The sequence below is a fragment of the Peromyscus californicus genome, unplaced genomic scaffold (genome assembly GCF_007827085.1).
Source record: "Peromyscus californicus insignis strain IS unplaced genomic scaffold, ASM782708v3 Scaffold_126__1_contigs__length_123124, whole genome shotgun sequence".
In the NCBI taxonomy this organism is placed as follows: domain Eukaryota; kingdom Metazoa; phylum Chordata; class Mammalia; order Rodentia; family Cricetidae; genus Peromyscus; species Peromyscus californicus.
In genome coordinates, this window is record NW_026294409.1 from 1 (window position 1) to 123,125 (window position 123,125).

The 123,125-nt window shown below is 65.2% G+C and overlaps 11 protein-coding genes across 15 annotated transcripts; 5 read left to right on the forward strand and 6 right to left on the reverse strand.

The window, feature by feature from the left end:
- Positions 1-7,404: 7,404 nt before the first annotated feature.
- On the forward strand, positions 7,405-17,816 carry Arsf (arylsulfatase F). The gene is given in 11 exon segments (XM_052731672.1): positions 7,405-7,586; positions 9,093-9,254; positions 9,962-10,083; positions 10,903-11,025; positions 12,119-12,542; positions 13,387-13,523; positions 14,638-14,775; positions 15,378-15,537; positions 16,181-16,302; positions 17,321-17,436; positions 17,438-17,816. Coding segments are annotated over 11 exon segments (1,929 nt in total). The 5' UTR covers positions 7,405-7,419; the 3' UTR covers positions 17,696-17,816.
- Positions 17,817-19,687: 1,871 nt separating this feature from the next.
- LOC128106306 (patatin-like phospholipase domain-containing protein 4) lies at positions 19,688-22,415 on the reverse strand. The gene is made up of 4 exons (XM_052731722.1): positions 21,371-22,415; positions 20,871-20,965; positions 20,298-20,710; positions 19,688-20,170 (listed from the first exon to the last, which is right to left on the reverse strand). The coding sequence occupies exons 1-4, from the start codon at positions 21,671-21,673 to the stop codon at positions 20,019-20,021; spliced, it is 963 nt and encodes a 320-aa protein (XP_052587682.1). The 5' UTR covers positions 21,674-22,415; the 3' UTR covers positions 19,688-20,018.
- On the forward strand, positions 21,800-23,011 carry LOC128106315 (salivary glue protein Sgs-3-like). The gene is made up of 2 exons (XM_052731728.1): positions 21,800-21,852; positions 22,393-23,011. The coding sequence occupies exons 1-2, from the start codon at positions 21,800-21,802 to the stop codon at positions 23,009-23,011; spliced, it is 672 nt and encodes a 223-aa protein (XP_052587688.1).
- A 1,869-nt stretch (positions 23,012-24,880) lies between these two features.
- LOC128106326 (steryl-sulfatase-like) lies at positions 24,881-33,542 on the forward strand (the record flags this gene model as incomplete). The annotated part of the gene is given in 9 exon segments (XM_052731735.1): positions 24,881-25,070; positions 25,979-26,101; positions 26,923-27,346; positions 28,701-28,837; positions 30,043-30,180; positions 30,814-30,973; positions 31,695-31,816; positions 33,074-33,321; positions 33,323-33,542. Coding segments are annotated over 9 exon segments (1,668 nt in total), but the record flags the coding sequence as incomplete, so codon positions are not given.
- A 6,396-nt stretch (positions 33,543-39,938) lies between these two features.
- LOC128106334 (uncharacterized) lies at positions 39,939-41,425 on the forward strand. Its single transcript, XM_052731745.1, has one exon. It carries the CDS (start codon positions 40,580-40,582, stop codon positions 41,423-41,425), a length of 846 nt encoding a protein of 281 aa, XP_052587705.1. The 5' UTR covers positions 39,939-40,579.
- Positions 41,426-43,170: 1,745 nt separating this feature from the next.
- Positions 43,171-45,585, reverse strand: LOC128106286 (spidroin-2-like). The gene is made up of 4 exons (XM_052731683.1): positions 45,357-45,585; positions 44,576-44,623; positions 44,229-44,309; positions 43,171-43,622 (listed from the first exon to the last, which is right to left on the reverse strand). Exons 1-4 carry the CDS (start codon positions 45,565-45,567, stop codon positions 43,288-43,290), a joined length of 675 nt encoding a protein of 224 aa, XP_052587643.1. The 5' UTR covers positions 45,568-45,585; the 3' UTR covers positions 43,171-43,287.
- Positions 45,586-53,289: 7,704 nt separating this feature from the next.
- On the reverse strand, positions 53,290-68,164 carry Xg (Xg glycoprotein (Xg blood group)). 3 transcript variants are annotated; one of them, XM_052731802.1, is made up of 5 exons: positions 60,221-60,389; positions 58,639-58,683; positions 58,488-58,511; positions 54,274-54,396; positions 53,290-53,701 (listed from the first exon to the last, which is right to left on the reverse strand). In XM_052731802.1, exons 1-5 carry the CDS (start codon positions 60,285-60,287, stop codon positions 53,685-53,687), a joined length of 276 nt encoding a protein of 91 aa, XP_052587762.1. In that variant the 5' UTR covers positions 60,288-60,389; the 3' UTR covers positions 53,290-53,684. The 3 variants fall into 3 exon arrangements, 2 of the variants coding, with proteins under 2 accessions (XP_052587762.1, XP_052587773.1); XR_008216670.1 differs by lacking the exons at positions 53,290-53,701; positions 54,274-54,396; positions 60,221-60,389 and adding exons at positions 57,111-57,714; positions 67,857-68,164; XM_052731813.1 differs by lacking the exons at positions 53,290-53,701; positions 54,274-54,396 and adding an exon at positions 57,111-57,714 and having other exon boundaries at positions 60,221-60,385.
- A 2,592-nt stretch (positions 68,165-70,756) lies between these two features.
- On the reverse strand, positions 70,757-80,866 carry Cd99 (CD99 molecule (Xg blood group)). 3 transcript variants are annotated; one of them, XM_052731699.1, is made up of 7 exons: positions 80,788-80,866; positions 77,189-77,215; positions 76,431-76,467; positions 75,486-75,536; positions 74,895-74,966; positions 72,397-72,441; positions 70,757-71,786 (listed from the first exon to the last, which is right to left on the reverse strand). In XM_052731699.1, exons 1-7 carry the CDS (start codon positions 80,861-80,863, stop codon positions 71,681-71,683), a joined length of 414 nt encoding a protein of 137 aa, XP_052587659.1. In that variant the 5' UTR covers positions 80,864-80,866; the 3' UTR covers positions 70,757-71,680. The 3 variants fall into 3 exon arrangements, with proteins under 3 accessions (XP_052587659.1, XP_052587665.1, XP_052587675.1); XM_052731715.1 differs by lacking the exon at positions 80,788-80,866 and adding an exon at positions 80,549-80,697 and having other exon boundaries at positions 70,758-71,786; XM_052731705.1 differs by lacking the exon at positions 74,895-74,966.
- Positions 80,867-97,456: 16,590 nt separating this feature from the next.
- On the forward strand, positions 97,457-104,954 carry Dhrsx (dehydrogenase/reductase X-linked). Its single transcript, XM_052731761.1, is given in 8 exon segments — positions 97,457-97,604; positions 100,161-100,268; positions 100,469-100,537; positions 101,172-101,273; positions 102,754-102,875; positions 102,878-102,966; positions 104,128-104,341; positions 104,724-104,954. Coding segments are annotated over 8 exon segments (1,050 nt in total). The 5' UTR covers positions 97,457-97,489.
- A 1,219-nt stretch (positions 104,955-106,173) lies between these two features.
- Asmt (acetylserotonin O-methyltransferase) lies at positions 106,174-115,106 on the reverse strand. The gene is given in 10 exon segments (XM_052731772.1): positions 106,174-106,350; positions 106,352-106,392; positions 106,862-106,984; positions 109,284-109,415; positions 110,078-110,141; positions 110,143-110,197; positions 111,448-111,652; positions 112,485-112,616; positions 113,219-113,396; positions 115,029-115,106. Coding segments are annotated over 10 exon segments (1,185 nt in total).
- Positions 115,107-118,328: 3,222 nt separating this feature from the next.
- Positions 118,329-121,502, reverse strand: Akap17a (A-kinase anchoring protein 17A). The gene is made up of 4 exons (XM_052731786.1): positions 121,396-121,502; positions 120,795-121,076; positions 119,950-120,192; positions 118,329-119,130 (listed from the first exon to the last, which is right to left on the reverse strand). The coding sequence occupies exons 1-4, from the start codon at positions 121,500-121,502 to the stop codon at positions 118,329-118,331; spliced, it is 1,434 nt and encodes a 477-aa protein (XP_052587746.1).
- Between the last annotated feature and the right edge of the window lie 1,623 nt (positions 121,503-123,125).

A 123,125-nucleotide genomic window follows, 5' to 3' on the forward strand; every position in this document is an offset into this window, starting at 1 on the left:
ACATATGAAACTAAAACTAAAAATGTTAAAATAAAACGTGCACAGTATTTAAGATTATAAAGAAAACCAAAAATGTTACAGAAAATGTATTTTTAAATTACATATGAAACGCAAATAAAATGTTAAAATATATGAAAGGTATAAAATATTTAAAATTACATAAAAACTAAATGTCAAAACAGAATATATAAAGTATTTAAAATTACAAGTAGAATAAAAAATGTGACAATAAAATATATCTTTCAATTATAGATGAAAACAAATTAAACGTTAGAAATAAAATATCTGAAATGCATAAAATATTTAAAATTACACAAAAAGCTAAAATGAAATGTTAAAACAAAATATATAACGTATTTAAAATTATAAGTAAAATTAAAATGCTAAATAGAATATATTTTTAAATTGCATCTGAAACGAAAACAAAATGTTAAAAATAAAAACTACGACATAATTTTTAATTGTATATAAAGTAAAATGTACAGAAATGTTTTAATTTATACATGAAATTAAAATAAAGTATCAAAATAACAGGTATAAAGTATTTAAAATCATATATAAAACTCAACCGAAACGTGAAAATAAAGTACATAAAGTATTTTAAAATTAGATATAAAAGTAAAATAAAGTATATAAAATATTTAAAATTTATAAACAAAACTCAAATAAAAAACTGAAATAAAATACACAAAGTATTTTAAAACTTTGACATGAAACTGAAAAAATAAAATATTTAAAATGAAATATACGAAATATTTAAAATAATAAAATATTAATCTTTAAAGTTACATACAAAACTAAAATCAACTGTACGAAATGTTCACAATGTATCTCTAAAACTAAAACAAATGCTGAAAATAAAGTATGTTAACCATATAAACTATATAGAGTATTCTAATTGTATATAAAATTGAATTTATTAAAATGAAAATGAAAAATTTCGCATATCAAACCCAAACGTGACGGGATCAAATAACAACTCGTTCATCAAGATCATTATTCATTCTCTGCTCTGACTGATCCTGATTTTAATACATATTAGGCAGGAGTCGTACTGGCGTGATAAGGAGACCGGGGGTCACTCTCCCCCCAAAAATTATTTAAATGCATTAACCCAGTTGAAAAATCAAAAACAATATTCAAAAATATTAATTTTTTTAATATTAACATTTTAATATTTATTTACTTAATAATGATTTACTCAGACATCAAACGTTTTGAACATCAAATCCCTCCACCGTGTGCATCATTAAAACATTATTAAAACCAAACCACAATCTTTTATTTTGTCAAACGCGGTGGAAACCAAAGACAACGCTTTCAGGCTCAAAGGAATCATTTGAAAAATCATTTAAAAAAAAAAAAAGCACGCACGTCGTTTTGAAACCCACATGCCATCAAAGTCAAAGAAAACTTTCTTTTTCAAGGAAAAAAAAAAGCAATTGGATTATCCAATGAATGGATCATCATTACACGATAGCAAAATTAAATAAAGAAAATTAAAAAATAGTCATTTTCAGTGACAACGAATATCAATTAACCACAGTGATGAAATTAAATAACTAAAATTAAATGATAGCAAGATGGAATAATCATTAAAACTCAATAACAATGAATGTAAAGGACAATTAAAAACAATTAACCACAATGAAACGGTGATAAAATTAAATAATAATTGAAATTAAATGATAACAAGATTTAATAATCACTACAATTCAATAATAATGAATGTAAAGGACAACTAAAATAATTAACCACAATTGAATTGACCACAATTAACTGGGAATAAAATTAAATAATGACAAAATTAAACAGTAATGAATTTAAAAGACAAATAAAACCAATTCACCATAATTTTACATGACACCAAAATTTAATAATAATTAAAATTAAATGATGACAAGATTTAATAATCATTAAAACTCAATAACAATGAATTTAAAGGACAATTAAAAATAAATTAACCACAATTAAACGGTAATAAAATTAAATAATAATTGAAATTAAATGATGACAAGGTGTAATAATCACTAAAACTCAATAATAATGATTTTAAAGGACAATTTAAAACAATTAACCACAATTAAACTGTAATAAAATTAAGTAATAATTGAAATTAAATGATGACAAGATTTCATAATCATTAAAATTCAATAATAATGAATTTAAAGGACAATTAAAATCAATTAACCACAGTTAAATGGCAATAAAATTAAATAATAACAGAAATTAAATGATAACAAGGTGTAATGATCACTAAAATTCAATAACAATGAATGTAAAGGACAATTAAAATCAATTAACCCCAATGAAACGGTAATAAAATTAAATAGTAACTGAAATTAAATAATAACAAGATTTAATAATCATTAACATTCAATATTAATGAATGTAAAGGACAACTAAAATCAAGTAACCACAGTTAAACGGTAATAAAATTAAATAATAATTGAAATTAAATGATAACAAGATTTAATAATCATTAAAATTCAATAATAATAAATTGAAAAGACCATTGAAATCAATTAACCACAACGAAAGGGTGATGAATTTAAATAACTAAAATTAAACAATAATGAATTTAAATGACAAAAAAAATAATAATTAAATAATAACAAGGCTTAATAATCATTAAAATTCAATAATAAAGAATGTATAGGACCATTAAAATCAGATAACCACAATGAAACGGTGATAAAATTAAATAATAACGAAAATTAAACAATAATGAATTTAAATGAGACATAAAATAATAATTAAATAACAAGATGTAATAATCATTAAAATTCAATAATAATGAATGTAAAGAACAATTAAAAACAATTTTAACCACAATGAAACGGTAATAAAATCAAATAATAATTGAAATTAAATGATAACAAGGTGTAATGATCATTAAAATTAAATAATAATGAACTTAAAGGACAATTAAAAACAATTTTAACCACAGTTAAACGGTAATAAAATCAAATAATAATTGAAATTAAATGATAACAAGGTGTAATGATCATTAAAACTCAATAATAATGAATGTAAAGGACAATTAAAATCAATTAACCACAATGAAACGGTGATAAAATTAAATAATAACAGAAATTAAATGATAACAAGGTGTAATAATCATTAAAATTCAATAATAATGAATGTAAAGGACCATTAAAACAATTAACCACAATGAAACGGTGATAAAATTAAATAATAACAGAAATTAAATGATAACAAGGTGTAATAATCATTAAAATTCAATAATAATGAATTTAAAGGACCATTAAAATCAATTAACCACAATGAAACGGTGATAAAATTAAATAATAACGACAACTAAACAATAATGAATTTAAATGACACATAAAATAATAATTAAACAACATTTAATAATAATTAAAATCGAATTTTAAGGACAATGAAAATCAATCAACCACAACGAAACGGTGATAAAATTTAAATAATGACCGAAATTAAATAATAACAAGATTTCATCATCACGAAACGGCTAAAAGATTTAATAAAACCCAACATCAAACAACAATCCATTTAAAAGGACCCTGAAAATCGCTGAACCGCCATTAAACGGCAGCAAAACGTAAACAATAGCGGCGGGGCGGAAGTCCCGCCTCCGGTCGCCGGGCGACGGCCTTGATGGACGCGGGAAGGAAAGCGCGGCCGGAAGTCCCGCCTCCGGTCGCCAGGCGACGGCCTTGATGATGGACGCACGAAGGGAAGCGCGGCAGGAAGTCCCGCCTCGGGTCGCCAGGCGACGGCCTTGATGGACGCACGAAGGGAAGCGCGGCCGGAAGTCCCGCCTCGGGTCGCCAGGATACGGCGATGATGGACAGCGGCGCAGGAATGCGGACCCCGGGGCTGTTTGGACCCGGAACGATGGGTCGCCCGGAAGTCCCGCCCACGCGGCCGTGACGGACAGCCGCCCGGGAATGCGGACCCGGGGCCGCGTCCGTCACTCCCCAGGGTGTCATCCGGAAGTCCCGCCCACGCGGCCGTGACGGACAGCCGCCCGGGAATGCGGACCCCGGGGCCGTGTCCGTCACTCCGCGGTGGCATCCGGAAGTCCCGCCCACGCGGCCGTGACGGACAGCCGCCCGGGAATGCGGACCCCGGGGCCGTGTCCGTCACTCCCCAGGGTGTCATCCGGAAGTCCCGCCCACGCGGCCGTGACGGACAGCCGCCCGGGAATGCGGACCCCGGGGCCGTGTCCGTCACTCCGCATTGTCATCCGGAAGTCCCGCCCACGCGGGGGTGACGGACAGCCGCCCGGGAATGCGGACCCCGAGGCCGTGTCCATCACTCCGCGGAGTCATCCGGAAGTCCCGCCCACGCGGCCGTGACGGACAGCCGCCCGGGAATGCGGACCCCTGGGCTGTGTCCGTCACTCCCCAGGGTGTCATCCGGAAGTCCCGCCCACGCGGCCGTGACGGACAGCCGCCCGGGAATGCGGACCCCGGGGCCGTGTCCGTCACTCCGCGGAGGCATCCGGAAGTCCCGCCCACGCGGCCGTGACGGACAGCCGCCCGGGAATGCGGACCCCGGGGCCGCGTCCGTCACTCCGCATTGTCATCCGGAAGTCCCGCCCACGCGGCCTTGACGGACAGCCGCCCGGGAATGCGGACCCCGGGGCCGTGTCCGTCACTCCGCGGAGTCACCGGAAGTCCCGCCCACGCGGCCGTGACGGACAGCCGGCCGGGAATGCGGACCCCGGGGCCGCGTCCGTCACTCCGCCGGAGCATTCGGAAGTCCCGCCCACGCGGCCGTGACGGACAGCCGCCCGGGAATGCGGACCCCGGGGCCGTGTCCGTCACTCCGCATTCCGGAAGTCCCGCCCACGCGGCCGTGACGGACAGCCGCCCGGGAATGCGGACCCCGGGGCCGTGTCCGTCACTCCCCAGGGTGTCATCCGGAAGTCCCGCCCACGCGGCCGTGACGGACAGCCGCCCGGGAATGCGGACCCCTGGGCCGTGTCCGTCACTCCGCGGGGGGCATCCGGAAGTCCCGCCCACGCGGCCGTGACGGACAGCCGCCCGGGAATGCGGACCCCGGGGCCGTGTCCGTCACTCCTCGGGGTCTCCGGAAGTCCCGCCCACGCGGCCGTGACGGACAGCCGCCCGGGAATGCGGACCCCGGGGCCGTGTCAGTCACTCCGCGGTGGCATCCGGAAGTCCCGCCCACGCGGCCGTGACGGACAGCCGCCCGGGAATGCGGACCCCGGGGCCGTGTCCGTCACTCCGCGGTGGCATCCGGAAGTCCCGCCCACGCGGCCGTGACGGACAGCCGCCCGGGAATGCGGACCCCGGGGCCGTGTCCGTCACTCCCCAGGGTGTCATCCGGAAGTCCCGCCCACGCGGCCGTGACGGACAGCCGCCCGGGAATGCGGACCCCGGGGACGCGTCCGTCACTCCGCGGTGGCATCCGGAAGTCCCGCCCACGCGGCCGTGACGGACAGCCGCCCGGGAATGCGGACCCCGGGGCCGTGTCCGTCACTCCTCGGGGTCTCCGGAAGTCCCGCCCACGCGGCCGTGACGGACAGCCGCCCGGGAATGCGGACCCCGGGGCCGTGTCAGTCACTCCGCGGTGGCATCCGGAAGTCCCGCCCACGCGGCCGTGACGGACAGCCGCCCGGGAATGCGGACCCCGGGGCCGCGTCCGTCACTCCGCATTGTCATCCGGAAGTCCCGCCCACGCGGCCCTGACGGACAGCCGCGGAGGAATGCGGACCCCGGGGCCGTGTCCGTCACTCCGCATTCCGGAAGTCCCGCCCACGCGGCCGTGACGGACAGCCGCGCGGGAATGCGGACCCCGGGGCCGTGTCAGTCACTCCGCATTGTCATCCGGAAGTCCCGCCCACGCGGCCGTGACGGACAGCCGCCCGGGAATGCCGACCCCGGGGCCGTGTCCGTCACTCCGCGGTGTCATCCGGAAGTCCCGCCCACGCGGCCGTGACGGACAGCCGCCCGGGAATGCGGACCCCTGGGCTGTGTCCGTCACTCCGCATTGTCATCCGGAAGTCCCGCCCACGCGGCCGTGACGGACAGCCGCCCGGGAATGCGGACCCCGGGGGCCGTGTCCGTCACTCCGCGGTGGCATCCGGAAGTCCCGCCCACGCGACCCTGACGGACAGCCGCCCGGGAATGCGGACCCCGGGGCCGTGTCAGTCACTCCGCTGTGGCATCCGGAAGTCCCGCCCACGCGGCCGTGACGGACAGCCGCCCGGGAATGCGGACCCCGGGGCCGTGTCAGTCACTCCGCATTCCGGAAGTCCCGCCCACGCGGCCGTGACGGACAGCCCGCCCGGGAATGCGGACCCCGGGCCCGTGTCCGTCACTCCGCGGTGGCATCCGGAAGTCCCGCCCACGCGGCCGTGACGGACAGCCGCCCGGGAATGCGGACCCCGGGGCCGCGTCCGTCACTCCGCATTCCGGAAGTCCCGCCCACGCGGCCGTGACGGACAGCCGCCCGGGAATGCGGACCCCGGGGCCGTGTCCGTCACTCCGCGGAGTCACCGGAAGTCCCGCCCACGCGGCCGTGACGGACAGCCGCCCGGGAATGCGGACCCCGGGGCTGTTTATTCCTGGACGATTCCTGAGTCACGCCACAGGAAGGCGGAAGTCCCGCCCTGGTCGCTAGGAAACCGCTGTGACTGACACAGTATTCGGGACTCGGACCACAAGTCCCTCCCCGGTCGCTAGGAAACCGTTGTGATAGACACCGGTGACCTGGCGCGGGACCGGAAGTCCCTCCCGCGCGGCGCCGCTGAGTGACAGGCGCCCAGGAATGCGGGCCCCGGGGCTGTTTTTGTCCTGGACGACTCCTGAGTCATCCGAGAGGAAGCCGGAAGTCCCGCCCTGGTTGCTAGGACACGCTCGTGAGTGACGTATCATTCAAGACTCGGAACGGAAGTCCCTCCCAAATTGCTAGGAAACCTCCCTGATGGACACCCAGGACCAGGCGTGACACCGGAAGTCCCTCCCGGGTCGCCAGGAAACCACCGTGACTGACGCTCCAGACAGGGATTGGGACCGGAAGTCCCTCCCGCGCGGCCCCCTGAGTGACAGGCGCCCAGGAATGCGGGCCCCGGGGCTGTTTTCTTCCTGGAGGATTCCTGAGTCACTCCGCAGGAAGCCGGAAGTCCCGCCCTGGTCGCTAGGAAACCCCCGTGATTGACATATCGCTCAAGACTTGGACCGGAAGTCCCTCCCAAATTGCTAGGAAACCTCCGTGATGGACACCAAGGAGCAGGAGTAACACCGGAAGTCCCTCCCGGGTCGCTAGGAAACAGCCCTGACTGACACTCCGGACAGAGATTGGGACCGGAAGTCCCTCCCGGGTCGCCAGGCAACCGTCGGTGACGGACGCCCACGCCCTGGCACGGCACCGGAAGCGCCTCCCGCCCGCCCCGCCCGCCCTGGAATGCGCGCCCGGAGGGGGGCGGGGCCGCGGGTGACGTCACGGGGCGGGCCCGCGGGGCACGCCGGGATTCAAGAGGACACCCCGGCCGCGGCCTCGGACTCACGGACTCCTACACGACCCGCCGCGGCCCCGGGACCCGCGCGCGCCGAGAGGAACCGAGCGCCACGGTGACTGAGGCGGTGAGTCGGGGTCGGCGCGGGGTCGAGGGGGGTCACGGGGTCACGGGGTCGGCGCGGGGTCGACCCCGCGACCCCCCCCGAGGCCACGCCCCCCGCCCGGGGCCACATTTATTTTCTTTTCTCGGCCCTTAGCATGTTCTTAGCATGTTGGGGGGGGAACGGGGTGAGTTTGAGTGACGTCACGGGGTCAGTGGGGGTCAGTGGGGGGGTCACAGGGGTCGACCCCGTGACCCCCCCCCGAGGCCCCGCCCACCCCCGACCCGCCCCGGGGCCATTTTTATTTTTTGATCTCGGTCCTTAGCATGTTTTTAGCATGTTGGGGGTGGTCGGGGTGGGTTTGAGTGACGTCACGGGGTCAGAGGGGTCAGCGGGGGTCACAGGGGTCGACCCCGTGACCCCCCCGGAGGCCCCGCCCACCCCCGACCCGCCCCGGGGCCGCCATTTTTTTGTTTTGGTTTGTTTGTTCTCGGTCCTTAGCATGTTCTTAGCATGTTCGCGCGCGGGGGTGTTTCGGGGGTGGGTGTGAGTGACGTCACGCGGTCGGAGGGGGTCAGAAGGGTCGACCCCGTGACCCCCCCCGAGGCCCCGCCCACCCCCGACCGCCCCGGGGCCTTTTTTTTTTTTTTCTTGGTCCTTAGCATGTTCTTAGCATGTTGAGGTGGGGAGGAAACGGGGCGGGGGCGGGCGCGAGTGACGTCACGGGGCCTCGGGGCGGGAGGGGGTCACCAGCCCCCCCGCGTGACGCCCTGGCGAGCGACGTCACGTATGACGTCACGTATGACGTCACGTATGACGTTCGCGTGTGGGACGTGTGAAGCGGGTCAGGGGGGGTCGGGGTGCTGTGCTCGGTCCCCCCGGGGCCTCCCGAGGACTCGGCGCCCAGCACCCGGGGGGGGTCGGAGGTCGGCGCGCTAAGAACACGCCATGACACGCCAGGAACACGCTTGGTCCATGTTAAGCGGGGCGCTGGGTGCTTGGTCAGTACTGGGTGCTGAGTGCACGCTGAGTCCGTGTGACTGAGCGCCACACGCTAAGGACCCGCTAAGAACACGCTCGGTGCACGCTCAGGACACGCCTACAACACGCTAAGTCCTCGTCCAGGGCACGCTGGGCGCTCGCTAGGGGCGCAGTCAGCACTACATGCCAAGCACACGCCTCCGACACGCTCAGTACCACGCACTGAGTACTACACGTGAAGGACCCGCTTGGAACACGCCGGGTGCTCGCGACGCTAAGCACACGCTTCCAACATGCTAAGTCCTCACTAAGTACTCCATGCCAAGCACACGCCTCCGACACGCTCAGTGCCGCGCACACAGAGAGCACGACCCACGAGGTCCACGCTCAGTCCTCGCCAAGAACACGCTCGGTGCTCGCCAACTACGACACGCTAAGTACATGCTAAGTACATGCTAAGTACACGGTAAGCACACGCTAAGTGCACGGTAAGTACCATGCGCTCAGTCCACGCTGCTGACCCGCCCCCCCCCGCAGGGCCGCCATGTTCCCGCCGCTGCTGCTGCTGCTGCTGCTGCCCGCGGGCCCCGCCCCCGCCGCCGGCGGCCATGACGCCCCGCCCCGGCCCAACTTCGTGCTCATCATGGCCGACGACCTGGGCATCGGCGACCCCGGCTGCTACGGCAACACCACGCTCAGGTGCGCGGGGCCCCGACCCCGGGGCGACCCCCGGACCCCGACACACACACGTCACACCACACGCGTGTCACACGCGCGTGTCCGCCGCGTGTCCTCCCGGGACCCCTGACGACCCCCCGACCTGACCCCCATTGACCCCCGGGGGTGACCCCCGGGCCCCCCCCCGACCCCGGAACTGGGACCCCGGGGGGGGGGGACCCGCCACCCGCGACATGTGTGTCCCGTGTCGCTCGCGTGTGTCCGTCACGTGTCCGTGTCGCGTGTCCCCCGGGACGCCCCCCCTGAACCCCCCGAGCTGACTGACCCCTGACCCCCCCCCCCGGGGGCGGCCGGCGACCCCCCCCGACCCCGGAACTGGGACCCCTGGAAACCGACCCCGGGTCCCACGCGTGTGACGCTCACGTCTCCATCACACGTTCGTCTCGTGTGCCCCGGGGCCGTGACCCCTGACCCCACCGGGGGGGGGGGGGCCGCCCTGTGACCTCTGACCCGACCCCACCCTGACCCCAGAGCGGTGACTCCCGACCCCGACCCCGACCCCGGCCCCGGGTCCCACACGCGTGTCCGTCCCACGCGTGTGTCCGTCCCACGCGTGTGTCCGTCGCGTGGGAACCTGACCCCTGACCCCGGAGCGGTGACCCGTGACCCCCGACCCCCCGGGTCACACGCGTGTCCCCTCCCCGCCCCCCCCCCCCGCCCCCGCGCAGGACCCCGAACATCGACCGCCTGGCGCGCGAGGGCGTGAAGCTGACGCAGCACCTGGCGGCCGCGCCCCTGTGCACGCCCAGCCGGGCCGCCTTCCTCACGGGACGCTACCCCGTGCGCTCGGGTGAGCGGGGTGGGGGGGGCGCGGGGGGGTCGCGCGAACACGGGAACACGCGTGTGACGGCGGCGACGCATGAGCCCCGCGGGGTGGGGGTGGGGGGGGCGGGACGCGTGTGACCCGTCGGGGGGGGCGCGGGGTCACCGCGGGGGGGTCACCGGGAGGCGGGCGCGTGGGGTGGACACGGGAACATGCGTGTGCGTGACCCCGTGTGACCCTGTGTGACCCCCATTTGACCCCTGTGTGACATCATGTGACCCCGTGTGACCCCTTGACCCCTCATGACACCCCGTGACCCCCCTGAGACATCATGTGACCCCGTGTAACCCCTGTGTGACATCATGTGACCCCTATGTGACCCCTGTGACCCCTCATGTGAACCCATGACACCCTGTGCCCCCCTGTGTGACCCCATGTGACATCATGTGACCTTGTCTGACTCTGTGTGACCCCGTGTGACCCTTTATGACGCTCTGCGTGACCCCTGGGTGACCCCCGGTGACCCCGTGTGACCCCGTGTGACGTCTCTGACCTCACATGACCCTGTCTGGCCCTGTGTGCCCCCCCGTGTGACCCCGTGTGACCCCATGTCACCCCATGTGACCCCGTGTGACCCCGCGTGACGTGCCCGTGACCCCACACTGACCCCTGTGACCCCCATGTGAGCCCGTGTGACCCATATGACCCCTGTCTGACCCTTTGTGACCCCTGTGACCCCCCGTGTGACCCCCCCGTGACCCCCGTGTGACTCCCCTGACCCCTGTGACCCCCCGTGTGACCCCCTGTGACCCCCCCTGACCCCCCGCGACCCCGCCCCGCCCGCAGGCATGGCGTCGCACAACCGCGTGGGCGTGTTCCTGTTCGCGGCCTCCTCGGGCGGGCTGCCCCCCGGCGAGGTCACCTTCGCGCGGCTGCTGCAGGAGCGCGGCTACGCCACGGGGCTCGTCGGTGAGTCGGGGGCCGCGGGGGGCGGGGTCGGGGTCGGGGTCGGGGGCCGGGGGGCCGGGGTCGGGGTCGGGGGCCGGGGTCGGGGTCGGGGGGCGGCACCATCCCCACCCCCCCCCGGGGCCTCCCGCGTCGTCCCGCGACCCCCGAGCGGCACCATCCCGACCCCCCACGTCATCCTATGACCCCGACGGGCACCATTCCCACCCCCCCGTGTCATCCTAACACCCCTGACTGGCCCCATTCCAACCCCCCGCGTCGTCCCGGGACCCCCGAGCGGCACCATTCCCACCCCCCCCGTGTCATTCTACAACCCCGACCGGCATCATCCCGACTCCCCACGTCATTACGTCCCATCCCGGGACCCCGACCGACACCATCCCCACCCCCCACGCCATCCCATGACTCTTGACCGGCACCATCCCAACTCCCCGTCCCACGACCGACACCATCCCGACCCCCCACACCACCCTACGACCCCCGACCGGCACCATCCCGACCCCCCGGGCCCCGACCGGCACCATCCCGACCCCCCACATCATGCCATGACCCCCGACCGGCACCATCCCCACCCCCCACGCCACCCTGGGACCCCTGACTGACACCATCCCAACCCCCCATGTCATCCTATGACCCCGACTGACATCATTCCAACCCCCCCCGCTATCCCACGACCCCAACCGGCACCATCCCGACCCCTCACGTCACCCTGTGACCCCCGACCGGCACCATCCCGACCCCCCCCGTGTCATTCTACAACCCCGACTGGCACCATCCTGACCCCCCACGTCACCCTGCGACCCCCGACCGGCACCATCCCGACCCCCCGGACCCCGACCGACACCGTCCCGACCCCCCGCGTCACCCAATGACCCCGACTGGCACCATCCCCACCCCCCCACACGATCCCATGACCCCGACTGGCAACATTCCCACCCCCCAATGTCATCCTATGACCCCGACGGGCACCATCCCAACCCCCCCCAACGCCATACCCCGCGGGACCCCCCCGGCTGACCCCCCCGCCCCCTCCCTGTGCTCTCCCGCCTCACCCCCCCACCCCACCCCACCCCCCCCCCCCCCCGTCCCCGCACAGGCAAGTGGCACCTGGGCCTGAGCTGCCGGCACCGCGGCGACTTCTGCCACCACCCGCTGCGGCACGGGTTCGACTTCTTCCACGGGGCGCCGGTGACCAACCTGCGGGACTGCCGGCCCGGGGCGGGCACGGTGTTCGGGGCGGGCGTGCGCTGGCTGGTGTTCGCGCCGCTGCAGGCGCTGTGCGCGGCCGTGCTGACCCTGGCGCTGCTGCGCTGCCTGCGCCTGGCCCGCGTGCCGCCCGCCGCCTTCCTGGCCCTGGCGCTGCTGGCGGGCGCCGTGGCCGCCGCCTTCCTGGCCTTCCTGCGCTACTTCCGCCCCGCCAACTGCTTCCTCATGACCGGGTTCGAGGTCACCCAGCAGCCCGCCGCCTACGACCGCCTGGCCCAGCGCCTGGCCCGCCAGGCCGTCGGGTTCCTCGAGAGGTGAGGCGGGGGCGGGGGCGGGGGGGGGGCCGGGGGGTCGGGGGCGCGTTGGGGGGGGGGGGGTCGCGGGGGGGGGGTCACAGGATAACCTTGGGGGGGTTGGGATGGTGCCGGTCAGGGTCATAGGATGGGATGAGGGGGTGGGAATGGTGCCACTCGGGGTCGCAGAGTCACCCGGGGGGGTTGGAATGGTGCCGGTCGGGGTCACGGGATGGGATGTGATGGCGTGGGGGGTCGGGATGGTGCCGGTCGGGGTCCGAGAGTCACCTGGGGGGGGTGGGGATAGTGCCGGTTGGGGTCATAACATGGCGTGGGGGGTTGGGATGGTGCCGGTCGGGGTCACGGGATGGGATGAGGGGGTGGGAATGGTGCCACTCGGGGTCGCAGAGTCACCCGGGGGAGTGGGAATGGTGCCGGCCGGGGTCAGAGAGTGACATGGGGGCTGGGATGGTGCCGGTCCCAGGCCTTGGTATCACGTGGGGGGCGGGAATGGTGCCAGCCGGGGTCCCAGGATGGGGTCTCGGGGGGTTGGGATGGTGCCAGTCGGGGTCCCGGGATGACATGGGGGGGGCGGGGGTGGGAATGGTGCCAGTCGGGGCCCTAGAGCCACGTGGGGAGTTGGGATGGTGCCGGTCGGGGTCCTAGAGTCACCTGGGGGGGGTTGGGATGGTGCCGGTCGGGGTCAGAGAGAGTCACGAGGGGAGTCGGGATGGTGCCGGTCGGGGGGGACGGGGGGGAGGTCTCCCAGGACGGGGCGGGGCGGGGCCGGGGCGCGTGGGTCGCGGGTCCCCACACACGCGTGTGCGTGCGTGCGCGTGTGCGAGCCCCGCCCCCCGCCCCGCAGACACGCGCACGCGCCGTTCCTGCTGTTCGTGTCGTTCCTGCACGTGCACACGGCGCACTTCGCGGGCGCCGACTTCGCGCGGAGGAGCCGGCACGGGGCGTACGGGGACGCGGCCGAGGAGATGGACTGGAGCGTGGGTGAGCGCGGGGCGGGGCGGGGCGGGGCGGGGCGGGGGCACGCGTGTGCGGGGCGCGTGCGCGCGTGTTGGCGTGTGCGCGTTAGCGTGTGCGCACATGCTCATGTGTGCGTGTGTGTGTCCGTGTGTGTGCGTGTTCACACGTGTTCGCGCATTAGCGCGTGCGCGTGTTGGTGTTCACACGTGTGCGCGTGGTGTTTGCGGGCGTGGGCGTGTGTCCACGTGTGTCTGCACCCGCGTGTGGGTGCGTGGGCGCCACACACGGGCCGACCCGGTCGCCGTGCTCACGTGTGCGCGCATCTGCGTTCCTGTGTGTGGGTGTGCGCGGGTTTGCACGGGTTTAAATCGGCATGGGGGCGCACACAGGTGCCGACCCGGCCGCCGTGTTCACGTGTGCGCGCGCGCGTGTCCGCGCTTCCTGTGTGTGTGTGTCTGCGCGCGCGCTTGTGCGTGTCGCCACGCGTTAGCGTGTGCGCGTGCGCGTGCGGACCCCCACTTGCGGGTCTGCGTGCGCGTCTGCGTGCAGGATCTCCGGGGGCGGCAACCGTGCACACGTGTGGGAGCGTGTCGGCGTGTGTCTGCGCGCGAGTGACCGCCACCGCGTGTGTCACTGTGTGTGTGTGGTCGCGTGTGAACGTGTGGCTGTGCCTGCGTCGCCCCGCACAGGCACGTGTTAGCGGGCGCTGCACACGCGTGTGGCGGAGGGCGAGTGGATCGGCGTCTGGATGTGAGCCTGTGCGCGTGCGTGCGTGTCTGGACGCACACGCGTGTGCGCACACGCGGACGGGTCAGCACGCGAGGGGGGCCGTGAGCGTGCGTGCCGGGGCCCGGCGCACCCCGGTGGCCGCGTGCGTGTTTGCGTGTCTGCGCGTGCGTGCACACATGTGTGTGAAAAACCGACATGGGTGTGTGAAGCGTGCGCACACGCGTGCGACCACGAGAAACGTACATATGTGTGAGCGTGGGAACCCCAGTGGCCGCGTGCGTGTCTGCGTGTCGGCGCGTGTGTGCACACGTGTGTGTGTGAAAAACCCACGTATGTGGTTACGTGTGTGCACAAGTGTGACCATGAGCAGCGTGCGCGACTCGCCCACACGCGTGTGCCCCGCCCGCAGGTCAGATCCTGGACGCGCTCGACCGCCTGGGCCTGGCCAACCACACGCTCGTGTACTTCTCGTCCGACCACGGGGCCCACGTGGAGGAGGTCACGGCCCGGGGCGAGGTGCACGGCGGCAGCAACGGCATCTACCGCGGTGAGCGCGCACGCGGGGGCGCGCGCGGCCGGCATGTGTCCGTGTTCACACGCGCGCACACGCGTGTTCACCCGTGCACACACGCGTGATGCCGCGTGACACGTGGGGCTCCGTGTGTTGCACACCAGGGCGAGGGCGGGGCGGGGCGGCGAGCACACCCGCACACGTGGGCACGGGCGACGTGGTTACGTGGGGCCGCGCGCGCACACGCGTGTTCCCACGTGCACAGCCAACGTGCTTACATTTATGCACGCACATGTGTGTTCCCGTGGGCGCGCCCGCGTGATGCACCGTGCGACCCACGGGCTCCGCCGCGGGGAGCGGGGCGGCCGGGCGGGACACACGCGTGTGCACACGGTCCCGTTGACAGATTTACCCTGACGGGTTTGCGCGCGCACACGCGCGGTTCCGCGTGGTATGAACGGCATCGACCGACCAGGGGGCGCGCGCGGGGGCGGCCGGGTGGGTCCGGGCTCGCACGCGTGTGCGCGGTGAACGTGTTTGAACACCCACACGCGTGTTCCCGCGAGTCAACGTGCGAAACCCGTGTCTCTCCCCGTGTCCCTGGCATGTCCTTGGCGTGTGCTCCGCGCGCCCCGCAGGCGGGAAGGCGAACAACTGGGAGGGCGGCATCCGCGTGCCGGGCCTCGTGCGCTTCCCCATGATGCTCCCCGCGGGGTCGGAGGTCGCCGAGCCCACGAGCCACATGGACGTCTTCCCCACCGTGGCCGCCCTGGCGGGGGCCGGGCTCCCGCCGGACCGGTGAGTCACGGGGCGGGCGGGCGGGCGACACGCGTGCGTGCGTGCGCGGCCATCCACGCGTGCACACGCGTGACAGGGACGTGCGCACGTGTGTCTGGTTTCTTTGGGGTGTTTTTTTTTTTTTGGTGTTTTTTGGGGGTGGGACTTCCTGTCTACTGGCAACAAGATGGACAGCCGGGCGGGACTTCCTGTGGGATGACTGGCCGACAGACAGACATGCCCGCGCGTGAACACGCGTGACCCGGACATGCACACGCGTTTTTTTTTGGTGGGGAGGCAGGACTTCCTGTCTATGGGCGGCTTGATGGACAGCGGGGTGGGACTTCCTGTGGGACGACTGACAGCCCGGTGCGGGACCCCGGCGCGTGAACACGCGTGACCCAGACATGCACACGTGTTTTTTGCTTGATTTGGGGCGGGACTTCCTGTCTATGGGCGGCTTGACGGACAGCCGGGCGGGACTTCCTGTCGGGAAGGGAGGTGATTGACAGGCGGGACGTCCCTAACGCGTGGACACGCGTGACCGTGGACGCGCGCACACGCGTGTGTCCCCGCGTGCGTGTGTGTTTTTTTTTCCTCCGCTCTCCCCGCGCCCCGCCCCGCGCCCACGCGTGTGCCCCGCCCCCCCCGCCCCGCCCCGCAGGGTGATCGACGGGCGCGACCTGATGCCGCTGCTGCGCGGCCGGACCACGCGGTCGGCGCACGAGTTCCTCTTCCACTACTGCAACGCCTACCTGAACGCCGTGCGCTGGCGCCCGCGGAACGGTGAGCGCGCACGCCAAGCACACGCCCTGCAACACGCCACGGACACGCAAAAAGCACGTGACGCACATGACACACACCAAACGCGCGTGCGCACGCCACCGACACGCTTGCATCGCGCGATGCGCCTGACACCTGCGGTGAACGCGCGTGCACAGGCCCCGTACACGCCTCGCACACGCTTAAATGGTGCAGCGCGCCTAATGCGTGTGCTTGATGCATGCGCACACGCCTCCCGCACACATGAATCGCGCCACACGGCTAACGCGCGCCGTGGAGGCACGCGCACATGCCTCGCACTCGCCACGTAAACGCCTGACACACGCCTCACACACACCTTAAACACGCTTCGCACACACTTAAATCACGGCACGCGCCTCGCGCACACGCTGAACACGCCCCGCCCACGCCTCACGTGTGTCGACCTCCCCTCTCACCCGCACGCGCTTAGCGCACACGCTCCCCCGACTGGCACCGTCCCCACCCCCCGTCACCCCGTCTTATGTGTCCCTTGCCCTCCCTGCACCAGCACACGCATGTTCGTGTGTCCATGACACATTACCGTGTCCACCACTCACACGCGTCCACATCCCGAGGACGCGTCACCATGTCCGCCGCACACGCGTGTGCACGTGTTGATGAATTTTGTGTATCCGCCGCACACGTGTGTTTCTGTTGACGCATTACCGCGTCCGCCTCACACGCGTGTTCACGTGTAAATGACATGTTACCATGTCGCACACGTGTTGATGACGTTTGTGTACCCATCGCACACGCATGTTCACGTGTCCGTGACGTGTTGCCGCGTCCACCGCACATGCGTGTTCATGTGTCAACGACGTTTATGTACCCGTTGCGCACGCGTGTTCACGTGTCGCTGAGTAAATGACGCGTTACCACGTCTGTCACACACGCACGTTCACGGGTAAATGACATGTCACCATGTGTGTCGCACGCGTGTTCACGTGTCGATGACGCGTCCCCATGTCTCACACGCGTGTTCACGCCCCGCCCCCCGCAGACACGGCCGTGTGGAAGGCCTTCTTCTTCACGCCCAAGTTCGACCCGGCGGGCGCCAACGGCTGCTTCTCCACGCACGTGTGCTTCTGCCACGGCGACCACGTCACGCGCCACGACCCCCCCGCTGCTCTTCGACCTCTCCCGCGACCCCGGCGAGCGCCGCCCGCTGACCCCGGCCGCCGAGCCCCGCTACCACGCCGTCCTGGCCGCCGTGGCCGCCGCCGTCCGCGCCCACGCCCGCACGCTCGACCCCGCCGTGCCCGACCAGCTCTCGCCCGCCAACCTCGTCTGGAAGCCCTGGCTGCAGCTCTGCTGCCGCTCCGCCCCCTCCGCCCTGGCGTGCCACTGCGCCGGCGACGACGCCCGCGGGCGCTGACGGGCACGGAACACGCCACCGACACGCCAAGGACACGCCAAGGACACGCCAACACGGGTCGGTCGGCGCGTGTGGGACCTTCCGGGGTCGGCGGGGGTCGCGGGCCGCGACCCCGGAGGCCCCCACCCTCCCCCGGGCCACACGCGCAGAAGTTTCCGGAAACGCGTGAAGGAGGCGTGTGCGGTTTTGCACACGCGTGTGCCCCGCCGCCGCCGCCGCCGCCGCCGCTGCTGCTGCTGCTGCTGCTTCGCCGCCGCCCAGTGTTTGGGACGCAGGACGCGGCGCGTGCACGTGATGCTCCCCTGGGAGCACGCGTGACCCGCGTGCGCCACGGACACGTCCCGTGTGAAGCCCGAGACGAATGTGACGACGGAGGCGTGCGCATGCGTGTGCGCCGGGGCCCGTGTGGACCCGGACGCGCGCGTGCGTGTGGACCCTGAGACATGCGTGTGCATGTTCCCCGGCACACGCGTGCGCCGCCCGGAGACCCTCGTGCAACGAGACACGCACCTGTGAACCCCCCGCCCCGCCCCCTGGCCACTGTCAGTATTCACGTCCACGCCCCCCCCCCGCGTCGACCCGGTCAGTGTCCCGTGTGCGCGTGCACACGCGTGTCCGCGCCCCCACCCTCGGCCCCCCCGTCCGCGTGGTGTGCACGTCTCCCGGACGCTCCGCCTCCCCGGGAACGCCGCGACCCGCGTCCGCGGGAACACGCGTGCGCCGGGCACCGTCGTCCCCGCCCTCCCCGTGTGGGTCCCGTGTCACCAGCATGTGCATGGCGTGACCCCGCGCGGCGTCCCACGCGGTTCCGGGGGTGGGGGGAGGCGCCGCGCGCCATGTGTCACGTTTTTTTTGTTTTTTCTCGTTTCCCGATTTTTTTAATATTTGATTTAAAATTTTAAATTTAAATTTTCAAATTTTTGGTTTTAATTTTAAAATTTAGAATTTTTTCATTTTATTTTTTGATTTGAAATTTTAAATTTTTCGAATTTTGTTGGTTTTGAACTTTGAAATTTGAAAATGTTTAAATTTAAAATTTCTCACTGATCTGTTCCTGTGGGTTTTTTTTTCTTTATTTTTCCCTTTAACTTTTAGATTTTTATTTTTCGTTTTTGAAATTTTCCTTTTGTTTCCAAACGAAAATTTTAGTTTTCATTTCCCGCCAAATTTCAATTTTCACTTCGTTATTTATTCCACCTCCTCCCGCGTTATTTATTTATTCCGCCCCCACCGCGCCCCCTGGGGCGCCACGTCTCCCCGTCTGCGCCCCTCCCTCGTCTCCGTCCCCGCGCCCGTGTGTGTCGCCCCCATATTTATTCCCCGGAAAAAAAAAAACCGCACGCCGTGCGCGGCCCGTGTGCGAAGGACGAGTAAAAGTGAGCTTCAGAATCCGTTAATGTGAAAACGTCTCCCCAGACACCGTGTTCGCGCGAAAGCGAGAATAAACGTGGGACGGCGTCCCCAGGTTCCAAAAAAAACAAAAAGTTTGAGTGTTTGATTTCAATTTCAATTTTGAAATTTTTCAAATTTGATTTTTTAATTTTTTCGGGAAAAATGTTTTTTTCTTTTTTCTGACTCTGGAAATTTTTGAATTTGAATTTTCAGGTTTCTGTCCGTAGATTCCGGAGCACGGAGGGAAACAAAGGCAAAAAAAAAAATACAAAAAAAAAAAATAAAATTTAAATAAAAAAAACAGAAATTGAAAAATAAATTTAAAAAATTCAGGTGAATTTTGAAAACAATTTTCGGGAGACAAAAAATTGAATTCAAAATTAAATTTAAAAATTTAATTCTAAATCTCGGCGCCCGCCCGCCCGTCCCGCGACGGTCGACCGAGCACGCCAGAGAAAAACTAGAGACGCCACGCCAACAACACGCCGGGCGGAATATTTTTTTTTAAATTTCGAAATTCAAAAACCAAAATTCGGAAACAAAAAAAAAAATTTCAAATTTTTGAAATTTACCAAAATGAAAATTTTTTATTTCAAATTCCGGGGCCCGCCCGCCCATCAATCTTCGCCCCACAGGAAGTCCCGCCCCCGAGGACCAGGCCGGGGCCCCGCCTCCTGGCGTGTCCGTCCCGGGGTCCCGGGGACGGAGTCACGCGCGCCACACGCGTGTCGCTCGCTCACGCTCCGGACGCGGTGGGCGGATCCGGATGCCGTCCCGGGCCGGGGGTCGTCGGGGGCGCCGGCGCGCGCGCGGACACGCAGGCACACGCGTGTGTGTCCGTGTCCGTCCCGTGTTGACTCGCCGCCCACGCGTGTCCGTCGCACACGCACGTGGGATTCGGGGGTCTCCGCGCGCGCGCGCCCACGCGTGTTCACCGGAGCCAGCCCTCGCGGCGCAGGAAGCGCACGGCGTCGCGGAAGCCGCCGTAGAAGGCCGCCTCCAGGGCGGGGCGCGGGGGCGGGAAGAGCGCGTGGCGCAGGCGTGTCAGGTTGGCCAGGGAGAGCTGGGGCGGGGCGGGGCGGGGGGGGGGCGGGAGGGGACGGGGAGTGAGTCGTGACACGGGGAAACACGCGTGTGTCGTGGGAAAACACGCGTGTGGTGTGAAAAAACACGCGTGTCGTCGCGTGAAACACGTGTCACGTATGGTCACGTGTGTCACGTGTCACGTGTCCCCGGGAAGCCCCGCCCGCCCCGCGGTCCCATGTGCTGCTGGCGAGGAGGACCTGGGGGGGGGACACGGGACACGCGTGAGCGGGATGTGGGGTTGCGCGGGCCGGGGGCCGGCGTGCGCGTGCGACGCGCGCCCACGCCGGGGTAAAGGTCGCATGCGCCCACGACCACGTGTCATCACGTGTGCACGCGTGTTGGCGTGTTTTCTCACGCGTGCGCAGATCCCGTGTGCCCCTCGCACGCGTGACCCCGCTCACCTGCACCAGGTCCTCCCGGGACGGGAACGCCGACACCAGGCGGTTCTCGCGGCGCCGCGCGGGCGTCACGGACACGTGCAGGCGCCCATGCGCCCGGGCGTGGGCGTCGGGAGGGAGGAGCCGCTCCACGCCGGGCCTGGCATGCGGACGGGACGTTACACGCGTGTGCGTGTGAACCCCGCGTCGCGCCCGTGAAGCCGCGATCACGCGAACACGGGACGTCACGGAATGATCCGTGTTCTCTCACACGCGTGTGTCTGCGTCGTTCCCCCCCACGCGTCCCCACGCACACGCACCTCAGCCGGCCCATGAAGTCGTACCCGGGGGTCACGGCGCCCAGCGGCTGCCGCCGCGTCTCCTCCGCGAGGTCGTAGGCGAACCGCGTGCACGCCTGCGGCACACGGAAAACACACACATGCACACGTGTACGCACAGGGAACGGCCGGACGCGCACGGGACGCCCCGTGTGGGTGCGCTGGGGAGCGTGTGTCACGTGTCGCGGGCTCACGCGTGCGCGAATAACACGCAACATGTGACGTAGGCGCGTCCCGTGTGGACGTCCATGTCCCTGCACACGCGTGTGCATGCGACACACAAGGAACGGCCGGACGTGGGCGCCGGGGACCGCGTGTCACGTGTCGCGGGTCACGGACCCGCGCGACACGCGCGCGACCCGCGACCATAGCACACGCGACACGTGACGTGTTCGCGTCACGCGCGGTTTTTTTTCACACGCGCGCGCCCGCGTCCCCGCGCACGCGCGTGACCCCCCGTGACCCCCCGACCCCACCGTTACCTCGATCCTCCCGCGAAGCCGCTGGCCGAGAAGGACACGTGCAGGGGCGGCGGTGTCATGGCTGCCAGGGAGGGGGGACACGGACACGCGTGAAAGCGACATGGAACGTGATTTCGACGCCGCGCAGACGGGGACACGAAAACACGGAAGCTCTAAGTCGGTCACAGTCCAGCTTTTAAATCGAGAGTGAACTTTCAAGATTTTTTTAAAAATTTCAAATTTTCCAAATTTTGATTTTGAAATTTCCAATTTTTTTTTTTTTCCCCCAGAAACGTCACGGAAACGGCCCCAAACGGAAACCATGAGAACCGGGCCTGAGCGCCGCCACGCGGGCCCGTGCTCTGACTTTCCACACGTGTCAAACTCTCCCTGCCCCGTAATCACACGCGTGTGCGCGGCGCGGCCGCGACTCCGCCGTTCTCCCCGGCAATGATTTTACCGGAACTCGGATTTTCCGTGCGACGCCGCCGCGGCGAGAAATCGTACGAAGAAAACCCCCGGAGTGGTTTTTGTTAATTCATCGGTTTCAAGATTTTTAATCAAAAATCACGAATTTTTCAAACTTTGAAAATTTTATTGAAATTTTAATCAAATTCACAAATTTCATCAAAATTTTTCACAATTTCAGATTTCTTTTTTTTCCCCCCGGAGGATAAATAGGTGTTTCCCGCCGCGCCGGGCGCGGTCCGCGTCCCGGAACCGCCGAGGAGGGGGACGAATTACCGTAGTCATTTCTATTTCACGACGAAATTCCAGCGAATTTTTCTTAAAAATTTAAAATTAAATTTAGAAAACGCCGCTGCGAGAATCCGGCGCGTGAATCCCGGGCCTTCTCACACGTCACGCGGGAACGAAAATTTTCGATTTCGATTTCCGATTTTCAATTTCCCAAATTTCGAACACTCAGAATTTCCCGGAAAAATTTCCCAAATTTTAATTTCGAAATTTCAAAATTTACTCGAAAAATTTTTTTCCCCCCCCCCGGGGGTGGTGGTGGGCGGGGCCGGCCACGTGACGGACAGTTTCCCCCGGGGCCCCGCCCACGATGACGTCACCCACCCCCCCACCCACCCACACGCGGGGTCCCTAGGCGACCGCCGTCCCGTGTCCCGTGTGTCGTCGACGTCGCGGGACCCGCGTCAGTCCTCAGGCGCCCGGGGTGGGGCGCGGTCCTGTCACGGGACGAGAGAGCGTCAGCGTGCGCCTCGCACGCGTGCACGCGCGACGTCACGCCGAGAACACGCGACGTCACGGGAAGAACACGCGACGTCACGCCGGGAACACGCGACGTCACGCCGGGAACACGCGACGTCACGCCGGGAACACGCGACGTCACGCCGGGAACACGCGACGTCACGCCGGGAACACGCGACGTCACGCCAAGAACCCGCGACGTCACGCCGGGAACACGCAACGTCATGGGAAGAACACGCGACGTCACGGGAAGAACACGCGACGTCACGCCGGGAACACGCGACGTCACGCCGGGAACACGCGACGTCACGCCCGGCCCACCCCACCCCCCGGGCCGCCGTCACTCACCCGCCGCGAACCGCAGCGTCGCCGTGTCGCCCCGCAGCCGCGTGCGCCCCCAGGAGGCCTCGGCGCGGAGCCGCAGCGTGTACACGCGCCCGGGCGTGAGCCCCGCCAGGGCCAGGGAGCGCTGCCGGGGGGGGGGTGGGAGGGTCGCCCCGGTCACCACGCGCGTGTGCGTCGCCCGCGACACGCGGTGCACACGCATGTGCGACATGCTTGCACACGCATATGACATGCTCGCACACGCGTGTGGGACACACGACACACGCGTGACCCCCGACCCCGGTGCACCCGCCGCCACTCACGGATTCCGTCGTCGCCCTCCGCGTCGTCCCCCCGGGCCCCGACCCCGGGCTCCACCGCGCCCGGAAGCGTCGCACGGGGGGGGCGTCGGCGTCGCCCGCGGGGCCGTCCCACGTGACCGTCGCCGCCACGCGGCCGCCGCCGTCCGCCGTCCAGTTCCCCACGCGCAGGCGTGTCGGGGCCGCGGGGGCCGAGGGCGCTGCGGGGAACCGGGGGGGGGGGGGGCGGGGATGAAGTCACGCGCGTGCCCGCGGGATGGATTCCCGCGTGCGCGTGCGCGTGTGGGCGACACGCGCGGGAAGCGCTCGGTCGGCGTGTCGGGCCGTCGTGAACACGCGGACGACACGTGTGAAAGCCGCGGGGTGAGGGTTTTTTTTCTTACACGCCCGCGACACGGACGCGTGTGTTTTTCGCACCGCCCCCGCCCCCCCCGCCCACGCGTGACCCCGCGTGACCCCCCCGCCCACGCGTGACCCCGCGTGACCCCCCCCGCCCACGCGTGACCCCGCGTACGCGCTGACCTCGGGCCGACCGGAAGTGCTTGCTGGGCGCCGTGAAGCCCCGGGTCCCGTGCGCGTTCACGGCCGCCACACGGAACTGGTACCAGCGCCCGGGCCTCAGGGCGGGCACGCGGGCGCGCTCCTCCGTGGTCTGCGGGGGGGGGGGGGTCGGAGGTCACATCACGTGTCACTGTACGTCACCCGGTTGGGACCGTGCACATGTGGTGTGCGCACACATGTGTCACCTGTCCACGTGTCTGTCCACGCGTACACGCGTGTGCGCAATACCCACCATGTGTCTATGTATGTGCGTGCGTGTTTCCGTGCATGTGAAGACGTGTGAGAGTGAGCGCACACGTACAGTGCATAGGGACATGCGTGTGTCGGCGTGTGCACAGACACGTGCATGGGCGAACGGTCCTGGATCCGAGCACACGCGTGTCACCACGTCCCCCACGCCCCCGTGCGCCAAGGTGCGCGTGCCCACCCCACCTCCCCACACCCAGGTGCACGTGCTCTGCGCACACGCCACACGCACACACGTGCATGTAGGACGCACACGCATGTGCGACACACACCTCGCCTCGCACACGGGAACTCACGCCGTGGCACCAACGCCCGCCCGCCCACTGCCGACACGTGTCGCGGGGACACGCCCACGCCCCGCCCGCGCCCCGCGCACGCCCACGCCCCTGACCCCCGGGGGTGACCCCCGACCCCCCCCCGACCCCGGAACTGGGACCCTTGACCCCCCCCCGAGCCCGGGGCCCGCCGCCCGCGACATGTGTGTCCCGTGTCCCACGCGTGTGTCCGTCACGTGTCCGTGTCGCGTGTCCCCCGGGACCCCTGACGACCCCCCCGACCTGACCCCTGACCCCCGGGGGTGACCCCCGACCCCCCCCGACCCCGGAACTGGGACCCCTGGAAACCGACCCCGGGTCCCACACGCGTGTGACGCACATGTCTCCATCACACGTTCGTCTCGTGTCCCCCGGGGCCTTGACCCCTGACCCCACCGGGGGGGGGGGGGGGCCGCCCTGTGACCCCTGACCCGACCCCACCCTGACCCCAGAGCGGTGACTCCCGACCCCGACCCCGGTTCCCACACGCGTGTCCGTCCCACGCGTGTGTCCGTCGCGTGGGAACCTGACCCCTGACCCCGGAGCGGTGACCCGTGACCCCCGACCCCGGGTCCCGGGTCACACGCGTGTCCCCTCCCCGCCCCCGCCCCCCGCGCAGGACCCCGAACATCGACCGCCTGGCGCGCGAGGGCGTGAAGCTGACGCAGCACCTGGCGGCCGCGCCCCTGTGCACGCCCAGCCGGGCCGCCTTCCTCACGGGGCGCTACCCCGTGCGCTCGGGTGAGCGGGGGCGGGGGGGTCGCGCGAACACGGGAACACGCGTGTGACGGCGGCGCGTGAGCCCCGCGGGGTGGGGGTGGGGGGGGGCGGGACGCGTGTGACCCGCCGGGGGGGCGCGGGGTCACCGCGGGGGGGTCACGGGGGGGAGGTCGCGCGTCGGCCCCTGGGACCCCCCCCCCGCCCCCGCAACCCGGGGAGGAGGGCGCGTGGGTGGACACGGGGACACGCGTGTGTGTGACCCCGTGTGACCCCTGTATGACATCATGTGACATCATGTGACCCCGTGTGACCCCTGTGTGACATCATGTGACCCCGTCTCACCCCGTGTGACCCCTGTGACCCCTCATGTGAACCCATGTGACATCATGTGACCCTGTCTGACCCCGTGTGACCCATATGACCCCACACTGACCCCGTGTGACCCCCCGTGACCCACCCGTGACCCCGTGTGACATCATGTGACCTTGTCTGACTCTGTGTGACCCCGTGTGACCCTTTATGACGCTCTGCATGACCCCTGGGTGACCCCGTGTGACCCCGTGTGACGTCTCTGACCTAACATGACCCTGTCTGGCCCTGTGTGACCCCCCGTATGACCCCGTGTGACCCCATGTCACCCCATGTGACCCCGTGTGACCCAGTGTGACCGCACGTGACCTGCCTGTGACCCCACAGTGACCCCGTGTGACCTGTATGACCCCCGTGTGACCCCTGTGTGACCCGTATGACCCCTGTCTGACCCTTTGTGACCCCTCATGTGGCCCCGTGACCCCCCGTATGACCCTGTGTGACCCCTGTGTGACCCCATGTGACATCATGTGACCCTGTCTGGCCCCGTGTGACCCCCGTGACCCCCGTATGACATCATGTGACCCCCCGCGACCCCGCCCCGCCCCCCCCGCCCGCAGGCATGGCGTCGCACAACCGCGTGGGCGTGTTCCTGTTCGCGGCCTCCTCGGGCGGGCTGCCCCCCGGCGAGGTCACCTTCGCGCGGCTGCTGCAGGAGCGCGGCTACGCCACGGGGCTCGTCGGTGAGTCGGGGGCCGCGGGCCGGGGTCGGGGTCGGGGGCCGGGGTCGGGGGCCGGGGGGGCGGGGTCAGGGGGGCGGCACCATCCCCACCCCCCCCCGGGGCCTCCCGCGTCGTCCCGGGACCCCCGAGCGGCACCATCCCAACCCCCGACGTCATTCCTGACCCCGACTGGCACCATTCCAACCCCCCTGGGCCCCGACCGGCACCATTCCTACCCCCCATGTCATCCTGTGACCCCTGACTGGCCCCATTCCAACCCCCCGCGTCGTCCCGGGACCCCGACCGGCACCATTCCCACCCCCCCCCGTGTCATTCTACAACCCCGACTGGCATCATCCCGACCCCCCACACTATCCCATGACCCCGACCGACACCGTCCCGACCCCCCACGTCACCCTACGACCCCGACTGACATCATTCCAACCCCCCCCCCCCGCTATCCCACGACCCCAGCCGACACCATCCCGACCCCCCACGTGATTCTCGGACCCCGAATGACACCATCCCGACCCCCCGGACCCGGACCGGCACCATCCCGACCCCCCACACCACCCAATGACCCCCGACTGGCACCATCCCCACCCCCCACACGATCCCATGAGCCCGACTGGCAACATTCCCACCCCCCAATGTCATCCCATGACCCCGACCGACACCGTCCCCACCCCCCACACCATCCTATCACCCCGACTGACACCATTCCCACCCCCCCCCCCCGCCACATCTCGCGGACCCCCCGGCTGACCCCCCCGCCCCCTCCCTGTGCTCTCCCGCCTCACCCCCCCACCCCACCCCACCCCCCCCCCCCCGTCCCCGCACAGGCAAGTGGCACCTGGGCCTGAGCTGCCGGCACCGCGGCGACTTCTGCCACCACCCGCTGCGGCACGGGTTCGACTTCTTCCACGGGGCGCCGGTGACCAACCTGCGGGACTGCCGGCCCGGGGCGGGGACCGTGTTCGGGGCGGGCGTGCGCTGGCTGGTGTTCGCGCCGCTGCAGGCGCTGTGCGCGGCCGTGCTGACCCTGGCGCTGCTGCGCTGCCTGCGCCTGGCCCGCGTGCCGCCCGCCGCCTTCCTGGCCCTGGCGCTGCTGGCGGGCGCCGTGGCCGCCGCCTTCCTGGCCTTCCTGCGCTACTTCCGCCCCGCCAACTGCTTCCTCATGACCGGGTTCGAGGTCACCCAGCAGCCCGCCGCCTACGACCGCCTGGCCCAGCGCCTGGCCCGCCAGGCCGTCGGGTTCCTCGAGAGGTGAGGCGGGGGCGGGGGCGGGGGCGGGGGCGGGGGGGTCGGGGGCGCGTTGGGGGGGGGGGGTCGCGGGGGGGGGTCACAGGATAACCTTGGGGGGGTTGGGATGGTGCCGGTCGGGGTCACAGGATGGGATGAGGGGGTGGGGATGGTGCCACTCGGGGTCGCAGAGTCACCTGGGGAGTTGGAATGGTGCCAGTCGGGGTCATGGGGGGGGAGGGGGGAGGGGCGGGGTCACAGGATAACATTGGGGGGGTGGGAATGGTGCCAGTCGGGGTCGTAGGGTGTCGTGGGGGGGGGGGTGGGAATGGTGCCGGTCGGGGTCAGAGAACCACCTGGGAGTGAGAATGGTGTCACTCAGGGTCCTGGGATGACTTGAGGGGGTCGGGATGGCGCCAGTCAGGGTCCCAGAATCACCTGGGGAGTTGCCATGATGCCAGTCCGGGCCTTGGTATCGCGTGCGGGGGTGAGAATGGTGCCAGTCGGGGTCACAAGATGGGATGAGGGGGGTAGAGTCATGTGGGGGTGGGAATGGTGCTGGTTGGGGGGTCATAGGATGGGGTCGGGGGGGTGGGGATGGTGCCAGTCGGGGTCCTGGAGTCACCTGGGGGGGTTGGAATGGTGCTGGTCGGGGTCACAGAGTCACGTGGGGAGTTAGAATAGTGTCAGTCGGGGTCATGGGATGGGGTGGGGGAGTCGGGATGGTGCCAGTCGGGGTCAGAGAATCACGTGGGGAGCGAGGACGGTGCCAGTCGGGGTCCCAGGATGGTGTGGGGGGGGTGGGAATGACGCCAGTTCGGGCCCTAGAATCAGGTGGGGGGGGGGGTGGGGATGGTGCCGGTCGGGGTCCTGGAGTCACCTGGGGGGGTGGGAATGGTGCCGGTCGGGGGTCCCGGGATGGGGTGCGGGGGTGGGAATGGCGCCAGTCCAGGCCGTAGAGTCATGTGGGGGTGGGAATGGTGCTGGTTGGGGGGTCATAGGATGGGGTCGGGGGGGTTGGGGTGGTGCCAGTCGGGGTCAGGGAACCACACGGGAGGGTTGGGGCGGGGTCAGTCGGGGTCGTAGAGTCACCTGGGGGGGTTGGAATGGTGCCGGTCGGGGTCACAGAGTCACGTGGGGAGTCGGGATGGTGTCGGTCGGGGTCATGGGATGGGGTGGGGGAGTCGGGATGGTGCCGGTCGGGGTCACAGAATCACGTGGGGAGTCGGGATGGTGCCGGTCGGGGGGGACGGGGAGGTCCCCAGGACGGGGCCGCGGGGCCGGGGCGTGTGGGTCGCGGGTTCCCACACACGCGTGTGCGTGCGTGCGCGTGTGCGAGGCCCGACCCCGACCCCCGCCCCCCCCCCCCGCCCCGCAGACACGCGCACGCGCCGTTCCTGCTGTTCGTGTCGTTCCTGCACGTGCACACGGCGCACTTCGCGGGCGCCGACTTCGCGCGGAGGAGCCGGCACGGGGCGTACGGGGACGCGGCCGAGGAGATGGACTGGAGCGTGGGTGAGCGCGGGGCGGGGCGGGGCGGGGCGGGGCGGGGCGGGGGCACGCGTGTGCGGGGCGCGTGTGTGCGTGTGCGCGTGTTGGCGTGTGCGCGCGTGTTCGCATGTGCGTGCGTGCGCGCGGGCGCGCGGGGTGTTCGCACGTGGGCGCGTGCTTGCGTGGGACGCCGGGTGTGGCCGCGGGGGCTCCGCGTGGGCGCGGGCACGCGTGGGGGCCCGCGTTGACGTATGTGCGCGTGCGCGTGTCTGCGTGTGCACGCGCGTGTGCGCTCTTAACGCTGGGTGTCGGCGTGTCTGCGTGACCCCAGGCGTGCGCGCGGGCGTGTTAGCGCGTGTGTGTGGGTGGCGCGCGTGTGTCAGCGTGTGCGCGCGTGTTCACACGTGTGCGCGTGTTTGCGGGCGTGGGCGTGTGTCCACGTGTGTCTGCGCGTGTGCACGGGTTTAAACCGGCATGGGGGCGCACACGGGTGCCGACCCGGCCGCCGTGTTCACGTGTGCGCGCGTGTGTGTGTGTCTGCGCGCGCGCTTGTGCGTGTCGCCACGTGTTAACGTGTGCGCGTGCGCATGTGGACCCACACTTGCGGGTCTGCGTGCGCGTCTGCGTGCAGGATCTCCGGGGGCAGCAACCGTGCACACGTGTGGGAGCGTGTCGGCGTGTGTCTGCGCGCGAGTGACCGCCACCGCGTGTGTCAGTGTGTGTGTGTGGTCGCGTGTGAACGTGTGGCTGTGCCTGCGTCGCCCCGCACGGGCACGTGTTTGCGGGCGCTGCACACGCGTGTGGCGGAGGGCGAGTGCATCGGCGTCTGGATGTGAGCCTGTGCGCGTGCGTGCGTGTCTGGACGCACACACGTGTGCGCACACATGGACATGTCAATAAACGTGGGGGGCCGTGAGCGTGCGTGCCGGTGCCCGGCGCACCCCGGTGGCCGCGTGCGTGTTTGCGTGTCGGCGCGTGCGTGCACACGTGTGTGTGAAAAACTTACATGGGTGTGAAGCGTGCGCACACGCGTGCGACCACGAAACACGTACACGTGTGTGAGCGTGGGAACCCCAGTGGCCGCGTGCGTGTTTGCGTGTCGGCGCGTGCGTGCACACGTGTGTGTGAAAAACCCACGTATGTGGTTACGTGTGTGCACAAGTGTGACCACGAGCACACACACATGTTAGCATGCGCGACTCGCCCACACGCGTGTGCCCCGCCCGCAGGTCAGATCCTGGACGCGCTCGACCGCCTGGGCCTGGCCAACCACACGCTCGTGTACTTCTCGTCCGACCACGGGGCCCACGTGGAGGAGGTCACGGCCCGGGGCGAGGTGCACGGCGGCAGCAACGGCATCTACCGCGGTGAGCGCGCACGCGGGGGCGCGCGCGGGGCCGGCATGTGTCCGTGTTCACACGCGCGCACACGCGTGTTCACCCGTGCACACATGCGTGATGCCGCGTGACACGTGGGGCTCCGTGTGTTGCACACCAGGGCGAGGGCGGGCGGGGGGGTGGGCACACCCGCACACGTGTGCACGGCTGACATGCTTACATTAACACATGCACACACGCGTGTTCCCACGTGCACAGCCGACGTGCTCACATTAACGCACGCACACATGTGTTCCCGTGGGCGTGCATGCGCGGCGCCGTGCGACGCACGGGCTCCGCCGCTGGGAGCGGGGCGGCCGGGCGGGGCACACACGCGTGTGCCCACGGTCCCGTGGACAGGTTGACATTGACGGGTGCGCACACGCGTGTTCCCGCGCGCACACGTGCGGTGCCGCGTGGTATGAACGGCATCGACCGACCAGGGGGCGCGCGCGGGGGGCGGCCGGGTGGGTCCGGGCTCGCACGCGTGTGCGCGGTGAACGTGTTTGAACACCCACACGCGTGTTCCCGCGAGTCAACGTGCGAAACCCGTGTCTCTCCCCGTGTCCTTGGCGTGTGCTTGGCGTGTGCTTGGCGTGTGCCCCGCACGCGCGCGCCCCGCAGGCGGGAAGGCGAACAACTGGGAGGGCGGCATCCGCGTGCCGGGCCTCGTGCGCTTCCCCATGATGCTCCCCGCGGGGTCGGAGGTCGCCGAGCCCACGAGCCACATGGACGTCTTCCCCACCGTGGCCGCCCTGGCCGGGGCCGGGCTCCCGCCGGACCGGTAAGTGACGGGGCGGGCGGGCGGGGGGGCACACGCGTGCGTGCGTGTGCGGCCGTCGCGTGCACACGCGTGACCGGGACGTGCGCACGTGCATGTGGTTTTTTGGGTTTTTTTTTTTTGGTGTTTTTTGGGGGCGGGACTTCCTGTCTATGGCGGCATAGGACGGGCGGGCGGGCGGGACTTCCTGTGGGACGACTGACAGACAGACATGCCCGCGCGTGAACACGCGTGACCCGGACGTGCACACGCGTTTTTTTTATTTGGAGCGGGACTTCCTGTGGGAGGGAGGGTGATGGACAGCCGGGCGGGACTTCCTGTGGAATGACTGACAGATATGCCGCGGGGCCCGCGATGCGTGAACACGCGTGACCCAGACGTGCACACTTGTTTTTTTTATATTCGGGGCGGGACTTCCTGTCGCCTGTGGGAGGGAGGGTGATGGACGGGCGGGCGGGACTTCCTGTGGGACGACAGGCGGGCCGCCGGGCGCGGGACGTCCCGACGCGTGGACACGCGTGACCGAGGAGGGCGCGCACACGCGTGTGTTTGAGTTTTTTTTTAAGTCGGGGCGGGACTTCCTGTCTACGGGCGGCATGACGGACAGCCGGGCGGGACTTCCTGTGGGACGACTGACAGACAGCCCGGTGCGGGACCCCGACGCGTGAACACGCGTGACCTGGACGTGCGCACACGCGTGTGCCCCGCCCCCCCCTGCCCGCAGGGTGATCGACGGGCGCGACCTGATGCCGCTGCTGCGCGGCCGGACCACGCGGTCGGCGCACGAGTTCCTCTTCCACTACTGCAACGCCTACCTGAACGCCGTGCGCTGGCGCCCGCGGAACGGTGAGCGCACACGCCACGCACACGCCCCGCAACACGCCAAGCACACGCCAAGCACACACCACGGACACGCAAAAAAGCACGTGACACACATGACACACACCAAACGCGCGTGCGCACGCCACGGACACGCTTACATCGCGCGATGCGCCTGACACCTGCGCTGAACGCGCGTGCACAGGCCCCGTACACGCCTCGCACACGCTTAAATGGCGCAGTGCGCCTAATGCGTGTGCTTGATGCACGCGCACCACGCCTCCCGCACACATGAATCACGCCACACGGCTAACGCGCGCCGTGGAGGCACGCGCACACGCCTCGACTCGCCACGCACACGCCTTATACACGCCTCGCACGCGCTTAAACCACGCCACACGCCTAACGCACACGCTGAACCCGACCCACACGTGTCTCATATGCGTAGACCTCCCCGCATGGCCTGACGCGCACGCTCACCGCCCACGTGCACACGCTTTGCGCACCCTCCCTTCGCATGTGCACATGCGTGTCTGGCACCGTCCCCACCCCCCTCACCCCGTCATATGCGTCCCTCGCCCTCCCCGCGCCAACACACGCCTGTTCCCGTGTCCATGGCGTGTTCGTGCTTCTGTTGCACACGCGTGTTCGTGTCGATGACGCATTGTTCCATTGCACACACGTGTTCACATGACATGTTTGTGCACCTGTTGCACACGCATGCTCGTGTCGAAGACTCACTATGGTGTCCGCCATACGTGCGTGTTCACGTGTCCGTGAAACGTTACTGTGTCTGTCACAATCGCATCTCCACGTGTCGCTGACATTTTGTGTACCCATCGCTCATGCGTGTTCACGTGTCAATGACATTTATGTATCCGTTGCACACGCGTGTTCACGCGTCGCTGAGTAAATGACGCGTTACCACGACTGTCGCACACGTGTTCACGTGTCGATGACGTTTGTGTGCCCGTTGCACACGCGTGTTCACGTGTCTGTGACACGTGACCGCATCCGCTGCACATGCGTGTTCATGTGTCAACGACATTTATGTATCCGTTGCACACGCGTGTTCACGTGTCGCTGAGTAAATGACGCGTTACCACGTCTGTCACACACGCACGTTCACGGGTAAATGACATGTTACCATGTCTGTCGCACACGTGTTCACGTGTCGCCGACGTGTCCGTGTACCCATCGCACACGCGTGTTCGCGTGCGAATGGCGCGTCCCCATGTCTCACCCGCGTGTTCACGCCCCCCCCCGCCCCGCCCCGCCCCGCAGACACGGCCGTGTGGAAGGCCTTCTTCTTCACGCCCAAGTTCGACCCGGCGGGCGCCAACGGCTGCTTCTCCACGCACGTGTGCTTCTGCCACGGCGACCACGTCACGCGCCACGACCCCCCGCTGCTCTTCGACCTCTCCCGCGACCCCGGCGAGCGCCGCCCGCTGACCCCGGCCGCCGAGCCCCGCTACCACGCCGTCCTGGCCGCCGTGGCCGCCGCCGTCCGCGCCCACGCCCGCACGCTCGACCCCCGCCGTGCCCGACCAGCTCTCGCCCGCCAACCTCGTCTGGAAGCCCTGGCTGCAGCTCTGCTGCCGCTCCGCCCCCTCCGCCCTGGCGTGCCACTGCGCCGGCGACGACGCCCGCGGGCGCTGACGGGCACGGGACACGCCACCGACACGCCACCGACACGCCGAGGACACGCCAACACGGGTCGGTCGGCGCGTGTGGGACCCGCCGGGGTCGGCGGGGGGTCGCGGGGCGCGACCCCCGGAGCCCCCACCCCCCCCCCCCGGGCCACACGCGCAGAAGTTTCCGGAAACGCGTGAAGGAGGCGTGTGCGGTTTTGCACACGCGTGTGCCCCGCCGCCGCCGCCGCCGCCGGTGCTGCTGCTGCTGCTTCGCCGCCGCCCAGCGTTTGGGACGCAGGACGCGACACGCGCGCGTGTGATGCTCCCCTGGGAGCACGCGTGACCCGCGTGCGCCACGGACACATCCCGTGTGAAGCCCGAGACGAATGTGAAGACGGAGGCGTGCGCACGCGTGTGCGCCGGGGCCCGTGTGGACCCTGAGACGTGCGTGCGTGTGGACCCTGAGACATGCGTGTGCGTGTTCCCCGGCACACGCGTGCGCCGCCCGGAGACCCTCGTGCCACGAGACACGCACCTGTGAACCCCCCTGCGGGGCGGGGGACACGCCACACGCGTGCGCCCCGGCGCCCGCCCCCGCCCCCCCCCAGGCCACTGTCAGTATTCACGTCCATGGCGTCGCCCACGCCTCCCCCCGCGTCGACCCGGTCAGTGTCCCGTGTGCGCGCGCACACGCGTGTCCGCGCCCCCACCCTTGGCCCCCCAGTCCGCGTGGTGTGCACGTCGCCTGGACCCTGCGCCTCCCCGGGACTGCCGCGGACCTTGGGACCCGCGTTTGCGGGAACACGCGTGCGCCGGGCACCGTCGTCCCCGCCCTCCACGTGTGGGTCCCGTGTCGCCCGCATGTGCATGGCGCGACCCCGCGCGGCGTCCCTCGCGGTTACAGCGGGGGCGGGGGAGGCGCCGCGCGCCGCCGTGTTTCACTTTTTTTTGTTTTTTCTCGTTTTTTTTCCGATTTTTTTAATTTTTTGATTTAAAATTTTAATTTTTCAAATTTTAATTTTCAATTTTTCAAATTTTTTTTGGTTTTTAACTTTGAAATTTGAAAATTTTTAAATTTAAAATTTCTCACTGATCTGTTCCTGTGGGTTTTTTTTCATTATTTTACCGTCGACTTTTAGATTTTTATTTTTTTTTTTGAAATTTTCCTTTTATTTCAAAACGAAAATTTTGATTTTCGTTTCTCGCCAAATTTCAATTTTCATTTATTTATTCCACCTCCTCCCACGTTATTTATTTATTCCGCCCCCACCGCGCCCCCTCGGGCGCCGCGTCTCCCCGTCCGCGCCCCCCCTTCGTCTCCGTCCCCGCGCCCGCGTGCGTCGCCCCCCGTATTTATTCCCCGGAAAAAAAAAGAAAAACCGCGCGCCGTGCGCGGCCCGTGCGCAAAGGACGAGAAAAGTGAACTTCAGAATCCGTGAATGTGAAAACGTCTCCCCAGACCCCGTGTTCGCGCGAAAGCGAGAATAAACGTGGGACGGCGTCCCCAGGTTCCAAAAAAAAAAAATTTTCGAGTGTTTGATTTCAATTTTAATTTTGAAATTTTTCAAATTTGATTGTTTTAATTTTTTCGGGAAAAATGTTTTTTTCTAATTTCTGACTTGGAAAATTTTTTGAATTTAAATTTTCAGGTTTCCGTCCGTGGATTCAGGCACACGGAGGGAAACAGAGGTTAAAAAAAAATATAAACAACAAATTTAAATAAAAAATCGAAAATTGAAAAAAAAATTTAAAAAATTCACGTGAGTTTTTACAAAATTGAAAAAACTTTCTAAAAATTCACGTGAATTTTAAAAAGCCATTTTCGGGAGGAAAAAGAAAATTTAATTTTTCAAATCTAACCCTCGGCGCCCGCCCGTCCCGCGACGGTCGACCGAACGCGCCAGAGAAAAACTAGAGACGCCACGCCAACAACACGCCGGGTGGGCGGAATATTTTTTTTTTTTTTAATTTCGAAATTTAAAAACCGAAATTCGGAAAAAAAACAAAAAAATTTTGCAAATTTTTGAAATTTTCCAAAATGAAAATTTTTTGTTTCAAATTCCGGGGCCCCCCCCGCCCATCAATCATCGCCCCACGGGAAGTCCCGCCCCCGAGCACCAGCCCGGGGCCCCGCCTACTGGCGTGTCCGTCCCGGGGTCCCGGGGACAGAGTCACGCGCGCCACACGCGTGTCGCTCGCTCACTCTCTGGACGCGGTGGGCGGAACCGGATGCCGTCCCGGGGGGGGGTCGTCGGGGCGCCGAGGCGCGCGCGGACACGCAGACACACGCGTGTGTGTCCGTGTCCGTCCCGTGTTGACTCGCCGCCCACGCGTGTCTGCCGCACACGCATGTGGGATACGGGGGTCTCCGCGAACGCGCGCCCACCCCGTGTTCACCGGAGCCAGCCCTCGCGGGAACACGCCAGGACACGCGGCCGTGCGACACGGGACACGGGACACGGCAGAACACGTGAGCGTGCGACACGGAACATACACGCGGCGTGTCACGGGCCCCCCCGGGACGCCCCCCCCCGACCAACCCCGCGTGCCCCGCGCCCGCCTACCTCGCCCTGGAACTCCACGGGCGCGAGCCCCGCGTACACGGGGACGAAGCTGCTGGCGAGGAGGACCTGGGGGGGGGGACACGGGACACGCGTGAGCGAGATGTGGGGTTGGGCGGGCCGGGGGCCGGCGTGCGCGTGTGACGTGGGCACACGCCGGGGCCGAGGTCGCGCGCGCCCACGCGGGCACACACGCGTGTCATCACGTGTGTGCACGCGTGTTGGCGTGTGTTCTCACGCGTGTGCAAATCCAGTGTGCGCGTCGCACGCGTGACCCCGCTCACCTGCACCAGGTCCTCCCGGGAGCAGCCGCTCCACGCCGGCCCTGGCACGCGGACGGCACGTCACACGCGTGTGCGTGTGAACCCGCGTCGCGCCCATGATCACGCGAACACGGGACGTCACGGAATGGTCCGTGTTCTCTCACACGTGTGTCCCCACGCACGTGTCCACACGCACACGCACCTCAGCCGGCCCATGAAGTCGTACCCCGGGGTCGCGTCTCCTCCGCGAGGTCGTAGGCGAACCGCGTGCACGCCTGTGAAACACGCAGAACACACGCATGCACGCGTGTGTGCGTGCACAGGGAACGGCCGGACGCGCACGGGACGCCCCGTGTGGGCGCCGGGGGAGCGTGTGTCTCGTGTTGCGTGTTCACGCGTGCGCGAATAACACGCAACATGTGATGTACGCGCGTCCCGTGTGGACGTCCGTGTCTGTGCACACGCGTGTGCATGCAACACACAGGGAACGGCCGGACGTGGGCGCCGGGGAGCGCGTGTCACGTGTCGCGGGTCACGGACCTGCGCGACCCGCGACCATAGCACACGCAACACGTGACGTGTTCGCGTCACGCGCGGTTTTTTTTTTTTCACGCGCGCGCGCCCGCGTCCGTGCACACGCGTGTGACCCCCCGACCCCCCGACCCCCGTTACCTCGATCCTCCCGTACACGCCCAGGAAGCCGCCGGCTGAGAAGGACACGTGCACGGGGGGCGGCGTCGGCGTCGACATGGCTGCCGGGGGGATGGGCGGGGACACGGACACGCGTGTGCACACGCGACACGTCCAAATGCCACACGGGTGCGCGTGTTCACACACGCGCGCTCGCGTGTTTCCGGCGCACGCGGGACCCACGCGTACGCGTGGGCCCGTGTTCACGCGTGCGCCCACGTGACTCCCGGAAACACGTCACAACGCGTGTCCCTGAGCCCGCGTGTCACACGTGACCCGACCCCCACCCCCCCCCCCCCCCCCCCCCCCCCCCGCACACACACACCCCCGGGTCGTACGTGACGTGACGTGACGTCACGCGCCTCCCGGAGACGCGGGACCCCCGCCCCCCAGCCGCCGTGTGCGCCCGGGACGCGTGACGTCACTTCCGGCGCGCTCGCGCAGGATTTTCTTGGAGTCCCGCTCGGAGACCGGAAGTCCGGGAGGCGCGTGACGTCACGTCACGTCACGTACGACCCGGGGTGTGTGTGTGCGGGGGGGGGGGGGGTGGGGTCGGGTCACGTGTGACACGCGGGCTCAGGGACACGCGTGTGACGTGTTTCCGGGAGTCACGTGGGCGCACGCGTGTGAACACGCGCACCCGTGTGGCATTTGGGAGGATCGAGGTAACGGGGTTGGGGGGGTCGGGGGGTCACACGCGTGTGCGCGGTCCGCGTCGGCGCCGGTGCCTTTCGGTTTTTTGCGTCGGAAGGGCACATCCGGCCAAGATGGCGGCGCTTCCGGTCTCCGCCGCCGCCGCGGAGGTCGGGGACGAACCACATCCGGCCCAAGATGGCGGCACTTCCGGTCTCCGCCGCCGCCGCGGAGACCAGGGACGAACCGCATCCGGCCAACATGGAGGCACTTCCGGTCTCCGAGGCCGCGGAGGCCGGGGAGGAACCACATCCTGCCGCCAAGATGGCGGCGCCTCCGGTGGCCGCCGCCCTGGCCGGGGACGAACTACATCCGGCCAAAATGGGAGGCGCTTCCGGTGTCAGCCGCCCTCGCGGAGGCCGGGGACGAACCGCATCCGGCCCAAGATGGCGGCGCTTCCGGTCGCCGCCCCCCGCGGCGGCCGGGGGCCTCGCCGGAAGTGCCGCCCCCGCCGCCGCCGACGCCCCAGACTGCCCCGCGCGGCCCCGTGACGTCAGCTCCGCCCACCGCGGCCCCCCCGCTCCCGCCCCCGGCACCCGACCGACTTCCGCCCGGCGCGGGGCAGCGGCGTCGGGCACAAGATGGCGGGGCGCCCGCCATTTTGAATGGAGTTTTTTTTTTTTTCTTTTTCTGTTTTTTTTTATTTCTCGGTCCCGTTGGGCTCCCGGCGCGGGACCGACTTCCGCCCGGCGCGGGACCGACTTCCGCCCGGAGTCTGGCAGCGGCGTCGGGCACAAGATGGCGGGTCGCCCGCCATTTTCAATCGCGTTTTTTTTTTTCTTTTTCTGTTTTTATTTCTCGGTCCCGTTGGCTCCCGGCCCGGCGCGGGACCGACTTCCGCCCGGCGCGGGGACCGACTTCCGCCCGGCGCGGGGCAGCGGCGTCGGGCACAAGATGGCGGGTCGCCCGCCATTTTGAATGGCGTTTTTTTTTTTTTTTCCCATTTTCTTTTGTTTTTTTTTTATGTCTCGGCCCCGTTGGGCGGCGGGGGCGGCGCGGGGTGACGTCACGGGGCGGGGCGGGGCCTGGGCGGGCGGGTGACGTCACCCCGCGCTGGGCCACGCCCCCCTCCCCGGACTCCCCGTTTCCCGATATGCTGAGGACCTGTGATTGACAGCTGAGGCCCGGAGGGGGCGGGGCCGGGGCCAGGGGGCGGGGTCTCCCGCGTCGCCGAGGACGCCCGCGTGACGTCACCGCGACCCCCCCGAAAAAATTGTGCAAAATTTTTTTTAAAAAAATCTTTTTTTCACAAAAAAATTTTTTTTTTTCAAATTTTGAAAAAAAAAATTTTTTTGTTTACCGAATTTGAAATTTTAAATTTTTTTTTTTCTCGGAATTCCAAAGCTTAAATATTTTTTTTTTCCTCCTCGGAATTCCAAGTTTTAAAAAATTTTTTTTTTTCTTGCGAATTCCAACTTTTAAATTTCTTTTCTCGGAATCCAGAATTTAAAATTTTTTTTTTTCTGGGGATTCCAGATTTGAAAGTTTTTTTTTCCCCTCGGAATTCCAAGTTTTCAATTTTTGTTTTTTTTCTTCCGAATTTCAACTTTTAAATTTCTTTTCAAATTTCTTTTCCTCGGAATCCAAAATTTAAAATTTTTTTTCCTCGGGATTCCAAGTTTCCAATTTACGGCATTTCATTTCGATGTCAAATTTCCCCGAAGGTTTTTTTAAAATTTGATTTTGGAAATTCGTCGTCGTGTCCGCCGTTTTCCGTCGCCCTCGGGTTTTTTTTTTAAACACCGATTTTTTTTTTTTATTCGCCCCGAACTGTTTTAAAATTTTTTTTTTTTAAATTTTCCGCGCTCAGGATTTCGCTGCTTTCAAACCGCGATTGATTTTTTCAAAATTCTTGTCCTTCGCCGTGAAAGCGACATGGAAGGCGATTTCGACGCCGCGCCGACGGGGAACGCGAAAACACGGAAGCTCTAAGTCGGTCACGGTCCAGCTTTTAAATCGAGAGTGAACTTTCAAGATTTTTTTAAAAATTTCAAATTTTCCAAATTTTGATTTTGAAATTTCCCATTTTTTTTATTTTCCCCCAGAAACGTCACGGAAACGGCCCCAAACGGAAACCATGAGCACCGGGCCTGAGCGCCGCCACGCGGGCCCGTGCCGTGACTTTTCACACGTGTCAAACTCTCCCTCCCCCCGTGATCACACGCGTGTGCGCGGCGCGGCCGAGACTCCGCCGTTCTCCCCGGCGACGGTTTTACCGGAACCCGGATTTTCCGTTGCGACGCCGCGGGCGGCGAGAAATCGTACAAAGAAAGCCCCCGGAGAGTTTTTTTTTTTATTCATCGATGTCAAGTTTTTTCATCAAAAAATCACGAGTTTTTCAAACTTTGAAAATTTTATTGAAATTTTAATCAAATTCACAATTTTATCAAAATTTTTCACAATTTCAGATTTCTTTTTTTTTTCTCCCCGGAGGATAAATAAGCGTTTCCCGCCGCGCCGGGCGCGGTCCGCGTCCCGGAACCGCCGAGGACAGGGGACGAACTGACGCCGTCGTTTCTGTGTCGCGACGAAATTCCAGCGAATTTTTCTTAAAAATTTAAAATTTAACTTTAGAAAACGCCGCCGCGAGAATCCGGCGCGTGAATCCCGGGCCTTCTCACAATATCACGCGGGGAACGAAAATTTTCGATTTCGATTTCCAATTCTTAATTCCCAAAATTTCAAAAACTCAGAATTTCTCGGAAAAATTTCTAAATTTTAATTTCGAAATTTCCTTGAAAAATTTTTTTCCCCTGGGTGGGCGGGGCCGGGCACGTGACGGACAGTTTCCCCCCGGGGCCCCGCCCACGATGACGTCACCCACCCCCCCACCCACCCACACCCGGGGTCCCCGCGGATCGCCGTCCCGTGTCCCGTGCGTCGTCGACGTCGTGGGAACCGCGTCAGTCCTCAGGCGCCCGGGGTGGGGCGCGGTCCTGTCACGGGACGATGAGAGCGTCAGCGTGCGCCTCGCACGCGTGCACGCGCGACGTCACGCCGGGAACACGCGACGTCACGCCGGGAACACGCGACGTCACGCCGGGAACACGCGACGTCACCCCGGGAACACCGCGACGTCACGCTGAGAACAAGCGACGTCACGCCAGGAACACGCGACGTCACCCCGGGAACACGCGACGTCACGCCGGGAACCCGCGACGTCACGCCGGGAACACGCGACGTCACGCCGGGAACACGTGTGACGTCACGCCGGGAACACGCGACGTCACGCCGGGAACACGCGACGTCACCCCGGGAACACGCGACGTCACGCCAAGAACCCGCGACGTCACGCTGAGAACCCGCGACGTCACGCCGGGAACACGCGACGTCACGCTGGGAACACGCGACGTCACGGCGGGAACACGTGTGACGTCACGCCGGGAACACGCGACGTCACGCCGGGAACACGCGACGTCACGGGAAGAACACGCGACGTCACGGGAAGAACACGCGACGTCACGCCGGGAACACGCGACGTCACGCCCGGCCCACCCCCACCCCCCGGGCCGCCGTCACTCACCCGCCGCGAACCGCAGCGTCGCCGTGTCGCCCCGCAGCCGCGTGCGCCCCCAGGAGGCCTCGGCGCGGAGCCGCAGCGTGTACACGCGCCCGGGCGTGAGCCCCGCCAGGGCCAGGGAGCGCTGCCGGGGGGGGGAGGGGGGAGGGTCAGCCCCGGTCAGCCCACGCGTGTGCGCCGCCCGCGACACGCCATGCACACGCGTGTGCGACATGCTTGCACACGCATATGACATGCTCGCACACGCGTGTGGGACACACGACAGACACGCGTGACCCCCGACCTGACCCCCCCCCGGCCAGGACTCACGGATTCCGTCGTCGCCCTCCGCGTCGTCCCCCCGGGCCCCGACCCCGGGCTCCACCGCGCCCGGAAGCGTCGCACGGTGGGGGCGTCGGCGTCGCCCGCGGGGCCGTCCCACGTGACCGTCGCCTCCACGCGGCCGCCGCCGTCCGCCGTCCAGTTCCCCACGCGCAGGCGTGTCGGGGCCGCGGGGGGCCGCGGCGCTGCGGGGAACCGGGGGGGGGGTGGGGACGGGGATGAAGTCACCCGCGTGCCCGAGGGATGGATTCCCGTGTGCGCGTGTGGGCGACACGCGCGGGAAGCGGTGCGGTCGGCGTGTCGGGGGGGTCGTGAACACGCGGACGACACGTGTGAAAACCGCGGGGCGAGGTTTTTTTTTACACGCCCGCGACACGGACACGTGTGTTTTTCGCACCGCCCCCGCCCCCCCGCCCCCCCCGCCCACGCTGTGACCCCGCGTGACCCCCCCGCCCACGCGTGACCCCCGCGCGCGCTGACCTCGGGTCCGACCGAAGTGCTTGCTGGGCGCCGTGAAGCCCCGGGTCCCGTGCGCGTTCACGGCCGCCACGCGGAACTGGTACCAGCGCCCGGGCCTCAGGGCGGGCACGCGGGCGCGCTCCTCCGTGGTCTGCGGGGGGGGGGGGGGGGGTCGGGGGGTCACGTGCGTCACTCACGTGGTAACCCGGTCCACGCGATCACGCGTGTTCACACGTGTCGTCACGCGTGTTCCCACATGTGGTCACGCGTGTTCACGCGTGTCGTCTGGCGTGTCGTCGTCACGCGAGTCCGGCGCGCGCGCTCACCTGCGCCACCGTGTCCCACCCCGTGGCCCGGTCCTCGCTGGGGTGCGGCCCCGGGTTCCAGCGCCGCTGCAGCACGTAGACCACGGGCTCGAGCGACACGTTGAACCGCGGGCGCCGACCACGCGACCTCCGGCGGCCCCGGCGGGGGGCGGGCTCCGCCAAGCGCAGGTCCCGGCGCGGCTTCAGGGGCACGCCTGGGCGGGGCGAGGTGGGCGGGGCGGGGGGGAGTGTGTCACGGGTCACGCGTGGGGTCACGGGACACGCGTGTGGGAGCTGGGGCGGCCCGGCGGGGGGGGGGGGGGTTCGCGGGTCGTGGACGTGCGTGGTGGGGCGTGTGCGCGTGCGGGGAAGACGTGGGTGTGAAACGGGCGCCTGTGCGTGCGCAGACACGCGCGTGGGCAGAACACACGTGTTTGCGTGACCCCGGACACGCTTGTGCGTTTGCGTGTGCAAACCTGTGCATGTCACGTGTGTCTGTGCGCGCCCAACACACGCGTGGCGCGGGGCGGCGTCCAGGCCTGTGAGTGTGAGGGTCCAACCCCGCACGGGCACACGTGTGCTGACGTGACACGGCGCTCGCCGGCGCGCGTGCGTCTGCTCGTGTGTGGGAGCCAGGTGCGCGCACCCACGCGTGAACCTGGGACCGTGCACATGTGGTGTGCGCACACATGTGTCACCTGTCCACGTGTCTGTCCACGCGTACACGCGTTTGTGCGCAATACCCACCATGTGTCTATGTATGTGTGTGCGTGTTTCCGTGCATGTGAAGACGTGTGAGAGTGAGCGCACACGTACAGTGCATACGGACATGCGTGTGTCGGCGGTGTGCACAGACACGTGCACGGGCGAACGGTCCTGGACCCGAGCACACGCGTGTCACCACGTCCCCCACGCCCCCGTGCGCCAAGGTGCGCGTGCCCACCACCACCTCCCCACACCCAGGCGCACGTGCTCTGCGCACACGCCCCACGCACACACGTGCCTGTAGGATGCACATGCGTGTGTGATACACACGCCTCGCACACGGGAACTCACGCCACGGCTCCAACGCCGGCCCTCCCACCGCCAACCCGTGTCGCGGGGACACGCCCACACGCAGATTGCGCCCACGCCCCGGACACGCAGAGGCCGCGCACACGCCCCCACACACGCCCGCTCACCGCGGGTGCCGCGCCCGGGGCGCCTGGCACGTGTGCCCGCAGCCGTTCCCGCAGCACTTCCGGGCGCCCGCGCACTCGCCGTCGGCCTCGCAGCTCTCCACGCACGCCGCCGCGAAGCCCCGGGCCCGGGCCGGGGCGGGACACGCGCCCTGCTTCACGCGTCGCACGGACGCCAGGAACTCGCAGCTCGTCAGGCACTCGGAGCCCTGGTGGGGGGGGGGGCGGGGCACGGGGGTGTGCGGGCGCGTGGGACACATGTGCGCCGACACACACGCGGGCCCAGGTGACCCGGGCACACGCGGGCACACGTGATACGCACACACACAGGCATTGCACACAGGTGCGTGCACACACGCGCACATGCGTGACGCCCGCACGCAATCATCCGCGCACACGCACACATACGTGTGACACGTGCAGACCCGCCCAGGTGCACATGGGTGTGCGCGTGGGTGGCACGGGCACAGGCAGGCGCCCACGTGTGACACGTGCGCAGACACGCGGACGTGCAGAGAGGTGCGCGCACACGGACCCGGGCACACACGCGCGTGCACCCGCGACCGGGACGTACGCGCCCCCTCGCCTGCGTCCCATGCTGGCCCGCGGACACGCGCGCACATGTAAGACACGCAGGCACGCGCACGCACACAACCCACCGACACACACGTCTGCGCACACGCACGCCACGGACCTGGGCCCCTGCCACACACACACACACACGTGCCAACGCGCAAACCCAGGTGAGACACGCGCGCGCCCACCGGCCGGCCCCCCGTCCCCCCCCCCCCCCCGGCCCGGTCGCGCGCGCGTACCTCGCAGAACTCGTGACACGGGCGTGTCGTCCCCGCGGCGTCGGTGGCGTGGTCCCCGGGCTCCAGGCACGGCCGCAGACACTGGGGCACGGGGTCACCACGGGGTCATACGGGGGGTCACCGTGCGTCAAGGGGTCACGGGGGTCATCGTGGGGTCACCCGGGGGTCACGGGGTCAACAGGGGTCACCCGGGGGTCACGGGGGTCACCGTGGGGTCTCATGACCCCATCCCCGGCCCCCGACACGCGCACGCGTGGAGCGTCCTGGTCCCCGCCCGGGACTCCCGACCCCCCCCCCGACCCTCCCCCCCCCCCCCGCGCCCCCCGCGGGGGTCGGAGGTCACGCACCTGCGCGCACGGCCCGTCGCGCCGACACCCGTCCAGGGACCCGGAGCTCTGCAGGGGACACGCGCGGGGGGGGGTCACTTCCGGGTCACCCCCGACGTGACCCCGAGGCCCCGCCCCCCACATGTCCACCTGCGCACACATGTGCGCGTACGTTTTGCGCGTTTTGCACGCTTTGCGCGTTTTGCACGTTTTGCACGCTTTGCGCGCTTTGCGCGTTTTGCACGCTTTGCGCGCTTTGCACGTTTTGCGCGTTTTGCGCGTTTTGCACGGTTTGCACGCTTTGCGCGTTTTGCACGCTTTGCACGCTTTGCACGTTTTGCGCGTTTTGCACGCTTTGCACGCTTTGCACGCGTTGCACGCTTTGCACGCTTTGCACGCTTTGCGCGTTTTGCACGCTCTGCGCGTTTTGCACGCTCTGCACGTCTTGCGCGCTTTGCACGCTTTGCACGCTTTGCACGCTTTGCACGCTCTGCACGCTCTGCACGCTTCGCACGCTCTGCATGTCTTGCACGCTCTGCACGCTTTGCACGCTCTGTACGTCTTGCGCGCTTTGCACGCTTTGCACGTTTTGCACGCGTTGCACGCTTTGCACGCTTTGCGCGCTTTGCACGCGTTGCACGTCTTGCACGCTTTGCACGCTCTGCGCGCTTTGCACGCTCTGCACGCTCTGCACGCTTTGCACGCTCTGTACGTCTTGCGCGCTTTGCACGCTTTGCACGCGTTGCACGCTTTACACGCGTTGCGCGTCTTGCACGCCCGCCCGCCCGCGCGGCCCCCGCACCTCCGCTCCCGGCGTCCCCCGCGGCAGCCGCAGCCCCAGGCACCGGGCGGCGCAGCGGGCCCGGGCCACGGCCACGCCCCCCGCCGCCGCCCGCCGCCCCGGAAGCGCCGGGACCGGAAGCGGCGCCTCCGCCGCCGGCCGAAGCCGCCGCCGCCCTTGCCAGGCTCAGCGTCAGCGTCAGCGCCAGGACCCGGGACGCCGCCGCCGCCATGACGGGTCCGTCCGCCCGGGGCGGCCACGGCGCCTGCGCGGCCCCCGCCCACCCCCGGGCCCGAGGCCCCGCCCCCCGTGACGTCACCGCGCGGCGGGACGCGGAGAAAAAACCAATAATGAGGGGAAACAAAATGGCGGGCGGGTCCGGGGCTCGGCCTGTCAGTCACTCACTCCGGCCCCGCCCACCCCCGGGCCCGAGGCCCCGCCCCGTGACGTCACCGCGCGGCGGGACGCGGAGAAAAAACCAATAATGAGGGGAAACAAAATGGCGGGCGGGTCTGGGGATCGGCCTGTCAGTCACTCACTCCGGCCCCGCCCACGCCGGTCCCGAGGCCCCGCCCCGTGACGTCACCGCGCGGCGGGACGGAAAGAAAATAAATAATAAGGGGCAACAAAATGGCGGGCGGGTCCGGGGCTCGGCCTGTCAATCACTCACTCCGGCCCCGCCCCCTGGCTCGGAGGCTACGGCCCCGTGACGTCACCGCGCGGCGGGATCGGAGAAAAAATCAATAATGAGGGGAAACAAAATGGCGGGCGGGTCTGGGGCTCGGCCTGTCAGTCACTCACTCCGGCCCCGCCCACCCCCGGGCCCGAGGCCCCGCCCCCTGACGTCACCGCGCGGCGGGATCGGAGAAAAAATCAATAATGAGGGGAAACAAAATGGCGGGCGGGTCTGGGGCTCGGCCTGTCAGTCACTCACTCCGGCCCCGCCCACCCCGGGCCCGAGGCTCCGCCCCGTGACGTCACCGCGCGGCGGGATCGGAGAAAAAATCAATAATGAGGGGAAACAAAATGGCGGGCGGGTCTGGGGCTCGGCCTGTCAGTCACTCACTCCGGCCCCGCCCACCCCCGGGCCCGAGGCCCCTCCCCGTGACGTCACCGCGCGGCGGGACGCGGGTGAAAAATAATAAGGGGAAAGAAAATGGCAGGCGGGTCCCCGCCAGTCAGTCACTCACTCCGGCCCCGCCCACCCCCGGGCCCGCGGACACGCCCCCTGACGTCACCGCGCGGCGGGACGCGGAGAAAAAACCAATAATGAGGGGAAACAGAATGGCGGGCGGGTCTGGGGCTCGGCCTGTCAGTCACTCACTCCGGCCCCGCCCACGCCGGTCCCGAGGCCCCGCCCCGTGACGTCACCGCGCGGCGGGACGGAAAGAAAATAAATAATAAGGGGAAACAAAATGGCGGGCGGGTCTGGGGCTCCGCCTGTCAGTCACTCACTCCGGCCCCGCCCCCATGACGTCACCGCTCCGCAGGACGGAAAGAAAATAAATAATAAGGGGAAACAGAATGGCGGGCGGGTCTGGGGCTCGGCCTGTCAGTCACTCACTCCGGCCCCGCCCATCCCGGGCTCGAGGCCCCGCCCCGTGACGTCAACGCGCGGCGGGACGCGGAGAAAAAACCAATAATGAGGGGCAACAAAATGGCGGGCGGGTCCGGGGCTCGGACTGTCAGTCACTCGGTCAGGCCCCGCCCCCTGGCTCTGAGGCCCCGCCCCCCGTGACGTCACCGCGCGGCGGGACGCGGAGAAAAAACCAATAATGAGGGGAAACAGAATGGCGGGCGGGTCTGGGGCTCGGCCTGTCAGTCACTCACTCCGGCCCCGCCCACCCCCGGGCCCGAGGCCCCGCCCTGTGACGTCACCGCGCGGCGGGACGCGGGTGAAAAATAAGGGGAAAGAAAATGGCGGGCGGGTCCCCGCCAGTCAATCAGTCACTCCGGCCCCGCCCACCCCGGGCCCGAGGCCCCGCCCCGTGACGTCACCGCGCGGCGGGACGGAAAGAAAATAAATAATGGGAAACAAAATGGCGGGCGGTTCCCGGGGCTCCGCCTGTCAGTCACGTCTCTGTGGCCCCGCCCACCCCGGCCGGTGACGTCACCGCGCGGCGAGCGAGAGAGCCAAAAAGAAATAACGAATACAAAATGGCGGGCGGTTCCCGGGGCTCCGCCTGTCAGTCACGCCCCGAGGCCCCGCCCACCCCGGCCGGTGACGTCACCGCGCGGCGAGCGCGAGAGACAAAAAGAAATAACGAATACAAAATGGCGGGCGGTTCCCGGGGCTCCGCCTGTCAGTCACGCCCCGAGGCCCCGCCCACTCGGCCGGTGACGACGTCACCGCGCGGCGAGCTGATGGAAAAAAAAAAAAACAAAAAGGAAAATAAACAGAATGGCGGGCGGGTCCGCGGCGGGTCTCCGGGCTCCGCCTGTCAGTCACGTCCCTGTGGCCCCGCCCCCTCCCCGGGGTCCGTCTTCCGCCCGGTGACGTCACCGCGCGGCGGAATTAAAAAAAAAGAAAAGAAATAACGAATCCGTACAAAATGGCGGCGCGCGGGTCCCGGGCTCCGCCTGTCCGTCACACGGTCAGGCCCCGCCCACCACGCTCGGTGACGTCACCGCGCCGCGAGGAATCAAAATAAGAAATAAGTAACGAAACCACAACGGCGGGCGGGAGTTTGGCGGGACCCTGTCGATGACGTCACCCCCCAGCCGGGCCCCTGATTGACAGCAGCACCTCAGGACGGATAAAGAAAACTCTCGGGACCCTCCGGGGGGCGGGGCCGAGGGCCGGGGGCGGGGCCTGGGGTCCCGGGACTGTCCGTCAGGAGAATGTCGATGACGTCACCACCCAGCCGGGCCCCTGATTGACAGCAGCACCTCAGGACGGATAAAGAAAACTCTCGGGACCCGCCGGGGGGCGGGGCCGAGGGCCGGGGGCGGGGCCGGCCGTCCCGGGACTGTCAGTCAGGAGAATGTCGATGACGTCACCCCCCAGCCGGGCCCCTGATTGACAGCAGCACCTCAGGACGGATAAAGAAAACTCTCGGGACCCTCCGGGGGCGGGGCCGAGGGCCGGGGGCGGGGCCGGCCGTCCCGGGACTGTCAGTCAGGAGAATGTCGATGACGTCACCCCCCCAGCCGGGCCCCTGATTGACAGCAGCACCTCAGGACGGATAAAGAAAACTCTCGGGACCCTCCGGGGGGCGGGGCTGAGGGCCGGGGGCGGGGCCTGGGGTCCCGGGACTGTCCGTCAGGACCCTGTCGATGACGTCACCCCCCCAGCCGGGCCCCTGATTGACAGCGGCACCTCAGAATGGATAAAGAAAACTCTCGGGACCCTCCGGGGGGCGGGGCTGAGGGCCGGGGGCGGGGGCCGGCCGTCCCGGGACTGTCAGTCAGGAGAATGTCGATGACGTCACCCCCCAGCCGGGCCCCTGATTGACAGCGGCACCTCAGAACGGATAAAGAAAACTCTCGGGACTCTCCGGGGGGCGGGGCCGAGGGCCGGGGGCGGGGCCGGCCGTCCCGGGACTGTCAGTCAGGACCCTGTCGATGACGTCACCCCCCAGCCGGGCCCCTGATTGACAGCAGCAGCACCTCAGAACGGATAAAGAAAACTCTCGGGATCCTCCGGGGGGCGGGGCTGAGGGCCGGGGGCGGGGCCGGCCGTCCCAGGACTGTCCATCAGGAGAATGTCGATGACGTCACCCCCCAGCCGGGCCCCTGATTGACAGCAGCACCTCAGAACGGATAAAGAAAACTCTCGGGACCCTCCGGGGGGCGGGGCCGAGGGCCGGGGGCGGGGCCGGCCGTCCCGGGACTGTCCGTCAGGACCCTGTCGATGACGTCACCCCCTAACCGGGCCCTGATTGACAGCAGCACCTCAGAACGGATAAAGAAAACTCTCGGGACCCTCCGGGGGGCGGGGCTGAGGGCCGGGGGCGGGGCCTGGGGTCCCGGGACTGTCCATCAGGAGAATGTCGATGACGTCACCCCCCAGCCGGGCCCCTGATTGACAGCGGCACCTCAGAACGGATAAAGAAAACTCTCGGGACCCTCCGGGGGGGCGGGGCCGAGGGCCGGGGGCGGGGCCGGCCGTCCCGGGGACTGTCCGTCAGGAGAATGTCGATGACGTCACCCCCCAGCCGGGCCTCTGATTGACAGCAGCACCTCAGGACGGATAAAGAAAACTCTCGGGACCCTCCGGGGGGCGGGACTGAGGGCCGGGGGCGGGGCCTGCCGTCCCGGGACTGTCCATCAGGACCCTGTCGATGACGTCACCCCCCAGCCGGGCCCCTGATTGACAGCAGCACCTCAGAACGGATAAAGAAAACTCTCGGGACCCTCTGGGGGGCGGGGCCGAGGGCCGGGGGCGGGGCCTGGGGTCCCGGGACTGTCAGTCAGGACCCTGTCGATGACGTCACCCCCCAGCCGGGCCCCTGATTGACAGCAGCACCTCAGAACGGATAAAGAAAGCTCTCGGGACCCTCCGGGGGGCGGGGCTGAGGGCCGGGGGCGGGGCCGGCCGTCCCGGGACTGTCCATCAGGACACTGTCGATGACGTCACCCCCCAGCCGGGCCCCTGATTGACAGCAGCACCTCAGAACGGATAAAGAAAACTCTCGGGACCCTCCGGGGGGCGGGGCTGAGGGCCGGGGGCTGAACTTCCACTTCCTGTCCATAATTCCCAGTTCCTGTCCACTTCCGCTCTGTAATTTCCATTTCTTGTCCATAATTTCCACTTCCCGTCCCCGATTCCCCACTTCCCGTCCCCGGTTCCCCACTTCCCGTCCCCGGTTCCCCACTTCCCGTCCCCGGATCCCCACTTCCCGTCCCCGACTCCCCACTTCCCGTCCCCGACTCCCCACTTCCCGTCCCCGGTTCCCCACTTCCCGTCCCCGGTTCCCCGCTTCCTGTCCCCGGTTCCCCACTTCCCGTCCCCGATTCCCCACTTCCCGTCCCCGGTTCCCCACTTCCCGTCCCCGACTCCCCACTTCCCGTCCCCGACTCCCCACTTCCCGTCCCCGGTTCCCCACTTCCCGTCCCCGGTTCCCCACTTCCCGTCCCCGGTTCCCCACTTCCCGTCCCCGACTCCCCACTTCCCGTCCCCGGTTCCCCACTTCCCGTCCCCGGTTCCCCACTTCCCGTCCCCGACTCCCCACTTCCCGTCCCCGGTTCCCCACTTCCCGTCCCCGGTTCCCCACTTCCCGTCCCCGATTCCCCGCTTCCCGTCCCCGATTCCCCGCTTCCCGTCCCCGATTCCCCGCTTCCCGTCCCCGGTTCCCCACTTCCCGTCCCCGGTTCCCCACTTCCCGTCCCCGATTCCCCGCTTCCTGTCCGTAACCCCCGCTTCCCCCCCCCCCCCGCAGCCCCGACCCCCGGGCGGCCATCTTGCCCGACGGCTCGCTCGCCCTGGCGCCCGGCGGCCATGACACCATCAACGGCGGCCATGACAGTCACCGCGGCGGCCATGACACCCGGGGCGGCGGCCATGACACCCGGGACGGCGGCGGCCATGACAGTCACCGCGGCGGCCATGACGCCATCCACGGCGGCGGCCATGACACCTGGGACAGTCGCCACGGCGGCCATGACGCCCAATATGGCGGCCATGACGCCCCCCCCCCCGGGGCAGCCAAGTCACCCGCATCGGCGGCCATGACACTTGGGTTGGGGGCCACGACACCCCCCGCGTGGTGGTGGCTGCCGGACGGGACCGCGGTGGCGGCGGCGGCGTCGGGGTCTGCAGGGTCCGCGGGGCCCGGGGGGGTCGCGACCCCGGGTGTGGGTGGACGCGCGCGGGGCGCTGACGCTGCGGGGGGCGGCGCCCGGGGACTCCGGGGTCTACCATTGCGGGGCCGCGGGGCGGGGCGGGCGCGGGGGCGCCTACCTGCGGGTGCGCTGAGGCCGCCGCCCCACTTCCTGCCCACTTCCTGTCTGTAATTTCCACTTCCTGTCAACTTCCTATCTGTAATTTTTTCCACTTCCTGTCCCTGAACTTCCACTTCGGGTCCCTAAATTCCCACTTCCTGTCCCTAAACTTCCACTTCCTGTCCACTTCCTCTCCGTAATTTCCACTTCCTGTCCCTGAACTTCCACTTCGGGTCCCTAAATTCCCACTTCCTGTCCCTAAACTTCCACTTCCTGTCCACTTCCTCTCCGTAATTTCCACTTCCTGTCCCCGAACTTCCACTTCGGGTCCCTAAATTCCCACTTCCTGTCCCTAAACTTCCACTTCCTGTCCACTTCCTCTCCGTAATTTCCACTTCCTGTCCCCGAACTTCCACTTCGGGTCCCTAAATTCCCACTTCCTGTCCCTGAACTTCCACTTCCTGTCCACTTCCTCTCTGTAATTTCCACTTCCTGTCCCCGAACTTCCACTTCGGGTCCCTAAATTCCCACTTCCTGTCCCTAAACTTCCACTTCCTGTCCACTTCCTCTCCGTAATTTCCACTTCCTGTCCCCGAACTTCCACTTCGGGTCCCTAAATTCCCACTTCCTGTCCCTGAACTTCCACTTCCGGTCCACTTCCTCTCCGTAATTTCCACTTCCTGTCCCCGAACTTCCACTTCGGGTCCCTCAATTCCCACTTCCTGTCCCTGAACCTCCACTTCCGGTCCACTTCCTCTCCGTAATTTCCACTTCCTGTCCCCGAACTTCCACTTCGGGTCCCTCAATTCCCACTTCCTGTCCCCAAGTTCCTGCTTCCCGTCCCTGACCTTCAACTTCCTGTCCCAAAATTCCCACTTCCTGTCAACTTCCTGTCTCTAACTTCTACTTCCTGTCCGTGACTTCCACTTCCTGTCCCCATGAGGATGAGGTCGCGGGAGAGACGGCGGGGGGCCGAGAGTCCCGGCATGCAAACGCGCTCATTAGCATATGCAAAACAGCCGGGGACACGCTGGGGGGATCTCTGTGCCCAGCGACGTATGCAAATGCCCTCATTAGCATATGCAAATGCTCCCCGGGACCTCACGCGGGGACCTTGGTGCCCAGCGGGGCATGCAAACGGCCTCATTAGCATAGGATTAGCATATTCATGAGGTCGTGAGGACCCGGTCGTGGGAGAGACGGCGGGGCCTGGAGTCCGATATGCAAATGGCCTCATTAGCATATGCAAATGGCCGCCATCCTCGGCCACTAGCGAAGCAGGGTCCTTACTGGGGCCGATTAGCATAGGATTTGCATATTCATGAGGTCGTGAGGACCCGGTCGGGGGAGAGACGGCGGGGGCCTGGAGCCCGATATGCAAACGGCCTCATTAGCATATGCAAATGCTCCCCGGAACCTCACGCGGGGATCTCGGTGCCCAGCGGGGCATGCAAATGGCCTCATTAGCATAGGATTAGCATATTCATGAGGCCGTGAGGACCCGGTCGTGGGAGAGACGGCGGGGCCTAGAGCCCGATATGCAAACGGCCTCATTAGCATATGCAAATGGGGCCGTCCTTAGCGCGGAGCCTATGACGGGCCGATTAGCATAAAATTAGCATCTTCTCCAGGATCCGGCCCCAGCAGAGACTCCAGCGTGGAGATTTGAATATGCAAATGAGGTCGCCGGGGGTTATGCAAATGCGCCCCTCGGCCCCCAGGGCGGGGCTGCGCGGCGGTCATTTGCATATCGGAGCCTATGACGGGCCGATTAGCATAAAATTAGCATCTTCTCCAGGACCGGGTCCCAGCAGAGACTCCAGCGTGGAGATTTGAATATGCAAATGAGGTCGCCGGGGGCTATGCAAATGCGCCCCTCGGCCCCCAGGGCGGGGCTGGGCGGCGGTCATTTGCATATCGGGGTCCGTGCTGCGGCCGATTAGCATAAAATTAGCATATCCGTCAGGACGAGGCCCCAGCAGAGGGTTGGGCGGAGGCGGGCCGCATGCAAACGACCTCATTAGCATATGCAAATGGGGCCCTTCCCCCCCCAGGAGCGGCGGCGATTTGCATAACAGCGCCTGCGTCGGGCCCGATTAGCATAAAATTAGCATATCCGTCAGGACGAGGCCCCAGCAATGACCTGGGGGTTGATTTGAATATGCAAATGACCTCATTAGCATAGGCCGCACGGGCTCCGGGGCGTGAGCGGGCGACGTCACCGCCCGCCCTCATTAGCATATGCCAGCGAGTTCATTAGCATATGCAAATGCGGGTGCTGGGGACTCGGTACCAGGCGGGACCCGGGGACGAAGAAACACGGTTTATTGACTGACGGGCGAGCAGGCCCCGCCCCCCAGGCCCGGGTGGGCGGGGCGGGATGTGGGCGGGGCCGGAGGTCGGCGGCCCCGAGGGCACTTCCTGTCGGGAGGAGGTCGCGGGGTCGCCCTGACGTCGTCGTCGTCGTCACACGGGGGCGGAGTCTGCGGTGGGGGCGGGGCCTCGTCAGGGGCCGGAAGTCCCGCCCCTCGGCCTGCCCCCGCCCACCCGAGGGCCGGAAGTGGGGGGTCGGGGGACAGGAAGTGGGGGGGGGTCGGGGAACAGGAAGTGGGGGGTCAGGGGAACCGGAAGTGGGGACGGGGGGAACAGGAAGTGGGGGTCGGGGGAACAGGAAGTGGGGGTCGGGGGAACAGGAAGTGGGGGGTCAGGGGAAGAGGAAGTTGGTTTAGGGGAAACGGAAGTGGGCTTGGGAAACCGGAAGTGGGGTCAGGGGAACCGGAAGTGGCGATGGGAAACCAGTAGTGGGGGTCGGGGAACCGGAAGTGGGGTTGGGTAACCGGAAGTGGGGGTCGGGGAACCGGAAGTGGGGTCAGGGGAACAGGAAATTGGTTTGGGAGAGCCGGAAGTGAGGGGTCAGGAAACCGGAAGTGGGATTGGGGAACAGGAAGTGGGTTTGGGGGAACAGGAAGTGGGACTGGGGAACCAAACGTGGGGTGGGGGGTAACAGGAAGTGGGGGTTGGGGACCCGGAAGCGGGGTCGGGGGTCGGGACTCACCCCCGCTTCGCCCGCGCAGGCACCCGCGCTGCAGGCCGGACCGGAAGTAGGAGGCCCCGGCGCCCAGCAGGGCCACGACGACCACGGTGACGATGGGGGACACGATGCGGGCCACGGTGCTGCCTGCGGGGGGGGGCGGGGGGGGCGGTGCTGGGTGCTCGGGACACGGGGGTGAGGGCTCGGGGTGCTGGGTGCTTGGTACAGAGTGATCAGTACTTAGTCGTTGGGGTGCTGGGCGCTCGGTACTCAGTGGTGAGGGCTGGGGTGCTGGGAGCTCAGTACAGAGTGATCAGTCCTCAGTGTGCTCAGGGTGCTGGGTGCTCGGTTCATAGTGATCAGTACTTAGTGCTCAGGGTGCTGGGTGCTCAGTACCTGGGCAAGAGGGCTGGGGTGCTGGGTACTCCGTTCATAGTGATCAGTACTTAGTGCTCAGGGTGCTGGGTGCTCAGTACTCGGTGGTGAGCGCTCAGGGTGCTGGGTGCTCAGTACTCAGTGATTAGTACTTAGTGGTTGGGGTGCTGTGTGCTCAGTACTCAGGTGCTCAGTACACAGTGGTGAGCGCTCGGGGTGCTGGGTACTGAGTACTCAGTGCTGGGTGCTCAGGGCCAGGCGCTCACCTTGGGTGCCGTCGTGGTGACTCGGTTCCTCTCGGCCTGCGGGGGGGGGGGGGGGGGGCAGGAGGGGCGGGGTCAGGTGACCTCCCGGGGTCACGGGGTCAGACAGGGTCGGGGGGGAAACCGAGTCGGGGCGGGAAGGGGCGGGGCCCGGGGTCCAGGAAGCGGCGGGTGACGGACACCGCCGGGCCCCGCCCCCGCGTGACTCACCGGAAGCCCCGCCCCCCCGCGGCCGGGCTGCGCCCCGGGGTCGCCTTCGCCTCCGATTCCTGTCGGGGGAGGAAGTGGGGGGCGGGGCTGAGGGCGGGGCCGGGGGCTGTCAATCACTCACGGGGTCGCAGGGATTTGCATAAATTATAGCGGTTCCCACGGAGCCAGACCCCCGATTTGCATAGATTTGCATAAATTATAATAATTCTCGTTTTTTCGGCCCAGACTTGCATAAATTATAACGAATCTCGCTGTTTTCGGGCCGGACTTGCATAAATTTACATAAATTATAATGATTCACATTGTTTTGGCCCCGATTTGCATATATTTGCATAAATTATAATAATTCTTGTTGTTTTCGGGCAGGACTTGCATAAATCTGCATAAATTATAACGAGTCTCGTTGTTTTCGGCCCGGACTTGCATAAATTTGCATAAATTATAATGATTCTCGTTGTTTTGGTCCCGATCTGAATATATTTGCATAAATTATAATGATTCTCGATGTTTTCGGCCCGGACTTGCATAAATTTACATAAATTATAACGGTTCGCGTTGTTTCCCCGGCCCGGACTTGCATAAATTTACATAAATTATAACGGTTCGCGTTGTTTTCGGGCCGGACTTGCATAAATTTGCATAAATTATAACGGTTCGCGTTGTTTTCGGCCCGGACTTGCATAAATTTACATAAATTATAACGGTTCGCGTTGTTTTCGGCCCGGACTTGCATAAATTTACATAAATTATAACGGTTCGCGTTGTTTTCGGGCCGGACTTGCATAAATTTACATAAATTATAACGGTTCGCGTTGTTTTCGGGCCGGACTTGCATAAATTTGCATAAATTATAATGATTCTCGTTTTCGGCCCCAATCTGCGTAAATTTGCATAAATTATAATAATTCTCGTTGTTTTCGGGCCGGACTTGCATAAATTTGCATGAATTATAATAATTATCATTGTTTCCGGCCCCGATTTGCGTAAATTTGCATAAATTTTAATGATTCTCATTGTTTTCGGGCAGGACTTGCATATATTTGCATAAATTATGATTCTCGTTGTTTTCGGGCAGGACTTGCATGAATTTGCATGAATTATAATAATTCTCATTGTTTCCGGCCCCGATTTGCGTAAATTTGCATAAATCATAATAATTCTCGTTGTTTCGGGCCGGATTTGCATAGATTTGCATAAATTATAATGATCCCCATGGGCCAAAGCCCTGGATTTGCATAGATTTGAATACCCCATAATCTATGCGCGTCCGCCGCGATGCGCGTTTTCATAAATCTGCATGGGCGACCGTGGTCCCCGCTGGCGGGGGGGGGGGACCCTGATTTGCATGAATTTGCATGAACCGGCCCGTTCTTACCGCTTTTGACGCTCGTCTGCATAAAATTTGCATAAATCGCACTTTCTACCGCGCCCGGCAGCAAATTTGCATATCTCCCCGCCCAACATTTGCATACATTTAAATACGATCGACGCCCGGCCGAGGCCCCCAAACCCGTGCGCGCCTGATTTGCATAAATTTACATACGTCCCACGGACAGACCGGGACGTTCCCTGGGGGCGATTTGCATAAATTTGCATCTCAGGAAGGGCCCGCCGCTGATTTGCATGCATTTGAATACATGACGTCACTCGCAGGGAAATTTGCATAGCCCCGCCCACCCGCCCGGCTGAAATCCCCCCCCCCGGGGTAGATTTGCGTGCATTTGCATAAATTTGCATTTTCTGAGCCCGGGGCCTCTTTCCCCCCTCATTTGCATACGTTTGCGGGCTCCGCCCCCTGCCGCCCACCCGGGCCTCATTTGCATACATTTGCATACGTTTGCGCGCCCGCGTCCTCCACGGGCGGGCGGGGAGGTGGACTGAGTCCGGGCCCCAGCACTCACCTCCGAAGCCGCCGCCGTGGTCGTCGTAGTCGTGGTGGGGGCGGGGCTGGGGGCGGGGCCGCGGCGGAGGGCGGGGCTGAGGCGGGGGGCGGGGCCGCGGCGGCGGGTAGACTTCTGCGGGGTCAGAGCACACGCGGGTGCTTACGGAGCGGTAACTCGGTACTGGGAGCCGACTCGGCGAGGACTGAGCCCTCAGCACCCTGGGGACTGAGCTACGAGCACCCAGCATAAAAAACTATCCTGGCTGCAACCCTGGCGAGGACTGAGCCCTCAGCACCCTGCAGACTGAGCTTCCAGCACCCCAGAGAATAAAGTATCATGGGAGCGACCCCGGCGAGGACTGAGTCCTGAGCACCCTGGGGACTGAGCTACAAGCACCCATTGGACTGAGCTTCCAGCACCCAGCATAAAAAAAATGTGGGAGTGACCCCCGCGAGGACTGAGCCCTCAGCACCCTGGGGACTGAGCTACCAGGACTCTGTGGACTGAGCTACAAGCACCCACACCCAGTGGACTGAGCTTCCAGCACCCAGTGGACTGAGCCACAAGCACCCAGTGGACTGAGCTTCCAGCACCCCACAGAATGCACTATCAGGGGAGCGACCCCGGCGAGGACTGAGCCCTCAGCACCCTGCGGACTGAGCCTCGAGCACCCGACTCACCTCCGCCGTGGGGGTCGGGGGCTGCCGGGTCCTGCGGGAGCTTCGGGTAGAGGCCTGGGGGGGGAGGGTCGGCGGGGGGGGGCCGGGGGGACTGAGCGCTCAGCACCCGCGCAGGCCCCCGGGGCAGCGAAGGGACCAGAGGGACTGAGCGGCCAGCACCGCAGCAACCGAGCAACGAGCACCTTAACCCAGCAACCAAGCGACCGGCACCTCCCCCACCCCAAAAACAACCGAGCGACAAGCACCTCACCTCAGCAACCGAGCGACCAGCACCTCCCTCACCCAATAAGTAAGCATCAAGCACCTCCCTCACCCCTCACCCCAGCAACCGAGTAACAAGCACCTCCCTCACCCCAGGAACCGAGCGACAAGCACCTCCTCACCTCAGCAACAACCGAGCAACAAGCACCTCCCTCACCACAACAACCGAGCGACAAGCACCTCCCTCACCCAATAACTAAGCAGCAACCGAGTAACAAGCACCTCCCTCACCCCAGCAAACAACCGAGCGACAAGCACCTCCCTCACCCAATAACTAAGCAACAAGCACCTCCCTCACCACAGCAACCGAGCAACAAGCACCTCCCCCACCCCCAAAAAAAACCGAGCATCAAGTACCTCGACCCAGCAACCGAGCAACAAGTACCTCCCTCACCCAATAACTAAGCATCAAGCACCTCCTCCCTCATCCCAACAACCGAGCGACCAGCACCTCCCTCTCCCCAACCACCCAGCCACCAGCACCCCCCCCCACCCGCGGGGCCCCCCCCGCCTCCCCCCCGCGCCCGTCCCTCCCGGGGGGGGGGGGGGTCCCTGACGTCACTCACCCCCGCTGGGCTTCGAGGTGGGTTCTGGGGAAGACGGGGGGAAAAAAATAAAAATAACAACCGAGCACTAAGCACCCAGGACGCACGTTTTTTTTTTCTGAGTCCCGGGGGGGGGGGGGGGGGTACTCAGCACCGCCGGGTACTGACTCACCGGGGTCGTCCAGGGCGTCGGCGAGGTCGAAGTCCCCGTCGCCGGCTGCGGGGGGGGGGGGGAGAAAGTCCGGGCGGGGTGACGTCACCGCCGACTGGCACCATCCCCACCCCCCAAGCCCCGCCGACAACCGGAAAAACCAGAAACACCAGCCCGGGGCGTCCCGGGTGGGGGGGGGGGGAGGGGGGGGCCGCCCCGCCAGAATAAAAGTCCCCGGACCCGCCCGCCCCGGACCCGGACCCGGACCCGGGCGCGACTTTTTTATTTTTTTTAAATTTTTTTTGAAATTTTGAAATTTTGAAATTTTGCAAATTTTGAAATTTTTCGAATTTTCAATTTTTTTTTTTTTTTTTGGGAAATTCCGAATGTCCGGCCCGGGTTCGAGAGGTTTTTTTTTTTCCCCCCCACGTCGGGATTTGGGGGGGCGGGGCTTCTCGGACCCGCGTCCGCCCGTCCGTCCCCCGAGTCGGTTCGGGGTTCGATTCTATTTTTTTTTCTTGGACGTGGAGGCCGCGGAATTTCAATTTTTAATATTTTTGTTCTTTTTTTTTTTCGGATTTTCATCACGTTTGTTTTTTTAAATTCAAATTTTGGGTTTTTTTTTTCTGAATTTTCGTTTTCGATTTTTTTTTTCTGAAATTCTCAAATTCTAATTTTGTGTTTCCGTCTCGTTTTCTTTTTTTTTAAATTCAAATTTTTGTTTTTTCTGGATTTTGGTTTCGATTTTTTTTTTTTTTAATTCTCAGATTCTAATTTTCTTTCTCAGATTTTCATTATTTTATTTTATTTTTTTTTTTGGGAAAAAATTCTCCTTCCGTCCCGCGGACTCGGCGTCGCGGGTTTCGGATTTTCGTTTCTTTTCCTTTTTTTTCTAATTTTAAAAATTCGGATTTCGTCCCCGAGTCCGCTGAGTCCCCGCGGGCTTCTTTTTTATTTTTTAATTTGACTCTCGCTGTTTCAGGAATTCGAATTTCCTGAAGGTCGCGCGGATTTCTTTTCGGGTGTCGCTCTGTTTATTTTTTATTTTTTAAAATTTTTTTTTTCTAATTTTTCGATTTAAAAAGAAAAAAACCCGGCCGGATTTTAGTTTCAATTCAATCTAAATTTAATTTTTAATTTTAATTTTAATTCAATTCAAATTTGATTTTTTTGATTCTAATGTTTCCGAATTTCGGTTTTAAAAAATAAAAAATTTTACGATTTAAAGAAAAAAAATTTTTTCCGATTTAAAAAAAATAAATAAATTTCTCCGATTTGAAATAAAAAAAAACCAAAAAAAATTTCCAACAACAGAATCAAAATTTTTAATTTTGAAAAATTTCGGAATTTCCAAATTTCATTTTGGGTTTTTTTTTTCTCTCCCTCCCGCCCCGCCCCCCCGCGACCCCCCGCGACCCCCCACCCGGCCCGTGACGTCACCGGTGACGTCACCGCCCCCCCTCCACCACCACCCCCCCCCCCCCCCCCCCGGTCCCCCCAGCGCGCGCCTGGGTGGGAAAACTCCGGGCTCAGGGTGCTGGGTGCTCAGTCCTCCTCCCCCCCCCACCAGCCTTCCCCCCCCCCCCCCCCCGTCCCGACTCACCCCGCGCCCCCGCCAGCAGCACCCAAAGCAGCAGCAGCAGCACCGGCGGCGCCCGCGGGGTCGTCATCCTCCTGGGTGCTGGGTGCTCAGTCCCCCCCGCTGGGCGCCGACGGCGGCGGCGGCGGCGGCTGCTCCCGAGGCCCCCGGGTTGGGACACTGAGGCTCCGTGGGAAAGTCCGCGCGCGGGGGGTGGGGTGGGGGGGGCGGGGCCGCCCGCGGGGTGCTGGGGACTGAGTACTCCGACCGGCTGGGCCGGGCGTGTTAGGACCCGACGGGAATGTCCCAGGGTGCAGTGGGCGGGGCGGGGGGGGGGGACGCCGGGGTGGGGACGCCAGGGCGGCGGCGGGACGGAGGGACTGAGCACCCAGCACCTGACTGAGCACCAGGCACCGGGACTGAGCACCAGGACTGAGCACCGGGACTGAGCACCGGGACTGAGCACCGGGACTGAGCACCAGGCACCGGGACTGAGCACAGGGACTGAGCACCAGGCACTGGGACTGAGCACCAGGCACCAGGACTGAGCACCGGGGACTGAGCACCAGGACTGAGCACCGGGACTGACCACCAGGGACTGAGCACCAGGCACCGGGACTGAGCACCGGGACTGAGCACCGGGACTGAGCACCAGGCACCAGGACTGAGCACCAGGCACCGGGACTGAGCACCAGGCACCGGGACTGAGCACCGGGCACCAGGACTGAGCACCGGGACTGAGCACCAGGCACCGGGACTGAGCACCGGGACTGAGCACCAGGCACCGGGACTGAGCACCGGGACTGAGCACCGGGACTGAGCACCAGGCACCGGGACTGAGCACCGGGACTGAGCACCAGGCACCGGGACTGAGCACCAGGACTGAGCACCAGGCACCGGGACTGAGCACCAGGACTGAGCACCGGGACTGAGCACCGGGACTGAGCACCAGGACTGAGCACTAGGACTGAGCACCGGGACTGAGCACCGGGACTGAGCACCAGGCACCAGGACTGAGCACCAGGCACCGGGACTGAGCACCGGGACTGAGCACCGGGACTGAGCACCGGGACTGAGCACCAGGACTGAGCACTAGGACCGAGCACCGGGACTGAGCACCGGGACTGAGCACCGGGACTGAGCACCAGGCACCAGGACTGAGCACCAGGCACCGGGACTGAGCACCGGGACTGAGCACCGGGACTGAGCACCGGGACTGAGCACCAGGACTGAGCACTAGGACCGAGCACCGGGACTGAGCACCGGGACTGAGCACCGGGACTGAGCACCAGGCACCGGGACTGACCACCAGGCACCGGGACTGAGCACCGGGACTGAGCACCGGGACTGAGCACCGGGACTGAGCACCAGGCACCGGGACTGAGCACCAGGCACCAGGACTGAGCACCGGGACTGAGCACTGGGACTGAGCACCGGGACTGAGCACCGGGACTGAGCACCAGGACTGAGCACCGGGACTGAGCACCGGGACTGAGCACCGGGACTGAGCACCGGGACTGAGCACCAGGCACCGGGACTGAGCACCAGGCACCAGGATCTGAGCACCGGGACTGAGCACCGGGACTGAGCACCGGGACTGAGCACCAGGACTGAGCACCGGGACTGAGCACCAGGCACCGGGACTGAGCACCGGGACTGAGCACAGGGACTGAGCACCGGGACTGAGCACCAGGCACCGGGACTGAGCACCAGGACTGAGCACCGGGACTGAGCACCAGGACAGAGCACCGGGACTGAGCACCGGGACTGAGCACCAGGATCTGAGCACCGGGACTGAGCACCAGGACTGAGCACCAGGCACCGGGGACTGAGCACCAGGACTGAGCACCAGGACTGAGCACCGGGACTGAGCACCAGGCACCAGGACTGAGCACCGGGACTGAGCACCGGGACTGAGCACCGGGACTGAGCACCGGGACTGAGCACCAGGACTGAGCACCGGGACTGAGCACCCAGGCACCGGGGACTGAGCACCGGGACTGAGCACAGGGACTGAGCACCGGGATCTGAGCACCAGGCACCGGGACTGAGCACCGGGACTGAGCACCGGGACTGAGCACCAGGACAGAGCACCGGGACTGAGCACCGGGGACTGAGCACCAGGACTGAGCACCGGGACTGAGCACCAGGACTGAGCACCAGGCACCGGGACTCGAGCACCAGGACTGAGCACCAGGACTGAGCACCGGGACTGAGCACCAGGCACCAGGGACTGAGCACCGGGACTGAGCACCGGGACTGAGCACCGGGACTGAGCACCGGGACTGAGCACCAGGCACCGGGACTGAGCACCGGGACTGAGCACCAGGCACCGGGACTGAGCACCAGGACTGAGCACCAGGATTGAGCACCGGGACTGAGCACCGGGACTGAGCACCAGGACTGAGCACCAGGACTGAGCACCAGGCACCGGGACTGAGCACGAGGACTGAGCACCGGGACTGAGCACCAGGACTGAGCACCAGGCACCGGGACTGAGCACCAGGACTGAGCACCGGGACTGAGCACCGGGACTGAGCACCAGGACTGAGCACTAGGACTGAGCACCGGGACTGAGCACCAGGACTGAGCACCGGGACTGAGCACCAGGCACCGGGACTGAGCACCGGGACTGAGCACCAGGCACCGGGACTGAGCACCGGGACTGAGCACCGGGACTGAGCACCAGGCACCAGGACTGAGCACCAGGACTGAGCACCGGGACTGAGCACCGGGACTGAGCACCAGGACTGAGCACCAGGACTGAGCACCAGGCACCGGGACTGAGCACCAGGCACCGGGACTGAGCACCAGGGACTGAGCACCAGGCACCGGGACTGAGCACGAGGACTGAGCACCGGGACTGAGCACCGGGACTGAGCACCGGGACTGAGCACCGGGACTGAGCACCAGGACTGAGCACCGGGACTGAGCACAGGGACTGAGCACCAGGCACCGGGACTGAGCACGAGGACTGAGCACCGGGACTGAGCACCGGGACTGAGCACCGGGACTGAGCACCAGGCACCGGGACTGAGCACCGGGACTGAGCACCGGGACTGAGCACCGGGACTGAGCACCAGGCACCGGGACTGAGCACCGGGACTGAGCACCGGGACTGAGCACCGGGACTGAGCACCAGGACTGAGCACCAGGACTGAGCACCGGGACTGAGCACCGGGACTGAGCACCAGGACTGAGCACCAGGCACAGGGACTGAGCACCGGGACTGAGCACCAGGTACCGGGACTGAGCGCACCGGGACTGAGCACCAAGACTGAGCACCGGGAGGCACCGGGACTGAGCACCAGGCACCAGGACTGAGCACCAGGACTGAGCACCAGGCACCGGGACTGAGCACCAGGACTGAGCACCAGGACTGAGCACCAGGACTGAGCACCAGGACTGAGCACCAGGACTGAGCGCCGGGACTGAGCACCGGGACTGAGCACCGGGACTGAGCACCGGGACTGAGCACCAGGACTGAGCACCAGGACTGAGCACCAGGCACCGGGACTGAGCACCAGGACTGAGCACCAGGCACAGGGACTGAGCACCGGGACTGAGCACCAGGCACCGGGACTGAGCACCGGGACTGAGCACCGGGACTGAGCACCAGGCACCGGGACTGAGCACCAGGACTGAGCACCGGGACTGAGCACCGGGACTGAGCACCGGGACTGAGCACCGAGACTGAGCACCGGGACTGAGCACAGGGACTGAGCACCAGGACTGAGCACAGAGCACCGGGACTGAGCAAGCACCGGGACTGAGCACCTGAGCACCAGGACTGAGCACCAGGCAGACTGAGCCGGGACTGAGCACCGGGACTGAGCACCGGGACTGAGCACCGGGACTGAGCACCAGGACTGGCACCGGGACTGAGCACCAGGCACAGGGACTGAGCACCGGGACTGAGCACCAGGTACCGGGAGGACTGAGCGCCGGGACTGAGCGCCGGGACTGAGCACCAAGACTGAGCACCAGGCACCGGGACTGAGCACCAGGACTGAGCGCCGGGACTGAGCACCAGGACTGAGCACCAGGCACCGGGACTGAGCACCGGGACTGAGCACCAGGCACCGGGACTGAGCACCGGGACTGAGCACCGGGACTGAGCACCAGGCACCGGGACTGAGCACCAGGACTGAGCACCGGGACTGAGCACCGGGACTGAGCACCGGGACTGAGCACCGACCGGGACTGAGCACCGGGACTGAGCACCAGGACTGAGCACCAAGCACCGGGACTGAGCACCGGGACTGAGCACCGGGACTGAGCACCGGGACTGAGCACCAGGCACCGGGACTGAGCACCAGGACTGAGCACCAGGACTGAGCACCGGGACTGAGCACCAGGACTGAGCACCAGGCACCGGGACTGAGCACCAGGCACCAGGACTGAGCACCGGGACTGAGCACCGGGACTGAGCACCAGGACTGAGCACCAGGACTGAGCACCGGGACTGAGCACCGGGACTGAGCACCGGGACTGAGCACCAGGCACCGGGACTGAGCACCAGGACTGAGCACCGGGCACCGGGACTGAGCACCGGGACTGAGCACCGGGACTGAGCACCGGGACTGAGCACCAGGACACCAGGACTGAGCACCGGGACTGAGCACCGGGACTGAGAGCACCGGGACTGAGCACCGGGACTGAGCACCACTGAGCACCGGGACTGAGCACCGGGACTGAGCACCGGGACTGAGCACCAGGACTGAGCACCGGGACTGAGCACCGGGACTGAGCACACAGGGACTGAGGGACTGAGCACCAGGCACCGGGACTGAGCACCGGGACTGAGCACCGGGACTGAGCACCAGGCACCGGGACTGAGCACCAGGACTGAGCACCGGGACTGAGCACCGGGACTGAGCACCGGGACTGAGCACCGAGACTGAGCACCGGGACTGAGCACCGGGACTGAGCACCAGGACTGAGCACCAAGCACCGGGACTGAGCACCGGGACTGAGCACCGGGACTGAGCACCGGGACTGAGCACCAGGGACTGAGCACCAGGCACCGGGACTGAGCACCGGGACTGAGCACCAGGCACCGGGACTGAGCACCAGGCACCGGGACTGAGCACCGGGACTGAGCACCGGGACTGAGCACCAGGACTGAGCACCAGGACTGAGCACCAGGACTGAGCACCGGGACTGAGCACCGGGACTGAGCACCAGGCACCGGGACTGAGCACCAGGCACCGGGACTGAGCACCGGGACTGAGCACCAGGACTGAGCACCGGGACTGACCGGGACTGAGCACCAGGACTGAGCACCGGGACTGAGCACCGGGACTGAGGGACTGAGAGCACCGGGACTGAGCACCGGGACTGAGCACCGGGACTGAGCACCGGGACTGAGGGACTGAGCACCAGGACTGAGCACCGGGACTGAGCACCGGGACTGAGCACCAGGGGACTGAGCACCGGGACTGAGCACCGGGACTGAGCACCAGGACTGAGCACCAGGCACCGGGACTGAGCACCAGGACTGAGCACCGGCACTGAGCACTGAGCACCGGGACTGAGCACCGGGACTGAGCACCGGGACTGAGCACCGGGACTGAGCACCAGGACGGGACTGAGAGCACCGGGACTGAGCACCGGGACTGAGCACCAGGCACCGGGACTGAGCACCGGGACTGAGCACCGGGACTGAGCACCGGGACTGAGAGCACCGGGACTGAGCACCAGGACTGAGCACCGGGACTGAGCACCGGGACTGAGCACCAGGACTGAGCACCGAACCAGGACTGAGGGACTGAGCACCAGGACTGAGCACCGGGACTGAGCACCAGGCACCGGGACTGAGCACCGGGACTGAGCACCAGGCACCGGGACTGAGCACCACCGGGACTGAGCACCAGGCACCGGGACTGAGCACCAGGACTGAGCACCGGGACTGAGCACGGGACTGAGGGACTGAGCACCAGGACTGAGCACCAGGCACCGGGACTGAGCACCAGGCACCAGGACTGAGCACCGGGACTGAGCACCGGGACTGAGCACCAGGACTGAGCACCGGGACTGAGTACCGGGACTGAGCACCGGGACTGAGCACCAGGACTGAGCACCAGGCACCGGGACTGAGCACCAGGCACCAGGACTGAGCACCGGGACTGAGCACCGGGACTGAGCACCAGGACTGAGCACCGGGACTGAGCACCAGGACTGAGCACCGGGCACCGGGACTGAGCACCAGGACTGAGCACCGGGACTGAGCACCAGGACTGAGCACCAGGACTGAGCACCGGGACTGAGCACCGGGACTGAGCACCGGGACTGAGCACCAGGCACCGGGACTGGGCACCGGGACTGAGCACCAGGGACTGAGCACCAGGCACCGGGACTGAGCACCGGGACTGAGCACCAGGACTGAGCACCGGGACTGAGCACCGGGACTGAGCACCGGGACTGAGCACCGGGACTGAGCACCGGGACTGAGCACCGGGACTGAGCACCAGGACTGAGCGCCAGGACTGAGCACCAGGCACCGGGACTGAGCACCGGGACTGAGCACCAGGACTGAGCACCAGGCACCGGGACTGAGCACCGGGACTGAGCACCGGGACTGAGCACCGGGACTGAGCACCAGGACTGAGCACCGGGACTGAGCACCTGAGGGACTGAGCACCGGGACTGAGCACCAGGACTGAGCACCAGGCACCGGGACTGAGCACCAGGACTGAGCACCGGGACTGAGCACCGGGACTGAGCACCGGGACTGAGCACCAGGACTGAGCACCAGGCACCGGGACTGAGCACCGGGACTGACCACCAGGACTGAGCACCGGGACTGAGCACCAGGACTGAGCACCGGGACTGAGCACCGGGACTGAGCACCAGGACTGAGCACCAGGACTGAGCACCGGGACTGAGCACCGGGCACCAGGACTGAGCACCGGGACTGAGCACCGGGACTGAGCACCGGGACTGAGCACCAGGACTGAGCACCGGGACTGAGCACCGGGACTGAGCACCAGGACTGAGCACCAGGACTGAGCACCGGGACTGAGCACCAGGCACCAGGACTGAGCACCGGGACTGAGCACCGGGACTGAGCACCGGGACTGACCACCAGGACTGAGCACCGGGACTGAGCACCGGGACTGAGCACCGGGACTGAGCACCGGGACTGAGCACCAGGCACCGGGACTGAGCACCGGGACTGAGCACCAGGACTGAGCACCAGGCACCGGGACTGAGCACCGGGACTGAGCACCGGGACTGAGCACCGGGACTGAGCACCAGGACTGAGCACCGGGACTGAGCACCGGGCACCAGGACTGAGCACCGGGACTGAGCACCGGGACTGAGCACCAGGCACCGGGACTGAGCACCGGGCACCAGGACTGAGCACCAGGCACCGGGACTGAGCACCAGGGACTGAGCACCGGGACTGAGCACCGGGACTGAGCACCGGGACTGAGCACCGGGACTGAGCACCGGGACTGAGCACCAGGACTGAGCACCGGGACTGAGCACCGGGCACCAGGACTGAGCACCGGGACTGAGCACCGGGACTGAGCACCGGGACTGAGCACCAGGCACCGGGACTGAGCACCGGGACTGAGCGACCTGCCAATCAGCTGTGATGACGTCATGTTGGGGCGAAGGGGGGATGACGTCATGTGGGGGACCTGCCAATTACCTGGGATGACGTCATGTCGGGGCGATGGGGGATGACGTCATGTCGGGCCCAGGGGGCGGGGTCCGGCCACGCCCCGCCCCCGGCTGTCCATCATCCCTCGGCCCCGCCCTCTTGGGGCGACTGTGGACTTGGGGACCGGAAGTGGGCCTCGAAGCGGAAGTCCCGCCCTCCTGGGCGTGGCCTCCCCTCACGGCTGTCCGTCAGGCGCAGAGCACAGGAAGTGCGGACCGGGCACCGGAAGTCCCGCCCCCGGGCCGGGATGGACAAGCGCATCCGACTCTGTGTGTGTGCCTCGGCCCAGAACAGGAAGTGGGGGAACCGGGAACCGGAAGTCCTGCCCCCGGCCTCCCGTCCGTCACGCCAGGCCACGCCTCCGCCCTGTGATTGACAGGGAGGCCGACTCTGTGTTCCTCCACCTAGAACAGGAAGTGGGGGGACCGGGAACCGGAAGTCCTGCCCCCGACCTCCCGCCCGTCACCCCGGGCCCCGCCTCCCCGCTGTGATTGACAAGAGGCTCAAACTCTCCGTGTTCCTTGGCCCAGAACAGGAAGTGGGGGAATGGGAACCGGAAGCTCTGCCTCCGACCTCCCGTCCGTCACCCCAGGCTCCGCCTCCCCGCTGTGATTGACAGGGAAAACGAGACTCTCCGTATTCCTCGGCCCAGAACAGGAAGTGGGGGGACCGGGAACCGGAAGTCCTGCCTCCGACCTCCCGCCCGTCACCCCGGGCCCCGCCTCCGCCCAGTGATTGACAGGGAGACCCAAACGTCTTCGTCTTCCTCGTCCCAGAACAGGAAGTGGAGGGACCAGGCACCGGAAGTCCTGCCCCCGGCCTCCCGTCCGTCACGCCAGGCCCCGCCTCCCCGCTGTGATTGACAGGGAGGCCGAAGCTCCGCGTTTTTCCTTCCCGAAACAGGAAGTGGGGGTCCATGGCCCACAGGAAGCCCCGCCCTCCCGTCAGTCACCCCCCCCAGTCCACGCCCCCCGCACCGTGATTGACAGGCCGCACACACACACACACACACAGACCCCGCCTGGGGCTCAAACACCTTTTATTTATTTTACTTCCTGCCGCTTCCGGTTCTCCCGGCCCCGCCCCTTCCTGTCTGTCCCCGGGGGGGCGTGGCCCGGGCTCCCGGCATGCCCCGGACAGCCGGTCGGGGGTTCAAACCTCAGGGCGGGGGGTCACGCGGGGTCACGGGGGCGGGGCCGGGATCCCTCGGGGCCCCGTGACCGGAAGTCCCGCCCTCGGGGAGTCAAAGAAAGCGCTGGGCGGCATGATTGGCAGCTGGGGCGGTGGACGGACATCCCAGCGCCCGGGAGAAAAGGGGCGGGGCCAAGGCTCTGGAGACCGGAAGTCCCGCCCCGGCGGGATTAAATGAAGCCCAGGGCGGGATGATGGGCAGCCGGAGACCGGAAGTCCCGCCACGGAGGGATTCAATGAAGCCCAGGGCGGGATGATTGGCAGCTGGGATGACACGTCGACCGCTGGAGACCGGAAGTCCCGCCCCGGAGGGATTCAATGAAGCCCAGGGCGGGATGATTGGCAGCTGGGATGACACGTCGACCGCTGGAGACCGGAAGTCCCGCCCCGGCGGGATTAAATGAAGTCCAGGGCGGGATGATTGGCAGCTAGGATGATACGTAGACAGCTGGGGGCGGGGCCTAAAAGCTGGAGACCGGAAGTCCCGCCCCGGCGGGATTAAATGAAGCCCAGGGCGGGATGATGGGCAGCTGGGGACCGGAAGTCCCGCCCCGGAGGGATTAAATGAAGCCCAGGGCGGGATGATTGGCAGCTGGGGAGAGGGGGCGGGGCCGAGACCCTCGGGACAGGAAGTCCCGCCCCCTTTGGCTTGAGATAAAACTCAGGGTTCGCGGGGAGGAAAGTCCCGCCCCCGGCGCGGTGACGGGCGGCCAGGGCGATGGATGGACACCCGCGGGGCGGGGGCGGGGCCCAGGGACCGGAAGTGGCACCGCGGGAAGTCCCGCCCCCGGCGCGGTGACGGGCGGCCAGGTCGTCCAGGAGACGGGGGCGTGGCCGCCGACGTCACGGGGGGCGGGGTCCGGGGCGTCTGTTCCGGGCACCGAGTCCGAGCACCCGGCCGGCCGCGGGGCCTCACGGGACGTCACGGCCGCCGGCGCCGCGGGGGGCGGGGCCTACACGGGGGCGGGGCCTGGAGGGGGGAACCGGAAGTGGGTGTGGGGTGAGTCGGGAAAAGAGACCGGAAGTCCCGCCCTCAGGCCGTGACGGACGGGCCCGGGGACCGGAAGTCGGGATGACGTCACCCGGGGAGACCCGAAGACCCTCCCCTCACCGCTGTCTTCCCCGGAAGCCCCGCCCTCCTGCTGTGACGGACAGGCCCCGAACCGGAAGTCGGGGTGACGTCATCCAGGGAAAGAAACCAGAAGCCCCGCCCTCCAGCGGTGACGGGCAGTCCGGAACCGGAAGTGGTGGTGCCACCACCGGGGGGAGTGAAACCGGAAGCCCCGCTCCTTTCCCCCGCTGACGTCACCCCAGAAGCCCCGCCCTCCCACCGTGACGGACAGCCCCGAACCGGAACTCGGGATGATGTCAGACGGGGAAACCGGAAGCCCCGCCCTCCCACCGTGAGTGACAGCCCCGCAGGCCGGAAGTGGGGCTGCTGTCGCCCAGGGAACCCGGAAGCCCCGCCCCCCGCCCCCATTGATCCGGAAGTGGGCGTGCCCCGCCGCTCACCCGGCTCCGGAAGCCCCGCCCCCGCCCCGCCGTGACGGGCAGCCCCGCCCCCGTCCCGGAAGCCCCGCCCCGGAAGCTCACCCGCGCCGTCCCGGAAGCAGAGACGCCGGCGCCGATAGGCCAGGAAGCTGGAGACGCCGCCCGCCAGCGCCGCCGCCGCGGCCGCCACGAGCCCGGGGACCAGGCCCTGCGGGGGGGCTGCGGGGGGGCGGGGGGGGGTGCTCAGGGCTCGGTCCTCACCGCTGGGGGCTCGGTACTTGGGGTGCTGGGCGTGATGAGTGCTCGGTGCTCAGTGCATGGGGTGCTGGGTGCTCGGTACTTAGTGGTTAGGGCTCGGTGCTTGGGGTGCTGGGGGTGCTGAGTGCTCGGTGCTCAGCGCGTGGGTGCTGGGTGCTCAGTACTGAGTGCACGAGGTGCTGCATGCTCGGTACTGAGTGGTTAGGGCTCGGGACTTGGGGTGCTGGGGGTCATGAGTGCTCGGTGCTCAGCGCGTGCGGTGCTGGGGGCTCGGTACTTAGTGATTAGGACTCAGTACTTAGTGCTCGGGGTGCTGGGGGCTCGGTACTGAGTGCGCGAGGTGCTGCATGCTCGGTACTGAGTGGTTAGGACTCGGTACTTGGGGTGCTGGGCGTGATGAGTGCTCGGTGCTCAGCGCGTGCGGTGCTGGGTGCTCGGTACTTAGTGATTAGGACTCAGTACTTAGTGCTCAGGGTGCTGGGGGCTCAGGGCTCAGTGGTTCATTAGCACTTCGTCTCTAGGGTGCTGGGTGCTTAGTAGGCAGTGATTAGTACCGAGTGCTCGGGCTGCTGGGGGCTCAGTACTGAGCGATTAGGACTCAGTACTTGGGGTGCTGGGGGCTCAGTAGGCGGCGATTAGTACCGAGAGCTCGGGGTGCTGGGAACTCAGTCCGGGGGGGGCGGATTAGTCTTTAGGGTGCTGGGTGCTGAGCACATGGTGATTAGTACTCGGGGTGCCGGGTGCTGATTAGTGCATAGCGTTGAGTGCTGGGTGCTCAGTACACAGCGTCGCGCGCGCCCTGGGTGCTGGCGCTGAGTCCCGGCGGGCGCCGCGCGACGTTAGTGCTCGGTGCTCGGTGCTCCGGGCGCGGCTTAGGCAGCGGTTAGCGGCGGGGGTGCTGGGGGCTCGGTGCTCGGCCGGTACCTGCCGGGTCGGGCGCGTCGCTCCGGGGACCTTCGCCTCGGCCGCCAACGCCGCCTGCAAGGGAAGGGGCGGGTGCTGCGCACGGTACTTACCACGGCACACGGCGGGGAGGGGGGGGGGTTGGGGTGCTGTGCAGAGTGACGTGGGTGCTGCGCACGGTACTTACACCATGCACACAGTGGGGCGGGTGCTGCGCACAGTACTTTCTGATGCACACAGTGCAGTGGGTGCTGCGCACAGTACTTGCTGATGCGCACAGTGAAGTGGGTGCTGCGCACGGTACTTACTGATGCACACAATCAAGTGGGTGCTGCGCACAGTACTTACTGGCGCCCACAGCGGGGAGGGTGCTGCGCACAGTACTTACTGGCGCCCACAGCGGGGAGGGTGCGGCGCACAGTACGACTGATGCGCGCACAGCGGGGAGGGGGCGGGGCCTGTGTGTGGTGACGTCAGGGGGCGGGGCATCAGTGGATGACGTCAGTGGTTGGGGGCAGTGACTGACGGACGGGCAGCTTCAGGGACGTCCGGGGGGCGGGGCAATGGCGGATGACGTCACGGGGCGGGGCTTATGCGCGCGGATGACGTCAGGGGGCAGGGCAATGGCGGGTGACTTCATGGGGCGGGGCTAATGCGCGCGGTGACGTCAGTGGGCGGGGCTTACCGCGTCCCCCGGCCGCGTCCTCGAGGTCCGAGTTGGAGAAGTCGCCTGGGGGGGGGGGGGGGGGAGAGGGGTGACGTCATCGCCCGGGGAGGGGCGATTTGCATACATTAGAATACCGGGGCCGGCGCGTTAGCATACATTAGCATAACCCGCACAGGAAACAGACCGGCTCATTAGCATGCATTAGCATAAGGCAGGGCAGATTGAAGGGCCGAGGCAGGCCGGCTCATTAGCATAAACCAGAATAGACTGTCAAGAAAACAGCCCTCATTAGCATAAATTAGAACACACCAAGACGACATGCCGGCTCATTAGCATAAATTAGAATAAACCAAGACGAAGGGCGGCTCATTAGCATACATTAGAAAAAACCAAGAAGACAGGCCGGCTCATTAGCATACATTAGCATGACCCGTCCCTGACTGACGGACAGCCGCGGGGGCGGGGCCCCGAGGAGGCCAGGCAGCCGTGACGGACAGGTGCAGGCAGGGAGGGTGGGGCCGGGGGAATGAGTGACGGGCCAGGGGGCGGGGCCGGGGCCGTGACGGACAGGGCAGGGCCCAGGCCTCATTGACAGGCGTGAAGGGGGAAATGCAAATCAGCCGGGGCGGATTAGCATATTCCCGAGTTCATGAGCCGGGACCCGGCCGGATTTGCATATGTTAAAGCGGACAAGCTGATTAGCATACAGGACACAGACCAGCACGGGGCCTCATTAGCATGCAGCGTCCGATTTGCATACGCCGGGCCTCATTAGCATACATGAAAGGAAATAGAGGTAAAGGGGATCCAATTTGCATATCCCTGAATAAACGAGCCTAGACGGGGCCTCATTAGCATGCGTCAGCCTCATTAGCATACACCAAGGGAACCAGAGGTCCATCAGGCCCCATTAGCATATTCCTGAGTCAACGCGCATAATCAGGTCGTGATTAGCATTTAATCAGGCTCATTTGCATACGCCAAGGGAAATAAAGTTAAATCAGGTCCGATTTGCATATTCCTGAATAAACGAGCCTCGATGGGGCCTCATTAGCATACACCAGGCCTCATTAGCATACAAGGAAGGGAATAGAGGTCAATCAGGTCCAATTTGCGTATTTCCCAATTAACGAGCCTCGATGGGGCCTCATTAGCATAAATCACACCTCATTAGCATACACAGAAGGGAATAGAGGTCAATCAGGTCCAATTTGCATATTTCCCAATTAACGAGCCTTGATGGGGCCTCATTTGCATACATGACAAGAAATGCAAACGAATCAGCCCCACTTAGCATATTTCTCAGTAAAAGGACCCTGGGCCCGGCCTCATTAGCATACACCAGGAAATAGAGGTCAATGGGACCCAATTTGCATATTTCTCAATCAACGAGCCTCGATGGGGCCTCGTTGGCATACATCACGTCTCATTAGCATACGTTAAAGGAAATCGCGGTCAATCAGGTCCAATTAGCATATTTCTCAATTTTCGAACCTAGGTTCATTAGCATAAGTCACGTCTCATTAGCATACGTGGAAGGGAACAGAGGTCCATCAGGTCTTATTAGCATATTCCTGAATAAACGAGCCTCGTTGGGGCCTCATTAGCATAAATCAGGCCCCATTAGCATACAGCGGAGGAATCCAGCTGGGACGCGTTCTCATTAGCATACACCAGGCCTCGTCAGCATGCGTGAAAGGAAATAGAGGTCCATCAGGTCCAATTAGCATATTCCTGAACTAACGAGGCTCGATGGGGCCTCATTAGCATAAATCACGCCTCGTTAGCATGCGTGAAAAGAGATGCAAACGAACCCATTAGCATATTTCTCAATAAAGGACGCTGGGCCCGGCCTCGTTAGCATACACCAGGCCTCGTTAGCATACATTAAAGGAAATAGAGGTCAATGGGATCCAATTTGCATATTTCTCAATCAAGGAGCCTCGATGGGGCCTCATTAGCGTAAACCACGCCTCATTAGCATATGGGGGAAAAAGATGCAAATGGATCCATTAGCATATTTCTCAATCAACAAGCCCAGATGGGGCCTCATTAGCATAAATCAGGCCTCATTAGCATACATTAAAGGAAACAGAGGTCAATCAGGTCCAATTTGCATATTTCTCAATCAAGGAGCCTCGCTGGGGCCTCATTAGCATACATGAAAAAGATGCAAATGGATCCATTAGCATATTTCTCAATCAACGAGCCTCGATGGGCCCTCATTAGCATAAACCAGGCCTCATTAGCATAAACCAGGCCTCATTTGTATGCCCCGAGCGTCCTTAGCACCCCGCCAGGCTGAACCGGGCCTCATTTGCATAAATTAGCATGCGCTGGTCCCGGTGAGCCCTAATTAGCATGCGCCGAGCTTCCTGGGCGCCCCCTCATTTGCATACAGGACGGAAATGACGTCACGGGGCTGGACCCGCCCACGCTAGGCCTCATTTGCATGAACCAAGCCTCATTAGCATAGATCCCCACCCCCACCCCAGGGAGTCCCGCCTCCTCCTGACCTCCCGCGGGCCTGGAGTCCGGCTTCTGGGGGTCGCGGGGTCGCGGCGGCCGGGGCGCGGGCGGCGGGGGGTCTGCGGGGGGGAGGGGGGTGAAGGGGGGGTTCCCATCAGGGCCCCGGCGGAGGACTGAGTCCCAGCACCCGCCCACCAACATCTGGGCAGAGGACTCAGTCCCAGCACCCGCCCACATCACCAAAACCCATTATGCATGCAGAGGACTGAGTCCCAGCACCCATGTAGAGAGGACTGAGTCCCAGCACCCGCCCAGCCACTATGCATGCCGAGGACTGAGTCCCAGCACCCGCCCAGCCACTATGCATGCCGAGGACTGAGTCCCAGCACCCGCCCAGCCACTATGCATGCCGAGGACTGCGTCCCAGCACCCGCCCAGCCACTATGCATGCCGAGGACTGAGTCCCAGCACCCGCCCAGCCACTATGCATGCCGAGGACTGAGTCCCAGCACCCGCCCAGCCACTATGCATGCCGAGGACTGCGTCCCAGCACCCGCCCAACCACTATGCATGCTGAGGACTGAGTTTCCAGCACCCCGGGCGGCCCCGCCCCCCACCAGGCCCCGGGTCGGGCTCACCGTGTCCGCCCAGGGCGTCGCTCAGGTCCAGGTCGTCCCCGGCCCCGCCTCCTGCGGACACGGGGGGCGGGACAGGAAGTGGGTGGGTGGGGCCGGAAGTGGGGGGGTCGGGGACGGGAAGTGGGGGAATTTGGGAAGGACTGAGTCCCCAGCACCCACGGGGGGAAGGACTGAGTCCCCAGCACCCACAGGGGGAAGGACTGAGTCCCCAGCACCCACGGGACAGGAAGGATTGAGGGACGGGAAGTGGGACAGGAAGTGGGGGAGTCGGGGACGGGAAGCGGGGGAGTGGGGGACAGGAAGCGGGGGAGTGGGGGACAGGAAGCGGGGGAGTGGGGGACAGGAAGTGGGAGAGTCGGGGACGGGAAGCGGTGGAGTCGGGACAGGAAGTGGGACAGGAAGTGGGCGAGTGGGGGACGGGAAGTGGGACAGGAAGTGGGGGAGTCGGGATGGGAAGTGGGGGGTCGGGGACGGGAAGCGGGGGAGTCGGGGACGGGAAGTGGGATTTCAGGGACGGGAAGTGGAAGTTCTGGGACAGGAAGTGGAAGTTCAGGGACAGGAAGTGGAAGTTCAGGAATAGGAAGTGGAAGTTCAGGAACAGGAAGTGGAAATTGGGAGACAGGAATTGGGATTTCAGGGACAGAAAGTGGAAGTTCAGGGACAGGAAGTGAAAGTTCTGGGACAGGAAGTGGAAGTTCAGGGACGGGAAGTGGGAGTTCAGGGACAGGAAGTGTGAGGAATCGGGCTATGGCCGGTCTGGGGAGAGGAAGTGGGAGTCCAGGGACAGGAAGTGGGGATTTAGGAACAGGAAATGCAAATTCAAGGACAGGAAGCGAAAATTTGGAGGCAGGAAGTGGGAGTCCAGGGACAGGAAGTGGGAGGAGTCGGGCGATGGCCGGTCCCCGCTGCCTCGGTTTCCCCCCAGACGCCCCGCCGCCGACTCACCCGCGGGCTTCCTGGTCGGGACCCGGCTTCTTGGGGTCTGAGGAGGGGGAAAAGGAAATGAAACTTAAATTCCTCCTCGCGCCCCGCCTCCCGTTCTGGGGAATTTGAACTTTTAAATTTTATTTTTTTGGAAATTCTGATTCAATTTTATTTTTTTAATTTTTCTACAAAAATTTAGTTTTTTTTCGGTTTTCCTAGAAATTTTAACTCATTTCCCTGGGAATTTTAGTTTTGGGTTTTTCTTTTTTTACTTTTCCCGACGATTTCCTTTTTTTTAATTTTTCCTGGAAAAACCTCAGTTTCTAATTCTTGGTTTTTCTGGAAAAACCTAAATTTCTTACGGCAAATTTAGGTTTTGACCTGTTGGGTTTCTTCTCCAGGAAATTTTAATTTTTAAGTTTCCAAAGATTTTTCTCGGCTCAAAGGCTTCCACTTTCGACGCTGGTTTAAAAACGGAGCCGTCGACGGCCTTTTTCCGAGATGTATCTCGTCTCGTCCCCCGACCGGAAACAAAACGCAAAAAATTAAAATAAAAAAAAAAAATAAAGAAAAAAAAATTCTGATTTTTGGAAAATTAAAAAAAAAAAAAATTTAAATCCCAAAAAAAAGAAAAATTTGAATTTCTGGGAAAATTCAAAAAAATTTGGGATTTGAAGGGAAAACGCGGTCCGCGCTGGGAGGCGTCCCGGGCCCGTCCGTCCGTCCGTCCGTCCGTGTCCCCCCCCCCCCCCCCCCCCCCCCCCCCCCCCCCGACTCACCCTCGAGCGCATCCGAGAGATCGAAATCTGAAACGAAAAAGAAAACAAAAAAAAATTGAGTTTCAGACGAAAAAAGAAATTTCTAAATTTTTGGGTTGGTGGACTGAGTCCCCAGCACCCACGGGAGGGGAGGACTGAGTCCCCAGCACCCACGGGAGGGAAGGACTGAGTCCCCAGCACCCACGGGCACGAGAGAAACAGAGGAAACGCCGCCGGGGCGGTTTCCCCTGCTCATTTGCATAAATCACGCCCCCAATTTGCATAGGCAACGCCCTAAACCCCATAAAACCCATTTGATCCTCATTTGCATAGACCACGCCCCCCATTTGCATAGAGCCAGCCCTGTCCCCATAAAGACGGTTGGAGCCTCATTTGCATAGGCCTCGCCCCTTATTTGCATAGACCACGCCTCCCGACACTCATGAAACCGTTTTTTGGATCCTCGTTTACATAGACCACGCCCCTCATTTGCATAGAGCCAGCCCCCGTCCTCCATAAAGACGGTTGGAGCCTCGTTCGCATAGGCCACGCCCCTAATTAGCATAAGGCGGGCCTTAAAGGCGACTGGGTCCTCCTTTGCATAGGCCGCGCCCCTCGTTTGCATAGACCACGCCTCCCAACACCCATAAAACCGTTTTCGATTCTCATTTGCATAGGCCACGCCCTCATTTCCATAGAGCCAGCCCCCGTCCCCCATAAAGACGGCTGGAGCCTCATTTGCATAGGCCACGCCCTCATTTGCATGCACCCAGCCCCCGTCCTCCATGGAGACGGCTGGAGCCTCATTTGCATAGGCCACGCCCCTCATTTCCTTAGAGTCAGCCCCCGGCCCCATAAAGACGGTTGGAGCCTCGTTTGCATAGGCCACGCCCCTAATTAGCATAAGGCACGGCCGTCCTCGGCGCGGGCCACGCCCCCGGACCTCCAGGGAGACCCTCATGAATATTCGATGAGGGGGCGTGGCCCCCGCGGGCGTGGGGACGGCCGGGGGTGGGCGGGGCCCCGGGTCAAGCACAAGGCAGCAGGTTTTTAAAAGTCCTGGGTGCTTGACGCTCAGTCCCGGGTGCTCGGGGCTCAGTCCCTGGGGGCTTGGTACTTGGTGCTCAGTTCTGGGTGCTGGGTGCTCAGTCCTGGGGGCTCGGGGCTCAGCTCAGTCCCTGGGGGCTTGGTACTTGGTGCTCAGTTCTGGGTGCTCGGTGCTCAGTCCCGGTGCTGGGGGCTCAGTCCCTGGGTGCTTGGTGCTCAGTCCTGGTGCTCGGGGCTCAGTCGCGGGTGATTGCTGCTTAGGCTGGGTGCTGGGTGCTCGGTCCCGGGTGCTCGGTGCTTGTGCTGAGGGTGCTGGGTGCTCGGTTCCCCACGCTGCTCGCCGAGTCTCGGGTGCTCGGTGCTCAGTCCCGCCTGCTGGCAGCTCAGGCCGGGGGCTGGGTGCTCAGTCCTGGGTTCTGGGTGCTCAGCGCTCAGTCCACAGAGCTCAGTCCTGAGTCCCGGGTGCTGGGTGCTCGGTCCCGGGTGCTTGAGGCTCAGTCCCAGGTACTCGGTGCTCGGTTCTGGGTACTCAGCTCTCAGTCCCATGAATGAGTCCCGGGTGCTGGGTGCTCGGTCCCCGGGGCTCTTCTTGGCGACCGACTCCCGGGACACAGGTGGAAGGACTGAGCTTCAGCACCCGCCCGCGGAACTGAGTTCCCAGCACCCACGGGAGGGACCGAGTCCCAGCACCCCGCCCGGCAGCACCCGCGGCGCTGAGTCGGAGGCCCCGGGCCTTCCCGACCCCACCCGGGTGAGTCACCGCCGCGGGGCATCACGGGAGCCGCGCCCGGCCACGCCCACGCCTGGCCACGCCCACGCCCGGCCACGCCCCTCAGGCCACGCCCCCGGGTCGAAAAACCCTCCGGGCCCCGCCCACAGCGCCACTCACCCTCCAGGCCCCGCCCACAGTGCCACTCATCCTCCAGGCCCCGCCCACAGCGCCACTAACCCTCCAGGCCCCGCCCACAGTGCCACTCACGCCCCAGGCCCCGCCCCTCATCCCCCAGGCCCCGCCCACAGCGCCACTCACCCCCAGGCCCCGCCCCTCATCCCCCAGGCCCCGCCCCCGCCGCCATTAACACATAAACAAGAGCGAGGACGTGATGGACGGGCCGTTAGCGCGCCGGAGCGTGGCCACGCCCCTTCAGACCCCGCCCACGGTGCCAATCACCCTCCAGGCCCCGCCCCTCACCCCCAGGCCCCGCCCCCGGCCGAAATTAACAGATAAACAAGGGCGAGGACGTGATGGACGGACCGTTAGCGCTACGGGGCGTGGCCACGCCCCTCCAGACCCCGCCCACAGTGCCAATCACCCGCCAGGCCCCGCCCCTCGCCCCAGGCCCCGCCCCCGCCGCCATTAACAGATAAACAAGGGCGAGGACGTGATGGACGGGCCGTTAGGGCGCCGTGGGCGTGGCCAGGCCCTACCAGGGCCCCGCCCCTCTTCAGGCCCCGCCCCTCGTCCCCCAGGCCCCGCCCCTCGCCCCCAGGCCCCGCCCCCGCCGCCATTAACAGATAAACAAGGGCGAGGACGTGATGGACACTCCGTTAGCGCGCCGGGGCCGTGGCCACGCCCCACCAGGGCCCCGCCCACAGTGCCACTCACACTCCAGGCCCCGCCCCTCATCCCCCAGGCCCCGCCCCCGCCGCCATTATCAGATAAACAAGGGCGAGGACGTGATGGACGGGCCGTAACGGCGCCGGGGGCGTGGCCACGCCCCTCCAGGCCCCGCCCATAGTGCCACTCACCCTCCAGTCCCGCCCCTGGCCCACAGGCCCCGCCCCCGGCCGAAATTAACGAATAATCAAGAGCGAGGACGTGATTGACGGGCCGTTAGTGCGCCGGGGGCGTGGCCACGCCCCACCAGGGCCCCGCCCCTCCTCAGACCCCGCCCCTCGCCCCCCGAGGCCCCGCCCCCGTCGCCATTAACAGATAAACAAGAGCGAGGACGTGACGGACGGGCGGTGACGGCGCCGGGGAGTGACCACGCCCCTCCAGGGCCCCGCCCCTCGCCCCAGGCCCCGCCCCTCACCCCCAGGCCCCGCCCCCGGCCGAAATTAACGAATAATCAAGAGCGAGGACGTGACGGACGGGCCGTTAGAGCGCCGTGGACGTGGCCACGCCCCACCAGGCCCCGCCCCTCCTCAGACCCCGCCCCTCGCCCCCCGAGGCCCCGCCCCCCCAGGCCGGGTGGGGAATTCCCCCCCCCCCCCGCCACAAATAAAAAGCCAAAAATAAAAAAAAATCACGGCGGGGAAACCGGAAACGGCGCGACTTCCGGCCCGCGGGGCGGGGTTCGGGGGGACGGGGGGGATGGGGGGGACGACACACACCCTGCCGGGCGCCGCGGCCGGGGACTGACCGGGAACGGCGGCTCCCAGCCTGCACCGCGGCGGCGGCTCCCAGCCGCGCGCGAACTCCTACACGGCCCGCCGCGGCCCCGCGGGCCCCCGCCCAACCCAAAACTCCGGCCCGCGGGGCATGTCGGGAGTCGGGAGTCGCCCCGGGGGTCCCCCCGCCGTGACGCCCCGTGACCTCCCCCGTGACCCCCCCGTGACCCCCGCTCGCTCACCCTGGCCCCGGGCGCAGGCGCCGAGCAGCGCGAGCAGCGTGAGCAGCAGCGGCGGCGGCGGCATCGCGGCGGCCATGGCGGGGACGGACCAGCGGGGCGGGGCCTTCCGGGGGCGGGGCCTTCCGGGGGGCGGGGTCCGAGGACACGCCCACGGCCTTAGAGCGGACTGGCGGGCGGCTGCAGGGAGGGCGCGCTTCATTTGCATAAGCCACGCCCCTCGTCGGGCAGTTGAAGCGAGGGTTTGGCTCGTGGGCAGAAGCCACGCCCCGCGTCACAATGGCGGGCGGCGTGAGGCGAGGGCTTGCGTCATTTGCATTAGCCACGCCCCTCGTCGGAGTGGCGGGCGGTGTGAGGCGAGGGCTTGCGTCATTTGCATTAGCCACGCCCCTCGTCGGAGTGGCGGGCGGTGTGAGGCGAGGTCTTGCGTCATTTGCATTAGCCACGCCCCTCGCGGATTGGCGGGCGGCTGCAGTGATGACGCGCTTCATTTGCATAAACCACGCCCCTCAGACGATGGCGGGCGGTTTGAGGTGATGGCGTGGGCGTTTGCATAAGCCACGCCCCTCGTCGGAATGGCGGGCGGTGTGAGGGCAGTGTGAGGCGAGGGCTTGGGTCATTTGCATAAACCACGCCCCTCGGCAGAATCGCGGGCGGCTGCAGTGATGACGCGCTTCATTTGCATAAACCACGTCCCTCAGACGATGGCGGGCGGTTTGAGGTGATGGCGTGCATCATTTGCATAAGCCACGCCCCTCGTCGGAATGGCGGGCGGTGTGAGGGCAGTGTGAGGCAAGGGCTTGGGTCATTTGCATAAACCACGCCCCCCGGTAGAGTAGCGGGTAATGCAGGAGGTGATTGACAGGTGGGGACTTGACCCCCGAGGACACGCCCACTGAGAGAGAGCGCAATAAGATCCCGCGGACCCATTTGCATACGCCACGCCCCTCGTCGGAATGGCGGACTGTGAGGCGATGGCTCATTTGCATACGCCACGCCTCTCTATGGAAGAAGAGGGGCGATGGAGAAGATTGACAGCCCCAGGAGGCGGCCTGGGACCGAAGTGTGATGGACAAGCCGGGACGGGGCGGAACCACACGCCACATTTGCATAAACCACGCCCCTCGGCGGAACGGCAGGCGATGATTGGCCTCATTTGCGTAAGCCACGCCCCTTGATGGGAAGAGCGGGCGGTGGGGAAAAGTAGATCCTCATTTGCATGAGCCACGCCCCTCGTTGGCACAGCAGCCTATCGAGGCCGGTCTCATTAGCATAGACGCAGCGGAGGGGAGGGGATAGGGGCCCTCATTAGCATATGTGGGAGGTTCCTCTCCTAATTAGCATAGAGGCGGGGTCACGGCGTCTCATTAGCATATGCGGGGGACGGGACCACTGATGCTCAGTCCTCAGTGCTCAGTGCTCAGTGCTCAGTGCTCAGTGCTCAGTGCTCAGTGCTCAGTGCTCAGTGCTCAGTCCTCAGTGCTCAGTGCTCAGTGCTCAGTGCTCAGTCCTCAGTCCTCAGTCCTCAGTCCTCAGTGCTCAGTGTTCAGTGCTCAGTCCTCAGTCCTCAGTGCTCAGTCCTCAGTGCTCAGTCCTCAGTGCTCAGTCCTCAGTGCTCAGTCCTCAGTCCTCCTGTCCTCAGTCCTCAGTCCTCAGTGCTCAGTCCTCAGTGCTCAGTGCTCAGTCCTCAGTGCTCAGTCCTCAGTGCTCAGTGCTCAGTGCTCAGTGCTCAGTCCTCAGTGCTCAGTCCTCAGTCCTCAGTCCTCAGTCCTCAGTGCTCAGTCCTCAGTCCTCCTGTCCTCAGTCCTCAGTGCTCAGTGCTCAGTGCTCAGTCCTCAGTCCTCAGTGCTCAGTGCTCAGTGCTCAGTGCTCAGTCCTCAGTCCTCAGTGCTCAGTGCTCAGTGCTCAGTCCTCAGTCCTCAGTCCTCAGTCCTCAGTGCTCAGTCCTCAGTGCTCAGTCCTCAGTCCTCAGTGCTCAGTGCTCAGTGCTCAGTGCTCAGTCCTCAGTCCTCAGTGCTCAGTGCTCAGTGCTCAGTCCTCAGTCCTCAGTCCTCAGTCCTCAGTGCTCAGTCCTCAGTGCTCAGTCCTCAGTCCTCAGTGCTCGGTGCTCAGTGCTCAGTGCTCAGTCCTCAGTGCTCAGTGCTCAGTGCTCAGTCCTCAGTCCTCAGTGCTCAGTGCTCAGTCCTCAGTCCTCAGTCCTCAGTGCTCAGTGCTCAGTGCTCAGTGCTCAGTCCTCAGTCCTCAGTCCTCAGTCCTCAGTGCTCAGTCCTCAGTGCTCAGTGCTCAGTCCTCAGTCCTCAGTGCTCAGTGCTCAGTGCTCAGTCCTCAGTCCTCAGTCCTCAGTGTTCAGTCCTCAGTGCTCAGTGCTCAGTCCTCAGTGCTCAGTCCTCAGTCCTCAGTCCTCAGTCCTCAGTCCTCAGTGCTCAGTCCTCAGTGCTCAGTCCTCAGTCCTCAGTGCTCAGTCCTCAGTGCTCAGTCCTCAGTGCTCAGTGCTCAGTCCTCAGTCCTCAGTCCTCAGTCCTCAGTGCTCAGTCCTCAGTGCTCAGTGCTCAGTCCTCAGTGCTCAGTGCTCAGTGCTCAGTCCTCAGTCCTCAGTCCTCAGTCCTCAGTCCTCAGTCCTCAGTCCTCAGTGCTCAGTCCTCAGTGCTCAGTCCTCAGTCCTCAGTCCTCAGTGCTCAGTGCTCAGTGCTCAGTGCTCAGTGCTCAGTCCTCAGTGCTCAGTGCTCAGTCCTCAGTGCTCAGTCCTCAGTGCTCAGTGCTCAGTGCTCAGTCCTCAGTCCTCAGTCCTCAGTCCTCAGTGCTCAGTGCTCAGTCCTCAGTGCTCAGTCCTCAGTCCTCAGTGCTCAGTCCTCAGTGCTCAGTCCTCAGTCCTCAGTCCTCAGTGCTCAGTCCTCAGTCCTCAGTGCTCAGTCCTCAGTGCTCAGTCCTCAGTGCTCAGTCCTCAGTGCTCAGTGCTCAGTGCTCAGTCCTCAGTGCTCAGTGCTCAGTCCTCAGTCCTCAGGGCTCAGTGCTCAGTCCTCAGTCCTCAGTGCTCAGTCCTCAGTGCTCAGTCCTCAGTGCTCAGTGCTCAGTGCTCAGTCCTCAGTGCTCAGTCCTCAGTCCTCAGTCCTCAGTCCTCAGTGCTCAGTCCTCAGTCCTCAGTCCTCAGTGCTCAGTCCTCAGTCCTCAGTCCTCAGTGCTCAGTGCTCAGTCCTCAGTGCTCAGTCCTCAGTGCTCAGTCCTCAGTCCTCAGTCCTCAGTCCTCAGTCCTCAGTCCTCAGTCCTCAGTGCTCAGTCCTCAGTGCTCAGTCCTCAGTGCTCAGTGCTCAGTCCTCAGTCCTCAGTGCTCAGTCCTCAGTGCTCAGTGCTCAGTCCTCAGTCCTCAGTCCTCAGTGCTCAGTGCTCAGTCCTCAGTGCTCAGTCCTCAGTGCTCAGTGCTCAGTGCTCAGTCCTCAGTCCTCAGTCCTCAGTGCTCAGTCCTCAGTGCTCAGTCCTCAGTGCTCAGTCCTCAGTGCTCAGTCCTCAGTCCTCAGTGCTCAGTCCTCAGTGCTCAGTCCTCAGTGCTCAGTCCTCAGTCCTCAGTCCTCAGTGCTCAGTGCTCAGTCCTCAGTCCTCAGTGCTCAGTGCTCAGTGTTCAGTGCTCAGTGCTCAGTGCTCAGTGCTCAGTGCTCAGTGCTCAGTCCTCAGTCCTCAGTCCTCAGTGCTCAGTCCTCAGTCCTCAGTCCTCAGTGCTCAGTCCTCAGTCCTCAGTCCTCAGTCCTCAGTCCTCAGTGCTCAGTGCTCAGTGCTCAGTCCTCAGTGCTCAGTCCTCAGTGCTCAGTCCTCAGTCCTCAGTGCTCAGTCCTCAGTGCTCAGTCCTCAGTGCTCAGTCCTCAGTCCTCAGTCCTCAGTCCTCAGTGCTCAGTCCTCAGTCCTCAGTCCTCAGTCCTCAGTCCTCAGTCCTCAGTGCTCAGTGCTCAGTCCTCAGTCCTCAGTGCTCAGTGCTCAGTCCTCAGTCCTCAGTCCTCAGTCCTCAGTGCTCAGTACTCAGTGCTCAGTCCTCAGTCCTCAGTCCTCAGTCCTCAGTCCTCAGTCCTCAGTGCTCAGTGCTCAGTCCTCAGTCCTCAGTGCTCAGTCAGCTCAGTCCTCAGTCCTCAGTCCTCCTCAGTGCTCAGTCCTCAGTCCTCAGTGCTCCTCAGTCCTCAGTCCTCAGTCCTCAGTTCAGTCCTCAGTCCTCAGTCCTCAGTCCTCCTCAGTGCTCAGTCCTCAGCTCAGTGCTCAGTGCTCAGTGCTCAGTGCTCCTCAGTCCTCAGTCCTCCTCAGTCCTCAGTCCTCAGTCCTCAGTGCTCAGTGCTCAGTGCTCAGTGCTCAGTGCTCAGTCCTCAGTCCTCAGTGCTCAGTCCTCAGTCCTCAGTCCTCAGTCCTCAGTGCTCAGTGCTCAGTCCTCAGTCCTCAGTCCTCAGTGCTCAGTCCTCAGTCCTCAGTCCTCAGTCCTCAGTCCTCAGTGCTCAGTCCTCAGTGCTCAGTCCTCAGTGCTCAGTGCTCAGTCCTCAGTCCTCAGTCCTCAGTGCTCAGTGCTCAGTCCTCAGTGCTCAGTCCTCAGTGCTCAGTCCTCAGTCCTCAGTCCTCAGTGCTCAGTGCTCAGTCCTCAGTCCTCAGTCCTCAGTCCTCAGTCCTCAGTGCTCAGTGTTCAGTCCTCAGTCCTCAGTCCTCAGTCCTCAGTCCTCAGTCCTCAGTGCTCAGTCCTCAGTGCTCAGTGCTCAGTCCTCAGTGCTCAGTGCTCAGTCCTCAGTCCTCAGTGCTCAGTCCTCAGTGCTCAGTGCTCAGTCCTCAGTGCTCAGTCCTCAGTCCTCAGTCCTCAGTGCTCAGTCCTCAGTCCTCAGTCCTCAGTCCTCAGTCCTCAGTCCTCAGTCCTCAGTCCTCAGTCCTCAGTCCTCAGTCCTCAGTGCTCAGTGCTCAGTGTTCAGTCCTCAGTCCTCAGTCCTCAGTCCTCAGTGCTCAGTCCTCAGTCCTCAGTCCTCAGTCCTCAGTCCTCAGTCCTCAGTCCTCAGTGCTCAGTCCTCAGTCCTCAGTCCTCAGTGCTCAGTGCTCAGTCCTCAGTCCTCAGTCCTCAGTGCTCAGTGTTCAGTGCTCAGTGCTCAGTGCTCAGTGCTCAGTGCTCAGTGCTCAGTGCTCAGTCCTCAGTGTTCACCCCAGGGGCGGCGGCCGCGTGAGGACACGCCCCTCATTAGCATAGGGGCGGGGCCCCGGGTCCCGAATTAGCATCGTGGCCTGGGCGATGACGTCATTGGCTCGGGGGCGGGGCCTGGATCCCTCATTAGCATAACATGGCGCCCCGGGGCTGGCATTATCATAGGGGCGGGGCCACACGGTCGCAATTAGCATAAAACTGGGCCGGGTCTGTCATTAGCATAAGGCGGCGCCTGGGGCCCTCATTAGCATAACACGGGACCACTGGGGTTGTAATTAGCATAAGGGCGGGGTCCGCGGCCCTAATTTGCCTAAAACGGGGGTCAAGGGGCTGTGATTCGCATAGGGGCGGGGCCTGCGTCCCTCATTAGCATAAAATGAGACCCTGGGGTTGCTATTACCATAGGGGCGGGGCCTGAGGCCCTCATTAGCATAACACGGGACCGTGGGGTGGCGATTAGCATAGGGGCGGGGCCTGTGGCCCTCATTAGCATAAAATGGAACCCTCGGGGTTGTGATTAGCGTAGGGGCGGGGCGTTCGGCCCTCATTAGCATAAAGTGAGACCTCTTTGTTTGTAATTTGCATAAGGGCGGGGCGTTCGACCCCATTAGCATAAAACCGGGACCTTGGGGCTATAATTAGCATAAGGGCGGGGCCTTTGGCTCATTAGCATACAACGGGGGTCAAGGGGCTGTGATTAGCATCAGGGCGGGGCCTGAGGCCCTAATTAGCATAAACGAGACCCACGGGTTTGTCATTAGCATAGGGGCGGGGCCTGAGGACCTCATTAGCATAACATGGGACCCTTGGGTTTGTCATTAGCATGAGGGCGGGGCCCGGGGCGCTCATTAGCATAAAGGCCTCGTCCATGACGCAATCACCGCAGAGGCGGGGAAACTGGGTCTAATTAGCATAGGGGCGGGGCCTGAGGCCCTCATTAGCATAACATGGCGTCTGGGGCGGACGTTAGCATAGGGGCGGGGCCACAGGTTCGCAATTAGCATAAAACGGGGACCGGGTCTGTGATTAGCATGAAGGCGGGGCCTGCGGCCCTCATTAGCATAAAGGCGGGCGTGTGCGCTCCTCCTCAGCCTAGGGGCGGGGCTGGATCCCCTAATTAGCATAACACGGGGCCCCTGGGTCTGTCATTAGCATAAAGGCGGGGTCTGGAGCCCTAATTAGCATAACATGGGACCCCTGAGTTTGTCATTAGCATAAAGGCGGGGTCTGGAGCCCTCATTAGCATAACACGGAGGCAATGGGGTTTTAATTAGCATCAGGGCGGGGCCTGAGGTCCTCATTTGCATAAAACGGGGGGTCAAGGGGTTGTGATTAGCATCAGGGCGGGGCCTGACGTCCTCATTAGCATAATACAGGTTCAAGGGGGCGTGACCAGCGCAGGGGGCGGCACCGATGACGTCATGAGCACAGGGGCGGGGCCACGGGGCCCTCATAGGCATAAAACCGAGAGCAAGGGCTTCTCATTAGCATAGGGGCGGGGCCTGAGACCCTCATTAGCATAAACCGGGACCAGGTTCTGTCATTAGCATCAGGGCGGGGCCTGATGTCCTCATTAGCATAAAACGGGACCCATGGGGTTGTGATTAGCATAAGGGCGGGGCCTGAGGCCCTCATTAGCATAACCCTGGAGCGAGGGGGCGTGACCAGCGTAGGGGGCGGTACCGATGACGTCATGAGCGCAGGGGCGGGGCCGCGGGGCCCTCCTCAGCGTAAAACCCGGAGCAAAGGCCTCTCATTAGCATAGGGGCGGGGCCCGGGGCGCTCATTAGCATAAAGGCTGCGTCGATGACGTAATCGCCACAGAGGCGGGGAAACCGGGTCTCATTAGCATAGGGGCGGGGCCCGGGGCCGGGATTAGCATAGGGGCGGGGTCACAGCGTCTCATTAGCATAGGGGCGGGGCCCGAGGCCGCCATTAGCATATGCCCTGGGCGCCGCCCCCAGCGCACACATGGGGACGGGACGCTGGTGCTGGTGCTCAGTCCTGGTGCTTGGGGCTCAGTCCCGGGTGCTGGGTGCTCAGTCCCGGGTGCTGGTGCTCAGTCCCGGGTGCTGGGTGCTCAGTCCCGGGTGCTGGGGGCTCAGTCCCGGGTGCTGGTGCTCAGTCCCGGGTGCTGGGGCTCAGTCCCGGGTGCTGGGGCTCAGTCCTGGGTGCTGGGGCTCAGTCTCAGGTGCTGGGTGCTCAGTCCTGGGTACTGGGGCTCAGTCCTGGGTGCTGGGTGCTCAGTCCTGGGTGCTGGGGCTCAGTCTCAGGTGCTGGGTGCTCAGTCCTGGGTGCTGGGGCTCAGTCCTGGGTGCTGGGTGCTCAGTCCTGGGTGTTTGGTGCTCAGTCCCCGGTGCTGGGTGCTCAGTCCTGGGTGCTGGGTGCTCAGTCCCGGGTGCTGGGGCTCAGTCCTGGTGTTTGATGCTCAGTCCCGGGTGCTGGTGCTCAGTCCTGGTGTTTGGTGCTCAGTCTCGGGTGCTGGGTGCTCAGTCTTGGGTGCTGGGTGCTCAGTCCTGGTGCTGGTGCTCAGTCCCGGGTGCTGGGGCTCAGTCCCGGGTGCTGGGTGCTCAGTCCCAGGTGCTGGTGCTTAGTCCCGGGTGCTGGTGTTCAGTCCTGGGTGCTGTGGCTCAGTTATGTTGCTTGGTGCTCAGTCCCCGTTGCTCAGTGCTTAATCCCAGGTGCTGGGTGCTCAGTCCTGGTGCTTGGTGCTCAGTGCTCAGTCCCCGGTGCTCCTGGTGACCCTGAGAACCCAGGTGAAGGACTGAGCACCCAGCACCCGTGAAAAGGACCGAGCACCCAGCACCCCGGGCAGAACCGGGCCCCCGGGACCTGCGGCACGGACTGAGTCCCCAGCAGCCGTGGAAAGGACTCAGCTCCGAGCACCCGCGGGAACGACTGAGCGTCAGCACCCACGACGGGTAGGACTGAGCCCCAAGCACCCCGGCCGTGGGACACAGGCCCCTCAGCAGCGTCCACGGGGGACTCGCCCCCCCCCCGGTTCCCAGTGCTCAGTCCCGGGTGCTGGGTGCTGAGTCCACGATAATCAGTTCTCAGTCCTGGGTGCTTAGGCCGGGCGCTTGGGGATAACACCGGGTGCTGGGTGCTCAGTCCAAGGTGCTCGGTGCTCAGTCCTCGGTGCTCAGTCCTCAGGCTGGACACTGGGTGCCGAGACCCGGGTGCTGGGTGCTGAGTTCTGGGTGATCCATGCTTGGTGCTGGGTAAAGGACTGAGCGTCAGCACCCAGGAGAACGACTGAGCATCAGCACCCACGGGAAGGACTGAACCCAAATAATAATCTACGGAAACGACTGAGCACACAGCACCCTGGGGAAGGACTGAGCCCCAGGACCCACGCAGAGGACTGAGTCCCAGCACCCCGCCCGGCAGCACCCGCGGCGCTGAGTCACCCCAGGGCGGCGGCCCCGGGCCTTCCCGACCCCACCCGGGTGAGTCACCGCCGCGGGGTGAGCCGGGGTCACGGGGGGGGGGGGGGGGGGGGAGCGCGTGGGACGCTGGGTGCTGGGTGCTCGGTGCTCCCTCCCCGGTGCTCGGTGCTTGTGCTGAGGGTGCTGGGTGCTCAGTTCCCCACGCTGTTCACCGAGTCCCGGGTGCTGGGTGCTCAGGTCAGGGGCTCGGTCCTCGGGCCGGGTGCTGGGTGCTCAGTCCCTGGTGCTGAGTCCCGGGCGCCCCCAGTGCGTCGGCTCCCAGAATCCAGGCGCGGGACTGAGCGTCAGCACCCGCAGAGAGGGACGAGGACAGGACTCAGCCCCGAGCACCCTCGGGAACGACCGAGAGACAGCGCCCTGGGAGGACTGAGCACCCCCGGGAAGGACTGAGTCCCAGCACCCACGGCCAGCACCCCGCCGTGCTGAGTCAGCCCCAGGAGCCGGGGTCCCGTGAGGAGGGTCACTTGGAGGGGCCCAGGCGCGTCAGGGAGGCAGGGTGCTCGGTGCTCAGTCCCCCAGGGGAGGTGCTCCGTGCTGGGTGCTGGGCGCTCGGTGCCACCTGCTGGGTGCTCAGTCCCGGGTGCTCGGTGCTCGGTGCTTGGTGCTTCCTGCCGAGTCCCGGGTGCTCAGCGCTCAGTCCCGGGTACTGGGTGCTCAGTCCCGGGTGCTCAGTTCTCGGGCCGGACACTCGGTGCTGAGACCCGGGTGCTGGGTGCTCAGTCCCTGGTGCTTGATGCTCGGTCCCCAGGTACTTGGTGCTCAGTTCTGGGTACTCAGCTCTCAGTCCCATGAACCTGTGCTGGGTGCTCAGTCCCAGGTGCTCAGTCCCTTGTGTTCAGTCCCATGAATCTGTGCGCGGTGCTTGGTGCTCCGACCTGGGTGCTCAGTGCTCAGTCCCGGGTGCTCGGAGCTTATGAGTGCACGCCCGGGGCCTGGTACTAGGTGCTGGGCGCTTAGTACTCAGGCCTGGGTGCTGGGTGCTGAGTCCCGGCCGGGTGCTCGCAGCGACTTGACTCCAAGCACCCGGGTGCGGCACTGAGCCTCAGCACCCACGGGGAGGACTGAGCACCCAGCACCCACGGGGAGGACCGAGCACCCAGCACCCACGGGAAGGACTGAGCACCCAGCACCCGCAGCAGCCAGCACTCAGTCAGTGTTTCAGTCTCGGGTGATTGGTGCTCAGTCCTATGTACTCGGGCGGGCTGGGTGCTGGGTGCTGGGTGCTGGGTGCTGGGCGCTGCGGCGGTGACTGACGCGGGCGGAAGCCCCGCCCCCACCGGAAGTCCCGCCCCCTCCCGGGGCCGCCTGCCGCGGGGCGCTCGGGCGTCTCTTCCGGTGCTTGCCGAGGGGGGGGGCGGAAGGGGCGGGGCCTCCGCCGTGACTGACAGGAAAGGACGGACGGTGAGGGCAGCTCCGCCCACACCGGAAGTTCCCGCCCCTCCCGGGGTCCCCGGAAGTGCGTTCTCGGTCCCGGTCATCCTCCGGCCGTCGGGCTCCGGCCGCGTTCGTTCGCCGGGAGCGGAAGGGGCGGGGCTCCCGCCGTGACGGACGGTTGTTCTCCGGCCGCGTTCGTTCGCCGGGAGCGGAAGGGGCGGGGCCCCCGCCGTGACGGACGGTTGTTCTCCGGCCGCGTTCGTTCGCCGGGAGCGGAAGGGGCGGGGCTCCCGCCGTGACGGACGGTTGTTCTCCGGCCGCGTTCGTTCGCCGGGAGCGGAAGGGGCGGGGCCTCCGCCGTGACGGACGGTTGTTCTCCGGCCGCGTTCGTTCGCCGGGAGCGGAAGGGGCGGGGTCTGGGCGGTGACTGACAGGAAGGGGCGGTGACAATGGCCGTGACCGAAAGGAAGGGGCGGTGACTACTTGGATGACGGACACCCGCACCCCGCCCTGCGCACTACAGCCGCGGACCGGAAGTAGCGTCCCTGGACGCGCTGACGGACCGGAAGGGGCGTTCCCCACACCCCTGATGGACACCCTCGCCCCGCAGCGCCGCCATGGACCGGAAGCAGCGACCCCGGCGGCGCTGACTGACCGGAAGGGGCGGTGACTATTGGTATGATTGACACCCTGACCCAGCACTGCGCCTATAGCCGCTGTGGACCGGAAGTAGCGTCCCCAGCCGCACTGAAGGACCGGAAGTAGCGATCCCCGGCGCGCTGACGGACCGGAAGGGGCGTTCCCCGTGCCCCTGATTGACACCCTCGCCCCGCAGCGCCGCCGCCGCGGACCGGAAGGGGCGTTCTCCGAGCCCCTGATTGACACCCGCACCCCCGAACTGCACACTAACGCCGCTGCGGACCGGAAGGGGCGGAGACTATTGGTATGATTGACACCCGCGCCCGGCACTGCGCACTATCGCCGCTGCTGTGGACCGGAAGGGGCGTTCCCCGCTCCCTGATTGACAGTCTCGCCCGCACTGCGCACTATTGCCGCTGTGGACCGGAAGGGGCGGAGACTATTGGTATGATTGACACCCTCGCCCGGCACCGCGCACTATCGCCGCTGCTGTGGACCGGAAGGGGCGGCCCCGGCCGCGCTGACGGACCGGAAGTAGCGATCCCAGCCGCGCTGACGGACCGGAAGGGGCGGATACTATTGGTATGATTGACACCCTCGCCCGGCACCGCGCACTATCGCCGCTGCTGTAGACCGGAAGGGGCGTTCCCCGCACCCTGATTGACACTCTCGCCCGCACTGCGCACTATCGCCGCTGCGGACCGGAAGGGGCGTTCCCCGAGCCCCTGATTGACACCCGCGCCCCCGCACTGCGCACTATCGCCGCTCCGGACCGGAAAGGGCGTTCCCCGCACCCTGATTGACACTCTCGCCCGCACTGCGCACTATAGCCGCTGCTGTGGACCGGAAGGGGCGTTCCCCGCACCCTGATTGACACTCTCGCCCGCACTGCGCACTATAGCCGCTGTGGACCGGAAGGGGCGGAGACTATTGGTATGATTGACACCCTCGCCCGGCACCGCGCACTATCGCCGCCGCTGTAGACCGGAAGGGGCGTTCCCCGGCCGCGCTGACGGACCGGAAGGGGCGGGGACTATTGGTATGATTGACACCCTGGCCCGGCACCGCGCACTATCGCCGCTGCTGCGGACCGGAAGGGGCGTTCCCCGGCCGCGCTGACGGACACCCGCCCAGGCCCCGCCCCAGGCCCCGCCCCCTCCCCGTCAGGCCCCGCCCCGGCCCCGCCCCCGGCCCCGCTCTCGGCGCCGCGTCGCCCTCGCTGCTCCCGGGTCCCCGCGGCGGCGGCGGCGGCGGCGGCGGCGGCGGCGGGGTCAGGGGTCGGCCCCGCCCACCCCCGGCGGTGACCCCGACGGTGACCCCGACGGTGACCCCGGCCCCGGCCGCCATGCAGTCGCTGGTGTCGCCCGTGACGAAGGCCGTGCTGGTGGCGCTCTTCATCTTCGCCATCCTGCTCATCCTCTACGTCATCCTCTGGTACATCTGCCGCGACGTGGACTGCGACCACGGGCTCTGACGTCACCCGGGGACCCCCCCGGCCACGCCCACCGGGCCACGCCCCCCGGCCACGCCCACCGGGCCCGCGGTGAGTCGGCGATCGATTGATTATCACATGTTTGTTGATTGACTAAGCGATGGTAGGGGGGGAAAATGGCCGCCGGGGGCCCCACGTGACCCCGGGGTGATCCCAGATGACCCCACGTGACCCCTATGACGTCCCGTGACCCACGCATGACCCCCAGGCCCCGCCCACAGTCGGGAATCGATCATCAATCGAGTGTTTGTTGATTGACTATGTGATGGTACCGGGGGGAAAATGGCCGCCGGGGGCCGCACGTGACCCCCGGGGTGACCCTAGATGGCCCAGCGTGACCCCCGTGACCCCCCGGGACCCGCCCCGGCCCCGCCCACCGGCCCCGGCCCCGCCCACAGTCGGTAATCGATGGATGGATCGAGTGTTTGTTGATTGACTGTGTGAGCGTACCGGGGGGAAAATGGCCGCCGGGGGCCCCACGTGACCCCCGGGGTGACCCCGGATGGCCCAGCGTGACCCCCGTGACCCCCATGACGTCCCGTGACCCCCGCATGACCCCCAGGCCCCGCCCACAGTCGGTAATCGATCATCAATCGAGTGTTTGTTGATTGACTATGTGATGGTACCGGGGGAAAAATGGCCGCCGGGGGCCCACGTGACCCCCGGGGTGACCTAAGATGGCCCAGCGTGACCCCTGTGACCCCTGTGACGCACCCTGACCCCCGCATGACCCCCCGGCCCCGCCCACCGTCGGTAATCGATGGATGGATCGAGTGTTTGTTGATTGACTATGTGATGGTAGGGGGGGAAAATGGCCGCCGGGGGCCCCACGTGACCCCCGGGGTGACCCAGCATGACCCCCGTGACCCCTGTGACGCCCCCTGACCCTCTGGACCAGTCCCGGCCCCGCCCACCGGCCCAGGCCCCGCCCACAGTCGGTAATCGATTAATTGATCGGATGTTTGTTGATTGACTAAAAGATGGTAGACGCTCAAAATGGCCGCCGGGGGCCCCACGTGACCTCGGGGTGATCCCAGATGACCCCCGTGACCCCCATGACGCCCCCTGACTCCCGCATGACCCTCAGGCCCCGCCCACAGTCGGTAATCGATCATCAATCGAGTGTTTGTTGATTGACTATGTGATCATCCCGGGGGGAAAATGGCCGCCGGGGGCCCCACGTGACCCCCGGGGTGACCCAGCATGACCCCTGTGACCCCCATGACGCCCCCTGACCCCCGCATGACCCTCAGGCCCCGCCCACAGTCGGTAATCGATCATCAATCGAGTGTTTGTTGATTGACTATACGAGCGTACCGGGGGAAAAATGGCCGCCGGGGGCCCCACGTGACCCCCGGGGTGACCCTAGATGGCCCACCGTGACCCCCGTGACCCCCCGGCCACGCCCCTGCCACGCCCCCCGGCCCAGGCCCCGCCCACCGTCGGTAATCGATCATCAATCGAGTGTTTGTTGATTGACTATGTGATGGTACCGGGGGGAAAATGGCCGCCGGGGGCCCCACGTGACCCCCGGGGTGACCCTAGATGGCCCAGCGTGACCCCCGTGACCCCCCGGGACCCGCTCCGGCCCCGCCCACCGGCCCAGGCCCCGCCCACAGTCGATAATCGATGGATGGATCTGGTGTTTGTTGATTGACTAAACGAAGGTAGACGCTCAAAATGGCCGCCGGGGGCCCCACGTGACCCCCGGGGTGACCCAGCATGACCCCGATGACCCCCCGTGACCCGCCCCGGCCACGCCCCCCGGCCCAGGCCCCGCCCACAGTCGGTAATCGATCAATCGATCGAGTGTTTGTTGATTGACTAAACGAAGGTAGACGCTCAAAATGGCCCCTGGGGGCCCCACGTGACCCCCGGGGTGACCCCGGATGACCCCACGTGACCCACGTGACCCCTGCCTGACCTCCCCGGCCCCCCCCACCCCCCCCAAGCCCTCCGCAAAGTCTGCCGAGCGGCACCATCCCAACTCCCCCCGCGCTTTGCTTTGCGGAGTTTCCTGGGTCAGCGGCCGCCCCGGCCTCTGGGGGTGGCGCGGGGGGTCGGGGGGTCGGGAGGGTGCTGGGACTCGGTTCTGCCGCCGGCGGGGCCGGGAGAGGGCCGGGGCCGCGGGGTGTGCGGGTGCTGGGGGCTCAGTCGTGCGCTGGGAGATGGAACAGGGTGCTGGGTGCTCGGTACTTCGGTTGCTTGGGGGATGGAGAGGGGGGTGTGCTGGATGCTCGGTATGCAGGGTGCTGGGTGCTCAGTCCACAGAGTGCTGGGGGCTCGGTCCAGAGAGTGCTGGGTGCTCAGTACGCAGGGTGCTGGGTGCTCAGTACACAGGGTGCTGGGTGGTCAGTCCATAGTGCTGGGTGCTCGGTACACAGAGTGCTCGGTGCTCAGTACTTGTCTTGGGGACTGAGTCGATGGAGTGCTGGGTGCTCAGTACTCTGGTTGCCCGGGGATGGGGTGGAGAGAGTGCTGGATGCTCGGTACGCAGGGTGCTGGGTGCTCAGTCCATTGAGTGCTGGGTGCTCGGTCCACAGGGTGCTGAGGACTCGGTACACAGGGTGCCGGGGGCTCGGTACTTGGCTTGGGGACTGAGTCGATGCAGTGCTGGGTGCTCGGTACTCTGGTTGCCCTGGGACGGGGTGGGGAGAGTGCTGGGTGCTCGGTACGCAGGGTGCTAGGGGCTCAGTCCTTTCAGTGCCTGGGTGCTGGGTGCTCGGTCCTCCCGGGGGGCCTCGGGCGAGCGACCTTGGGCCGGGCGGGGGTGACGTCACCGGGGGCCCTCACCGGAAGTGACGTCACCGGGTCCCGAGCTCTGGGGCGTCCCCGGCTTTAAAAAAAAAAATCTGGGACAGGAAGTCCCGCCCCCTAGAGAGCAGCACCCACTTCCGGTCCCGCCCGCCTTCACCTTGCCATCACCCGGTTCCTGGGTCCCGTTCAGGTCAATACAGAACTGGGACAGGAAGTCCCGCCCCCTAGAGAGCAGCGACCACTTCCGGTCTGGGCCTTCACCTTGCCGTCACCCGGGTTCTGGGTCCCGTTCAGGTCAATACAAAACTGGGACAGGAAGTCCCGCCCCCTAGAGTGCAGCCCCCCACTTCCGGCCCGAGCCTTCACCTGGCCATCACCCGGGTTCTGGGTCCCGTTCAGGTCAATACAGAACTGGGACAGGAAGTCCCGCCCCCTAGAGTGAACTGGGACAGGAAGTCCCGCCCCCCAAGGAGCCCAGCCACTTCCGCTTCCTGTCCCCTTCCCCTTTGACCTCTCCTGTCTCTCCCTCTTCCCCCAGGGCCATCATGGCCGCCGCCGGAGTCCTGAGGACGGGGTTCCCGCCCCCCGGGGACGGCGCCGCCTGACGACGTCATCCCCGGCGACGGCCCCGCCCGTCCATCATCTCGCCAAGCCATGAGCCGCCGCCGCCGCCATCGCCGCCGCCGCCGGAAGTGGACCCGGAGAGGGGGGTGACCTCACCACATTCGCCGGCGGCCCCGCCCACCACGCCGATTGCCACGCCCCCTGACTCTCCCGCCCTCGCGTCACCATTCCGCGCCGCGTCGTCGTCGTCCCCGCGACGACGCCATCAGCGCCATTTTTGGTTTTCCTTCTCTGCCCTTTCCGCGGGGGAGGGCGGGGCCGGGGGGCGGGGTGGGCGGGGCGGGTGACGTCACCGCGCGGGCAGGCCGGGAGGGGCGGGGCCAATAAAGGAGACTATTTTTGAGACGCTGGTGGGCGTGTCGCTGGAGGGCAGGGCCTGAACGTGACTGACAGCTGCCGGGTGGGCGGGGCTCCGGATACTCATGAATGACAGCCGCCAGGTGGGCGGGGCTCCTTCCACTCATGACTGACAGCCGCCGAGTGGGCGGGACTCCGGACACATGACTGAGACCCGCCGAGTGGGCGGGGCTCCGGGCACACATGACTGACAGCGGCCGGGTGGGCGGGGCCGGGAGAAAGACGGTGACTGACAGCTGCCTGGAGAAAGGGACCTGAAGGTGACTGACAGCCGCCAGGTGGGCGGGGCTCCTTCCACTCATGACTGACAGCTGCCGGGTGGGCGGGGCACCGGATACTCATGACTGACAGCCGCCAGGTGGGCGGGGCTCCTTCCACTCATGACTGACAGCCGCCGAGTGGGCGGGACTCCGGACACATGACTGAGACCCGCCGAGTGGGCGGGGCTCCGGGCACACATGACTGACAGCGGCCGGGTGGGCGGGGCCGGGAGAAAGACGGTGACTGACAGCTGCCTGGAGAAAGGGACCTGAAGGTGACTGACAGCCGCCAGGTGGGCGGGGCTCCTTCCACTCATGACTGACAGCTGCCGGGTGGGCGGGGCACCGGATACTCATGACTGACAGCCGCCAGGTGGGCGGGGCTCCTTCCACTCATGACTGACAGCCGCTGGATGGGCGGGACTTCGGACACATGACTGAGACCCGCCGGGTGGGCGGGGCTCCGACCACCCATGATTGACAGCCTCCCCGTATCCACCCATCCGCGGCCCGGGCGGCCTGTGGGCGTGTCCGGCGGCGTCAGGGGGCGTGTCCGGCGGCGTCGGGGGCGTGTCCGGCGGCGTCGGGGGGCGTGGCCGCCGCCATGCTGCGGCCGCTGCTGCGCGAGCTGCGGGCCGTGCTCCTGGCCTACGCCGTGGGCGCCGCCGTCCTGCTGTCGCAGCTGCTGCGCCGCTGCCGCGGGGGCTTCCGGGAGCCCGGTGAGTCACGTGGGCGCTCCCGGCGTCCCCTGCGCCCGCGGGGGGGGGGCGATCCCGGTGGGGTCCCGGTCCACCCCACCGGGAGCTGTGTGTCGGGCCTGGAAGCGTCGCCCGCCATTTTGGTAGTTCTGGGCTGTAGTCGGATGCGGCGTCCGCGGTTTCCGGAAGTCCTGCCTCCGCCATTTTTGGAGTGGGCCTGGTCAGCGGAAGTGGCGTCTGCTCCGTCCCGACGGACCCGTTCCGACTTCTTTGTCCTTCTCTTCGCGGGGCCGACGGGAAACGAGCGGGTCCTCGGGCCTCGAGAGGTCGCGGGAGACGGCGCGGCGGCTCCAACGCGGCCCGCTGGCTTTCCCGCCGTCCTTCGCGGCTCGTTTCGTTGATGGGGCGGGCGCGGCCTCGGGAACCGGAAGTGGCGTCACGCTTTTCCGGAAGTCCCCCCTCCGCCATGTTGGTTCTTCCAACGGAATTTTTTTTCTGTTTTCTTTTAAAGAAAAATTAGTGGGCGGGCGCGAGCGGGCCCGCGAGGGCCGACGGGTAACGGCGGGGGTGTGGGGGGGCATCGCGGACGCTGCGGGGCCTGACGGGAACCGCACGGCGCCGCCGAGCCAGAACGGGAAAGCGAGGGGGGAATGAGGAGTCATGGCGGCGACGCGGGGCATCGTGGGTAATGTAGTCCTCAGAGGAAGCGGACGCAGCATGGCGGCGCCGCCGGGGATGGTGGGTAATGTAGTCCTCTGTGGATGCAGACGGATCACGCCGGCGCCGCGGAGAGTGACGAGAAACGAGAGGGGCTGACGGGTTCATGGCGGCCGCGCTGGGGCCGACGGGTAGTGTAGTCTGCGAGGGGGACGGTCGGGTGAATGGTGGCCACGGGGAAGCTGTCTGTTAATGGCGGGGCCGCAGGGCGACCACGGGTTCATGGCGGCCGCGCTGGCGCTGATGGGAAATGTAGGAGGCCGACAGGTTGATGGCGGCAAGGCCTGACGAGTCATGGCGGCTCCCCCGCGGGCTGATGGGAAATGTAGTCCGTAGGAACCTGACGGGTTAAGGCAGGCAGGGACTGATGAGTCATGGCGGCTCCCCAGGGGCTGATGGGAAATGTAGTCCATAGGAAACTGACGGGTTAAGGGAGGCAGGGACTGACGAGTCATGGCGGCTCCCCGGGGGCTGATGAGAAATGTAGTCCATAGGAAACCGACGGGTTAAGGGAGGCAGGGACTGACGAGTCATGGCGGCTCCCCGCGGGCTGATGGGTAATGTAGTCCCTAGGAAACCGACGGGTTAAGGGAGGCAGGGACTGACGAGTCATGGCGGCTCCCCGATGGCTGATGGGTAATGTAGTCCCTAGGAAACCGACCGGTTCATCGCGACGCCGCGGGGGGGACAACAGGTTCATGGCGGCCGCGCTGGGGCTCCTGGGAAATGTAGTCTCTGAGGAAGCTGACGCTCATGGCGGAGCCACGGGGGACGGTCGGGCTCATGGCGGCCGCGCGGAGGCCGAAGGGACATGTAGTGCCCGCGGGCGTGAGCTCATGAATATGCATGAGGCGCGGCGAATATGCAAATGACCCGAAATAAAGATGGGAACTGGGGGCGTGGATATTCATGTTTTATGCAAATCCGGCCGCGGGAGGTGACGGTTCCCATCTTAGGGCGTCGGGGGGGGGGGGGGGGGGGGGGGGGGGTCCGTCCCGGTGACGTCATGACGCCCGCCCGCCCGTCTGCGTCATCTGCATATTCATGGCCTCGTTTGCATACCCGGGGGCCATGTGTGACGGGAAGTCCCGCCCCCCCCACTTCCTGTGTCACCTATGGGGCGGGCGGAGATGATGACATCCAAGATGGCCGACCGGCGGTGATGATGATGACGACATCCAAGATGGCCGACCGGAGGGTGATGACGACATCCAAGATGGCTGACGGGACAGTGATGACGACATCCAAGATGGCCGACCGGACGGTGATGATGACGACATCCAAGATGGCCGACCGGACGGCGATGACGACATCCAAGATGGCCGACCAGATAGTGATGACGTCGACATCCAAGATGGCCGACCGGACGGTGATGACGACATCCAAGATGGCCGACCGGACGGTGATGACGTCGACATCCAAGATGGCCGACGGGACGGCGATGACGACGACGAGATCCAAGATGGCCGATGGGACAGTGATGACGTCATCCAAGATGGCCGACTCCCTGTCCCCGGACCCGGGGTCCCACGTCCCGGGGTGCTGGGTGCTCAGTCCTCGGCCTTCCGGAACCCGGGACTCGTGGGCCGGGTGCTGGGGTCTCGGTACTCCCAGGGCGCCCGGGGGAGGGTGCTCGTGACTCGGTGCGCCGGGTGGGCGGGGCCCTGGGGGTACTCAGCGCAGTACCGAGAGCGCCGAGGTCTCGTGTCGCCCCCGGGACAGGAAGTCCCGCCCCCGGCGCCCCCGGGACAGGAAGTCCCGCCCCCGGCGCCCCCCGGGACAGGAAGTCGCCCCCCCGGGGACAGGAAGTCCCGCCCCGCCATGACCGACACCCCCCCCACCCCCCGCCCCGCCCCGCAGTGCTCCCCCCGCAGCCCGACCGCGTGGCCATCGTGACGGGCGGGACGGACGGCATCGGGCTCGCCACGGCGCGGCAGCTGGCGCGGCTCGGCATGCGCGTGGTCATAGGTCAGCGGGGGGTCGGAGGTCAAGGGGCGGGTGGGCGGGGCGTCAGGGGTCAGGTCGGGGTCGGTGGGTCGGGAGGCGGGGCGTGGGGGTCAGGGTCAGGGGGCGGGGTCAAAGGGCGGGGGCGGAGCTTGGGGGTCAGGGGGCGGGGTCCCGGGAGGACCCCCCCCCCCCCCCCGACGTCGGCCATCTCTGTTTTCCAGCCGGGAACAACGCGGACAAGGCCCGGGACGTCGTGCGCAGCATCAGGGCGGAGACCGGGAACGAGAAGGGTGAGCGGGGCGGGGGGGGGTGGGTGCGGGGTGCTGGGTGCTGGGTGATCAGTTCTGGGTGCTGGGTGCTCGGTACTGGGTGCTGGGTGCTCGGTATTGGGTGCTGGGTGGGTGCTTGGTGCTGGGTACTCGGTACTGGGTGCTGGGTGCTCAGTGCTGGGTGCTCTGACCATGCTCGGTGCTGGGTGCTGATTACCAGGTGCTGGGTGCTGGGTGCTCATTACTGGGTCCTAGGCACTCTGTCCACAGCGCTTGGTGCTCAGTGCTTAGTGCTTGTTTGGTGCTCAGTGATTGGTGCTGGGCGCCCGGTAAGCACGGTACTGGTGACTCAGTCCTTAGCCGGCGTGGGTCCAGTGCCCGTGACACAGTACTGAGCGTGCTGGGCCCTGAGTCCTGACGCTCGGTGGGTAGAGTGCTGGGGACTCAGTACTTAGATGCTGGGGACTCAGTACTTACTTGGTTGGCCGAGTGCTTGGGACCTGGTACTTGGGTGCTGGTGACCGAGTACTCTGTGACCTCAGTCCCCCGTCTGGGTCGGGCGCCGAGGACCTGGTCCCTTGGGCGCTGGGTGCCTGGTGCCCCGGGTGCTGCTGACCGGGTACTCCCCCCCCGGCCCCGCCCCCCCCCGCCGCAGTGGACTTCCTGTTCCTGGACCTGGCCTCCCTGGCCTCCGTCCGGGCGTTCGCGCGCGACTTCCTGTCCCTGGGGTTCCCGCTGCACGTGCTGGTCAACAACGGTGAGCGCGGGGGGGCGGGGCCGGGGTATGCAAATGAGGGGCGGGGCGGGGCCTGGTGTGGGGGCGGGGCCGGGGTATGCAAATGAGGGGCGGGGGGCTGGCGTGGGGTCCCATCTGCATAATCAAATCGTGGTTGGGTATGCAAATGAGGACCTGGGAACCATCAGCATATGCAAATTAGGTCGGGTATGCAAATGAGGACCCGGGAACCATCTGCATATGCAAATCGGGTGCAGATATGCAAATGAGGGCCCGGGAACCATCTGCATATGCAAATCAGCTGCAAACATGGAAATGAGGGCTGGGGCGGGGACTGGTGTGGGGGCGGGGCCGGGCATGCAAATGAGGGCCGGGGCCGGGCATGCAAATGAGGGCCGGGGTCGGGCATGCAAATGAGGACCTGGGTCCCATCTGCATATGCAAATTGGGTGCGAATGTGCAAATGAGGGACGGGAGCTGGTGCGGGGTCCCATCGGCATATGCAAATCAGGCCGGGTATGCAAATGAGGGCCGGGTTAGTGGGGTCTATCTGCGTATGCAAATTGGGTGCAGATATGCAAATGAGGGCCGGGGGAGTGGGGCTGGTGCGGGGACCCATCGACATATGCAAATCGGCTCAGGTATGCAAATGAGCGGCCCTGCGGGCCTCATGCATATGCAAAACGAAGCGGGGCGGTCCGGGCGGGCCGCTCATTTGCATATGCAAATCCTGCGGTCATGAGGCCTGTGTCAGTATGCAAACGAGCGGCGAATATTCATCACGCCCGGAGCTCATTTGCATAGCGGCCCCGGGGCCGGGAGAGGGTCTGGGTGGGCGGGGTTCCCAGGGGGACCTCATTTGCATATGCAAAGCCGCGTGGGTGAGGCTGGCGCTCATTTGCATAGGGGGCCGGGCCTCCCGGGTATGCAAATGAGCCGGCAGGGGAGCCGCAGCCCAGTCCTGTTTCCATATGCAAACGAGCCGCGCATATGCATGAGGCCGGAGCTCATTTGCATAGGGGCCCGGCGAGTGCCTGGGTGGGCGGGGCCTGGCAGAGGGCGGGTCCCCGGGCTCATTAGCATATGCAAATCCCGGCGCCACAGCGGTGGGAGCCCCACCGAGACGGGGCCTCCTCATGAATATGGAGATTGGGGGCGGGGCCGCCCGCCCGGCTCATTTGCATAGGGGGATCCATCGCGATTGGGCCCCCGACCTTGGCTCCTCCCCCCGGGGAGTCTGAGTGACGGCCGGGCCCCGTGTCCCGGGCCCCGCCCCCCCGCCCGTATCCACTTCCTGTCCCCCCCCCCGCTGTGTCCCCGCCCCCCCATGCCCGTGTCCACTTCCCGTCCCCCCACCTCCGTGTCCCCGTCCCCGTGTCCACTTCCCGTCCCCGCCCCCCCCGTGACCACTTCCTGTCCCCTCCCCCCGCCGCGGCCCCGCCCCCCCCCGTGACCACTTCCTGTCCCCGCCCCCCCCCGTGACCACTTCCCGTCCCGGCAGCGGGCGTGATGCTGGCGCCCCGCGGGTCGAGGACGGCGGACGGGTTCGAGCGGCACCTGGGCGTGAACTTCCTGGGCCACTTCCTGCTGACGCGGCTGCTGCTGGGCGCGCTGCGGGCGGCGGGGGTCGCGGGGGTCGGCGGGCGCGCGTCGTCTGCCTGGGCTCCGCCACCCACTACGTCGGGGCGCTGGACCCCGGCGCGCTGGGCCGCGGGTGAGGGGGCGGGGCCCCGGGTGAGGGGGCGGGGCCGCGGGGGGCGGGGGGACCCGGACAGGAAGTGGGGGGGCGGGACGGGAAGTGGGTTAGGAGAGAACAGGAAGTGGGTGGGAACGAGACAGGAAGTGAGCGGGCGGGAAGTGAGTCGGGGGGTCGGGAAGTGGGTCCGGGGAGCACAGGAAGTGGGTAAGGAACCAGACGGGAAGTGAGCGGGCGGGACAGGAAGTGGTGGAGACCGGAAGTGGGTTAAGAGAGGACAGGAAGCGAGTCAGTGGGACAGGAAGTGGGTCCGGGGAGCACAGGAAGTGGGTTGGAGGGGCGGGAAGTGGATGGCCACGAGACAGGAAGTGGGTGGGCGAGACAGGAAGTGCCTCAGCGGGAACCGGGAGTGGGTGGAAGTGGACAGGAAGTGAGTTGGAGGGACAGGAAGTACTGAAGTAAGGGCAGGAAGTGGGCGTTCAGGACAGGAAGTGAATAAACCAAGACTGGAAGTGGTGAACAGGGACCCGGAAGTGGAGTGGGATTGGACAGGAAGTGGGTTGGACAGACAGGAAGCGCCGAAGGAGGGACAGGAAGTGGGTGTTTAGGACAGGAAGTGAATAAATGAAGCCCGGAAGTGGTGAACAGGGACCCGGAAGTGGGTGAAATTTGACAGGAAGTGAGTGGGAGGGACAGGAAGTGCCGAAGTAGAGACAGGAAGTGGGCGTTCAGGACAGGAAGTGAACAAACCAAGACCGGAAGTGGTGAACAGGGACCCGGAAGTGGAGTGGGATTGGACAGGAAGTGGGTTGGACAGACAGGAAGTGCCGAAGGAGGGACAGGAAGTGGGTGTTTAGGACAGGAAGTGAATAAACGAAGCCCGGAAGTGGTGAACAGGGACCCGGAAGTGGGTGAAATTTGACAAGAAGTGGGCTGGAGAGACAGGAAGTGCCGAAGGAGGGACAGGAAGTGGGTGTTTGGAACAGGAAGTGATTAAACAAAGCCTGGAAGTGGTGAACAGGGACCCGGAAGTGGGTTGGGATTGGACAGGAAGCGGGTTGGACAGACAGGAAGCACCGAAGGAGGGACAGGAAGTGGGTGGTACTGGACAGGAAGTGGGCGGGCGGGGCCGGGCTGGGCGGGTCTGACCGCAGGCCGCCCCGCCCCGCCCCCCCGCAGCCCGGCCGCCGCCGAGTCGCCCCACGCGGCCTACGCGCGCAGCAAGCTGGCCCTGGTCGTCTTCTCGCGGCGGCTGCAGCGGCTCCTGTCGGCGCGCGGCGACCCCGTCACGGCCAACGTGGCCGACCCCGGCGTGGTGGACACGGCGCTCTTCCGCCGCGCGGGCTGGCCCGCCCGGGCCCTGCAGCGGGCGCTCGGGTGGCTGCTCTTCAAGGTGGGTGCTGACTGCGCGCGCGGGCGCGGCTGGGCGCGGCGGGGGGCGGGGGGGGGGGGGGGGGTGGGGGGGGGTGGGGTGTCTGCCCGGGTGCCGTGACTCGGTTTCCCCGTGCGGAGTCACGAGGGCTGAGCGCGTGGTCACGAGTACTGAGCACACGACGCTGAGTACTGAGCACATGATGGTGAGTACTGACTCACCACGAGTACCGAGCGCTGAGTACTGACTCCTCATCACAAGTGCCGAGCACACGATGCTGAGTACTGACCCATGATGAGTACTGAGCGCACGACCCCGAGTACTGAGCACACGACGCCGAGTACTGACTCAGCACGAGCGCCGAGCACTGACCCCGCCCCCGCCCCCCCCCCGCCCCCCGCAGACCCCCGAGGAGGGCGCCTGGACGCCGGTGCTGGCGGCGGCCGCCCCCGCGCTGGAGGGGGTCGGGGGCCGCTACCTGCTGCACGAGGCCTTCGCGGAGCCGCTGGCCGCCTCGCGGGACCCGGGGCTGCAGGACCGGCTGTGGGCCGAGAGCTGCCGCCTCACGGGCGCCGACCCCGGGGAAGGGGGGGGCGGGGGGGGCGGGGACCCGGGGCCGGGGGGCCGCCAATAAAGGACGACTGAGCGCCAGCACCCGGGGCGCGGCGTCGCGTGTGAGTTTGTGGTGGGGGTCGGGGGGGGGGGGGAGGGTGGGGCGGGCGTGACGTCCCCCGGGGGGTCACGCGGGGTCACGTGGGGGTCACGCAGGGTCACACGATGATGTCACCCAGGGTCATAAGGGGTCAGGTGGGGCCACAGAAGGTCACGCGGGGTCACACAGGGTCAAATCTGGTCACACTCTGGGGTCACACAGGGTCAGGTGAGGTCACACGGGGTCACATGACGTCACATGGGGGTCAGTTGGGGGTCACAGGGGGTTCATGGAGTCACATGATGTCATACAGGGTCATAAGGGGTCACGCGGGGTCACAGGGGGTCACAGAAGGTCATGCGGGGTCACACAGGGTCAGTGGGGGTCACACGGGGTCCCGTGGGGTAACAGGGTCATGTAACAGCAAACGGGGTCACAGAAGGTCACACAGGCATCGCCTGGGGTCACACGGGGTCGCATGAGGTCACACGGGGTCACACGGGGGTCACAACGGGCCACATGATGTCATACAGGGTCACATGATGTCACTTGGGGTCACGTGAGGTCAAATCGGGTCACGAGGGGTCACAGTGGGGTCAAAGGGGGGTCATGGACTCACACGGTGTCATACAGGGTCAGAGGGGGTCACGGGGTCCTGGTGGGGTCACGTGGGGTCACTCAGGGTCATGTGAGGTCTCACGGGGTCGCGTGAGGTCAAACGGGGTCACAGGGTCACAAGCATCCCCTGAGGTCACCCAGGGTCACACTGTGGGGGTCACATGATGTCACACGGGGTCAGGAGAGGTCACAGGGTCACACGGGGTCTCGGGTCCCACGGGGTCGCGTGCGGGCCACATGAGGCCACGCAGGGTCAAATCAGGGCACGCGGGGTCACACGGCGTCATGTGAGGTCACACACGGGGTCGCATGGGGGTCAGACGGGGTCACAGAAGGTCACATGGGTCCACAAAAGGTCATACGGGGGTCGCATGAAGTCACACGGGGGTAATGTGAGGTCACACGGGGTCACACAGGTCACATGGGGTCACACAGGGTCATGTGAGGTCACGCAGGGGTCACGTGAGGTCACACGGGGTCACAAATGAGGTCGCCGGGGGGTCACCGAGCCAGCGCTTCCTTTATTCCCGCCCCCTCTCCGCCCCGCCCCCTCTGCCCCGCCCGGCCCCGCCCCCCCACGGCGTCACTTCCGGGCCAGCATGACGTCGTAGGCGCCCCCCGTGCGGCGGCAGCGGAAGCGCGGGAACCCGGCGCGGGCGCAGAGCTCGCGGGGTACTGGCGCTCGCGTCCTCTCGCGGCCGCCGCCCGTCTGCACCAGCACGTTCAGCGACAGCAGCAGCGCGGGCAGCGGGCCGCGGCCCGCCCGGCGCCAGCAGGGCCTCCACCACCAAGACGGCGGCGCCTGGGGGGGGGGGCGCGGGCCTCGGTTTACCCCCGTGTGACTCGGTTTCCCCCCCGTGTGACTCGGTTTCCCCCCGTGGGACTCGGTTTCCCCCCCGTGTGACTCAGTTTCCCCACCCAGGGCCTCGGTTTCCCCCTCAGTTTCTCCCCCAGGGCCTCAGTTTCCCCCTCAGGGCCTCGGTTTCCTCCCCCCAGGGCCTCAGTTTCCCCCCCAGGGCCTCAGTTTCCCCCCGTGTGACTCAGTTTCCCCCCGTGTGACTCAGTTTCCCCCTGTGTGACTCGGTTTCCCCCCGTGTGACTCGGTTTCCCCCCGTGTGACTCGGTTTCCCCCCCCAGGGCCTCAGTTTCCCCCCAGGGCCTCAGTTTCCCCCCCGTGTGACTCACTTTCCCCCCCCCCGTGACTCAGTTTCCCCTCGTGACCCCTCCCCGACCCCCCGGTGACCCCCCGGCGACCCCCCCGCGGCCCCCACCTGGCCCCCCGGCCGCCCGGATCCGGCCCAGCAGCCGCGCGCAGGCCTCGTCCGGCCAGTCGTGCAGGACGCGCGCCAGGATGTAGAGGTCGGCCGCGGGGAGGCGGGACCGGAAGAAGTCGCCTGGGGGGGTCACGGGGGTCACGGGGGGTCTGGGGTCACGGGTTTCCCCCTCAGTTTCCCCCCCAGGGCCTCAGTTTCCCCCCAGGGACTCAGTTTCCCCCCAGGGCCTCAGTTTCCCCCCCAGGGCCTCAGTTGTGGGAGGTCACAGGGGTCACAGGGGGGTCAGGGGGCGTCACGGGGGTCGCGCCTGCCTCGGTTTCCCCCGCCCGGGACGCCTGTGCCTGGTGAGGCTGGGGAGGGGAGGTGGGCGGGGCCATGACGGGGTGGGCGGGGCCCGGGGTGGGGTGGGCGGGGCCCTAGGTGGGGCGGGTTGGGTCTGGGGATGGGTGGGCGGGGCCTTCAGGGAGTGGGCGGGGTCAGGAGGCGGTGGGCGGGGCCTGGGTCGAGTGGGCGTGGTCGGTGGGCGGAGCCAGAGAGGACGGAACCAGAAAAGTGGGCGGGGCCCTGGGTGGTGGGCGGGGTCGGGGGCGTGTCCCGGGGTCGAGGGCGTGCCCCGGGTTGGTGGGCGGGGTCAGGGGGCGTGTCCCGGGGCCGGGGGGCGTGTCCCAGGGTGATGGGCGGGGTCGGGGGCGTGTCCCGGGTGATGGGCGGGGTCGGGGGCGTGTCCCGGGGCGGTGGGCGGGGTCGGGGGCGTGTCCCGGGGTGGTGGGCGGGGTCGGGGGCGGGTCCCGGGGTGATGGGCGGGGGCCGGGGGGCGTGTCCCGGGGTCGGGGGCGTGTTCCGGGGTCGGGGGGCGTGTCCCGGGGTGGTGGGCGGGGCCGGGGGGCGTGTCCCGGTGTCGGGGGCGTGTCCCGGGGTCGGGGGCGTGTCCCGGGGTGGAGGGCGGGGCCGGGGGCGTGTCCCGGGGTCGGGGGCGTGTCCCGGGGGTGGTGGGCGGGGTCGGGGGGCGTGTCCCGGGGTCGGTGGGCGTGTCCCGGGGTCGGGGGCGTGTCCCGGGGTGCTGGGCGGGGCCGGGGGGCGTGTCCCGGGATGATGGGCGGGGCCGGGGGCGTGTCCCGGGGTGGTGGGCGGGGGTCGGGGGCGTGTCCCGGGGTCGGGGGCGTGTCCCGGGGTCGGGGGCGTGTCCCGGGGGTCGGGGGGCGTGTCCCGGGGTCGGGGGCGTGTCCCGGGGTCGGGGGCGTGTCCCGGGGGTGGTGGGCGGGGCCGGGGGCGCGTGTCCCGGTGTCGGGGGCGTGTCCCGGGGTCGGGGGCGTGTCCCGGGGGTGGTGGGCGGGGTCGGGGGGCGTGTCCCGGGGTCGGGGGCGTGTCCCGGGGTGGTGGGTGGGGTCAGGGCCGTGTCCCGGGGTCGGGGGGCGTGTCCCGGGGCGGGTGGGCGGGGTCGGGGGGCGTGTCCCCGGGGTCGGGGGGCGTGTCCCGGGGCGGTGGGCGGGGCCGGGGGGCGTGTCCCGGGGCGATGGGCGGGGGTCGGGGGCGTGTCCCGGGGCCGGGGGCGTGTCCCGGGGTCGGGGGCGTGTCCCGGGGTGGTGGGCGGGGTCGGGGCGTGTCCCGGGGTGATGGGCGGGGTCGGGGGCGTGTCCCGGGGGTCGGGGGCGTGTCCCGGGGTCGTGGGCGTGTCCCGGGGCGGTGGGCGGGGGTCGGGGGGCGTGTCCCGGGGTCGGGGGCGTGTCCCGGGGCGGTGGGCGTGTCCCGGGGTCGGGGGCGTGTCCCGGGGAGGTGGGCGGGGTCGGGGGCGTGTCCCGGGGTGATGGGCGGGGTCGGGGGCGTGTCCCGGGGTCGGGGGCGTGTCCCCGGGGTCGGGTGGGCGTGTCCCGGGGTCGGGGGCGTGTCCCGGGGTCGGGGGCGTGTCCCGGGGCGGTGGGCGTGTCCCGGGGTCGGGGGCGTGTCCCGGGGCGATGGGCGGGGTCGGGGGCGTGTCCCGGGGTCGGGGGCGTGTCCCGGGGTCGGGGGGCGTGTCCCGGGGTCGGGGGCGTGTCCCGGGGCGGTGGGCGTGTCCCGGGGGTCGGGGGGCGTGTCCCGGGGTGGTGGGCGGGGGCCGGGGGCGTGTCCCGGGGTCGGGGGGCGGGTCCCGGGGTCGGGGGGCGTGTCCCGGGGTCGGGGGCGTGTCCCGGGGGGTCGGGGGCGTGTCCCGGGGTGGTGGGCGGGGTCGGGGGGCGTGTCCCAGGGTCGGGGGGCGGGTCCCGGGGTCGGGGGGCGTGTCCCGGGTGGTGGGCGGGGCCGGGGGGCGGGTCCCGGGGTTGTGGGCGGGGGCCGGGGGCGTGTCCCGGGGTCGGGGGCGGGTCCCGGGGTCGGGGGCGTGTCCCGGGGCGGAGGGCGGGGCCGAGGCCGGGGTCAGGGGTCGGGGGTCGCGCCCCCGTCTCACCCGCGCAGAGGCGGGCGGGGCCCGGCGGGAAGTGCGCGCGCGCGGCGGCCACGACGCCCGGGGTCTCGAAGACGCAGACGGCGCTGCCGGGGTAGAGGCGGGCGCAGGCCGCGGCCAGGGCGCCCGAGCCGCCTGGGGGGGGCAGGGGGGGGGAGGACTCAGCGCAGCACCCGGGGGGGGACTCGGCACAGCACCCGGGGAGGACTCAGCACAGCACCCGGGGGGACTCAGCACAGCACCCGGGGGGACTCAGCACAGCACCCGGGGAAGGGACTTGGCACAGCACTGACACGGGGACTCAGCGCAGCACGCGGGGAAGGGACTTGGCACAGCACTGACACGGGGACTCAGCGCAGCACTCGGGAGGACTCAGCACAGCACCCGGGGGGACTCAGCACAGCACCCGGGGAAGGGACTCGGCGCAGCACCCGGGGGGGGACTCGGCACAGCACTGACACATGCACTCAGAACAGCACTCAGGAGGACTCAGGAGAACCCAGTCCAGCACTGGGGTTGATTCAGGGGGACTCAGCCCAGCACTGACACATGGACTCAGAACAGCACTCAGGAGGACTCAGCACAGCAACCACCAGGGGCGACTCGGCAATCAGCACCCAGCCGGGGGGACTCAGCGCAGCACCCGGGGAAGGGACTCGGCACAGCACTCAGGAGGACTCAGCCCAGCACTCAGGAGGACTCAGCACAGCACTCAGGAGGACTCAGCGCAGCACCCAGGAGGAGCCGAGCACCCAGCACCCCCCGTCCCCGCCCCTCCCCGGGCCCCCGGGCCTCACCGCCCACGTCGCAGATGACCCGGAAGGGCGAGAGGTCGAAGGCCGCCAGGACCCGCCCCCCCGCTCACGCGCCACGTGTCCTGCAGGGCGCGCATGAAGGACAGGCGCTCCGCCTCCGACCTGGGGGGGGGGGTCGCGGGGTCACGGGGGCGCGGGGTCACGGGGGGGCGGGGTCACGGGGTCGCGGGGGGGGGGGGACGATCGGCGACGTGGGTGCTGCGCACAGTACTGCTGAGCCCGCGCACGGTGGGCGGGCAGGGGCCGAGGGGTGGGCGGGGCATCCCGGGGTGGGCGTGTCCCCCGGGTCGGGGGGGGGGGAAGGGAGTGGGCGGGGCCTCCGGGGGACCGTTGGGCGGGGCTTTGAGGCCTGGGCGGGGCTTCGGGGCCTGGGCGGGGCTCCCTGGGGTGGGTGGGGCCTCCAGGGACCATTGGGCGGGGCTTCGGGGCCTGGGCGGGGCTTCAGGGCCTGGGCGGGGGCTTCGGGGCCTGGGCGGGGCTTCCCGGGGTGGGAGGTGCTTCCTGGGGCAGCGGGAGGGGCCTCCCGGGCCAGTGGGCGGGGCTTCGGGGCCTGGGCGGAGCCCCCCGGGGTGGACGGGGCCTCCTAGGACCAGTGGGCGGGGCCACAGGAAGGACTATTCCCCGCGGGGTGGGCGTGGCTGCCCGGGGAGGGCGGGGCTGAAGGGGGTGGGCGTGTCCCCGGGTTTCAGTGTGCCTTGAGGGAGTGGGCGGGGCCAACGGGGTGGGCGGGGCCACAGGAATGACTCTTCCCCGCGGGGTGGGCGGGGCTGGCTGGGGTGGGCGTGTCCCCGGGTTTCAGTGTGCCTTGAGGGAGGTGGGCGGGGCCAACGGGGTGGGCGGAGCCTCCTGTGAGCAGCGGGCGGGGCCACAGGAAGGACTCTTCCCCGCGGGGTGGGCGGGGCTGGCTGGGGTGGGCGGGTCTGTCGGGTGGGCGGGGCTGGCTGGTGTGGGGCGTGGCCCCAGGGCTTAGGTGGGATTTGACGAAGTGGGCGGGGCTGGCAGGGGTGGGCGTGGCCTCCAGGGCCAGTGGGCGGGGCTGGCTGGGGTGGGCGTGTCCCCGGGGCTTAGGTGTGGTGTGAGGGAGTGGGCGGGGCCTCCGGGTGGGCGGGGCCTCCGGGGACCAGCGGGCGGGGCCACAGGAAGGACTATTTCCCTGGAGGGTGGGCGTGGCTTGCAGGGGTGGGCGTGGCCTCCGGGGCCGGTGGGCGGGGCCCCTGGGCTTGTTCTGGTGAGCGGGGGGTGGGCGTGGCTTCGGGGGGACGGTGGGCGGGGCCTCCCGGGAGCTGGGGGCGGCTGGGGGCGGGGCTAGCCGGGGCGGGCGTGTCCCCGCGGGGTGGGCGTGGCCTCCCGACCTGTAGATGGCGGCGAAGGGCTCGTAGGTGACGTCATCGTCCTCGTCCTGGCCGTCGCCCGGGGGACGCAGGCTCCGCCCCCCCCCTGCCGTGAGTGACGGGCCCGGGGCGGCGACGTCATCGGGGGGAGAGAAACGGGTCGGGGGGGGGGAGGATGACGTCGTGGGGCTCGGGGCCCCGCCCACCGCCCGCCAGGCCCCGCCCACTAGGGAAGCGGGACGACGTCGTGCGCGGCCCCGCCCTCCGCCCTGCAGGCCCCGCCCGCCGCCCCGGGCCCTCGGAGGCCACGCCCACTCAGCGCAGGCCCCGCCCACACACCCCAGAGGACCCAACCAGGCCCGCAGGCCCCGCCCCCCGGCCCCGTCACTCACCCCCAGGCCCCGCCCACACACCCCACGCTCACCGCCCAGGCCCCGCCCACAACCCTTGGGCCCCGCCCACCTACTCCAAACCCCTCCACCGGCCCCAGGCCCCGCCCCCCCGGCCCCCGTCGCTCACCGCAGGGCCCCGCCCAGCCCCGCCCAGGCCCCGTAGGCCGCCGCCCCCGACCCCAGGCCCCGCCCCCCGACCCCAGGCCCCGCCCCCGACCCCAGGCCCCGCCCCCGACCCCAGGCCCCGCCCCCCGGCCCCCGCCACTCACCGCAGGGCCCCGCCCAGCCCCGCCCAGGCCCCGTAGGCCGCCGCCCCCCGACCCCGGGCCCCGCCCCCCGACCCCAGGCCCCGCCCCCCGACCCCAGGCCCCGCCCCCCGGCCCCCGTCACTCACCGCAGGGCCCCCGCCCAGCCCCGCCCAGGCCCCGTAGGCCGCCGCCCCCCCGACCCCAGGCCCCGCCCCCGACCTCAGGCCCCGCCCCCGACCCCAGGCCCCGCCCCTGGGCCCCGTCACTCACCGCAGGGCCCCGCCCAGCCCCGCCCAGGCCCCGTAGGCCGCCGCCCCCCGACCCCAGGCCCCGCCCCCGGCCCCCGTCACTCACCGCAGGGCCCCGCCCAGCCCCGCCCCCGACCCCAGGCCCCGCCCCCCGGGCCCCCGTCACTCACCACAGGGCCCCGCCCAGCCCCGCCCAGGCCCCGTAGGCCGCCGCCCCCCAGGTAGAGCAGCATCGCGCGCTGGGGACCGGGCGCCGCCCGCCAGGAGGAGCTCGCGGGAGGGCGGGGCCAGCGCGTACGCGCCTGCGCGGGGGGGCGGGGTCAGTCGGGGACACGCCCACCAGGACCCGCCCATCCGTCCATCAACCATCCCCACGGTGACATCGCCCTATTGAGCTCCGTCATGGGTGCTGGTCGGGTCGCGCTCAGTCAATCTGGCTGATTGACGGGCGGGGCACCCCACCCTCCCCCGACCCCCGCGGTGACGTCACCTCCCGAGCCTGTCCGTCAACCAACCCCGTGACGTCACCCGGGCAGTGCTGGGGGCCGTAGAACTTGGTCATGGGTACTGGTCGGTCGTGCTCAGTCCCTCACGTGATTGACAGACAGGCGGCCCCCGCCCTCCCCCCCGGTGGCCCCGCCCCCAGACGCGATGACGTCACCCACCCCCCGCTAACTGTCCATCATCCGAGACCCCGTCACGTCCCCCCCGGAGCGCCGGGTGCTCGTGCACAGTCCTCCCCGTGTCCCCGGGACCCCCGCCCGGTGGCCCCGCCTCCACGTGTGATGACGTCACCCCCCGACTGTCCATCATTTGAGACCCCGCCCCCGCCCTCCCCGGGTGCTCACGCACAGTCCTCCGACCCCCCGACCCCGCCCCCCGCCCCCCCCGGGTGCTCACGCACAGTCCTCCTCCGCCGGCGCCTCCTCCCGCCTCTGCAGCAGCCGCAGCCCCGCGCAGGCGTCCAGCAGCAGCCGCGCCCCGCGGGGACTGAGTCCCAGCACCCGGGCCACCGAGGCCGCGTCCAGGGGCCCCGCGGCCAGCGCCTCGAAGACGCCGAGGTCGCAGGCCGTGAACAGGACCTGCGCGGGGGGGCCGGGGGGGGGTACTGAGCACCCGGTGCTGGGTGGACCGAGCATCCAGTACCCAGCACCGGGTGGACTGAGCCGTCAGCACTGTGTGTACTGAGCATCCAGCACCCAACATCCAGCACTGTGTGTACTGAGCACCCAGCAGTCTATGCACTGAGTTCCCAGCACCCTAAGCACTGAGCACCTAGCACCCTAATGACTGAGCACCCAGCACCGCCCCCACTGCGACCCCAGCACTCCACCCAAAGCCCCCAAGACTGCGTACTGAGCACCCCCAGCCCCCCATCCACCCAGCACCCAGCACTCTCTGTACTGAGCAGCCAGGCCTGTATGTACTGAGCTCCCAGCACTCTACATACTGAGCACTAATGACTGAGCATCCAGTACTCCATGTACTGAGTTCCCAGCACCCTAAACACTGAGCACCCAGCCCTGTACATACTGAGCACCCAGCACTCTCCCCACTGAGCACCCAGCCCTGTGTGTACTGAGCTCCCAGCACCCTCTGAGCCCCAGCACTCTACATACTGAGCCCTAATGACTGAGCACCCAGCCCTGTGCGTACTGAGCACCCAGCACTCTATGCACTGAGTTCCCAGAACCCTCAGCCCCGAGCACCCAGCACCAGCACCCTAATGACTGAGCTCCAGCACCCTAGTGACTCAGCACCCAGCCCTGTACGTACTGAGCCTCCAGCACTGTGTGTACTGAGCCTCCAGCACTGTATGTACTGAGTTCCCAGCACCCTCAGCCCCGAGCACCCAGCACCCTAATGACTGAGCTCCAGCCCTGTATGTACTGAGCATCCAGCACTGTATGCACTGAGTTCCCAGCACCCTCAGCCCCGAGCACCCAGCACCCTAATGACTGAGCTCCAGCACCCTAGTGACTCAGCACCCAGCCCTGTACGTACTGAGCATCCAGCACTGTACATACTGAGTTCCCAGCACTCTATGCACTGAGTTCCCAGCACCCTAAGCACCGAGCACCCAGCACCCTAATGACTGAGCTCCAGCCCTGTACGTACTGAGTTCCCAGCACCCTATGCACTGAGTTCCCAGCACCCTAAGCACCGAGCACCCAGCACCCTAATGACTGACTGAGCTCCAGCCCTGTATGTACTGAGCGTCCAGCACTCCATGTACTGAGCCTCCAGCACTGTATGTACTCAGTTCCCAGCACCCTCAGCCCCGAGCACCCAGCACCCTCAGAGTGACTGAGCCCCAGCACCCTAGTGACTCAGCACCTAGTCCTGTACGTACTGAGCACCCAGCCCTGTATGTACTGAGCATCCAGCACCCTAAGCACCGAGCACCCAGCACCCTAGTGACTGAGCACCCTAGTGACTCAGCACCCAGCCCTGTATGTACTGAGCCTCCAGCACTCTATGCACTGAGCATCCAGCACCCTAAGCACCGAGCACCCAGCACCCTAGTGACTGAGCACCCTAGTGACTCAGCACCCAGCCCTGTATGTACTGAGCCTCCAGCACTCTATGCACTGAGCATCCAGCACCCTAAGCACCGAGCACCCAGCACCCTAAGCACCGAGCACCCAGCACCCTAAGCACCGAGCACCCAGCACCCTCAGAGAGACCGAGCCCCCAGCACCCGCCCGCCCCACCTGGGACCCCATGAACCCGTGCGCCAGGTCCATGAGGCGGCGGAAGTCGGCGTCCTCGGGGTCCGGGGCGGCGGCCATCTTGTCACTCCCCGGCGGCCCTGAGGACTGAGTCCCAGCACCCGGGCTTTAAAGGCTGAGCGGGGGGGGGGGGCGGGGGGGGATCCCCGCGGGGCCGTCAGCGGCTGAGCCGGATCAGGCGGGGGGCGGGGCCGGGGGGGCACTTCCGGTTCCCAGGGAACTGAGCGCCCAGCACCCGGGGCTGAGCACTGAGCCCCAGGGACTGAGCACCGAGCACCCAGGCTGAGCACTGAGCTCCCAGACTAAGCACTGAGCTCCCAGACAGTACTGAGCTCCCAGAATGAGTACTGAGCACCCAGACTGAGCATTGAGCACCCAGGCTGAGGACGGAGCCCCAGGGACTGAGTACTGAGCACCCACGCTGAGTACTGAGCACCAATGCTGAGCACTGAGCCCAAGGGACTGAGCACTGAGCACCCAGACTGACCACCGAGCACCTAGGCTGAGTACTGAGCACCCAGGCTGAGCACCGAGCACCCAGGCTGAGCACTGAGCCCCAGGGACTGAGCACCCAGCACCCAGACTAAGCACCGAGCACCCAGGCTGAGCACTGAGCACCCAGGACTGAGCACCGAGCACCCAGGGACTGAGTACTGAGCACCCAGGGCTGAGTACCGAGCACCCAGGGACTGAGTACTGAGCACCCAGAGGCACCACCCGCCCCGAGCTCCTCATGCGCCCCCCCCCCCCCCCCGCGGGGCCCTAATCCGGTTCGATCCGGTTCTGATCCGGCTTAAGCCGCCCGGGCCTGACGCAGGCGCCCCGCCCCCCCCCCCACCCCGGGGCTGACGTCAGGGCGGGTCGCGGGGTCACGGGGTCACCGCGGGGGCGGGTCACGTGTCCAGGGGACCCCGGGGCGACCCCACGCGACCCCGCGCGACCCCGCGTGACCCCGCCGCAGGGCGCCGCCCGATGTCGGGCGCCGTCGGGTGCTGCGCACAGTGATCCAAGAATTCGTGACCGACCCCCCCCCCCCCCCCGGGCCCCAGGTGCTGACACGGGACATCCTGATATCTGGTGCCATTGGGTGCTGTGCACAGTGATCCCAGAAAACGTGACACCCCCCCCGAAGGCCCACGTGGGACACAAGATCCTGATCTTGGGTGTCATTGGGTGCTGCGCACAGTGATCTCAGGAGACGACACACCACGGTGCCCAGGGCTGATACGCGATGATCCACCTGTCGGGTGTCATGGGGTGCTGTGCACAGTGATCCCAGGATATGTGACACTCCGGGGCCCACGTGATGCATGAGCCCCTGATATCGGGTGCTGCCGGGTGCTGTGCACAGTGATGCCAGGAGACGTGACCCCCCCCCCCGGGGCCCACGTGGGACACGTGAGATCCCGATATCGGGTGTCGCTGAGTGCTGCGCACAGTGATCTCAGAAAACGCGACCCCCCCTGACACCCAGGTGTAACACGCGAGATCCCGATATCAGGTGTCTTCGGGTGCTGTGCACAGTGATCCCAGGAAACGTTACCTCCCCCCTTGGGGCCCACATGAGACACGCGAGATCCTGATATCAGGTGCCGTTGGGTGCTGCGCACAGTGATCCAAGAATTTGTGACCACCCCTGGGCCCCAGGTGCTGACACGCGAGATCCCAATATCAGGTGCTGTTGGGTGCTGCGCACAGTGATCCCAGGAAGCGTGACCCACCCCCGGGGCCCACGTGGTGCATGAGACCCCGATATTGGGTGCTGCCGGGTGCTGCGCACAGTGATGCCAGGAAACCGTGACCCCCCACCCCCAGGGCCCAGGGCTGACACGCGAGATCCCGATATCGGGTGTTGTTGGGTGCTGCGCACAGTGATCCAAGAATTTGTGACCGACCCCCCCCGGGACCCAGGTGCTGACACGCGACATCCCGATATCTGGCGCCGTTGGGTGCTGCGCACAGTGATTCCAGAAAACGCGACCCCCACCCCCAGGGCCCAGGGCTGACATGCGAGATCCAGATATTGGGTGTTGTTGGGTGCTGCGCAGAGTCATCCCAGAATTCGTGACCCACCCCGGGCCCCAGGTGCTGCGCACAGTGATCCCATGAAATGTGACCCCCCCAGGGCCCACGTGGGACACGCGAGATCTCAAAATCTAGTATTGTTGGGTGCTGCGCACAGTCATCCCAGGAAGCCTGAACCCCCCCCCCGAGGCCCACGTGTGACACAAGATCCTGATCTTGGCTGTCATTGGGTGCTGCGCACAGTGATCCCAGGAAGCGTGACCCCCCCAGGGCCCACGTGATGCATGAGACCCCGATATCAGGTGCTGCTGGGTGCTGCGCACAGTGATCCCAGGACACGAGACACCACGGGGCCCAGGGCTGATACGCGATGATCCAGCTGTCGGGTGTCATCGGGTGCTGCGCACAGTGACCCCAGGAAACGTGAACCCCCCCAGGGCCCACGTGTGACACGCGAGATCTCAAAATCTAGTGCTGTTGGGTGCTGCGCACAGTCATCCCAGAAACCATGAACCCCCCCCCGAGGCCCACGTGTGACACAAGATCCTGATATCTGGCGCCGTCGGGTGCTGCGCACAGTGATTCCAGGAAACGCGACCCCTCCTGGGGCCCACGCGTGACACGTGAGATCCCAACCTTAGGTGTCGTCAGGTGCTGCGCACAGTGATCCCAGAAACCATGACCCCCCCCCCCCAAGGCCCACGTGGGACACAAGATCCTGATCTTGGGTGTCATCGGGTGCTGCGCACAGTGATCCCAGGAAATGTGACCCCCCCAGAGCCCACGTGATGCATGAGACCCTGACACCGGGCACCATCGGGTGCTGTGCACAGTGATCCAAAAATTTGTGACCCCCCCCGGGCCCCAGGTGCTGACACGCGACATCCCGATACCTGGCGCCGTCGGGTGCTGCGCACAGTGATGCCAGGAAACGCGACCCCCCCAGGGGCCCATGCGTGACACGTGAGATCCCAACCTTGGGTGTCGTCAGGTGCTGCGCACAGTCATCCCAGAAAGGGTGACCCCCCCCAGGGCCCACGTGGTGCATGAGACCCTGACACCGGGCGCCGCCGGGTGCTGCGCACAGTGACCCCAGAGAGACGCTGGCACGCGGGTGTCCGGCCACGGCACGGGGCCTTTATTGTCTCGCGCGGGGACGGCGGGGCGGCATCATCGACCCCGCGTGACCTGGGGCGGGGCGGGGAACGGGGGGGGGGGGAAAAACAATCACCCGCGCGACTCAGTCCCTCGCGGGCGTCACGCGGGTCCACGGGGTCGGGGGTCGGAGGGCGGGGCTTCGGGGGGGGCGGCGGCGTCCCAGCATGCTTTGCGGTGGCGGCTCCGGGGGGGGGGGGGGGGGGGGGGGACCGACTCGCCCGTCACCGGCTCCAGGCGCCGCCGCGGTGCCGCGGGGAGCGGGACCGGGAGCGCGAGGGGTCGCCCCGGCGGTGGCGGCTGCGCCGGCCCTCGCGCCCGCGCTCCTTCTCGCGGCGGCGGTGCCCGCGGCGGCGGTGGGGCCTCCCGGTCGCCGTCGCCGCCACGGTCGCCGCCATCGCCGCCATCACCGTCGGCCCCGGTGTCCTCGAGCCCGTCGCCGGGGCCGCGCGGACTCCGGCGCGGGGGGTCGCGGGGCGGGGACGTCGCCGCGGCGGGCGGGGGCGGCGCCGCGGCGGGGTCATCCGCGGGGTCCTCCGGGGTCGCCCGCGGGGCGGCGCGCCCGGCCCGGGTGACGTGGTGCAGGATGTCGAGCACGGGCCGCAGCAGGTCGTCCGTCATGGCGGCGGCCGCGGGGGCCGAGGCGGCGGCGCCGTCGGGGTCGGGGTCGGCGCCGCCGGGGGTCGGGGGCGTCGCCGGGGTCGCGGGCGGCGCCGGGGTGTCCGGGGGTCGCGGGCCCCCCCCCCCGCCGCCGCGGCCCAGCAGCAGGGCGAGCAGCCGCTGCCGCAGTTCCCGCTCGCGCCGCTGCAGCCCCAGCGCCCGCTCCTTCTCGCGCTCCACGCGCCGCAGCTCGGCCTCCTGCAGCCGGCGCCGCTCCTCCTGCCGCTGCCCGCAGCCGGGCCGCCTGCGGGGGGGGGGTCGGCACAGTCGATGTGGGGTCACGAGGGTCGACTTGAGGCCACCAGGCCGGCGCGGGGCCGTCGTGAGGTCGGGGGGTCGCGCGGTCAACTTTGGGTCGCCAAGGTCAGCGTGAGGTCACGGGGTCAATGCGGGGTTGCGAAGGTCAATGTGAGGTCATGGGGTCAGCGTGGGGTCGTCAAGGTCAACCTGAGGTCACGGGGGCCGTGTGGGGTCATGGGGTAGTCATGTGGGGTCAGTGTGTTGTGGGGCCTTGGGCAGGTCACGGGGTCAACTATGGGTCACCAAGGTCAACATGAGGTCACGGGGTCAATGTGGGGTCACCAAGGTCAACTTCAGGTCACGGGGTCATTACAGGGTCATGGAAGTCAACCTGAGGTCACGGGGGCCGTGCGGGGTCACGGGGTAGTCGTGTGGGGTCAGCGTGTCACGGGGCCTTCGGGAGGTCAGGGGGTCGACACGGGGTCACCAAGGTCAACATGAGGTCACAGGGTCAATGCAGGGTCGTGAAAGTCAATGTGAGGTCACGGGGTCAGCGTGGGGCCATCAAGGTCAACACCAGGTCACGGGGTCACTACGGGGTCACGGAAGTCAACGTGGGGTCCCACAGGTCAACCTGAGGTCACGGGGTCGGGACGAGGTCGCGGACGTCCGCACGGGAACACGGAGGTCCCGCCCACCCCGCCATGACATCACACGACCGATGACGTCATCTCCCTTGACCTGTGACATCACAGTGACCTCGCGTGCCCGCCCCGCCCCCGTGACCCCTGACCCCCCACGACCCCCCCGCGGCCCCGCCCACCTTGGCGCGCGCCAGCAGCTCGGCCACCAGGCGGATGGCCTGCAGCGTGCGCTGGGCCAGCAGCAGCTTCCGCTCCTCCAGCCGCACCCGGGCCTGCAGCCGCCGCTGCTCCTCCTGCGCCGCCCGCGCCGCCCGACGCCGGCTGCGGCGGGACGCGCGCTCCCCGCTGCCGCTGCTCCCGGCGCCGCAGCTTCTCCTCGCGCCGGCGGGGCGCGCTCCTGCTCCTCCAGCTCCTTCTGCTTCCTGGGGGGGGGGCGGGGCGTGACTCGGTTTCCCCCCCCCGGGGCCTCGGTTTCGCCTTCAGTTTCCCCCGTGACTCGGTTTCCCCCCCAGGGGCTCAGTTTCCCTCTCATTTCCTCTCAATTTCCTCCCAGGGCCTCAGTTTGCCCCACAGTTTCCCCCCCAGGGTCTGTTTCCCCCTCAGTTTCCCCCCCAGGGCCTCAGTTTCCCCCTCAGGGCCTCAGTTTCCCCCTCAGGGCCTCAGTTCCCCCCTCAGTTTCCCCCCCCAGGGCCTGGGTTTCCCCCCTGTGCCTCGGTTTCCCCCCCCGTGCCTCAGTTTCCCCCCCGTGCCTCAGTTTCCCCCTCAGTCTCCCCCCCCAGGGCCTCAGTCTCCCCCCCAGGGCCTCAGTTTCCCCCCCAGGGCCTCAGTTTCCCCCCCGGGCCTCAGTTTCCCCCCCCCAGGGCCTCAGTTTTCCCCCCCAGGGCCTCAGTTTCCCCCAGTGTGACTCAGTTTCCCCCCCAGGGCCTCAGTTTCCCCCCCCAGGGCCTCGGTTTCCCCCCCCCGTGCCTCAGTCTCCCCCCCCGTGCCTCAGTCTCCCCCTCGGCCCCCCCCCCGCCCCGCGCACCGCTCCTCGTCCCGCCGCCGCGCCTCGGCCTCCTTCTCGCGCCGCTTCTGCTCCTCGCGCTGCAGCTCCAGCTCCTGCAGCTTCTGCCGCTCCAGCTGCCGCCGCCGGATCGACGCGTCGCTCAGGTGCTTCGTGGCGTCGAAGGTCACCTGCGGGAGGGGGGGGGGGTCGGGGGTCACGCCGGGGGGTCGGGGGTCGGGGGTCACAGGGGGGGGGGTCGGCCGGCCCCGCCCACCGCGCCGCCCGGGTCGGATGCAGATCGCGGCGCCGTCGCTCAAGACCCTCCCGTCAGTCACGGGGTGAGGCCCCGCCCCCTGGCCCGCAGGCCCCGCCCCCCCTCCGTGTCGGCCCCGCCCACGCCGCACCAACGTCTTGGGTCACGGTCGCTCTGCAGGGCCCAGGGCGGCCAGTCGGGGGCCTCCCGTCAATCACGGGGTGAGGCCCCGCCCCCTCGGGCTCAGGCCCCGCCCCCTAACCCAGGCCCCGCCCACATCTAGTTAATCAGGACATGGAAGTGGCAGTCGAGGGCCTCCTGTCAATCATGGGTGAGGCCCCGCCCCCTTAGTCAGTGGCCCCGCCCCCACTCCCCGGCCCCGCCCACCGAGCCCCAGGCCCAGCGTCACGGCTCGCGGTCACATTGCAGGGCGTGGAAGGGCCAATCAGGGGCCTCCTGTCAGTCATGGGCTGAGGCCCCGCCCCTGACATCATGGCCCGCCCACTGAGTCACAGGCTCCGCCCCAATCCCCGCCCACCGGGCCCTGCGTCTGAATTCGTAACCTCATTGCAGGTCTCAGCACTGCCGGTCGGGGGCCTGCTGTCTGTCACGGGGTGAGGCCCCGCCCCTCCGTCACAGGCCCCGCCCCTCAGTCACAGCCCCGCCCCCTACACCCCAATCCCCGCCCACCGGGCCCTGCGCCTGAACTCGGAACCTCATTGCAGGTCTCAGCGCTGCCAGTCGGGGGCCTGCTGTCCGTCACGGGGTGAGGCCCCGCCCCTCAGTCACAGGCCCCGCCCCCTACACCCCGGCCACGCCCACCAGGCCCTGCATCTGAACTCGGAACCTCATTGCAGGTGTCAGCACTGCCAGTCAGGGGCCTGCTGTCAGTCACCGGGGTGAGGCCCCCGCCCCTGACGTCATAGCCCCGCCCCCTCAGTCACAGGCCCCGCCCTCCGCCCCAATCCCCGCCCACCGGGCCCTGCGTCTGAACTCGTATCCTCATTGCAGGTCTCAGCGCTGCCAGTCAGGGGCCTGCTGTCAGTCACCGGGGTGAGGCCCCGCCCCTCCGTCACAGGCCCCGCCCCTCAGTCACAGCCCCGCCCCCTACACCCCAATCCCCGCCCACCGGGCCCTGCGTCTGAACTCGTATCCTCATTGCAGGTCTCAGCGCTGCCAGTCAGGGGCCTGCTGTCAGTCACCGGGGTGAGGCCCCGCCCCTCCGTCACAGGCCCCGCCCCTCAGTCACAGCCCCGCCCCCTACACCCCCAATCCCCGCCCACCGGGCCCTGCGTCTGAACTCGTATCCTCATTGCAGGTCTCAGCGCTGCCAGTCGGGGGCCTGCTGTCCGTCACGGGGTGAGGCCCCGCCCCTGACGTCATAGCCCCGCCCCCTCAGTTACAGGCCCCGCCCCCCGCCCCAATCCCCGCCCACCGGGCCCTGCGCCTGAACTCGGAACCTCATTGCAGGTCTCAGCGCTGCCAGTCAGGGGCCTCCTGTCAATCACGGGCTGAGGCCCCGCCCCTGATGTCATAGCCCCGCCCCCAGCCCCGCCCCCACACCCCGGCCCCGCCCACAGAGTCCCCGCCCCACGTCTCAGGCCGTGTTCACGCTGTGGGACGTGGAAGGGCCGGTCAGGGGCCTGCTGTCCGTCACCCGTGAGGCCCCGCCCCTGACGTCACAGCCCCGCCCCCGGCCCCGCCCCCAGAGTCCCCGCCCCACGTCTCAGGCCGTGTTCACGCTGTGGGACGTGGAAGGGCCGGTCAGGGGCCTCCTGTCCGTCACGGGGTGAGGCCCCGCCCCTGACGTCACAGCCCCGCCCCCGGCCCCCGCCCCCAGAGTCCCCGCCCCCAGAGTCCCCGCCCCGCGTCTCAGGCCGTGTTCACGTTGTGGGACGTGGAAGGGCCAGTCGGGGGCCTCCCGTCAATCACGGGGTGAGGCCCCGCCCCCTCGGGCTCAGGCCCCGCCCCCTCAGTCACAGCCCCGCCCCGCCCCGCCCCCACCCCCCGGCCCCGCCCACAGAGTCCCCGCCCCACGTCTCAGGCCGTGTTCACGCTGTGGGACGTGGAAGGGCCGGTCAGGGGCCTGCTGTCCGTCACCGGGGTGAGGCCCCGCC

Bases quoted from the DNA above. Each gene is read 5' to 3' on its own strand.
- LOC128106306 (XM_052731722.1), bottom strand. From the start codon at position 21,673: ATGGTTTCCGTTTGGGGCCGTTTCCGTGACGTTTCTGGGGGAAAAAAA. The intron at 20,966-21,370 runs GTAACGGTGGGG...CGTGTGCCGCAG, and splicing joins GGCTTCGCGGGAGGATCGAG to GCGTGCACGCGGTTCGCCTA. The intron at 20,171-20,297 runs GTGACCATACGT...TCCCGCCCCCCC, and splicing joins ACACGTGACACGTGACACAC to CCCGCCCCGCCCCGCCCCAG.
- Akap17a (XM_052731786.1), bottom strand. From the start codon at position 121,502: ATGATGTCAGGGGCGGGGCCTCAGCCCATGACTGACAGGAGGCCCCTG. The intron at 120,193-120,794 runs GTGCGCGGGGCG...CCCCCCCCCCAG, and splicing joins CGGCGGCGGGACGAGGAGCG to GAAGCAGAAGGAGCTGGAGG. The intron at 119,131-119,949 runs GTGGGCGGGGCC...CCCCCCCCGCAG, and splicing joins AGCTGCTGGCGCGCGCCAAG to GCGGCCCGGCTGCGGGCAGC.
- Cd99 (XM_052731699.1), bottom strand. From the start codon at position 80,863: ATGGCCGCCGCGATGCCGCCGCCGCCGCTGCTGCTCACGCTGCTCGCG. The intron at 77,216-80,787 runs GTGAGCGAGCGG...TTTTCGTTTCAG, and splicing joins CGCCTGCGCCCGGGGCCAGG to ATTTCGATCTCTCGGATGCG. The intron at 76,468-77,188 runs GTGAGTCGGGGG...CCCCCTCCTCAG, and splicing joins TCTCTCGGATGCGCTCGAGG to ACCCCAAGAAGCCGGGTCCC.
- LOC128106286 (XM_052731683.1), bottom strand. From the start codon at position 45,567: ATGGCGGCGGCGGCGTCCCGGGTCCTGGCGCTGACGCTGACGCTGAGC. The intron at 44,624-45,356 runs GTGCGGGGGCCG...TGTCCCCTGCAG, and splicing joins GGGGGACGCCGGGAGCGGAG to AGCTCCGGGTCCCTGGACGG. The intron at 44,310-44,575 runs GTGCGTGACCTC...CCCGTGCCCCAG, and splicing joins GCGACGGGCCGTGCGCGCAG to TGTCTGCGGCCGTGCCTGGA.
- Xg (XM_052731802.1), bottom strand. From the start codon at position 60,287: ATGACGACCCCGCGGGCGCCGCCGGTGCTGCTGCTGCTGCTTTGGGTG. The intron at 58,512-58,638 runs GTGAGTCAGTAC...CGTCTTCCCCAG, and splicing joins CGACGCCCTGGACGACCCCG to AACCCACCTCGAAGCCCAGC. The intron at 54,397-58,487 runs GTGAGTGACGTC...CCCCCCCCGCAG, and splicing joins CACCTCGAAGCCCAGCGGGG to GCAGCACCGTGGCCCGCATC.
- LOC128106334 (XM_052731745.1), top strand. From the start codon at position 40,580: ATGAGAGCGTCAGCGTGCGCCTCGCACGCGTGCACGCGCGACGTCACG.
- LOC128106315 (XM_052731728.1), top strand. From the start codon at position 21,800: ATGATTTTACCGGAACTCGGATTTTCCGTGCGACGCCGCCGCGGCGAG. The intron at 21,853-22,392 runs GTACGAAGAAAA...CGTGACGGACAG, and splicing joins CGCCGCCGCGGCGAGAAATC to TTTCCCCCGGGGCCCCGCCC.